At 53.3% G+C, this 120,618-nt stretch overlaps 1 protein-coding gene, 2 long non-coding RNA genes and 1 pseudogene across 6 annotated transcripts; 2 read left to right on the plus strand and 2 right to left on the minus strand.

Annotated features, from left to right (window-relative positions):
* Positions 1-3,244: 3,244 nt before the first annotated feature.
* LOC149125591 (uncharacterized) lies at positions 3,245-13,867 on the minus strand. Its single transcript, XR_016237111.1, has 2 exons — positions 6,492-13,867; positions 3,245-6,407 (listed from the first exon to the last, which is right to left on the minus strand). It is a non-coding gene; the product is annotated as an uncharacterized LOC149125591 (long non-coding RNA).
* Positions 13,868-22,337: 8,470 nt separating this feature from the next.
* On the plus strand, positions 22,338-23,577 carry LOC100337817 (small ribosomal subunit protein eS7 pseudogene; annotated as a pseudogene).
* A 17,146-nt stretch (positions 23,578-40,723) lies between these two features.
* On the minus strand, positions 40,724-112,647 carry KCNC4 (potassium voltage-gated channel subfamily C member 4). 4 transcript variants are annotated; one of them, XM_089337002.1, is made up of 4 exons: positions 110,548-111,370; positions 99,832-100,768; positions 97,851-98,054; positions 40,724-40,952 (listed from the first exon to the last, which is right to left on the minus strand). In XM_089337002.1, exons 1-4 carry the CDS (start codon positions 111,232-111,234, stop codon positions 40,816-40,818), a joined length of 1,965 nt encoding a protein of 654 aa, XP_089193128.1. In that variant the 5' UTR covers positions 111,235-111,370; the 3' UTR covers positions 40,724-40,815. The 4 variants fall into 4 exon arrangements, with proteins under 4 accessions (XP_089193128.1, XP_008262939.2, XP_051713374.2 ...); XM_008264717.5 differs by lacking the exon at positions 40,724-40,952 and adding an exon at positions 90,815-91,938 and having other exon boundaries at positions 110,548-112,647; XM_051857414.3 differs by lacking the exon at positions 40,724-40,952 and adding an exon at positions 90,815-92,000 and having other exon boundaries at positions 110,548-112,633.
* A 175-nt stretch (positions 112,648-112,822) lies between these two features.
* LOC103350100 (uncharacterized) lies at positions 112,823-114,272 on the plus strand. Its single transcript, XR_011390534.2, has 2 exons — positions 112,823-113,583; positions 113,931-114,272. It is a non-coding gene; the product is annotated as an uncharacterized LOC103350100 (long non-coding RNA).
* Positions 114,273-120,618: the final 6,346 nt, after the last annotated feature.

Here is a 120,618-nt window from a genome sequence, read left to right on the forward strand (position 1 = left end):
AATAATGTGGCTCTTGAGCAGCTTCTCCTTCCCATTAGCAGGAATGTGAACAAGTTGTGTTACATGATCCACTCATCAATAGATGATTAAATAAAGCCAGCCTTTATTGAGCATATACTATATGTCAGGCAGTCTGCTGAAACTCTCCTGTTACATTGGTTTACGTCACCATCACAACTACCCCAGGTAGGCTTATAATACCCTTTGTTCAGTTAAAGAAAGTGAGGCTTAAATTCAATACATGTTATAAGTTTTGTTTTTTTTTTTTTTTTGACAGGCAGAGTGGACAGTGAGAGAGACAGAAAGGTCTTCCTTTTCCATTGGTTCACCCCACAATGGCCGCTGCGGCTGGCGGACTGCACTGATCTGAAGCCAGGAGCCAGGTATTTCTCCTGGTCTCCCATGCGGGTACAGGGCCCAAAGACCTGGGCCATCCTCCACTGCACTCATAAGTATTTAAGAAGAATATGTATATTCTGGAGGATCCCCCCCCCCCATAATCCTTACATATTATGGGTGAACTACTTGTTGCCTAGCCAATAGCCATTCTCTCCTTTGTTGTGAACAGGTAGGAATTAGCTTTTCATTTCTTCACAAAAATACCTGAGAGGAGCTTCTTAGGAAGGAAGGGAGAAGACTTATTTTGGCTTATGGATTTGGTGGTCCACAGTCCAAGAGTGGGCAGCCCTATTGGGTCAGGGCATCCAGGGAGACTGGAAGGTAGGCAAGCCAGAAAACAGCAGCAGACACAGGGTGCACACTCATCATTCGCCCTCTGTGTGGTCTCTCCTTGTGATGCCATCACCATTTGATTGCAAAGCAATCTAATCCTTTCTGATCCCTTCTCAAAGCTCCCACCTTCACACGCCATAACTGGAGCAAGTTTTCACCTTGGGGTCTGAACATCTGCATGAATTTGAAGAACCAAATCCTGTTCAAACCACAGGACGTAGTACTTTAACAGAAATTTTTGAAAACAAATGGTAGAGACAATTTATAGATCACTAATACCATAGACTATGTTTGTATTTGCCTGCTTTAACAAAGGCGCTTTAACCTCAGGAGTTTATGGCAACCACAAGAGAGTATTTCATTCGATTGTAGGTAGTTTGAAGGTGAAAAATCATATGTCTTGCAAAGAAGTTGGGGACTCAGGGATATTCAATTATTGCCCAAAGCCTTAAAAGTTAGAGGCAATAAAAGTGTGGCTTGCATTCCCTTGTTGGGTATTAGGCAAAATCCTCTGGCTGTTCTCTGAGTCTGGAGGAGATTCTAATTTACAGAGCTCTTGATAGTGTATTCCATGCAGTCTTCCTATTTTTCACATCTTAAATTCCACCCACTTATACAAACCGGATGGTGATTAAATTGACAGAATATGAGTGTTTCTACCACCAACTGTGTTTCAAATGGAGAAAGGGTGGTAGATGCAAATATTTCTGGGAGTATTTAGCACCTGAAGTCTGTCACACAAATGCCATCAACTTCTGAGATCTCAGAAGCTATCTTTGTACCCTCAATGCTAGCTAGAAGAGACTCATTGTGGGGGAAATCGAACCTCTCACAACAGCAAGAAACTATCCAGGAGGGAAAAGTGGATTTCTGAAAATATTTATATTTATGTACATGAGTATAAGCAGAATTTTCATGACATTTAAAAACCCTGAGTTCATTTAACCAATCAATGAATCAATCTTTATTAAGCATATTCTATGTGCTCAGGATATTGAAATTACAGAGAAAATTATATGACATGACCCTTAGCCAGAATTTATTTAGATGAGAATATAACCTATGTACACTTAAAATTAATAAATAATTACAAAATTTTAAAAGTCAAGTGTAAATTTTTAGGGAGGAAACTTCCAGCACAGACTGTGAAAGTCGAGGAAGCTATCTGTGTTCCTAGAACAGTCCAGGCAATACAGAATGCACCATATAGGATTCCCAGCAATGTTTTGTAAAGAGTGCCCTAAATTCCTCTGCTGTGAACCTTGGGCATGACACTTAACCTCTCTGATAGCCGAAACTCTGAGGAGGAAATGTTTTGGGTGAGTTGTGAGGTTTAAGTTCCAAAGACCCCAGAAGCTTGGAATCAGGATGAAAGAGTAGTTGCTTGAGATCCAAATAATTAATGTAACTGGGGAATAGAATGAATTGACTCCTGAGAGGTTTTCAGAGATATTGAAGGATTTCTTGCATACAATTGCAGAGGGTGATAACTTCTATGATCCCTCCAAGCTTTGAAGTTCCCAGATACAGGGGACAAACTTGGAGTCACAGAGGGTAAAGAATATGGCCACAGGTGGGTGTTAGGCTAGCGAGGCCTTGGGTTTTCTCTGGATCCCAATGACAGGTGCTTCAGAGCGACAGATGCTTCAGAGCAACAGGTGCCATCAGCTCCAGGTGACCTTCTCAGGGCAACCTTGCCTGACCACACTGAAGCCTCCCATGACAGGCTCTCTTTGTGTGCCAGTTGTTTGCCTGGCAGAGTGCTGAGAACTGTGGATAATGTGAGAACTAGCAAGTCATGCAGTCCTATCCCTATGAAGACTTCAGAGTAGACAAACAGGAATCAAATGCACTAAACTGTAAGCCATTATTTTACAAATGAGAAATTGCAACTGTGACACATGCAGTGAAAGAAAGGCACATCCCACAGCTCAACACACAGTTCCATCATACAACTCATGCAAATGATTGTTGTATGTGACAAGGATGTGAGTTTTGGGAAGCCAGGATCAAAATGCTATGGTTTTCAGGGCCAAAATCCAGCATTGCAAACATTAAATCCTAAAGCTCCAAGTCTGGCATTGTGGGCACTCTGTGTTGAGAGCTAGTCTCCCAAGGGCATGGGGCAGCACCACCCTACAGGTTTGCTGGTCAAGTCCATGCTTCAGTACTTAAAAAGCTGAAGTCTCAGGGCTGGTGCTGTGGCATAGCAGGTAAAGCCACCACTTGTGGTGCCAGCATCCCATATGGGCTCCAGTTTGAGTCCCAGCTGCTCCACTTCCGATCCAGCTCTCTGCTATGGTCTGGGAAAGCAGTAGAAGATGGCCCAAGTGCGGGCCCCTGCACCTGGGTGGGAGACCTGGAATAAGCTCCTGGCTCCTGGCTTCGGATCTTCCAGCTCTGGCCATTGCAGCCAATTGGGAAGTGAACCAGCAGATGGAAGACTTCTCTCTATGTCTTTAGTTCTACCTTTCAAATAAGTCGATAAAATCTTTTTTTTTAAAGAAAAAAAATTTAAGCAGTGAAGAAATACTGCTCTTCACTTATGGGTTTCATGATAAACATTTTATGATTCGCTATTTATTCTAAGATTTGACATTAATTTCCTGTTTGTCAAATCCAATGTTTCATTTTGTTTTTCCCTGCATGCTCATTCTCTACAATCTTTTGGTATCGTTTTCAGACAGCGTCCAACAGCCCCTTCTTCTGGAAATCTTCTCTGTTTCTGTGACCTGCACATTCAGTTTAGTTTCATTTCAACCAGTATTTACTGGTCCTTTGTGATGTGGCAGGCAGTGGGCTATCATCATTCGTTTCTTAACTCATTCATCCACATTAATTGAGTCCCTACCAGGTATCAGGCACTGTGCCAGTGACTGGGCTTCACAGATGAACAGGACGGAGGCCCTGATGGAAGAAGCTGTAGTCCAGCAAATAGACAGCTAACTGGATCACGGAGTGGGGAGACTACCGTGGAGCCTGTGGGCCCCAGAGAAAGAAGCAAGCATTTCTTTACAGGGGAGAGGATACATTGCAAAACACAAGCCTTGCACGTGCAAAATCTTTCTTTTTTTTTTTTTAAGATTTATTTATTTTATTTGAAAGGCAGAGTTACAGAGAAAGCAGGAGAGACAAAGACTGAGAGGTCTTCCATCCACTGCTTCACTTCCCAGATGGCCTCAATGGCTGGAGCTGGGCAGATCTGAAGCCAGGAGCTTCTTCCAGATCTTCCATGTGGGTGCAGGCGCCCAGAGATTTGGGCCATCTTCTACTGCTTTCCAAGGCACATTAGCAGGGAGCTAGATCGGAAGTAGAGCAGCAGAACTCGAACCATATGAGATGCCAGTGCCACAGGCAGAGGCTTAACTTATGCCACAGCGCCAGCCCCACAAAATCTTTAATAAATGTTTTTCAAAAGGACAAAACACCTCCTAGGCAGAGAAAGAGTACAAAAAGTAGCTTCAGGAAGACCTTGCTGGCTAAAGGAGACATTTTCAACACAGTGGGGCAGAGTCTCAGATTCTCTGGGGGAGTAGGTGGTGATGGGAATAATGTTCATCTGAAAATTATCTTTTCCTCCAGTTACTATTTAATTTATAAATTTTATGTGCATGCATATTTAAACCCGTATCACATAAAATATTAATTTATAGACTTAATTTTATATATTTATGAATCAAGAAAGAAGTTAAAGTTACTGTTTTCATAATACAAATTATAGAAATTAACATTCAGACTAGGAAAGCTAGGAGATAATATAGAAGCTACAGAGTTTCTACTGCAGAGCCGTTGTCCTCTCGAGGGTGGTGGTGAGATTTTTATGTTTAACAAAAGGGGTAGTGGAATATTGAGTTGTGAAGGACTGTATCAGGTAGATTAAAGTTTGCCAACCCATATCAGGATCAAATCAAAACTACCTGAGGACCTTGTTTTAAAAAACAAATTCCTGAACCCTACCTGTCTTAGTCAGGGTTCTCCTGAGAACCAATAGGAGAATGCCATATTTATGTCTATGACTTACACCATCCATATGGTTTATGTGGTAGGCCACACCAGCTATATGCAGATGGCTTATTATTAGGCATTATCTCACACTATTATAGAGGCTGAGAAGTCCCAAGATTGGCAGACAGCAAGAGTGAGAACCAAGGGAGCTTATGATAGGAGTTCTACTCTGAAAGCTGGCAGGCTTGAGACCCAAGAAGAGTGAAGTTTTCATGAACCAAGTCTGAAGGCATAAAACAAAACAAAACAAAACAAAACCTGTGGTCTGCTCAAGTAGTTAGGCAGCAGAAACGCACCCTGAACAATATTTAATCAAATAGCTGGGGACCCTGTAGCCCAGCCCAGTCAAATGGACACAAAATCAACCATCACACAGTACGAATATTACGTACACTGAAATTTGAAGACCTTTACTGGCCATTTGGAGCCATGGCAAATTTTCAAAAAGGGAGTAATTTGATAAGATTACATAGGAACTACTTAAAAAGGGTCCCTGGGAGCCAAGTGGAAGGTAGATGGTTATGAGGCGGGGTAGGGTGGGATAGACAGAGGTTGGGAGGTTATTCTGCAGAAACCAATGATGAGATCCTGTTAACCACTCTATTGGTGACCCTGTCATCTTCATTATCACTACAGAGCAACTTACCCAGTGCTTAGTGCTTTAAAACAATCATGGGCCGTAAGTCTGGGGACAGTACTGGTTAGTTCCCATTTGAGGTCATGGCATTTTTGCAGTCTGATGTTGGTTGAGGCTTCAGTCATCTCATCTGTACTGAATATCCAAGACAATTCAACTCTGTGGTTGGTAATTGACGCCAGCTGTCATGCCACACAGCCTCTCCACTAGAGTAGTCTGAGTGTAGTCTAACTCCTTACATGGCTTCTGGCTTCATTCCAAGAGGATCAGGCAGAAGTTGCATAGGATTTTCTGACCTGGTCTCAGAAGTCACACAATACCCCTTTCTCCGGTGCTCTCTTGGTGTGATCACAAGTCTGTCCAGATCAAGGGGAGGGGAACTGGACTCTACTGCTTGCTGAGGATGGAGACCAGTGCATAGTGTGGGAGAGCAAAGGAGACCAGAGACACCACTTGGCCATCTTTGGAAAACACAATCTGACACAGCTCCCAAATCAGCCTCTCCCATCCTGATCTCTTACCCACCCTCTAATTTTGTTCACACATCTGCTCATAAGATAGCTCCACTTGGACATTTTGTTGTTAACTCAAGCCTAAGACAGAATTTAGCGCAACCCTTCCATACCAACAATCTTATTATTTTGGTAATGTGATAGCTTAAAAAACATGAACAGAAACCTTTTGTCCCTTGCCTTTTCTGTCTCTGAAAATCATCTACCAGGTCCTACCCTTCCCTCCTCCATCACATTGGCTAGCAGATTCTCTTCCTCCTTGGCCATCGCCCTGGTCCAGCTCCTCTTCACCTCTCAGCCTGTCTCCTTGACTCCACCCTCCCCCTTGCTCTAGCTCATTTCTCCATACCCCAACCAAACTAGTCTTTCCCAGATCCCATGTCCTACCTCCCTACCCCTGGAGTGGGTCCCTAATGGAAGTCTGCCTATCTGGCTTTCCAACAGTGAGATCCCTGGGAAGTGAACTTGGAGTCGGCTTAGCATGCAAGGGGTTCCTTAAGGAGTGACTTTGAGATGGACACCTGCGGAAATGAAGGGAAAGAATTAGAATTAGGAAGAAGAGAAAGTGGAGCGTCAGTGAAGATCCAATAACAGTCTCAGCTGACCTCAAGGGGAGCACTGGCATTAGAAGGCCCCTTTGGAGTTCTCCCAAGTGGCTGAGATGGCTGCACAGTTGAATTTCTTCATTGTTCAGGCATTGGATGGGCCATTGTGGAGAGAAGCATGAGTTCGGGCAAGGCAGCACTCTGTGGTTGAGGAAATCCATGAGCCACTGACAGCTGCAGGCTGTCCACTGCCAGCACTCCCAGCAGCTGGAGCAGCAAGTCCTCCTTCATTCTGTCATCAGCAAATTCCATTTCACAAGGCCCTCTGCATTCTGAGTCAGCCTCTGATTTTTGTCATTCGCATTATTCTGCCTTGCTCCACCCCAGCTCTAGGGGATGTGCCCCCTGAGGGAAGGAATGGAGGCACTCCTTTGCAGAGTGCAGACCAAGGTGTGGGGGTGTGGAGAGACTCTCCCATCTACTGGTACAATCTTCAAAAGACTGCAACAACTGGGACTGGGCCAGGTCAAAGCCAGAAGCCTGAAGATCCATCTAGGTCCCCCATGCGGGTGGCAGGGGCACAAGCACTGCTGCTTTCCCAGGAGCATTTGCTGGGAGCTGGATGGGAAGCGGAGCAGCCCGGATTGAACCAGTGCTCTGATGTGGGAAGCTGCCGGTGCAAGTGGCAGCCTAACCTGTGCCACAGTGTCACTGCTGACCCCATGATGTTAAGCACAGGGAGCAAGACGTACATGTGTACTTATAGTCGGAGCTCAAAAAATGCTTGGCAGGCAGTTACCCAGGGCCTCTGATTAACGCAGAGGTGGCTCGGAGGGTACATTTTCATTCCCGTTACTGTAGCAGAAGGGACGGTTGCTGACCCTCCATCTCACTGTCTTTCTGAGGGAGAAAGAAAGCTACAGCCTTGCCAGCTGCCCTGACCTGGCTGTACCTGGTGCCAGCAAGAGCAGGACCTCTTTGCCCTGGGCTGGGCCTGAGGTCCTACTCCCACCTCTCCTTTCCCCTCACAAAGCAGAACTGATCCTTCTGGTCTCACGAGGCATTGTGTATATTGAGTAATTAGTGGCTATAAAGGGTTGCCAAAACGCCAAACGTCATTATGACGAGCAGTTATTTTTGCTTGGTGAGGAAGCGTTGTCGTCTTCGTGGAGAGAGGGAAAAAGAAATAACTGTGTTCTTGGGGAGCCTATGGCTGTGGGTACTGTTTTCCCCGGAGGGTCAGGAACCAGAGGTAGCTTTCACATACCCAGGGCACACCAAGCAGGACATCTTGTCCTGCTCCTGCTGACCGCTGTGCCAGGAGCCACCACAAGGCAGCTTCGCCGTGAGGTTCGACTCCGAAGGCCACTCATGGGTCCAGAGAGCTGTGGGCAAAATTCTCTTAGGGGCTGTGCTGCTACCCCCACAGTGCCTGCCATTTAGCAACAGCCTTGGCAATCAGAATAACACATTAGAAAGAAAGCACTTCGGGGCTCCCTAAATGGAAATTTCTACATGGTTGTATATTTAGAATTGTTTCTCCCTCTGGGTAAGTTTTATAAATAACCATGGGGAATGCCAAGCAGAATTCTATTTCCACATCGGTTCTCTTTCTCTTTTCATGGAAGAAACATGCCGCAATTTTGTATTGTGTGACCTTTCTCCACGAAGATTTATGGAATTAGACAACATAAATAGGCAGGTATCTAGGAAAGGAGGGAAAGAAGGCAACAAAGGTGGGGACAGCTTACACAACAGTGTACATAGAAAGAAAAATAATTCTGTCCTAGCTTGAGATAAATACAGACTCATCTCAGTGTCCTAACCTTTTATAGCTAAAGTTGTATGTAGGCTATACTCATTAACCTTGAGCACCTGCCATGTCCCCAGTATTATTCTTTTTTTAAGAGTTTTCTTTTAATTTGTTTATTTGAAAGTCAGAGTTATAGGGCGGAGGGATCTTTCATCCACTGGTTCACTCCCCAGGTGGCCCCAGTGGCCAGCGCCAGGCAGGCCAAAGCCAGGAGCAAGAGCTCCATCTGGGTCTCCCACGTGGCTACAGGGGTCTAAACACCTGGGCCATCTTCTGCTGCTTTCCCAAGCCATTAGCAGGGAGCTGGATTAGAAGTGGAGCAGCCAGGACATGAGCCGGCACCCATGGGCTATCCTGGTGTCACAGGTGGTGGCTTTACCCACTACATCACAGTACCATCCCCCCAGTATTATTCTAAGGTGCTTCACATGCATTGCTTCATTTATATCTTGCAGTAACCCCAGGAGGAAATATCATTATTATTATCCTATTTTGTAGAGTGGAAACGGGAGGCGTCTGGGAAGTGTCAGTACGACTCCAGAGCCAGGATCTGACAATATCACTCTGCTGTGAAAGGCTGGGACTCACCGTAAATACGCACGATTTGTCATTTCCATAAAGGAGAGAGACAGCAGGACCCTGCCAGATCCTAGGCTCCCTGAGGATGCCCTCGGCCGGCTCTGTCTAGATGCACAAGTGTTCTCCGTAGAGACCGTATGATCTCAGAAGCTTCTTGGTGAAGCTTTCCTGCATCCTAGCCCCCAAGCCTCTCCAAGAGGTAGCAAGTAAGTCCAGCAGCCTCTTTGTCTGCAGTTCCAAGACCCCCAGTGGGTGGCTGACACCTCTTTCACTACATATACGTTTTGCCTGTAGGTGCATACATTTTATAATGTAGGCACAGTAAGAGATCAAAAACAACTAATAATTTAAAAATAACGAACAGTTCTAACAGTATTCTGTAATAAGTTATGCGAATGTGGCCTCTCAAAATATCTTAACTCCTCATTACACAGCAGTAAGGTTTTTGTACCATAGTTGACTGCAGGTAAAACCGATCGTGAAAAGTATAACCACGGATTAAGAGGGATCACAGTGCTGAAATTCTGCATGAGATTCGAGTTTACGTCCATTATTTACACTCACTCAGGAGTACTCTCAGAAGCAGCTGTTGTTTCATATGAAAAATTGCTGTAACTCTTCCTCATCACTGCCGGAGAATTAGGCAGGCTGCCCGCAGCTTGCCTTGGCCGAGGAGGGGAAGTGCACCACCCGCGACTCAGCCTTCCCTGAACCCTGGGGGACAATCAGGCTCGGTGGGGAGCCCAGTCGAAGCAGGATCTCACTTTATTGTAAAAGGGAGGTGTATATATAGCTGAGGTACAGAGCGGATGGTACAGAGCAGATGAGCGGATGCGGGCAAGGGGTGGGGTGATGTGATGCAAAAGGGTCTTAGCCACTCCTATTATACCACCTTAATGATCCTTAGGCAAAAGCGCCCTGGGGCTGGGGTGTTTGCTACCAGGGATCTGAAACTTAAAGGCAGGTTTTCAAATTCGAGGCAGGCTCAGGAAGTTTCCTTTAGGCCTCTCTGGATTCAGCCTCCCCCACAAAAAATTTTCATTTCCACACAAAGAGGCAAAATTTTTCTGCCTTGCCATCATTCATGTACTCTCAGAACTTTCTGGACTTTTCCTGCATAGCACTCATTGTGGTGTGGGGCTATCTGTTGGAGTGACTGTTTGCCCAGGACCCCTCTGCCTCCCCAGGCTGTAAAACTCTGCTGGGGAAGAATCTGAGTCTGTGGCACCCTGCACAGCATCCAAGGGCAAAGGACAATGCCTGGCATGGAACAAGTACCCAGACACCTGTGGAGAAGCAAAGCGTACCGAGGCTGGCACCATTTAGTCTGAGAAAATGATGCCACCAGGTACAAGAGGAACCTGCTTCCCTGAAAAGTCAAAGATCTGTTAGGGGCCGGCCCCGTGGCACAGTGTGTTAAGCCACCACCTGTGATACTGGCAGCTCATGTAATTGCCCATTTGAGTCCCAGTTGATCCACTTCCAATCCAGCTCCCTGCTAAAGCACCTGGGAAAGCAGCAGAAGATGGCTCAAGTGCTTGGGAGAGACCTGGATGGAGTTCTGGGCTCCTGGTTTCAGTCCTGCTCTGACTGTTCAGGCCATTTAGGGAGTAAGCCAAGCAGACAGAAGATCTCTCTCTGTCTCTCTCCCTCAGTAATTCTGCCTCTCAAATACATAAATAAATTTTTTTTTCTTTTGAAGGAAAGATGTGATTAAGTTATCAGATAAAATACAATTTTTTTTCAACCATTTGTGGAAGCAGAATAATGACCAGTTTTCCACCATGATTAAGAATTCTGGTTCTGGGGTCAAAGGGCCAGGTTTTCATGATCTGTCTTGGATTCTCATGATGGCCAAGGGTTTTCGTCTCTTGGAGTGTCCATTTCCTCCTAGGTAGAGTGATGCTGGTACCCATGTCAAGGCACCAATGTGAAAAAAGAATAACATGACTGAGTGTGCAGAGTTGCAAGAGATGTGTGGGAAGCCTTCACACATGGCTGCCATCATCAGCACGCCTTCAGCTAGGAACATGCAAAGTTCTGCTGAAGATTTGTACTGTCCCTGAGAACAGATATGAAACCACATTGAAGCCAGATGTAGAGGCATCTGGATCCTTCTATTCCTGCCGCCAAGTTTCCTCAATGCACCAGAGAGAACCTTGCCCAGCCTCAGCCCCCAAGGGTCACTTATTTTAATGCCATGTCCTCCTGGGCTTAGGAAGCACAGAATTTCTTCCAAGGCCTCTGGCAGAGGCTGGAGACCGCTGCCTGCTCCACTGCCTGGTTGGATTAGAAATCCCAGAATTACCCTTTTTAACTCAGAGAAACCATGCCTCCCCAGGAAAGACAGGTCCCCTGCAGGCCATCCAGCCTTCTGCCAGTACTCCAAGCCTTTTTCCACTGGGATTCTTTCCCTATATAGCCCCTGCTTTAACCCACCGTCCGGACTTTGCCAGCTTCAATAATAAAAATTCACTGCTGGGTAGGCATTTGGCCTAGTGGTTAGGATGCCCATGTCACATACTGGAGTGCCTAAGTTCAAGTCCTGTCTCTGCTCCCAACTCCAGCTTCCTGTTAATGAAGACTGTGGGAGACAACAGTGACAGTTCAAGTCAGTTGGGTCTCTCCCACCCACTCCTGAGACTGGGACTGAATTCCTGGCTCCTGGCTTCTGCCTGGATCAGGTCTGGCAATTGCAGGCATTTGAAGAATTAACTAGCTGATGGGAGCTCTAGCTCTCTGTCTCTCTGCATGTTCAATTTTTAAAAACTCACTTCTCTAAGCACTTTGTAAAAAGTGTGAACTCCTAACTTACAAGAACCCGACAAGGCTGGAGCTAGAGGCACCTCCATTTTCTGGATGATGAAACCAAACACAAGTAGGAGAGGTTGAATAACTTGCTCCAGGGCACTCAGCTGGGAAGTGGCAGGGTCTGAATGTGAACCAGACTCTGGGATCTTGGCCACTGCATCAGACTCCCTGGGGGGACTCTCCCTTAACCCTCCTCACAGGTAGATGAGAGGCAGGGAGAAAAACAAAGACCTGTGCACAAACCCAAGCCAGCCCAGAGAGCTGCAGTAGAGAGGGCAAGAGTTGCTCAGGGGCTGGACTGCATGGGTCAGTGTGCCAGGCAGTTTTGACTTACTAATCCAGGAATTATAGGACCAGTACATATCTTGTACAGTCACTTTTTAATTTTTTTTTTATTTGATAGATAGAGCTAGACAGTGAGAGAGAGAGAGAGAGACAGAGAGAAAGGTCTTCCTTCCATTGGTTCACTACCCAAATGGCTGACACGGCTGGCGCTGCACTGATCCGAAGCCAGGAGCCAGGTGCTTCCTCCTGGTCTCCCATGAGGGTGTAGGGACCCAAGTACCTGGGCTATCCTCCACTGCCTTCCCGGGCCACAGCAGAAAGCTGGGCTGGAAGAGGAGCAGCGAGGACTAGAACCCGGTGCCCATATGGGATGCCGGCGCCGCAGGTGGAGGATTAACCAAGTGAGCCATGGCGCCGGCCCCTGTACAGTCATTTTGAACTTGAAGTTAAAACATATGAAGCCCTTAGGATGGTGTCTGATAGACAGTAAGCACACGATACTTTTTCTCTGCCTTTTTTCTTGTTCTTTTTACATTCTTTTTTTTTTTTTTTTTTTTTTTTTGACAGGCAGAGTGGACAGTGAGAGAGAGACAGAGATGAAAGGTCTTCCTTTTGCCATTGGTTCACCCTCCAATGGCTGCCACGTTGCAGCCGGCGCACCGCGCTGATCCAATGGCAGGAGCCAGGTACTTATCCTGGTCTCCCATGTGGTGCAGGGCCCAAGGACTTGGGCCATCCTCCACTGCACTCCCTGGCCACAGCAGAGAGCTGGCCTGGAAGAGGGGCAACCGGGACAGAATCCGGCGCCCCGACCGGGACTAGAACCTGGTGTGCCGGTGCCGCAAGGCGGAGGATTAGCCTAGTGAGCCGTGGCGCCGGCCTCTTTTTACATTCTTAAGAGGCAGACACAGTGACGCTTTTGTAGACAGAAGGGTAGACTTGGACTTGGAAGATCACAGCTCTGTGCCAACTATCTCTGCCTTTGGTATGATCACAAATAAGCATTCTTTCTCTCCGAGGCCTCACTTCTCTCATCCCTAAAATTAGTATGAAAATACTTCCACTCATTGGGGTGGTGCCTCTGAAAAAGCTGTGTACATTCTAAATGCAAAGCAGTGTGCAACGATTAATTAACGAGTCATCCCACTTTGTTATGGAGGACTTGTAGCAGGAGGCGGGCAGCTGTCTTGCAGAAAGTCTTCAGACTAAAAATACCTTCACCTTTAGAGATATGAATTTACTTACTTTGTTTAAAAGATAGATGAATAGAGCTCTCCCATTTGCTGGTTCACTTCCCAAATGCCCTCAACAGCCAGGGCGGGGCCAGGCTGAAGCCAGGAGCCAGGAACACAGTACGAGTCTGCCATGTCGGTGTCAGGGACCCAAGTACTTAAACCATCATTGCTGCTTCCTAGGGTGCAAAAAGCTGGAATGGGGAGCAAAGCTGGGTCTTGGGCCCCGGCACTCTGATATGGGGCAAGGGTGCCTCCAGCACCATCTTGACTTCTGCATCACACACACACACACTCTGATACACACACTGACACACACTCACATTCTCACACACACTCTCGCACTCACACTCACACACACTCACACAATAACACACGCGCGCGCACTCACGTGCACACTTACGTGCGTGCACACTCACACACGTGCACACACACACACAGTCACACACTCACACACACTCACACACACACACAGCCCCTTCACCATTGGAGAGCCACTGAGTCTCCCAGGCTTTTTGGTTTTCACGGCCTCGGTCAAGATGAGTCGTTCATGGGTGCAAGGAGCAGCTCTGAGGAGCTGTGACTGCTTTCCCGAGAGGACAGGCCCGACTTCTGAGCGACCACTCGTGAGGCCAGGCTGAGTCTCCGAGAGGAAGTGCAGAGGGGCAGATGCCCTGTGAAGAAGGAAGGAAGAGCATTCCTTTGATCGCGGTCCTCAGACCACGGAAGAGGCTACCCTGATAGACAGTGGGTCCCGTGTCGCCGGGGGCATTCAAGCAGAGATTCGAGACCACTCAGTGGGCTGTGGTGGAAGAACCTATCTGGAATGGTGACGCAGGGAGCTGGCCTGGCCTGGGGAGGCCTAGCTCGAGGGAGGAGTGCGGGGTGGGGTAGGGTGGGGTGGGAGGGGCCTGCAGGAAGGCAGGAGGCTGCAAAGCGGCAGGTGGCCGGCAGCCCAGGCCCAGCCCTGCGGAGTCCATTACTTTCCCGAGGACAGCCCGTGTCTTTGGCCGCCTTAGAGCCCCAGAGCCCAGCCCTGTACACAATCCACTCGTTCATTCAATACGATCGGCAAACATTGACAGGGCTGTTGCCAGTGCGTGCCGCAGCAGCCCCTGCGTGCGGTTCGCTGCCTGCGCTGGCCAGCCTCGCTCCCAGTGACCGGCAGGGGGCAGGAGAGACACGCAGATGTCGAGCGGCGCAGCCTGCCGGCCACCCGTCCCCGCGGGGGAAACTGGGTCACTCGGTCCTGCCAAGCGGCAAACATTCCCAGGGGGTGGGCGCCTCGGGCCTCTCCAACCAGGACCGTGAGGCCCCAGATGCCACCTGGCAGGGCTATCAGAGCCCTCGGGCCTCTGGGCTGGCAGAAGTCACCCCCACCTGCTGAAGGACGAGAGGCTGACACTCGGGGGTGACTCAGGGCTGGCGGGATATCTTCCCAGTCGAGCATCAGAGAAGAGAAGATGGGAGGCCAGGCCTGCCCAGGGAGGGTTGAGTGAGGCAGTTTGCTTTCCAGACAGCCTGTGACCTCGATAAGGAGTCCAAGGCTCCGGAGGCTGGGCTGTCTTGGGGTGGGAGAAGGGCCTGCTAGCTCCGTGTGGGTGGGGAAATGCCAGATCTCACTGCAAAGTGGTGAGGAAGCAGGTTTGGAGCCAGGTCTGCTTCCGTGTCCAGGTTTTGCCACCTCCATGTTGTAGAGCCTTGGGTCAGTCGTGTTCAGGTCTCTGTTCACGGTGGAAGGCTGACGCCACCGTGCTGGAGTGGTGTCCTTTCTCCTCCCACCCACCTCCAGCCTGGTCCAGGCACCAGGTGCCAGGTGCCGGGGATCACAGTTGAGACAGATGCCTTTTGAATACTGTATCGAGGAGGGGCTTCCTGTTCTGCTCTCTGTCTGTGCAGGCTGAGCTCGTCATGCAGGAATGCTGTTCTGCACGGAGCCCCTGGACCACCTGTCCCCAACCCCTCTGCACCCTTTGGGATCCTGCTACAGAGAGGTGCGGGGGTGGGGGTGGCATTCCTGTCACTCCAGCTCATTGAGGGTTGAGAAATCAAGGAGATAGAACAGGCCAGCATGGGAGGGGCCTTGGAGGATGCACTCCGTGATGGTTACAAGGGCCACTTGACCCTGCAGTCAAGGACCGGTTTATGTGGATGGGCCTGGAGGAGATTACATTAAGTGAAATAAGCCAGGCTCAGAAAGACAAATACATGTGTTCTCTCTGCCATGTGGAAGCGAAATAGGTTGATGTCATAGAAGTTGAGAGTGGAGTAGCTGGAAGGGGGAGTGGGGAGCGAGGACACAGAGAGGTTGGTTAGGTAAGAATAAGTGTTACTGCTCTATAATACACAGGGTGACTACTAAAGTTCGCAGTAATTTATTTTCTATTTCAAAATAGCTAGAAGAAAGGATTTTGAATGTTCCTGACACAAAGAAATGATAAATGTTTGAGGTGATGGATATGCTAAGCACTCCGATCTGATCATTACACATTGTACACAAGTATCAAAATATCACTCTGTATCCTATAAATATGTACAATTATCATGACTCAGTCAACGATTTTTGAAAAACACTTATCTACTTACTTGAAAGGCAGAGTTACACAGAGAGAAGGAGAGACAGAGAGAGAGGAGATCTTCCATCCACTGGATCACTCTCCAAATGGCTGCAATGGCCAGGGCTGGGCCAGGCTGAAGCCAGGAGCTTCTTCCAGATCTCCCACACAGGTGCAGAGGCCCAAGCACTTGGGCCAACCAACACTGCTCTCCCAGGCACATTAGCAGGGAGCTGGATCAGAAGTGGAGCAGCTGGGACACAAACCGGTACCCACATGGGATGCCGACATCACTGGCAAAGGCTTAATGTACTGCTTCACATTGTCAGCCCCAATTTAAAAATTTTAAAAACATTTTTAAAGGACATTTTTAAAGGGTTTTGCTCTTCTAGCTATGTGTTTTCTACACTAAGACCTTGACAGAAGAACTGTGTTCTCCCACAAAGGAATGGTGGCTCAGTGCAGTGTTCAACATTTACTCGTTGGTTGCTCATGAACAAGAAATCTTGGATGACCAATTTGAGTGCCCAGTTTTACTGATTAAAAATCAAAATAAAACTGAAGCTCAGAGAAGAGTGGGACTAAGGAAAGGAAAGTTCCCATTCTTTTCAATCACTACCAGAATCTTCATCTGCAACCATTTGGAGAATGGCTGGATCCCTACAGTGAGCTGCCCAAGTCAGTTCTCCTTGGGGGCCTCTTGAGGCCCACATCCTCCCTACCGAACCCTGGCCACTGCTTCTGGTACTGAATCTCAGGTGTGAGACAGGCTGAGTTCTCCCAGCTCCAGCCTGCCCTAGAGTGCTCCAGGGAACAGCAGTGCTTGTGAGGCTGGGGGATGACTCATGACGTCTGTGGTGTTGGGCAGCTCAAAGTGATAGAGCCAGTCCCTGGGTTGGAATCCCAGCACTACTGTGTACTAACTGTGAGACCTCACACAAGACCTTTATTACCTCCAAGTTCCAGTGTCTGTCTATGAAACAGAGACAGTAATAGTATCCTTATAGGTGCTATTCTTTCTTGTCCCTCTTAATCTAAAATTGGAAGTAAGAATGAACAGAACGGCCTTCTTTTCCCCTGGGAAAGCCAAACAGCAGGACTGGAAAGCCAGCCTTTGGAATCTTCCATTCTAGCCACTGGGAGCTTTTGAGAAGTAGAAATAGCTCAGCCTGGGAAATAGGGCCATGGCCTTGCCCAGATCTGCTCCCGGATGGCTGTGTGATCTTATCCTAATTGCTGAGTCTCTTTGGGCCTCAGGGGCCTCCTCTGGACAAGGACGAGTTTGAGCTTTTTGACCGCTAAGGTCCCCGCAGCCCTCACCGACAGTCTCAGCAGTGGGGCTGGGCCCTGGTTCTCTGGGACTCAGCCCAGGCCTCGCAGCCACAGCAGCTGAAGAGGCAGCACTCTGATGGGCTCTGGCCCACTTCCCAGAGGAGGTCACTCTGTGCCAGGGAAGCCCCTGGTCTGCTGGTTTGGAAGTTGTGAAGGGCCAGACAACAGGGACTTAGGCCTATTGGCCTCTGGTTCCAGCCAAAGCTTTTCAGGGAAGGATGAGGGTGAGCATCAGGCCTGGCAGACATGGTGAAAAACAGCCCAGAGCTCACATTCTGTGGCCTGGCTTTGAAATCTATAACCTCGCCACTGGGGACATGATGAAGGCCAGAAAAGGAAGCAGTGGCCAAGGGCACACGGGAGGTTCCCCACTGGCCAAGGCCGGTGTGAGGGATGGAGTGTGTGTGTGTGTGTGTGTGTGCTGGGGGGCATTGGTGGGAGGAAGTCCTGGAAAGGGAAACAAGCAGGGGCAGGAGCAGATGCCCATCGTGGATTCAGCCAGTCAGTAAGCGGGAATTCAGTGACTGCCCTGGGTCTGGCACCGGGTGATAGCTGTGGGGCTGTCATCAGGGAGTCAGATGGGGTTGGCGTGGAGGACTTGAGGACCCATGGAAACGTATGTGGGGTGCACTAGACAGATGCAGGGGAAGGGGTTTGGAAAAGGAAGCACTCAACCCTAAAGGGCTACAAGGGCCCCCAGGAGGTGTCCTGGAGCCGACTGCTCTCCACCGTCAGGCAGGGGATAGGCTGGCTTTCCTCCCTCAGACGGGGAACTCGCTTGAGTGCCTGACTCACTCCTTTAACTATCTCACACTGGGGCATGGCCCACTCTGCAAAGTGGACTCCCACATGCCGACTCATGAGATATAACGACTTCTCTCCGGGGTCAGTGGAGATGGTGTGACGGTGGTCATCTTACTTGGAGATGGAAGGGCCATCAGAAGTGCCTCATCCAGGTCACCCAGATTCCAAGGCTTGGGGCTGAGATTTGACTGCATGTCCGCCAATCTTCAAATCCTGTGTCCATTCCAACAGGATGCCGACTCCTGGTGTCCCCCTGTTGTGTTAGCGAAGATGGACACCACTTTTCAGACATCCCCACCCCCACCCCATGCCAACTGGGCAACTTTGCCTGACATAGAGACCTTTCCAGGGAACACCAAATGCTCCGGCTGCTCGTCCCTGCGGTAAGCAGGAAAACAGATCGGTATTCTCGGATCACCAGGCGAATGCCTGGGCAGCTCCTCAGAGTAGCCCACCGAGCTCTCTCCTTCCACACCACTGCAGTCTGGCACCTAATGTCCTCGGAGGTCTTCCTGGGTCGCGATGCCTCCACTTCCACTTGGCAACTCCACTCCAGAACTTCTTGATGACTCATCAGAAGGAGAAAAAAACAAACAAACAAACGTGGCCTTGCAGAGCCAGACAGAACCCGTGGAGTCCCTGAGAAAGCCTCTCAGTAGCCAGATAACCTTGAACAGATTTCTGAACCTACAGGGCCCAGGTTCCCCTGTTTGTTAAAATAATAACAATCCACACAGCAAACAAAACTTACAGCATCATGCTGAGACTTGCATGAGTCAAGGCATGTGACGCCATCTAACCCAAGACGACACTGAGGGCTGGTTTTCACAGGCTAAGAGTGGGGGACTTGTGGCGAGAGGAAAGATCGTTGAGCGCTTAAACATGCCAGCCACACCCTGTGCTTTTCATAGAACCACACTGTCTCGGTTAAGCCTCCCAACACACCTATAGGACAGGTGGCACACACACCCACTTCACAGATGGAGAAGATGAGATTCAGGCACAGACAAGGTCAAGGTGATCAGGAATCTGACCCAGAGCCCAAGTACTGAATCTCTATGCTGCTCTGCCACAGCTCCTGCCCTCCTGTGGTGACCGGGGGATCCTTCCCTGCTTGGAGTTCTCCCATCTGTAGTTTCTGGTTTAGAGTAAGCAGGAGCCTCCTGCAGGGAGCTTCACAACCCTCATGCTAATCATTACTCCCGCTCCCAAGTGCTTAGAGCATCGTGGCTATGTTTATGACTAACCCTTTCTGTGTTTTACGCACATTGGGATGCCTGTCTCCTGTATCAGGCACTCTTTGAGGACATGGAAAGAATCTTGCTTTATTTCCTCTTGCTTCCTCTCTATATAGCTATTACCCACAGTGCTTTGCATGAGTTCTGTTGAGTTGAGGTGTGCATCACGCAATGTGAGTGGAGAGCACGGGAGACTGGGCTGGAAGCCCTGCTCTCACTGACTAAGTGGCTCTGAGCATGTTACTCAACCTCTCTGGATCTCTGTCAGCCTCCTCCCTCTAAAATGGGCTGACAGCTCATGGGGTTGCTTTGGGGAAATGAAATGAAATGGAAAAATGCAGGCAACGCCGTTTATACTGTGCCTGGTGCACACTGCACACCCAATCAATGATATGTACCACAGCACCCGAGGGTGCCGCCTGGATAAGACAGGCGGCTGCGATGAGGAATGAGAGATAGCGCTGGAGACGTGGAGAAACCACAGACCAAACATGTTCACTTCTTAGGGGATGATGGGACAAAGATAGATAAAAGCAAAGAGATATTTTAAGGAAAGTTCAGTACAATGGAATGGAGCCAACAAAATGAGTGTAAGGCTGCCGGGACAAGGGGGGAAAGGAACTGATTCGAAGCAGAAGCCTGGAGCAGTGTCCCAGAGGCTCTGTCCATGGTACAAGAAGCCTGGGGAAGAGCGGGACTCACCCAACTGCAACTAGCAAAAGGCCAGTGTGGGCAGGGGTGGTTGGGAGGGCCACACTGCAAACCAGGGAGGCTGTGGAAGGAGCAGTAGCTGTCTGAATCCAAAAAGAGGATCTGAAAGCCAAAAAGGATGAATAATGCAGGCACCGGGCTCAAGGCGGGAGGCAGCTGTTCATTTATGGCTTGATGAACACTTGACAAAGCCATGTGAAGAAACTACCTCTGATGCAGTCTGGGCAGAGATGTCTTTAGCTGGAGCCTGTGCCTCACTGAAGACCCCACCCAGGAGTGATCACAGAGCAGAGGAAGCAGGAGGACTCTGCACCTGTTGGTGACTCAGGACAGTGCCACCCTCTTCTCCCAGGAAGTTGGAAGAAACTGAATGGAGAAGGTCTTCCAGTGCTAGTACCCTGGGCCTGTCTGCCAAATCAGGCAGGGTCTTTGTGAGCTTCAGCTCCAACCTCTGCAATCTGGATCACAACTTACTGGCACGGGGTCTTCTGTCTGCAAGAGGTGGCAGTAGAGAAGCTGACACACGGCATCTCAAATTCCGTGGGCAGACGTATTCACAAGAACACAGCTCAACTGCAGAGGGCTGGGAAGTGGAACCTGGACCAGGACGAAGGTCAAATGGACATGCTGGCTGGGAGGCAATCTCTGCCACATGCGAACAGCGCACAAGACATTTGGTGAGGAAGGACTGGGAAGAGGCACTGGAGAGATAAACAGATTCCAAGGGTGTGGTGGGCAGGGCTCGGGACAATAGCCTACTTTGGGGATAGCCTATCTTTGATAGGCATCCACTTCCTTGCCTTAGGAGCAGGGTGTGCTGCAGGGAAGTGGGTGTAGTCAGTGAGACTTGACTCGGAGAGCCTGAGACACTGGGGAGCTCTTGGCCTAGGAGGAGGGGCGCTCTGCAGTGGAGGATGCTGGGAAGACAGGGTGAGGGCCTCACCACTCAGGGCAAGCTCAGGCTCCCATAAGGCAGGTTCAGGGAACTTAGGTTCAGTGCAGGTCATCAAGGTAGGGAAGAAGGCAAGCGCCCAGAATGCACACTCTACACGGCAGTCTCCACTTAGCAATCCTCCTGGGCCCCATCTTTATGGAAGAAGGCAATTTAGAGATGAGTAGGTAAGAAGCGTATCACTGCCTGGAAGAGTCTGGCCACAGTGGTGGAGCCGGGAGTTCTGGGCATTTGAGGAGGGGCTGGCCTCCAGAGGGCACTCACAGAGCCAGAGGAGCCTGTTTTGTCGATGCTGTAAAACAGTTCAGGGGTGGCTTAACTTGAATGCTGATGTTACTTCAAGGTGTGACAGACCTAGCCAACAGCACTTCCTGTGCTGATGGGAGTGCTCCCTACCTGCACTGTTTGGCACACGTGGCTACTGAGCACTTGAACTGTGGCCAGTGTGACTTAGACACTGGATTTCTCATTGCATTCAATTTTTTTTTAAGATTTATTTTATTTATTTGAAAGAGTTACAGAGAGGTAGAACAGAAAGAGAGAGGTCTTCCATCCGCTGGTTCACTCCCCAGATGGCCACAACAGCCAGAGCTGAGCCTATCCGAAGCCAGGAGCCAGGAATTCTTCCGGGTCTCCCATGTGGGTGCAGGGGCCCAAGGACTTGGGCCATCCTCTACTGCTTTCCCAGGCCATAGCAGAGAGCTGGATCAGAAGAGGAGCAGCCAGGACTAGAACCAGCACCCATATGGGATGTCGGTGCCTCAGGCCAGAGCTTTAACCACTGCACCACAGCGCTGGCTCCTGCATTCAATTTTAATGAATGCGAATCTAATTAGCCACATGTGGTTAGTGGCTATGATACTGGACAACACAAGCATGGCTTCTGGTCCAGGGGGAGTAGGATGGCAGGTTGTCTGTCCGTAATTTTTCACTAAAACTCCCCATTCTCTGCCTATTACTACTCAAGGGCCCTCAGCTCCAACCCAGACTTGCCCCACAGATGAGCCCTGGTGGGTGGCTGTCTGGTTCTACCTGGGGGTTTGACACACTTCAATCTTGAGGATTCCCACGTATCCCTGTGGGTCTCTGAGACTGTTCAACACCGTGTGGGGAACAGAGATTGGGCAGCTGGGAAATGCTACTGAATCTTCTTGGGCCTGATTCTGGAGCTGCAAAGGGGGCTTGGATGGAGCACGCACTGTCTGCCCTTGGTTTCAAAGCGCTGGGCTTCAGTCACTGCTCCTCTCTCCATAGGAGGTTCTGAGCCATCGAGGCCCGGCTGATGTGGCAGCATTCTGCAAGTTGCTCAGGCAAAGTGTCACAGCTCGAGGCCGGGGAGTGTAATTGCATCTGCCACTCGCCTGCTCCGTGCCCAGACTGTCTAATGCCACTCGCCTGCTCCGTGCCCAGACTGTCTAAATGGGAACTGCTTTGATGTCTGCTGTCCTCGCACCTCCCTCCTCTGGCTGCATTTTGAATCTAGCTCATCCCCTCTGCTGCCTCCCAGACCAGCTTATCCAGCTCTCCTTCGTAGCCTGTTGTCACTGTCTCCTCTTCTCTTACCTCTTCAAAATCTTGAAAGAGAATGTTAGCCATGGACACCACTGCCCATTTCTGTGTCCCCAAGGGACCCTGCTTCAGAGCTGACCGTGAGCCCCTGGGCTTTGCTTCATGCTCAAGGCTATACCCTGCTCACCCTGGACAGGCAGGACAGCCCTGATGCCTTGCCATTCTTTCTTTCATCTTCTCCACTGCTCTCCTGCTGGGGGAAGCAGGTTTTCCTCCTCTCTACAGGACACAAGGCTGGCAGGTCCCTAAACAGTGTTTGGAGGTAGAGAGAGGGAGGGGTTTCCATAGGAAAGAGAGGGAGCACTGTGTGGCTGCAGGGCCCATGGCCCAGAGTCCACGTGGGGTCTGGCCTGCTTCCTGACCCCCTCCCCGGGGTCAACCTTTCCTCAAGCCCAGGCTTTCCTCCCAGCCATGAAGGCTGCCCCGCTCTCTCCATATGCCTGTAGCCATCCTCAAACTGTACCCAAGTCCCTGCCTCTGGTCTCAGCAAGTCTTCCAGGCCACAGAACAAGGCACCACAAAGTGCTTTCTAAAGAGCAAAGCCAGCTTCCTCAGCAGGCGCTCAACCAGGAGAAGCCACGTTCAGCGCGAGCACCAAGACCGTCGAGCCCAATGGCAAGAAGCCGGATGAGTTCGAGTTGATCTCCCAGGCACTCCTGGAGTTGGAGATGAACTCGGACCTCAAGGCTCCACTGAAAGGGGTGAACATCATGGCTGCCAAGGAAATCGAACTTGGCGGTGGCCGGAAAGCTATCACACACTTTGTTCCCATTCCTCAACTAAAACCTTTCCAGAAAATTTAAGTCCGGCTAGTTTAGTGGGAAGCATGTTGTCTATATGGCTCAGAGGAAAATTCTACCTAAGCCAACTCGAAAAAGCTGTACGAAAAATAAGCAAAAGCGCCCTAGGAGCCGCACCCTGACAACCACGCACGATGAGATCCTTGAGGACTTAGTCTTCCCACGTGAAACGGTGAGCAGGAGAATCCGTGTGAAACTGCACGGCAGCCGGCTCCTACAGGTCCATCTGGACAAAGAACAGCAGAATAACGTGGAGCATAAGGTAGAAACTTTTTCTGGTGCCTTGAAGAAGCTCACAGGCAAGGATGTTAATTTTGAGTTCCCAGAGTTCCAGTTGTAAACAAAAATGACTACATAAAGATGGTTCACAGTAAAAATAAATAACTAAATAGCAAAGCTAATGGCAATCTGCCCCATGTGACATCCTCAGATGGGCCCTCAATGGCTCCCCATGAGAGACTGGACTCTGCAGCCCACACTCTAGCTACGCAGGAGGCCCACCCTTCGCCCTCTGGCCCACGCACGGAAGGCCACGTCCTCTGGGCTTGGCCGAGACTGTTCCCAGTTCCCTGGGAGCTGGCTCCAGTTGACCCATTGCTCTGCTGCTTAAGAAGTGCCCATGCACGGCATCACTCTCCCCTTCTGCTCAGGAACGCCACCTCTGGGAAACCTCCCGTCTTGCTCACGCCAGCCAGAGACGCTATGGCAGGCCCTTCTCGGTTCTGCCAAAGCACCTACCTGAGGTTTTTCCCAGCTGTCCCTGGACCTACCCTGCACCCAGCAGCCTGCCCTGCCTGCTCATATCAGCCAGTTGAGCGGCATGAAGCCCTTCCCCCTTTCCCCTGCCGCCAGTCCCGGGAAGCTATCTTCTGCCTGAGGCCAGATGGGAGAAGGAACGCAGGACCTGCAGATGGGAGAGCTTACCTAGTGCTCATCACTAAGTGTCTGCTACTGAGAGATGCTCTGTCCCACGTGTGGTCTCTGCCCCCGCCCTGTCCTCACAGAAGGATGGAGACCCAGGTGGGCTGGCGCAGCCTCTTTGACAAAGCAGGTGTTCCACACGTAGTTGTTGCATGATTCATTCCCACAGCTCAGCTCCCAGGACGAGGCTGGGCTCAGACTTAAGTTGTCTTGTTGTTTTGTTCTTTGTTCTTTTCTGCACCACACACCAGTGCAAAGGAAAGTCTCAGGCACTAGTGCAAGCCGCTTCTCCTGCCCACTGCATCCTTTCCGAGCTGCGACCAGCTCACTCTCCCTGACCCTGGACTGCGCTCTTGGGACCCACTTCCCACGGCCTCCCCCGCCCGCGGGAGCAGCCAAGCGGTCTTTTTCCCGGATGCTCCTTCTGTGCGGGGCTGTAACGGTGGCTGCTCCTCCGCCGCTCTGCGCTGGCTGCACCAGGGCCCTGCCGAGCCACCTCCTCCACACCTGCTGGCATACCTGGCCGGGTTCTCAGCCTCCCTTGGGATTGCTTTCTTTGGTTCCAAGTGGGACCATCTTTCCCTTTCTCCTGGGGAAGCACATGTGTGGTGCCCGGGAAGTCGCCAGTTTCCCACGCAGCTCTTCCTCTCTGCCCTACCTTCTCTCTAGGTCATCTCCTTATACCGTCCTCAGCCCAGCTCGCAGCGGGCCTCCTGGATTCTCCGTCGGGTGGGCGTGTCTTCCCTCCCCCAATCACACTGTGGATTCCTTGAGAGCAGGCTCCGCAGCTCAGTGCTGCTCTGGAGCCTCCCGGGGGCCCCATGTTTTCCCGTGATGCCCTGCACATGGTAAGATTTTGTGCCTCCGTATTGATTACTCAGCAGCAGAGGCTCATTAAGGGGTTTGTGGGACTTGGGTTCTCTTCCTTAAGGCACTGTTTCCACAAGTATGTTCTCTGAATGGCAGGCTATTAGCATGAGGGCACTTCAAAAAGTGTGTGGAGGGCAGGCATTTGTCACAGCTCGGGACACTTGAATCCCATGTGAGAACACCTGGGTTCAAGACCTGCCTCCGCTTTTTTTTTTTTTAGATTTATTTATTCATTTGAAAGTCAGAGTTACATAGAGAGAGAAGGAGAGGCAGAGAGAGAGAGAGAGACAGAGAGAGAGAGAGAATGAATATCTTCTATCTGCTGGTTTACTCCCCAGTTGGCTGCAACGGCTGGAGCTGCGGTGACCCGGAGCCAGGAGCCAGGAGCTTCTTCTGGGTCTCCCACATGGGTGCAGGGGCCCAAGGACTTGGGCCATCCTCCACTGCTTTCCCAGGCCATAACAGAGAGCGAGATAGGAGTGGAGCAGCTGGGACTTGAACCACATCCCATATGGGCGCTGAAGGCGGCAGCTTTACCCGCTATGCCAGAGCGCTGGCCCCCTGCCTCCACTTATGATTCAGCTTTCTGCTAATGTGCACCCTGCGAGACAGCAGGTATTGACTCAAGAATTTGGGTTCCTGACTTCAGCCTGGCCCAGCCTTGCCTTGTCTATTGCGGGCATTTGGAGAATGGACCAGAGAGATCTTCCTTCTATTGGTTCACTGCTAAAAATGCCCACAACAGTCAGGGCTGAGCCAGGAAACAGCCAGGAATCCAGGACTCCATCTGGGTCTCCCACATAGGTGGGAGGGGCACAGCGCTTAAGCCATCATCTACTGCCTCCTAGGATTCATTAGCAGGAGCTGGGTCAGAAGTGAGGACTCAAATTGACACTCCAATATGGGAGGCTGGCAACCCAAGCTGTGGCTTAACCTGCTGTGCCATAATGCCTGCCTCTTCCATGAGCTTTTTGCAGGCCTGCTATGTATGTTACAAGATAAAGAGACCCAGGATCAACTACCACACATTTCTTAAAGCTCTAATATATTAAAGTACATTGTGATTCTCCAAGAGGAATGATACGAGAGCCCAAGACCCACCTGGGTTAAGGTCAACATACGTGCCTCCCTCCCCAAGTACTCAGCATGGTAGAGAATGTTAATTTGATTAGGGAAAAGACAAGGGAAGAACAGCAAGTAATGCCAACTCCACAAAGATGCCCCTGGATCCCAGGGCTCACCCAGGTAACCAAAAACTTGCACTCAGATCCCACATCCCTGGCCCCAACAGCCAGATTCCAGATAAAGGGCTGCTTCTGCTTCTTCTGCTGCTGCTGCTGCTGCTTCTTCTTCTTCTTCTTCTTTTTCCTCTTCCTCCTCTTCCTCCTCTTCCTCTTCTTCCTCTTCTTCCTCTTCCTCCTCTTCTTTTTCCTCCTCTTCCTCCTCCTCCTCCTCTTCTTCTTCCTCTTCTTTTTTAAGATCTTATTTATTATTTACTTGAAAGGCAGAGTTATAAAGAGGCAGAAGTAGAGAGAGAGAGAGAGAGAGAGAGAGAGGTCTTCCATCCACAGGTTCACTCCCCAATTGGCCACAATGGCCGGAGCTGCACTGATCTGAAGCCAGGAGCCAAGAGCTTCTTCCGGGTCTCCCACATGGGTGCAGGGGCCCAAGGACTTGGGCCGTCTTCTACTGCTTTCCCATTGCTTTGCAATGTTAGGACTTAAGATGTTAACTCTAAAAACATAAAAAACAAAGCCCACCTCATAAGCAAAAACAAACAAATGGAAAAAAACACTAGTTTTAGGTTATGCTACACAAGGGCTTCAAAGAGTCCATGAAAAATACATATTATTGGAAAGCAACTACAAATGATTTCAACTTTTTTGCACAAAATTCATCTTTTTTAAAAACTATTTTTATTTATTTGAAAGACGGAGTTACAGAGAGAGGCAGAGACAGAGCGAGAAGTCTTCCATCCACTGGTTCACTCTCCAGATGGCCACAACGGCCAGAGCTGCACCAATCCGAAGCCAGGAGCTTCTTCCGGGTCTCCCACATGGGTGCAGGATTTGGGCCACCTTCTACTGCTTTCCCAGGCCATAGCAGGGAGTTGGATCAGAGTGGAGCAGCCGGGACTAAACTGGCACCCGTGCGCTTCAGGCCAGGGTGTTAACCCGCTGTGCCACAGCGCCAGCCCCCAAAATTCATCTTTTAACTCCATTTCTGACTTTTTTTTTAAAGATTTATCCATTTTCTTGAAAGGCAGAGTTAGAGAGAGGGGGAGAGATTTTCCACCTGCTGGTTCATTCCCCAAATGGCTACAACAGCTAGCACTGTGCCAGGCCGAAGCCAGGAGCCAGGGGCTTCTTCTGGGTCTTCCACGTGGGTACAGGGGCCCAAGCACTTGGGCCACCTTCCATTGCTTTCCCAGGTATATTAGCAGGGAGCTAGATTGGAAGTGGAGCAGCAGGGACTTGAACCAGTGCCCGTATGGGATGCTGGCATTGCAGACAGTGGCTTAACCCTTTACACTGTGCTGCCCCCTCCATGGACTTTTTTACAGTACCCTCATATATGGTTCTACATAATACAGATGAAACATATTAATGTTAATCTTTAAAACTGAAAGCAGTAACTTGGTAAAATCAGATAGCTTTGCGTTCAAAGAACTGCGTCCATGAGTTACTGGTGTATCAAGTCTCTTCCCTGTTTGTCTCCCATTTTCCTCTTCTGCAACACAGGGGAAATTGCCACCTATTTCCTAAGGCTGTTGCAAGAAGCAAATTGACCTGGAATATGCGAAAGCAGCTACAACAGTGTCTGGCTCTTGGCAGACACTCAATAAATGCAGTTGAATGAGACTCTTTGTAGTTTATAATCTAACAATGACACACATGAACACGCTGCAGATACACTGATTTTTATCAACTGAACGTAATACAGGCAAAACTATCAGTGCCTGTTTCACAGTCAGGTGGTAAGACAAGAGGGCAGGGCAGGTGTAGGCCTGGTAACCAAGGGCCTAAGAGCACAGACTCAGCCACACTGCCCGGGTCAAATCTACTTACCAGCTGTGAGCCCTTGCAATAGTTGCTCTGCCTCTTGAGGCCCATTCCCTGGCCTGAAAACTAGAATGGTTGTGAGGGTTGTAAGAGTTAATGTAGACAAAGCTTAGAACAGTGACTGGCACATAGAAAGCTATAGAAGAGTGCCTGCCCCTCCCAGCTGTCCCTCCTCTGAACCCTTGGAGCACTCGTAAATGCCACAGAGAGGTTTAGATCACTTACCACGCTTTCGTGTTGTGTGTGTATAATTTTATCTCCCCCACTAGAGCTAAGCAATTTGAGGGCACGATGCTGTCTGCTTCAGCCCACACAGGGCTCTCACTGCACTGTGCTCCTTAGCTGTTTGTGGAGTCTGTGAAGGAATTAGTGAGCCGGGGCACACCCCTGGGGTCTGGTTCTGTGGGGCGTGCAGGGCTGTGTGTACCCCCAACCCTGGCAAGCCCAGAGCAGGGGCCCTCACCCCTCTGGGGCCCTTCACCCCTCTGGGCCCTTTGCTTTCTCCGCTCCTCTCCTCTTGTCCTGGCTGCAGATGAAGAGCACCTGTGCTCTGCAGAGGCTGACCAAGGCCAAGGGTCCAGCTGCCACTCCTCACATCCGACCAGTCCACTTACACCAGAGACCTCAGCTCTGCCCCTGGCAAGCCAGCCAATGGAGGGTTCCAAAGAACCTAGGCATGGGCATGTAAGGAAAAGCCTGGCTCTCGCACTCCCACCTTGGCCTTCAAGTGCACAGGTGCTCCCCAGGTGCCCTTGGAGGAGGAGCTGCGAAGCTCTCAGCAGCTCAGGCTAGGGAAAGTCCCCTGGGCACCCGGAGCCAGGGAGGGACGGAGCCAAACTCCTGGAGCCTTGGAAGCAGGATTGCCCTCTCTCTCTCCAGAGCCCTGGCTGACAGGGTCTGGCTCACAGACTATCAGAGGGGAAGGAGCTCCAGGGACTCCAGTGGCCAGCCCTCCAGGGGAAGTGGCCAGCAATGCTGTCAGTACTGTTCTTACATCTGTTCTGGGCTCGTTCCACATTGCTGCCCTGCCGTTCTCTCTGCACGGCTCCTCCACTGATGTCCAGCACGTGGCATTTTTCTGGAGGCCCCTGGCACGGCTGCCCAAGCTTGGGCACTGGGAACAGTCAGACCTGAGTTTAGATGTGGACTCTGGCAATGACTGTGTGATGCTGGCCATAATTCCTAACCTCTCTGGACCTTGGCTTTCAATGTTACTGATGTCATGGTTCTGATTTGACTGATTTCACAATGTTGTTGGAACTGACATGAGCTAACCATGTTAAGTTGCAATGGTGCCTATCACGAGTAAGTGTTGAGTAAATTATTGTTGGCGCAATGCAGTGTGAGGTCTGGCGTACGCTCCTCTATTCTCCCTTTGTTCATGCAGCTGTAAATGAGCATTGGATGGCCCAGGGGCGGCAGAGGAAGGCTGGACATGGCCACCCCAGTTGCCTGGGTGTCCTGGTGGAGCAGGGCCAGGGAAGCGTACAGGCTGTGTGTTCCCGTGCACTCCGCGTCCAGGTGCATGTGCTGGGCCACGGTGTTTGCTGAGCAGGCTAATCCATGCCCCTGCCCTGAACCCATCTCTGGAGCAGTTCTTTGTCTCCTCTTCCCCCACGTAGGATGCCGGCACTGCAGTGCCCTCTTGCGTTTAAAATGCCCTTCTCCAGTAAAGACAGTGGGGTTTGCAGAGAAGGGCTGGATGCTTGGTTGGGAAATAAGCACAAGAAACGTCACAAGACTGATCTTTACTACCACTCCATCACGAGCCTCCGAGTAGAAAACCGGGTTCAGAGAGGTGACGTGACTCCCCCAAGATCACACAGCAAAAAAGCAGTAAACTCAGTTTATATTGACTGCTGGCTCCTGAGGACTCAGGCTTTCTGTTGGGGTACATACCCCACTTGCTGGCTTTACAATTTTCTTTGTTCCAGGCCCCAGATCCATCTCCCAGTCCATTTCCTCTCTGCCCTGTGCTCCAGGAGACTGATGGCCATGGACGGCACGCGGGGCTTTCTGGTCTTCTGCTTTACAGTTGGGGTGGATTACCAGGAAGCTTTGGCAGGAGATTGCAGCCCATGAGAGAAAAGTCGGGAGGATTTTGTCCACCTCTTCCTTCTCCACCTTGCTTTTTAAAAATTTATGAATTTTGGCCGGCGCCGCAGCTCACTAGGCTAATCTTCCACCTGCGGTGCTGGCACCCCAGGTTCTAGTCCCGGTTGGGGTGCCAGATTCTGCCCCGGTTGCCCCTCTTCCAGTCCAGCTTTCTGCTGTGGCCCAGGGAGTGCAGTGGAGGATGGCCCAAGTGCTTGGGCCCTGCACCTGCATGGGAGACCAGGAGGAAGCACCTGGTTCCTGACTTCGGATCGGCGCAGGGAGCCAGCAATAGCGGCCATTTGTGGGGTGAACCAACGGAAGGAAGACCTTTGTCTCTCTCTCTCTCTCTCTCACTGTCTAACTCTGCCTGTCAAAAAAAATTACGAATTTTAAAGGCAGAGAGACATACAGAGGGAAAGAGTGATCTTCCATCCACTGGTTTACTCCTCAGTTGCCCGTAACAGCTAGTGCCGGGCTGGGCTGGGCTGGGCTGCATCCAGGAGCCTGAACCTCATTCTGGGTTTTCCACCAGGTCTTAAGCCAGCACCTGCTGCCTCCCAGGACAGGCGTTAGCAGGAAGCTGGGCTGGAAGCAGAGCCAAATCTCAGACCCAGGAGCTCCCGTCATGATGCAGGCGTCCCAAGCAGCACCTCGATTACCATGCAGACCCCTGCTCGGCCTCTCCTCCCTCCTGCTGCCCGGGTTTGATTCTGACTACAGCTTCTTCTGGGCAGGCCCCTTGCATGACTTCAACTCTTCCTGGGTCCTGAGAATATAATTTGCTCCATGCACTTCTTCAGGCCTAAGGCTGGAATTACTTTACTGCAGTTGCTAGCCCCCAGCCATCTCAACGTTCCTTGTCGATTCCTTTAACCTTGCTGCATCTCCACAAATGGTCCCCTCATCCAGCTCCCTTCACAATCCCAGCCAAGTGTCCCTCTGTTTCTGCTGGGACCTGACCAGTCTCCTTACATTCATCTGAGGTTGCTCCTCTTGAGGTCTCTTGGAGGAAAGACCAATGACTTCTTTTCCTGGTCAGCCCTAGGTCGTTCCAAACTAATTAGTGGATGGCAGAATGATGGCCACGCACTGGAGGCTGGCTCTATGTCTGGTGCTGTCCCTACGCCTGCCTCTCCAGATCCATTGCCCCATTTTTGATATGTGAGATTCCACCAGAAGTTCTCTTGCTCCCTCCATGTCTGACATCCCAAGTCTGTGAGCTGACACCCAGAGAGGGTGAGGGACTTGCTGCTGCTCAGTAGCAAGGCAATGGGGTCAGGACTTGAACTCCTGCATCTTAAATCAGTAAGTGACTCAATACAACTGCACCCTCCCATGCATCTCACACATTCTGTCCCTTTGCCTGCCCAGGTCCCCATCTTCTAGTCCGCCGATGGCTTCCCTCACACAGGTTGAAAACTGCCATTCCCACCTGTGAATGGGGAGAAGCCGGGGAAAAGAAGGATCTCTGGGCTCTTGAGAACGAGAGCGGCTGTCTCTCCCATGGGTATAAACACCAAGAGAGAATATGTATCAGGCCCTCAGGGATCAGGAGCCCACCTGGAAGAAAATGTCGCGGTCGACTAGATAGATCATCCCCTCTGGACACCGTGGTCCTTGGACGAGCCCTGAGCCAACCCTGGCGCTGTACTGTGCAAGCTAAGCTACCTTCTGCTCCCAAGTGATCCCTCCCTCTAGACAGATTACAAGAGTTGGGGGGGGGTGGGGAGCATAGGCTGGAGGTAGAGTGTGTGAGGCCCTGGTCAGGGGTTCTGGCCCCGACACTGTTGGGTGGGCAAACGCAAGGGCCAGTGCAGAGTCGTGCAGGGGACTGGAGAGGTGGATGTGAGGATGCTGATGTCAGCCCCTGGGTGTGACCACTCCCCCAGCAACACAGCTCTCTGTACCGTTTAGATATTAGGAGGTCATGTCTTGGAAAGAGAAGCTGTAGAGCTGAGCTGGGAAGCTCCCTGGAGCAAGTGATAGGAAACAGCCTGGCCCTGGGCCTGAGAGGAGCAGGAGAGCCGTCAGTCAGAGTCCCTGCCCTCCTGGGGAAAGGAAGGAGGCGCTCAGACAGCTGGGATATGCACAGACAGGCTAGGGAAGGGCCTAGGGGAGCCGCCAATAGCAGAGGGCAACCGGGGTGAAAGGGACGGGAGCAGAGCTGCAGGTACAAGTGGGGGAGATGCTGCTCCTCCATTTCCATCTGGGCTTTTGCTGTTTAACTGAGTGATTCCTGGCCCTGGGGCAACTCTGTGGCTTTCTCTGCTTTGCACTAGGGATGTCACTTAATTGCCGGAAGATTCTGCTTTGGGCTTTTCCTTCAGAGTTTTCTCGAATGGCCCAACTGCACTGTGTCATTTTCGTAGGTTTTGTTTTCTCTGTCACCTCATGTCCCAGGGTCTTCCAGAAGAGCACAGCTTTCTGAGAGCCACAGAGCCAGCCTCCCTCTGCAGAGCCAGGCCAGGCAATGGGGAGACCACCCCCAGGGCTGGGATCTGGGATGTGATAGGAATTTCCCAGAGGAGCACCTGCTCCTCTTCAGCCCTTGCGTTTAAAGATTTATTGATCTATTTTAAAGCCAGAGTTATAGACAGGCAGAGGCAGAGAGGTCTTCCATCTGCTGGTTCACTCCCCAAATGGTCACAACGGTCGGAACTGAACTGAGCCAAAGCCAGGAGCCTGGAGCTTCTTCTGGGTCTCCCGCATGGGTGCAGGGGCCCAAAGACTTGGGCCATCTTCTACTGCTTTCCCAGACCATAGCAGAGAGCTGGATCGGAAGTGGAGCAGCTGAGACGAACTGGCGCCCATATGGGATGCCGGTGTAACAGGCAAGGGCTTAACCTGTTGTTCTACAACACCGGTCCCTTTGCCATCTTCATGTGAACAGACCACTCTTGGTCTGGAAGCCTCCATCCTTTCAGCTTTGCCTTCCACCTGTGGTTCTTCAAAAGCTTCAGCCCTAGTTCCTCTGGCTCAGTCTGTCCTGACCTCCCTCCTGCACTGCCCTCACCTCCAGCAGCTTGTCTGTGCTGGCCCTTCTGGAGATGCCATGACGAAGTCCCACAAGCTGTGGGGCTTGAACAGTGGGAAACGCTCCTGCTCACCGTTTTGGAGGGCAGAAGTTCAGAATCAAGGTATTGGCAGTGCCCTGCTCCTCTGAGGACTTGAAGCCCTCGTCTCTTCCAGCTACTGGAGGCCCCGGGCCAGCCTTGGCTCGCGGCAGCGTAGCTGCAGTCTCTGTGTCCTTCCTCCTGTGAATGTCTCACCTCTGTGTCTGTGTGCTCATCTCTATCTCTTGTAACGACACTCATCTCTGGATTTAGGGCCCATCCTCATCTGATTTTAACCTTCATTATACCTGCAAAGACCCTGTTTCCAAGCAGAGTCACAGCCCAAGGTTCTGGGTAGACGTGAACTTGGCAGAGACAATATTCTACCCATGCCAGGTCTCCTTTTCCTTTCTGTCACACGGGTCTTCACATCCCCAAGCCTGACTCCAGCCACAGCTCAGCATCTCCTTTTGACCTTGAGGCTGAGCTTAGCTCTAGGCTCTTCTTCTTTGCTGCTCTCAGCACTCCTCAGCGGAGAGAGCTACAGCTTCTTTTCCCCTGGTCTCAGGAGCCAGCTCCACAGAGATGACGACCTCCCTCAAATTCCCACCCTAAGGCCCTACCAATTGTCCACATTTCCCCCTTTCCTGCTCTCCTTCTACCCCATTTAAGGCTGTGTGTCCTCCTGTTTCTGGAGGCTTGTGCAGGTCCTCACAATATCCTCCTGGTGTTATCCCAGCTGTCCACCAACTCCTGGACTTGTTCCCATTATCCTGACCATACTTTCCTGCTCCTGTGTTCTTCCTATTCTCTCTCTTCTCATACGACCCTGGGGCTTAGAGGGGAGCTCAAAGAGTTCATGGAAAATTGTGCAATATATTTTGAAATCCGTGCATTGCTTTTTTATAATATACATTTTCCATAAAGCTTTTGAAGACCACTAGTATGAATGCATTTCAAATGTTTTTGCACCAAAATGAATGTATATTTGAATTCCATTTTCCATGAAGTTTTTGAAGTACCCTCATATTTATCAAGTATTTTTTCAAGATTTATTTATTTATTTGAAAGATAGATTGTTGCCTTGGCCGGCACCATGGCTCACTTGGCTAATCCTCCAACTGCAGCGTCAGCACCCTGGGTTCTAGTGCCGGTTGGGGCGCCGGATTCTGTCCCGGTTGCTCCTCTTCCAGTCCAGCTCTCTGCTGTGGCCCAGGAAGGCAGTGGAGGATGGACCAAGTCCTTGGGCCCTGCACCTGCATGGGAGACCAGGAGAAGCACCTGGCTCCTGGCTTCGGATCGGCGCAGCGTGCCGGTTGTGGCGGTCATTTGGGGGGTGAACCAACGGAAAAAGGAAGACCTTTCTCTCTGTCTCTCTCTCTCACTGTCAAACTCTGCCTGTAAAAAAAAAATGCTTATTAAAAAGAAAGATAGAATTACACAGAAAGAAAGAGGAACGGGGGTCGGGGGAGAGACATCTCCCATCTACTGGTTCAATCTCCAAATGGCTGCAATGTCTTGGACTGGTCCAGACCAAAGCCAGGAGCCTGGAGCTTCATCCAGGTCTCCCACATGGGTGGCAGGGCCCCAAGCCTTCTGGCCATCTTCCACTAATTTCCCAGGCGCATTAGCAGAGAGCTAATTCAGAAGTGGGGCATCCTGGACATGAACCGGCACCCATGTGTGATGCCAGTTTTGCAGGTGGCAGCTTAACCTGCTATACCACAATGACGGTCCCTCAAGTTTGTATTGAGCGCCTACTGTGTGCCAGGTATCATTCTAGAATTCCCACCTCATCTGCAATAATAAGCTCACTGTAGATAGATATACTGTGGGATTTACATTCCAACGTTTACATTTTTTTAAAAAGATTTATTTTGTTTATTTGAAAGGCAGAGTGGTGGAGAGAGAGGGAGAGATAGAAAGAATCTTCCATCTGATGATTCACTCCCCCAGCAGTGGTGATGATCTGGCTGGGAACTCCATTTGGGGCTCCCACATGAGTGGCAGGGGTCCAAGCACTTGAGCAATCTCAGGCTGCCTTCCAAGGCACATCAGCAGGGAGCTGGATTGGAAGCAGAGCAGCTGGAACTCAAACTGGCACTCACATGGGATGCCGGTGTTGCAGGCAGGGATCTTACCCTGCTGTGCCAGAATGCAGGCCCCTGAAGTTTACGTTGGTAACCTGACCCTGACCTACCTGTGGCCTCCGGCTCCTCCAATCCACATGTCTAGCTCAAACTGCCCCCGAAGCCAGGCCTGCATTTCTGTGCCATAGCACTTTTCCTTTGGTTGATGCGTCTGCCTTCTGTGTGCCTGGAAAACTCTTAGCCACCCTCATGACTCAGCTTCAGTGTTACCACCTCCTGGGAGCCTTCCTTGAAAATGCTGTCCTGGGCCCCCTCGTTTTTGCCACATGAATCTCTCAGCGTGTGAGTCATGCTGCCTGGCAATGATTTGCTTATGCGTCTGTCTCTCTTTCTCCCTTGCAGTCAAGGACAACATTTTATTCATTTTTATATCCTCTATCTCCAGCATGATGTAGATGTTTAACGGATATTTGAGTGTTTAACAAAAGAAGTGGTGGAAGACCCCAACTCAACAGAAAGCTGAATCCACCTGGGGGAGCTGAAACTCCCTCATCTACTCAGTCCCTTGCACCTGACCTAGCGTTGTGTGCTCCTGGACACTGCCAAGGAGCAGCAGATGGGTAAATGGAGATGTTATGGGTTGAATTGTATTGTCCTCAACTCCTATTTTGAATTCCCAACCCCTCAGCACCTGAGAAAGTGACCTTATTTGCAAATAGGGTTGTTGTGGATATTAGTAAGTAAGATGAGTTTTTTTTTAAGATTTATTTATTTATTTGAAAATCAGATTACCAGAGAGAGAAGGAGAGGCAGAGAGAGAGAGAGAGAGAGAGAGAGAGAGAGAGAGAGAGGTCTTCCGTCTGCTGGTTCACTCCCCAGATGGCTGCAATGGCCAGAGCTGAGCTGATCCGAAGCCTGGAGCCAGGAGCTTCTTACAGGTTTCCCATGCGGGTGCAGGGGCCTAGGGACTTGGGATCTTCTGCTTTCCCAGGCCACAGCAGAGAGCTGGATCGGAAATGGAGCAGCCAGGCTCCAAATGGCTGCGATGGCCTGAGCTGGGCTGATCCAAAGCCAGGAATGCTCTGGCTTGTTAACAGTCTCCACTGCTGCCTGGGTTGCTGCTTCCTGGGACATAGGTACCCTCTGGAAAATGAGGTGCTAGATAATCCTTACCAAAGCCTGAGGGCGGGAGGGAGAGTCAGGGCCTTGCAGTGTGTCCCCTGGAAAGGGTTCAGACCTGGGATGCATTCTCTGAGCATGGCTGTGGGGAGCCTGCCATCTCTTTAACGTGCCAGTTCGAGCCTGAAGGAGAGACCTTTCCCTTTGCCTGGTTGAAACCAGGCTGCACCAGTTACATAAGACTTGACGAAAGGTTTAGGAAAAATGAATGCAGACAGTAAATCTGACCACAGTACATGACTTTGCACACTCTGCACACTCAGCGATGGGCTTTAAAGGCAGGATCTTGTATCGTGTCTTGGGTTGGGCCTTTAGAAATGAGGCCCCAGGGGACAGACAGCAGTCAACGTGAGAACGGGGAGACGGGCCTGGACCTCTGTCTGTGCTAGTTTTGGGGGCCTTGGATTTTATAAGGGAGATGGCAGGTTTCCCTGAATCATCACCCCTGCTCTCCTCCAAAGTGGTAGATGCTGTCTTTGCAGCTACCTTCCAGGAGGGATCACTACAGGGGTAATTCCTCTGCTTTCTGGGTTGTGGCCAGAGAGCCTTCTCTGTCCCCATGATAGACTGTTTTGTCACAGGCACTTTGCTGGGGGGAGATCATCCCTTCACCCATCCACTCCCCCCCAAACATTGCAGTCTTCATCCACAAACATGTTTGGATACAAAATAGTAAATGTAATAATCACCCAAAAAACCACACCCACAGGGCAATGAGGCCTAATCTCTGCCAGTCTTGATTCTGCATTTGTAATCTGTACCCCTCTGCAGCTTGGTTAAAAGGGTGCTCTTTGCAGTCCCACAAATCTGGGTTCTGGTTACAACATACACAAGGTGCAGGATCTGAAATAATCTGATTAAGGTCTCTAAGTCTCAGGTGTTAACCTGCAAAATGGGGGCAATAAAAGGAACTGCTTCATTGGACTGTTGTTGTGTGCGTCTCATAGAATGATACTTGCAATGGGTACTCCATCTGACACATTGTGTCATCTCAATTTCACTTATCAATGCCTTGCCATTCATAGTAAAGTAGTTATTTCAACATTTAAGAAACTGACTCTATCAAGGCGAGTGCCATGCTTATCACATAGGATGTGCTTGACAAATTCTTTTTGAATGAATGAATGAATGAAGCATATTTCCATCACCATTTCTGTCTGGGAAAGCATCACTTGAGGTTCCTGACTGATGCCAGTCCCTGTAAGAAGGTCACAGTCCATACCAATACACGATTAGGATAGAACACTTCACTGTCTGCCTTGAGCCTCATACCTCTGTGAAATAATTACTAATATCCACAGTTCGTCCCAAGGACACTAACCCGCATGGAGATTTAACAATTTGCCCAAAGCAACCAGCCAGTAAGCTGAGTCTCAGAAGCTCAAGTGCACCCTGGAACAGCATTAAGATTCCTGCCTGAGATCCCGTGACCTGACTTGAAAGAGCTCTAGGTACCTAGGGAGTTACTGAAAGCTATTCCCAGAACCTTGAGCTTAAGTCATTTTCAGAAAAGTAAAACAACCAAGAATTAATGAATGCTGGATACAATTAGCCGTTTGTAGAAGAGACCCATTCTAAACAATACTTTATAGATGTGTAATGAAGAGCTTGGGGGATACTCAAGTCCAAAATAAGTGACCAAAACTAAATGTATCAAAAAGGAGTTGTGATTCAATCGATAGCTCCTGCTCCGACCGAGGGGCGGGTGTGGCAGCCAGAGGTCTGCGGTCCGCCTGGAGACGAGGAACGGGTCATTCAAAGGCTACAACCAGCCAGACTGCCTCCAGTTCTACCATGAGAGACACCTTGGCTCTGGAGACAGACTGCTGTGGACCAGGCATAGTTCATCACCATTTTCTGTCCCTTGACAAAGTATGCCTTTGTTCTGTTCCCACTAAGCAGCCTCCTGATTATTAGTTTTCCAGGTAAGCGTGATGCCAACAAGGAGATACCTTGCAGGCATTGTGCTACTTTTCCCTTGGGTTCTTCAGTCTCCTAGGAGATTGGTGATTGTAAGTCAAGGACTGTTGAACCTGACCTGCTTTGAATGTGTGTATAAATCCAACGTCTGGAACTGCAAAGCCACGCCAGGATCAGCCCCTGGTCCACACAGCAATGGTGTGAAGGTGCTTCTCTCCCCCTGTCCACCGCCACCTTCACAGATGTCTGTAATGAAATCCCTCCATCCTTCTGCCTCTGGCCACTTGCCTGCAGAGCAGAGCAAGAGCCACAGGTCACTTCAGTGGGAACACAGGGCTTCCTCGGCGGAATCAAGGGCGGGGGACCCCACACAACAGGCTTGTTGGAAGAGAGCAGTGTCACAGGTGTTCAAGAGTAGAAGGCAAACAGAAAGGCTCCGCTCTTTTTTTTTTCCCACCCTTGGTAAGACATGCATGAATCTTGGTCTTCCCCCAGAAAAAAACAGGAAGCAGGGAGGCGGCAGGTGGAGTTGGAGTCTGGGGGACATGGAAGGATTTGCAGGCAGTGGAGGCTGTCTCTTGCCCAGGGAAAAGTCATCACAGGCAGGACAGGAGCCTTCAGATTCACTCAAGGCAAGACATCTTTCTTGTATCTCTTTCTCCCCTCTGGGATCCAGGGAGTGCTTTAGATAATTTACCATTTAATGTGGGCAGATGGCTTAATTAAGCTGAATCGAAAAGCATTTGCAGTGGCTCTGAGTGTGTGGATGGCTAGAGGGTGGGACCCTGGGAGCCACCTGCCAATTGTGTCCTAATCCTCTGCCCAGTCTCCTGGACCAGGAGACCTGTGCCAGGCTTCAGGGAACCCCCTGGCTAATCTACCTGCTTGGGAATTCAGCATCCTGGTTCCTCTGCTAGGGCAGCCTGGGCAGCCCCGGCTCACGCAATGGGAAATGCCTCAATTCTGTGGTCTTGGGGTGTAAGGACAGCAGCAGAAGCCAGATTAGAACCCAGGCCTGCCCTCAGAGTGTTCATAGTTGGGTAGGGATACCCAACTCCTGTTTTTTTTTTGTTTTTTGTTTTTTTTTTTTTTTTTTTTTTTTTTTGACAGGCAGAGTGGACAGTGAGAGAGAAAGGTCTTCCTTTTGCCGTTGGTTCACCCTCCAATGGCCGCCGCGGCCGGCGCGCTGCGGCCGGCGCACTGCGCTGATCCGATGGCAGGAGCCAGGAGCCAGGTGCTTTTCCTGGTCTCCCATGGGGTGCAGGGCCCAAGCACCTGGGCCATCCTCCACTGCACTCCCTGGCCACAGCAGAGAGCTGGCCTGGAAGAGGGGCAACCGGGACAGAATCTGGCGCCCCGACCGGGACTAGAACCCGGTGTGCCGGCGCCGCTAGGTGGAGGATTAGCCTAGTGAGCCGCGGCGCCGGCCCCCCAACTCCTGGACCCTTTACAGGCAGGGCCTGTTTTACAGATGAGCAAACTGAGGCCTAGACAGGGAAGGCAATTGGCTCCCATGAGCAGCAGCACAGACACAAGAGCCCAGCCGCCCAGCTCCTCTGCTGTGAGCCTGTGTGTGTGTGTGTGTGTGTGAGTGTGTACACATCCGAGAGGGGGTGCAGAAAGCACAGCTCCTCTAATTCCTCCTCCCTCCACCTGACCCCCTTGGTGTCTTCCTCAGGGGCTCCTCCTTTCCTGTCTCCCCCAAACACGCAGTGGATCTCCAGCCTCCCCTCATTCCAAGCCTGGAGCTTCAGAACCTTCCAGAACAAGCCTACAGGGCAGCCTCACAACTATTGCTGGGTGAATTCTGCTTGAGCAGCTCATTAGCCTGTCCTGTCTGCAGACGGCAGGTCTGGGGCAGGGGAGAAACAAAACAGCAAAGCAGCATCCTCTCCAGGCCCCCACTCCAAACACCTTCAAATGATTGCTTTGGCCCGGAGCCAGGGAACGGATGAAGTTTCCCGAACCGCAAGACAGCGTTTCTTGGCTCAGCAGCCACGTGACTTTGCTGGCGTAGAAACCCCCACCCCTACCCCAGGGAGCCTGGATCTAACGCCCGCAGCGGGCTCTGAGCGATGCTCAGGGCTTGCGGCTGTTTGCTTCGTGGGGGGTTCCAGGAAGGCTAGGCTGGCTACCACCACCCAGCAGCTCTGGGCAGGGAATGTGACACAGCAGCTCCGGGACACAGCAGGGGGATGGCGGACGCTGGTGTGTCCGTCAGGGAGCTCCAGAGTGACAGAGCCAACGAACCGTGTATCTACGTAGATATCTCCAAGGGGGCTCTGGGTGGCATTTTGGAAGTTGAGAAGCCTGGCAACAGGCCATCCACAAGCTGGAGAGCCAGGGCAGTCAGCAGCCCAGAGAAGCTGAGGTGTGGTTCTCAGTGCGAGGCTTTGGCTGGGGAGAGCCTTGACTCTTATTTATTTTAAAGATTTTCTTTGTTTATTTGAAAAGCAGAGTTACAGAGAGAAGGAGAGGGAGAGAGAAAGAGGAGGTCTTCCATCCACTGGTTCACTCCCCAGATGGCTGCAATGGCGGCTGAAGCTGTGCCAATCCAAAGCCAGAAGCTTCTTCCAGGTCTCCCACGAGGGTGCAGGGGCCCAAGGACTTGGACCATCCTCCACTGCTTTCCCAGGCATAGCAGAGAGCTGGATCAGAAGCAGAGCAGTTGGAATTTGAACCAGTGCCCATATGGGATGCCAGCACTGCAGGTGGCAGCTTTACCCACTACGCCACAGGGTGGGGGCCCACTTGGCCCTTTAAACCAAGAGCTTTTTTGTTGTGAAGGCATGTAAAGTCTGCACGTGGCAGGCTGTTGAGCCGCGTCCATAGATGCTAATGGTACTGCACATTCCCTCACATTGCTACAACCCAAAATACCTTCCGACACTGCCAAATGTTCCCTTAGAAGCACAAACCATGCTTCATCGAAAGCCACTGACTCAAGTCATGAATAAAGAAACCGAGAGCCTAAAGGGTGCTGAGGTCAAGGCAAGCTTGATTTCTTCTTTGGTCACCTTCCCTGGAGGCTTCTTGTCTAATTCCCCCCCACACAAAGACGGGGTCTTAGAACTATGTGGCTGGAGTGGTCATTCACTTAGAACACAGCTATATAAAAATGTTCCAAGTTAGCCCGAATTTCGTCAGCAAGGCTTCTGCTCCAGTCCACGCCCCTCTCCTGGGGGTGCGGGGTCTGCGGCAGAATGTTGATTCCTACTCAGACCTTCCTGGAATCCAGTTGAGAACAGAGTGTGCCTGGATTTAGAGTTGGAAGCAGCAGCTCCGTGGCAGTGCTGCTGACTCGGATGTCAGACTTCATAGATCTTGATGTTGAAGGGGAACGGAGGACCTAAGTTTCATCCGGAGAGAAAGAACTCCAAGGCTGGTGACAGATGAGCTATCTCAGGGGCGGATGAGGTGACGGAATACGAAATGTGGTGGGCTGTCCATTTCACCAGTAAACCTTATTTTCCTTTTTCTTATAGCAAAGAACATCCCACTGTTAATTTGTTAGAGCCCGGAGTTGCCCACGGCATTAACAGCGGCGCAGAGAGTAGCATTACATTTCTATTATCTTCCTAATGCAGGCATCAAAACCTGCTCCCGCTATGCCATCGCACATTTCCAGCTAAAAAGCAAGCAATTTCAAAGGCATTTTGCTGGCCCTGGACATTTTTTATGATGTGTGTTCTGTCTCGACTTCACTTATATTATCACTCGTATCAAGTGAGCCCAAGCCCCTGGGATTACTGAAATAGTGGAAGGAAATAGCCACATTTAGATGTTGGAAGGGGGTGGGGTGGAAGGTAACCCTGGTGCAGGTTCCAAGGCCTTTGCATTCTGTAAAACGTGGGTCTATAGCTAATTAAAAACTGTCTGTCCACATTGGTAAGTGCATCTGACCTCTATGACCATCGACCAATTCTGTTGAGAACTTTTGGGAGAGCCGCCTTGTACCAATTCTCTTCTGCAGACTTTCCCATGCAGCTCCATATTTGTCACTCTTGGATTTGTTTTTGGCATAGTGACATGACGCACTGCTCCTGCATGAGATATTAAGCTCTTGGGGCTCTTAGGACACTTGTTTCTGTGATGTCTTGAATACAGAATGTCCTGCTCGCTCTGCCTGAAGAGGATGCTTTTGCATTTAGACTGTCTCGTGTTGATCAGCCTCCTAAGAGATTGATGATAAATCAGAGTTGACATGAGAAATACAACTTGGATTGCAAGACTCAAGAGCTGGTTGCAGGAGTGGGCACTGAGACACAACAGGTTAAGCCACTGCTTGGGATCCCTGCTTCCAAGCTAATCAGCACGACCAATCCAGCTTCCTGCCAATGCACCTGGGAGGCAATAGATGATGGCTCAAGTGCTTGTGCCATCTTGGAGACCCAGATGGAGTTCCTAGCTCTTGGCTTCTATCTGGTCTAGCGCCAGCTGTTTTGGGCATTTGGGGAGTAAACCAGCAGATGGAAGTGCGCACTCTCTCTCTCGCTCTCTCTCTCTCTCCCCTCTTCCTTGCATTTACTCTACCTTTCAAATCAAAGGATTAAGTCTTTTTTTAAAAAAGCATTGATTGTGTGGTATCGAGACAGAATGTGGGAGGCTGGAGTTATGATTATGCGTTTAATGTTCAATATATTGTGCCGTAGAGGCAGATACCTACATCTGTGCTGTGGAAGAATTCCTGCCAAGGAGGCAAGGTACCCGCGGGGCCTCATCAGGCTACCTTTCCTGACAAAACTAGAGACACTGATGTGCATGCTCAGAGTCTGCCTGGACACCATGAAAATCACCCCATTTCCAGCAACCCATTCTTCACGTATAAAGGCCACAAAGCACACATTCAGTTCTTCCCGACTTTCAGGTCCTCAGGAAGCACCCACTTTTCCTGGGTTGGTGCTGGGAGAGTCTCAGGCCTTCCCGACAGCTGGTGCTGACTCTCTGGTCTGGGTCACTTGCTCGGAAAACTCAGAGCTTCCAGTAGGCTTTGCAATGACTGGCTCTGCTCAGAGGAGTGGTTTTATCCATAAGCTCCAAGACCACTCACCTACACCCACACCCAGGGGGCGTTTGCCTGGAGTTCTGCCCCAGCATGGATTTGAATGGTTGTACTCATGTTCCTCACCCCTCCCTGGCCTCCCCTGTGACCAGAAGGGAGCACATATTTCCAGAATTTGCTGGTCAGGGCCAGGGTCTACTCCCTAGGGTAGACATGAAAGAGCAACCCAGTTCAAACTCTCTGGTCGACTCTCCAGTCACTTTCTGAGTGTCGGGTCTGGTCCAAGTCTCAGTGGAGGGAGAGGGAGATGACAATGCAGGGTGTTGTCATCTCAAAGAAGGAACTAACACAGAGATAAATAATTCTCAGGAAAAGTAGTCCATAACTGTCAGTTGCAGTAACAGCAAAGTGCCAAAAATGTTTGTCTCCCTCATTAAAGAGAAGAAAATATGTCCTATTTATCTGTTCCCTCTGCATTGAGCTTGGGGTCAGGCCCCTATTTGGCCATAATAAATGTCTGTGGAACGAGTGAAGGGGCCGGCTGAGACAGTGGACAGTTCTCTCTGGGGACCACAGCAAGCCAATGAAGGACACTCTCTAGCTCTAACTAGAAGCCCTCTCTCCGCTCCCAGGACACTTCAGTGCCACAGCCGAAGGTATCTGCCTTCCTCTCCTCACTCGGCTTCTTTCTGGTGCTTCCTTCCACCAAGACCCATCGTCATGGGAACCGTGGAGATTTAGATAGACATCACGGCCAACTCAAGGGCCTTCCGTTAGAGACTGAGCAGCGGTCATTTCTATAATACACGAAATCAGATTACATGAAGATAAAGGCACGGATTTGGCAGATGCGAAGAACAGAGAAGCACTCGTGTCAGCCAAAATAAAGGAGGTCGCTATTGTTAGGTCATGGGACTCTTCCTGGAAATAAAGTGCAGCCCAGTGTCTTGGAAACTGGACCTGGGGAATCTGACCTGTTGGAGCGTAAGCTAGACTGACTCTCTCTCTCTCTCTCTCTCCCTCTCTCTCTAAATGACGAGACATTCATTCCAAGACATTTGTTCACTTTCCCACATCCCCAGTTACAGCTTGTTACGAGTGAACTGTCATGAGTGTGAGTGGCTAAGTCTCACGTTGCCTTGAGAAAACAGCACCACTGGGAGGCTGCGGCATCCTTTGGAGACTTCGTCTTTGATCCTCGCACTAAGAGCTCCTGGTTTCAGAGCCACACAGGCCCTCTTTGAAATGACCCAAGGCCCTCTGCCTTTGATTCTCCTTCTCTGTCCCCACCCGTGGGTCTCTTCTGTTTGCACATGAAGGGTGGGAGGGGGACACTTCTCTCACTGCTACTTACTCAGGAGTGCTTTTCCATCTCCTGATAACTTCAGCCTCTTTATAGCTTTTGGCTGGTGGGCAACGTTCCCAACTCTCGGTAACTCTGGAACACTGAATGGATTCTGTAGAACAAGCTGTACTTAAAATCCTTGAGAGGATAACTCTGCTTGGTTCCTCACCTGCCAGTAGACTGTTCAACATTAAGATAGGCTCTGATTCTGGACCAATCAGCTGTAGCTGGGAGGGCACACGGAACAACACGGCAGCTGAGCCTGTCCCTTCGGTGGCGCTCATGGACCGAGACAGATCCCAGAGAGGGAGACAGGCTGGACCAGGTACCCCAGAACAAACTGGTCCATGAGATTTTCAAAGGTGCACAGCTTTACAGAAGACTGTGGCAGGAAGAGGGACTCTGTCACGAGGTATCAATAATTTAGAAGAACATAGGGTAGTTATGGGTGATCGTGTGGTCTAAGCTTCAGGTCACTCTTAGCCTTTTCTATGTGAGCAGAGCCAACGCCTCCTCAGCCCCTAAGCACCGAGGGTCCCCCGCATGTCAGCTGGCAGCAAGAGGGAAGAGTCCCAGAGCATGTGATGGGGCCAGCGTCCTCTGCAGCCCCCGCCCTGCCCACCTTCTGCTGTACCTCACACGACAAGCAGCCCTGCCTGCAGCATTTCCTGTTTCTTGGCCAAATGGAACCTAAAGCTTCCGGGAAACAGGCAGCCCACGTTTTGTTGGAATGGTTTTCGGAAGAAGGAGAGAGCTGTCCATGGGCACCGCTCTCTCAGGCCTAAACCCCCCTAGCCAGAGACCACACAAGGGCAGGTAGTTTGGAAAGGCAGGAACCAGGCCAAACACATCTGGGCTCAGACAAGTCTGCCCTCTCATCTTGAGCCTTCTGTTCTTGAACTAAAATTTTCTAAATGGGATTTTCCTGAAGAACTTCCAGGAGTCTAGATTCAAAATTACTCCCAAGGGCCCAAAGACCTGGGTTCCAGTCTTACCTAACAAGCCAGGTGGCCACAGGCCTGTGCCCTTCCCCCCATCTCCCCTCTCAGGTCTCAGCTCTCTCCCCTGCAGAAAGTGGGGGTTTGCAGTAGATGACCTGTACGGTTCTTTTCTTCTTGACCGTCCCTGACCCGGCCTTTCCCAACCACATGGTCAGCACTCAGCTGTCCTCGCCTCGCGCTCACAGCCATCCTGCCTCCAGAGGTTTAATTTCTCTTTGTTCAGTTTCTCCAAGATCTGGGCAGCCTCTAGCACCTGCCAGTCCACACAAGTGCAGCCAAATGTCCCTGACTAGGAAAGCCACTTGTCGTTTGTGTTCTGTTTGTTTCTGCCCCTCTTCCAGAATTGCAATGCCCAGGATCTCTGCTCTGCGCCCCGGCCTCCTGACAAGATCCTCCAGGAGAGTTCCATCCTGTGCCCCGGTGTCCAGATCTACTGAGGAGCTGCTCTTCCACGCCAATAGATTCCTCCACTGTCCCAGGGTGTGTCGCTCTGCATGGAGGCCAGTCCAAGGTGCCTTGGGGTGGGGAGGCCAGGCCAGGCCAGACACCCCGTGGTCAGACCCTCAGAGCCCTGCCTGCCTGCTGACCTTGATACCGTGGGGTTGGGTCAGGAGATCCAAGTCAGCTCCTGCAGGCACCGCCTCCCTTCCTGTGCCGCCCCACTGCATGGGGCGTGGTTGTGTGGGCCTTCCTCACCTTCCTCACCTGAGCTCCTTTGCAGTGTTCCTTTCTTAGATCTGCCCACTGGTCTTGGCTGTGTTCACCTCCTCTGGTGGGCAACTTGCCTCTCTTGGGAAGCCCAGGAGCCACACCATGGGAACAACTTGCTGGACTCGCAATGAGTGGCTGGAGACAGGCCCATGGGGCTGAGGGGCTGCTCTGAGGTTATCAGTGTATGCTCACCCACTTCCTGAGCTTTGATTGGAACCTTCTAGGCATAAGTAATTGTCCTCCATTGGAGTTCCTTGTCTGATTCCCTGAGGGGAGGGTCCCCTTTGCACCCAGTGTATTCCCGAGGGAATGAGACTAATGCAGCAGGCATCACTCTAAGAGAAAGGGACCAGAGAGGGCAGTCTGAGGGTGGCATGAGGACAGAGGTAGAGCAGGTGCCAACCCATGACATGAGGGGCAGGCACCACAGTGCTGTCCCGGGTGAGAAGGAGGGGGCCTCCGTAGCCGTGTCCTCCAGAAACTGCCAGGCCACCTGGAAAGCTCCATGCATTCATTCACATATGTGAAATCTGCGGAGCTCCCACCCTGATGTATGCTGTGTAGGCAATAAAGAAATGAACAAATCCCACATTCTGCCTTCTAGAACTGCCATTTGAGAGAAAGAAACACAAAAAAGCTCATTAAAATACTGTTGGAGCACATGGAGGGAGAGTGTGGTGGCGACTCTAGCAACATCCAGTATTGGTCAGGATGTGGAGCAACTGGATCTGTCACACGTCCCTGGCAGAAATGCAAAATACTGTGGCAATTTTTGGAAACAGTTTGGCATTTTCTTAAAAGTTAAATATACACTTACCTAGCAACTCAGAAATCCCATTTCTAGGTATTTTCCCAGGAGAAAGGAAAACACAGATCTCCATAAAAACCTCTACATGAATGTTTATATCAGGTCTCTCTTTTTTTTAAATTTAAGATTTATGTATTTTTTTGAAAGTCAGAGTTACAGAGAGAGAGAAGAAGAGACAGAGAGAGAAAGATCTTCCATCCACCGGTTCACTCCCCCAGATGGCTGCCACAACCAGGACTGGGCCAGGCTGAAGCCAGGAGCCAGGAGTTTCCTCTAGGTCTCTGACATGGGTGCAGGGGCCTAAGCATTTGGGCCATCTTCTGCTGCTTTCCCAGGTGCATTAGCAGGGATCTGGATTGGAAGTGGAACAGCTGGGACTTGAACTAGCACCCCTATGGGATGCCAGCACTGCAGGCCATGGCTTAACCTGCTATGCCACAGCGCAGCCCCTCAGCTTTCTTCATAATTGCCCCAAACTGAAAATGACTCAAATGTCTTTCATCTGGAGAATTGGTAAACAAATGTGGTGCATCCATACTTTGGAATACTACCCAGCATTAAAAAGAAGTGGACCACAGAGCCATGCAACGACAGGACGAATCGCCAAAGGATTCCTCCAGTGAAACAAGCCAAGCTCCAGATGTGACGTTCTGGAAAAGGCAAAGTCTGAGAGGAGGAAAAGAAAACCAACCCTTAGTGGCAGTTGCAAGAGGCCAGGGTTGAGAGCACAGGTGGCCAGCACTGCAGCTCACTAGGCTAATCCTCCACCTAGCGGCGCTGGCACACCGGGTTCTAGTCCCGGTCGGGGTGCCAGATTCTTTCCCCGTTGCCCTTCTTCCAGGCCAGCTCTCTGCTGTGGCCCGGGAGTGCAGTGGAGGATGGCCCAAGTCCTTGGGCCCTGCACCTGCATGGGAGACCAGGAGAAGCACCTGGCTCCTGCCATCGGATCAGCATGGTGCTCCGGCTGCAGCGCGCCGGCCGCGGCAGCCATTGGAGGGTGAACCAATGGGTAAAGGAAGACCTTTCTCTCTGTCTCTCTCTCTCACTGTCCACTCTGCCTGTCAAAAAAAAAAAAAAAAAAAAAAGAGAGAGAGAGAGAGAGCACAGGTGTAAGAGGGGACATTTGGGGGTGATGGGACTACTCTGTCTGTGGTTATACAGGCATGCATGTTTGTCACAAGTCTTAGAATTGTATTCCCCAAAAGCTATGTTTTGCCTGTGTGAAGTGCACCTCAATAAATTTAAGTGAAAACAAAATACACATGTGTTCAGATGCTATGTTACAGGAAGGCCTGGGAGGGGCAGGGGAGGGAAGGGATTTGCTTCCCCCAGAAGGTGACCCTGCCATGGGGGTGAAGAATACGGGAAGTGGAGCCAGGAGGATTGAACATGGTCACGAATTAGGAGGAGCTGTGTCTTGTTAAAAGGCACAGGATAAGATGGTGACCAGGTTCAGGCATGTGGCACTGCTGTTAAGCCGCCGCTTGTGATGCCTGCAATTCTATCCAGCAGTGCTTGGTTGAAGCCCTGGCTACTCTGCGGTTCTAGCTTCCTGCTACCCACGTGGGAGATCTGGATGGAGCTCCTGCCTCCTGGCTCAGGCCTGGTTCAGTCCAGCCCCAGCTGTTGCAAGCATTTGTCGGGGGCGGGGGAGTTTGGCAGACAAGGAGATCTCTGTGGTTTTTGTTTGTGTGTTTGTTTGTTTGTTTGTTTGTTTTTGTTTTTCTATCTCTCCATTTCTCTGTCTCTCAAATACAAAGATCAATACTTTTTAAAAAGATGATTTCTTTAAAAAAATATATATATATATGGTTGTTAAGGGCATGGTGTCATCTTAAGGAGGCTGAAGTGAAGTTTCATTGGCCAGAGCAGGAAGCAGGAGCCAGACTGTTAGGCATTTGGGCATGTGTTCGTGTTTATGTGTGTGTGTCTGTGCTTGTCTGTGTGTGTCTGTACCTGCATTTGTGTGTGTGTTTATGTTTGTGTGTTTGTGTGTGTGTTTGTGTGTGTGCGTGTGTGTGGTGAAATGGGCAGATGGTGGTATCTGGAATGTGCAGATCCAGAAGGAAATGGAGGCAGCAGGAGAATAAGGACAGGCTTTATATCCACTGAATGTGTGTGTGTGTGTGTGTGTGTGTGACAGAGAGAGAGGATGTGTGTGTGTGTGCACTCATGTGCTGGGATCTGGATGACGCGCACAGCAGTGAGCCAGAAATGTACTTTCGTGCCTCAGAGCTTACCAGTTTGCTTCAAAGAAAACCCCTAGACAGCAGCTGCAGTCTAAACAGTAAACAAGCAAACTCCAGGTTCTTCTGCTTCAGAATGGAGTGAGGGTGTCCGCCGTGGGCAGCCTGAGGACCTGGGATGGAGCCCAGCAGCAGCCGCAGGGGCCCCAGCCCTTGCCGGTCTCCCCCCACCCCCCACAGCCCCCTGAGAGCTGGTGCTTCTCCCCAGCAAAGCTCACCCTTCGCAGGCGCTGGCGCCAATCTCAGCCGCACGAGTGATGAACAGCAGCGTTTTCCCCCAAGGGCTCTGCCTGCAGACGAGCCTGAGCTGCTTGCTAAATGGAAGCCACGAGACCTCTGAGGCTGCCACACTTCGTTCTGCTGCAGGTCCCTTGGTGGAAGCCATTTGCTTAGCCACAGTGAGAGACTGGGCTGCTCCAGGGAAACTAGCCAGGAGATGGATGGTAAGGGGGCATCCGATGGAGCACACAGCCCCATGGCAGTGGTAAACCAAGGCCTGGGGCACTCAGGATCTCAGGAAACCCACGGCTTCAGGTATCTAGGTCTGTTGGAGTACAAATTCCAAGGACTTAAGGGGAAGAAATGGGGCCATCACCAGGAGTGAAGTTAACAAAAGGGCCAATCAGGGTGAAGAATGGCAACAATAGTGGCGGCACCTGTACAGCTGGGAGCAGAGACTGGGGCTGAACCACTTGGGTTCGAATCCCAGCTCTGCTATTTATGGGTTCTGTGCGTGTAGGCAAGTTGTTTAACCTTTCCTCTTTGTAAAACAAACAATAATAGTTCTTACTTCCCAGGGTTGCTGGGGAGATTAAATGAGTTAGCCGAAGCAAACTGCTTAGAGCAAGCCTGGCTGTTGGTAGGGACTCAATAAGGGTTGCCAACGATGAAGGACTGTGTTCCCAGTTTCTGAAGAGTTCTGAGAATCTTCCAGACGTTCTTGCTGCTCCTCGTGAAGAAGCAGTGTGCTGGGGCTGGCCTTGGCTGTGAGACCTGGCGTTTCTGCACGCCACTCCTCCCCTCCTCACTCAGCCCTGCACCCACGGACTGCTTCAAGGTCAGCTCCTGTGTTGGGACCTGCATGACACAAAGCCTGCACTTGCCTCCTTGATCTGCCACTTTGCTTCCCATTGTTTCCCCCCTGTGCGCACAGCCACTGCGGGGACTGAGGGAACTGTATTTAAGCAGAAGAGAGACTGCGTCTAGTAAGTGCTCAGCCGTGCTTCTTGGGTCCTCAGGCAGAGTCTCGGAAGCCACTCCCCACCCCATCCCCACACCGCCCTAATACCTCCATGCTTTCAGGAGTGGTATCGGGCTGCCTCCCGCCTTTTTTTTTTTTAAGATTTATTTATTTGGAAGTCAGAGTTACACAGAGAGAGGAGAGGCAGAGAGAGAGAGAGAGAGAGAGAGAGAGAGAGGTCTTCCATCCAATGGTTCACTCCTTAGTTGGCCGCAACGGCTGGAGCTGTGCTGATCCAAAGCCAGGAGCCAGGAGCTTCTTCTGGTCTCCCACACAGGTGCAGGGACCCAAGGACTTGGACCATCTTCCACTGCTATCCCAGGCCATAGCAGAGAGCTGGATCAGAAGTGGAGCAGCCAGGACTAGAACCGGCACCCATATGGGATGCCAGCACTTCAGGCCAGGGCATTAACCTGCTGTGCCACAGCGCCGGCCCATCAGGCTGCCCTTTTACGAGGTTTCCCCTGATGCCCCAAACATGAAAACCTCTTTTGTTGTGGTTCCCCATTCTTTCCCTGAAATCTCCCCCGTTTTATGCTTTAATAATGAATCTGATGTATTTTTTCAAGTCCCTTCTTTTTAGGGCATGGCAGCCCACTGCATATACAGAACCCACATTAGGGACCTGAGGTGTGGCACGTCTCATGGCTTGGGCATGTGCAGATGAGGGAGGATATGCCTAGCGGAACCAAAAAGCCAGAGCAACACTGGAACTAGGATATGCATGAGCCCTTTCAGAGACAAAGGTCCCTCAGATGTAGCAATTCAAATTCCCAAGTCCCTGAGATCATGTGATGCTCCCATGTACCTAATATATTGGCATAATTTTTCTCCTGTTCATCTGCTCACTCTGTTTGATAGACTCAATCATGAAACCCTCAAAGAGGAGAGAGAAAGTTTTCTTATCTTGCAGATGTGAAGTTCCCTTGGGACTCCTAGTCCACTTCAGTTATACTAAAGGCAGCCTGGGAAAGAGACTTGTTCCTCATCCATTTGGCCGGGGAGAATAGGCAGCTTTGTACCCAAAAGGAGGCAAAGCCCATAGAGAACAGATACTTGTGAAGGGCCTTCCTCAAATGAAGACCCCGCTCAAAGTTTGGATCCCCTCCTCACTTCAAGTTTGAAGGAGTTTGGTTTTGTTTTAGGGAAGAGAGGCTATTGCCTTAAATTGTTCTCCCAAAGTAGTGTCTGTCTCCCACCTGAAGAGCTATTTCTTATGCTATGTACAAAATTGGACACTTGAGCTTATAGGTCCCCCTCATGAAATACCCTTCTCTGGGGTTGGTCTTGTGCACAGCAAGTTAAGCCACCACTTGTGACACCGGCATCCCTTATGGGCGCTGGTTTGAGTCCTGGCTGCTCCACTTCCCATCCAGTTCCTTGCTAATGTGCCTGAAAAAGCAGTGGAGGATGGCCCAGTGCTTGGTCCCCTATACCCATGTGGGAGACCTGGAAGAAGCTCCAGGCTCCTGACTTCATCCTGGCTCAGCCCCAGTCATTGCATTCATTTGGTGAGTGAGCCAGTGACCAAAGATCTCTCCATCTCTCTCTTTCCCTCTCTCTCCATCTCTCCCTCTTTTTATGATTTTGCCTTTCAAATAAATAAAATAAATATTTTTAAAAGAATATCCCAGGACCGGCACTGTGGCACAACAGGTTAAAGCCCTGGCCTAAAGCTCTGGCTTCCCATATGGTCACTGGTTCTAGTCCCAGCTGCTTCTCTTCTGATCCAGCTCTCTGCTATAGCTTGGGAAAGCAGAAGAAGATGGCTCAGGTCCTTGGGACCCTGCATCCACATGGGAGACCTGGAGAAACTCCTGGCTCCTGGCTTCAGATTGGCTCCCCTCCAGCCATTGTGGCCATCTGGGGAGTGAACCAGCAGATGGAAGACCTCTCTCTCTCTGTCTCTACCTCTCTGTAACTCTTTCAAATAAATAAAATAAATCTTTTTTTTTTAAAGTAAAAGAATAGCCCCTCTGAGCTGGACTCCTTTATGTAAGAGTCACATTGACCCGAGAAACAACTGTGGGTCAGATGATGCCCTGTGGCGGGTAGCACACATGTTTCTGGGCGTCTGTCTGTCTGTGCTGCTCCAACTTGCACCTCCTTACCCTTGCTAATCCTTGCTGGACAAAGGATGCCAAAGTCTATATCAGTCATTCTATCTCCAGCAGCAATCTTAGATGGCCAAGGAAATGTCAGCCTTAGAAAATAAACAGCCCTAATATTAGCCTAGATGGGAGGACATGTTTCCCCAGCAGGTGTGAAAAAATCTTAAATTCTCATGTATTTTTAAAGCATGCCTCATGCACCAAACTCTCCCAGGATGTCACTAAATGTATTTTGGCCCAGAACAGCTGTTATTATCGTAACTCTTACCCAAGGGATGAGCCGCCAGTGTCTAGCCCTCAGTTCCCTGGGCTCAGGGTAGCTGACTGTCCCCTTCAGAACAGGCTAAGCAGCCCCACCCCTCCTGACCCCATATGTCCTCTCCGCCACCAGGCAGACAGAAAATCTAGAGCTAGGGTACATGAACAGCACCCTTCCCCCTATAGAAAAAAGTGCAAGTGACACATGCAAACAAGTCACCGTGCTGGCCCCAGATGTCACTCTTGTCAACACGCATCTCCTGAGCAAGGCCTGCGTACTGTACACCACGCTGTTCCCGGTCTCTGTTCTGGGTACTGGGGCTGCAGGGGGTCTCACAGTGCGGTACTCACAAGTTTGACAGCCCGTCTGGAGAAATAGGGCACCCTGTCATGACAAGTGCCTCTTAAGGTGCCCGATTATGCAAGCGAGCCCTGGAGAAAGGCATTCAGACAGGGGCAAGGTCAAAGAGGACTGAGGAAGTCAGGGCCAAAGAGGCACAGGAAGGAAGCAGGAACTGAATGGGGTCTTGTCACAAACTTAGACTCAGATAAGTAGGGATGAGAATGAGTTCCTGGAGAAGAATCAACAGAGGCAGGTGAGGCAGAACCACGGCTATATTACGTGGCCTGCAAGAAGCCAGAGACATCAGGTTTCAACATGGTGAGAGCCAAGACTAGAAGGGGAAGTCACCGTCACACTCACAGATGCAGCACCTGCAGGGCAAGGGTGGAGAAAGCCAGGCAAGAGAAGAAACCAGCAAAGAAGAACACAAGCGTCTCAGGGGCAGGTGTTTAGCCTGGTAGCTAAGACACCCACATTCCACATCAGAGTGCATGGGTTCAATTCCCAGCTCCTCTCCTGACTCCAGCTTCCTGCTACTGCAGACTCCGTTTGGCAGCAGTGATAGCCCAAGGATCTGGGTTCCTGCCTTCCACGTGGGAGACCTGGATTGAGTTCCTGGCTCCTGACTCCAGCTCTGACATTTGTCTTTCTGTCTCTCAAATAAAAGAAATAGAGGGTCCAGTTGCATCAAAAGGTGTGGTGAGAAGTCAGCAGTCTAAGGCAGTATACATTCAGCACCCACAGTCTTCAAAGCTAATACAAAGGTTTTTATAACTTTGTTTTATAATTACTTATTGCGCAATTATTATATTTTTATAGTATGAACAAAATGGAATCAAAAGCTATGTCAACCCTTCAAATAAAAGATTTGTTAAAAAGGTGGAAAATGCTGTTTCCAATTCTTTCTTTAAGTGTCTAGCTGTGGGTGATTGAAAGGGGTTGCAAGCACTACTTTAGGCAAACCTGTAATGATAGAAACATCCAATCATGTGTTTTCTTCAGCATGGGTTTGATTTCTCAAAGATGATTTTTAAAATTTTTAAGTCACTTATTTGACAGACTGAGAGACAGAGACAGACAGACAGTTTCCACTCTATGGCTCACTCCCCAAATGCCTGCAAAAACTGGGGCTGGGCTGGAACTGGTGCCAGGGGCTGGGAGCTAAATCCATGTCCCCCTATGGGTGCCAGAAACCCAATTCCTTTATCACCTTTGTCTTGAAGGGACAGACTCGAGTACTTATGAAGAAATTGGATAGTCATTCATCATAACAAAGAAGGCAATAAACATGGGAAAGAAGTTTGGTAGCTCTCTTAAGTACATCCCATAAACCTCTGTGTGAATCAAAAGATTGTCCTCATTACTCCATGTCCTATTATGAAGTGCTATAAAGACCATTACATTTTAATGACCATTTTAAAATTAAATTAATTACATGTCTGGCTTCAACATCTTTGCTCCCCAGTGAATGGATATCAAGTGTGTTCCTATCTCTGTAACCACTCCAGACCCCTGTTTTTACTTATTTATTTGAAAGAGAGAGCAACAGGGGGAGAGAAAGAGAGAGAGAGAGAGAGAGAGAGAGAGAATCATCCAATGAATGGTTCACTCCCCAAATAGCCACAGCAGCCAGATCTGGGCCAGGCCAAAACCAGGAGCCAGGAACTCCATCCAGGTCTCCCATGTAGGTGGCAGGGGCCCATGGGCCATCTTCAGAAGCCTTTCCAGGCACATTAGCAGGGAACTGGATTGGAAGAGGAGTTGTGAGACCTCAAACCAGCGGCCTGACCAGGGGTGCGAGCGTCACAGCAGCGGCTTAACCTGTTGTGCCATAAGGCCGGCCCCCAGGTCCCTCGATTCATTCCAGCCAGTGGTTTTCCCATAAAACACTCTCATTAAGCACGTAATTTAATCTTTTCCCAGAAACCTTTCTTTTAGTGTCTCAAAAATAACTGTTTCTTAGATATTTCTAGTATTTCAACAAAATCTAGCAAATCTTACTAACTGAGATGTTAAAAAATCTCTGTATTTTTAGTCAAATATGTAGCGAAGAGAGCATTTCAAATGGTCCTCATGGAGGGGATTGGTGCTGTGGCGCAGTGGGTAGAGCCTCTGCCTGCAGTGCTGGCATCTCATGTGGGTGCCGGTTTGAGACTCAGCTGCTCCACTTCCAATCCAGCTCCCTGCTAATGTTCCTGGGAAAGCAGTGGAAGACGGCCCAAGTGCTAGGGCCCCTGCACCCACATGAGACACCCAGATGAGGCTCCTGGCTTCTGGCTTCTGCCTGGCCCAGCCTGGGCCATTTCAGCCATTTGGGGAGTGAGCCAGTGGATGAAAATGTTCTCTCTCTCTCTCTCTCTGCCTCTCCTCTGTAACTCTGACTTTCAAATAGATAAATGAATCTTTTTAAAAAATTTCATGGCAAATGGAATTTAAAGATTGATGTATTTTGATGCAAAAAAGTGTGAAATCCATATGTTTGAGACATTTTCAAAAAGTTCTTGGAAAATGTGTATCATGAAGAAACTCTGGATGGATTCCCAAAATTTTTGCACCAAAATAAATTTATCTTTTAATTTAATTTTCCATGAACTTTGGAAAATACCCTTATACTTTGTCCTAATGTTTATTTCTTAAGCTTTTCAGCAATGTTTTCTATGTGTCTTTCAATAATGCCTGCTGACAAAAGATTGTATTTTTGAATTGCCATTTTGTTTTTCATGTATTATTACAGCCATTTTTCATGGTAGAAAAAGCAAATGTTTCCCTTAAGGCATGCAACTTTTCGTGTTTTGCAATTATTAAGAAACACCAAGAGATTTTTGTATATGGTTACTGTTATATTTAATGAAATGTGAAATACTGGATTAAGCATGATAACGACTTTAAACATCAATGAAAAAATTGAGAAAGTTTATCTTCATGGCCTAGATGCTTAATTTTTAAATATCTTACTAATTGGGAAACTTTCTGCTATCATTAGCTAATATCTCAAGGCAAAAATTCTTAGGAAAACCTTTATTAACAATAATAAATGTTAGCTATAGCTCAGGAAATTATTTTGAAAATATTGAATTTTTTGTCAACTTCTTTTTAGTTCTAATTAGATTGTCATGGCTTTTGCCTCATACGGTGGCTAATCAAGAGCTTATAAAGCTTATATGGGGGCCATCATTGTGACGTAGCGGGTAAAGCCACTGCCTGTAACACTGGCATCCCATATGGCCACTGGTTCGAGTCCTGGTTTCTCTATTTCTGATCCAGCTCCCCGCTAATAGCTTGGGAAAAGTAGAAGATGGCCCAAGTCCTTGGGCTCCTGCACCTGCATGGGAGACCTGGAAGAAGCTCCTGGCTCTTGGCTTCAGATGGGCCCAGCTCCAGCCATTGCAGCCATTTGGGGAGTAAACCAGCGATTTCTCTCTCTCTCTCTCTCTCTCTCTCTCTCTCTCTGCCTCTGCCTCTCTGCAACTCTGCCTTTCAAATAATAAATTTAAAAATCTTAAAAAAAAAAAAAAGAACCTGGCCGGGCGTTGGCTCAGACACTCATTTATCGGGAAAGGGGTGACTGCAGAGCTCACAGCAGGCCTGGGCGTGCAGCTCAAGCAAGGCCAGGCCTTTCCATGCTGGTTCATCTGCATGTCTCACTGCGGGGAAGCGAAGAGTAAAATCCCAGGATTGTTTCTACTCCTCCCAGGAGAGAATACGGCTCTCAGGAAAATGCCTCTTGGCTGAGAAGTCCTGGAGAATTAAGGATTTGGTTCTCCCAAACCCAGAAGCAGGGTTTCCAGTTTCAATCCACTGAGAGCTTAAGGGTGCTCCCCAGGGATAGGGATTTTGTTCTTGGGCTTTGGGCATCTGTAAGACCTTAAGGCCTTGTAAGGAGGAAGCGATGATGACATCATCTAACAGGTTCAACTGACATCTTTCTTAGTGCCCACTCTGTGTCTACATGAAATATCTCACCAGGGGCCAGTGTTGTGGCGCAGAGGGTTAAGCCGTCTCCTATGATGCTGGCATCTCTTATGGGAGCACCAGTTTGAGCCCCGGCTGCTCTGCTTCTGATCCTGCTCCGTGCTAATGCGTTTGGGAAAGCAGCAGGAGATGGCCCGTGTCACCGTGTCACCCATGTGGGAGACCCAGATGGAATTCTGGGTTCCTGGTTGTGGCCTGGCCCAGCCCCAGCTGTGGCATTCATTTACGAAGTGAAACAGCAGCCGGAAGATCTCTCTCTCTCTCTTTTAATCTTCCTTCCTTCCTTCCTTCCTTCCTTCCTTCCTTCCTTCCTTCCTTCCTTCCTCCCTTTCTCCCTTTCTCCCTTTCTTTCTTTCTCCTTTTCTTTCTTTCTCCCTTTCTTTCTCCTTTTCTTTCTTTCTCCCTTTCTTTCTCCTTTTCTTTCTTTCTCCCTTTCTTTCTTTCTAAAGATTTATTTACTTATTTGAAAGTCAGAGTTATACAGAGAGAGAAGGCAAGGCAGAGAGAGGGGTCTTCCATCTGCTGGTTCACTCCTCAACTGGCCACAATGGTCAAAGCTGCGCTGATCCGAAGCCAGGAGCCAGGAGCCAGGAGCTTCTTCCGGGTCTCCCACATGTGTGCAGGGGCCCAAGGACTTGGGACATCTTCTATTGCTTTCCCAGGCCATAGCAGAGAGCTGGATTGGAAGAGGAGCAGCCAGGACTCAAACCAGCGCCCATATGGGATGTCGGCGCTGCAGGCAGAGGCTTTACCCACTATGCCACAGTGCCAGTCCCCTGCCAGGTTCTAATGTCAGAGTGCGGGAACCCGAGGATGAGACCAGGACAGGCACAGCACGCAGGCTGGTGAGGCTGCAGTCACACAGCAACAACGCCTTTGGCCATCATTAGGATGACATGTGGCTCCCTGTGGAGGAGACCCAACCACCCTGGCTTACCCAAATCAGGCCTATGTTTTTGTCACTTAAACAAGAAGCCGGGATCATCCCCAGGCCTTTCCCCCTCCAACATTGGATGAAGGGCAGGGTGAGGGCAAATGCAGCCCCTCTGGGGCCTTCACCTTCTTTTTCAGGAGCAGGGACCCTTCCTGGAAGCCGCCAGTATATTTACCGTGCTAAGCTATGACCATGTGCAGTGAGCTGGAGCCGACGGAGATTTCAGCTGAGCACACAACAGCCCCAAGGAAAACGAGTGTCCATTTACTTTATCCTTAAGAAAGGATTCTGGGAGGGGCCGGTGCTGTGGCGTAGTAGGTTAAGCCACTGCCTGTGGCACCGGCATCCCATATGGGCCCCGGTTCTAGTCCCAGCTGCTCCTCTTCCAATTCAGCTCCCTGCTTATGACCTGTGTTGGCCTACGATTCGCTCCAGAATTGTTCTAATGTGTGCAGCCAGGGGTCAGGAGGCCTGGGCCCCGGGTTTTGGTTCCCTGTGGGGTTTCTGGGGCCTGTGAGGAGCAGGAGGAGAGACACGTGTCTGTCTTTGACCTGTCTTTTGGGTGTCTGGGAGGATAGCTCGGATTGTCAATAACTGGGGCCGTGGGTTAGAGGCAGTGCAGACTGCACCTCGCTGCACCTCCTCAGCCTCCAACCCTACTTTTCAGCTGCCTGCAGGCAGCCTGTGGCCCGGCAGCCCCTGGGGGTGTCGCCCAGAGACAGGAGAAGCCAGGAGCTAGGCCTGAAGCTACGATTCTTTCCGGCTTCTTGGTGTATTTGCCACTTTTGCCCCATGCCTTTTTTTATTTATTTGAAGAGTAGAGTGATTGATAAAGAGTGGGAAAGAGAGGGAGCAAAATAGAGAGAGACTGAGTGGGGGGCGGATCCGTCTTCCATCTGCAGTTTCACTCTCTGAATGGCTGCATGGCTGAGGCTGGGTCACTCCAAAACCAGGAGCTGGAACTCCATCTGGGTTCCTCTCATGGGTGGCAAGGGCCTGAACACTTGGGCCATCCTCCACTGCTTTCCCACGTGCATTAGCAGGGAGCTGGATTGGAAGTGGAATAGCCCGGACTCAAACCGGGGCTCCTATAGGATGCTGGCATTACAGCCTGGGACTTAACCTGCTGCACCACAACGCCAGCTCCGTGGGAGCTAGAGCAGAAGTGGAGCTCAAACCAATGCTCCTGCAAGGGATGCCGGCATCACAAGAGGTGGTTTAACCCACTGAGCAGTGATGGCTGACATAATCGGGTTCCTGCTGATATGGGATAGTTAGGCAGGTCGCTAGACAGGTCTACTGGGCTGGAAGTACCTGCAAGCCACCGCCCTCCCACCCCATGCAACTCTCTCCTCCTACTTGTCAATCAAAAGGCCTCCTTTCCTTGGATGCTTCTGCTTCATCCAGGACCCAAGGAGGGATACCATGAGAATATAGATCCTGAGCTCCACGTGGAACTTGTGGGGGTGCCATATGATTCCCAGGTGCCTTCACGTCTGGAGGCACCAGCCCCTACCTTATGAGAGAGACAAACAGCTGGGAGGAGCTCTCTCTCTCCCGCCATAGTCCATAGATGCAAGGGCTGCCAGGTGCTCTCTGGTTCCCCTCCCCCACTCCTTCTCCCTTCAGGCAAATCTGGCCCGCTGTCCGCTCGTGATGGGTATTTCTCTGTGTGGAGCAGCCCGGGCTCAAGTGTGTGTGTGCGTGTGTGTGCTCACTTTCTCATCTTTTACATAGATTTTATCACTTTGTGCACCTTGTGTGTGTCAGCACTTACAATGTGTGTCTTTGTGCATGACAAGAGGCTGGAATAAAATGTATTCACCCCTTTCCCACATCACTGTCCCCCACCTTGGGAGACCTGGATTACATTGCTGGCTCCTGGCTTCCACCCTGGCCCAGCCCCAGCTTCTGTAGGCATTTGGAGAGTAAACCAGCAGATGGGAAAGCTCCCTGTCTCTCTCTACCTCTCAAATAAATAAAAATTTTAAGAAGTGGAAGCCATGTCCACTAAAAGTTTGAGTCAGCACATACTCTGGAAAGAGCTATGGACAATGAAAAGAGTGGGCAAAATAGTCTTGGCCTGCCCTATCACCAAATGTGAGGGACCGGGTCACTGGCTCTTGCTGGGTCTCAGTTTATCTTCTATGAAAGGTGAGGGTTGGGTCAAATGCTCTCTCTCTCTCTTTTATTTATTTTATTTGAAAGGCAGAGTTACAGAGCGGCAGAGGCAGAGAGAGAGAGGTCTTCTATCCGCTGGTTCACTCCCCAAATGGCTGCAATGTCCACACCTGTGTCAATCTGAAGCCAGGAGCTTCTTCCAGGTCTTCCAAGTGGGTACAGGGGCCCAAGGACTTGGGCCATCTTCTACTGCTTTCCCAGGCCATAGCAGAGAGCTGGATTGGAAGTGGAGCAACTGGGACTCAAATTGGCACTCATATGGGATGCCGGCACTGCAGGCGGCGGCTTTACCCGCTACGCCACAGCCCCAGCCCCCAAATGCTCTCTTCAAGTCTCTTCTCCACCTATGGAGCTCTGCAGGGAGCAGACTTGACTGCTTTTCTGGTTCTGCCTCTTCCTAGCTGTGCAACTGCAGGTGCATCACTCAGCGCCCAGGAGCCTTGCATTTCCCAGTGCAGTGGCCTGGCCTGTCAGGTACACAGGCGATGGTGGCTGGCTGAATGAATGAGGACAGTGGGGATCACGTCACACACCTGGCCCGGCTCCCTCCTCTGCCACTGGAATGCCATCCGTCATGCTGCGATTCCAAGGACTCCAGGACTGGAGCGAGCTGGCCTCCCCCAGCCTCATGCCGAGCTTGTACTGTGGGTTATTTGCCAGGACCGGCTTCTTCCATGAAATGGCACTGCCACCCTCCTCCCCGGGTGGCTTCCTGATTGCTTCCTGGGTGGCCAAAACCTACCAAGAAAGAACTATAGAAGTCCGGGGCGGGGGAAGGAAAAATCACACCAAACCCTCCCTCCGTGGAGTTCCAGACAGCGTCCTCCAGCCTCAGCTGACCCCTTCAGAGGGTGCCAGGGACTTCAGCCCTCATTTGCCTTCCGGAGAGGAAGCTGTGGCCATTCAAGGATCTCCTCGACTCCCATTGGCCCAGGGCTCTACCTGTGCTGTTGTTTCCTGACAGGAAGTTCGGCTGTCCCGGCACTCAATCTCCATGGCAACCCTTGCTTCTGAGACACTGAATGGAAACTGCTGGTGTGGGGAGGCCAGTAGCAGAATACTGATTCGCTCGGGTGTCTGCAACAACGGCTGCATCTCAATACCTTTCCAGATACCCAAAGAGCTAAAAATACACCCGGCTCTGTCTAGGGCTCCCCAGCCAGGCTTAGCATCTTCAAGTGCCTCTGTGCTGACTCTGACCTGCTAATATTAGTATCTTTCGCGCCTTGGACTGGTGGACACAGAAGGGGGCATTACACGCACCACTGCAGAGCCCAGATTCCAAGGGGTGCCTCCAAGAGGAGGTGCAGAGGTGAGGAAGGCCTCCGGAGAGGAAACTGAGGGGTTCTGAGGCACAGCCAGCAGAGCACGGTCAGCGCGGACTCCCTGCGGAGCTCCAGGGAGCGTGTGGGAACAACCCAGATCATCCGGGCATGGGCTCATTTGAAACGCATGTATTAAGCACGTCCGTTGTTCCAGGCTCGGTGCCAGGCACTGGGACTCCAGGTGTGAATGAGAAAGCAGGAATGAGTGTGTTCCCTGCCCTTGCTGGAGCTTACAGAATGCTTGAAATCAGGCTTCTCCCTGAAAGTCCAGAAACTGGTGAGCTTTTTTAAATGGAAGATTATTTTGCTTCTAACTGTGGCACGGTTTCCAGCACGTAATAGGTGGTGAGCGAATACGGGAGGAATGCTGTCGGATGGGATAGAATGGCGTCGCTGCTGCAGCTGTAGCCCGTTCCATCCGAGCATCAGCAGCCCTCCCCGTGGGCCCCCCAGAGGCTCTGGCAGGCTCTGCGAAGGACGTGCTTAGGCTGTGAGGTTTTGCAGTCAGGATAGACGAGGTGGCTGCTCTGCTGACACCTGCTAAGGGAGCTCAGTAGGAAGTGACAGGTTGAATTAATTCCCAGTCTCCTTGGCAGGATCTAGAGACAGTCCTCCCCCCACCAGTCTCCTCCTTCCCGTAATCGCTGCACATGTCATTCAATTAATTCTGCATTTCCCAGAGCAGGAAGCTGTACAGAGTTTAGAGCAAGAAGCCTGTGCCAGAGCTGCTCTCAGAAAGCAGGTGTCACACACACAGCCCCATCTCAGCTCCAACCCCAGCCTCCTCCGCAGGCAGCTAAGCCACAGATGGGGAAATGGAACATGACCACGACTATCTGGGACCGTTCGTGGGTACACAGCTGCCAGGCAGGTACCCGAGGTACAAACGATGCACCACGTCACAGGAGAATGACAGGATGGGCCTCAGAAGGTTGGATCCTGCAGCTGGCTGGCTGGCTTGGAGCGTGGAAAAGGGGCTGAGCTCCTGGATGCCCCCACAACGTGTTCTCGGTCTGGCTGAGAAGGAGAACGGTTCCACGCAGCCTCATCCTCCCGCCTGGAAGCGCAGCTCCAGAGATGCCTGCAGGGGATGTCCACGGCAGAGTGTGCCTGGAATTCCGGGGACAAAACCACAACAGCCCGCTCCCTTCTGCTCTGCTCTTTCCTCCTTCGTGTGAGCCAGTCACAGGCCTCTGATGGGTGCCTTTTCCTTTCCCGTTGGAGGAAGGGGCCTGGGTTACTGGGATGGGGCTGTCCCTGATCAGCTGCCTTTGCTGCTGACTCCCTGCATGGCCAGGGGGTGGCTCAGGGACCCTGTAGACCCCAACACCCTTCAAGGAGGGCCTCCTCTTGGCCGGGCCCTCAGCCTGGCCAGGTGCTGGACTCTTGGGGCTTCCCTTGAGATGATCTTACTGCCCCCACCCTCAGACATAAACCACTCCCAGAGCCATCCTGATCCTGGACACAGCTCGGTGAAGGAAGACACAGTAGAGAAAATCAGCTGACTGAGACAGGGCAGGCAACTGTTGGTTATATGTCTGTGGCCTACACACAGAGAGGGCTTTAGACTCAGAAGATTCTGGCCTGGTCCTACTCTCCCTCTAACCAGCTGGTCACCTTAGCCTTAGCCCTGCAGAACCTCCCAGGGTTCTCAGGAGGATTCACCATGACAGTGGACACTCCAGGGCTTTGAACAGAAATGTGCAGATGCACAGAATTTACCCAACACCTGCTTGGTGCTTAGCACCTGCCAGTTCCAACAGGAATGGTCCCCGCCCTTCAGCAGCATTGTGTACCTCGGGCTGCGCAACTCCATCTCTCACTCGGCTGGTGTTAGTTTTGTTTTGTTTTTATGAAACGTGGGCATTAAAATAGCTATTTTAATAGATGTATAGATACATATATATCTATATAATACAGTAAGTAAAATGTTAATAGTAGAATATATTTGGTAGGCAGATTTTCACTGTAAAATTCTTTCGATTTTTCTTTTTGAGATTTTCATAATACAATGTTGGGAAAAATCATGGTCATTAATGTTGTCAAAGAAATAAAAACAAATATGAGATTATTGGCAGAAAGCTAGAAACTATTGTTTAAAATATTTATTTTTAATTTGTGTCTCATAAATACATTATGTATGTAGTAATTCTTTCCACCGTGCCCACCCTCCCACCCATTCTCCACCCCCCTGCTCTCTCTCTTTTGTTTTATCCAAGAAAGAGAAAGAAAAAGAAAGAAAAAGAAAAAAAAAGAACAAATGGAGTTAGTTAAAAAAAAAACTAGAAGTGTCCCTCAACTGTCTATACAAGGGCTGAACTATGTTATTGCATCTTGAAGGTGATTTTGCGCTTTTTTTTCCCTTCCTCTTTTCCCTCCCTTCCTCCCCCTTCTTTCCTTTCAGAAACTTAATTGTCTTTAGAGAAGAGCCCAAGGATGTTACGTCTTTTGTGGGCTCTTTGATATAACTGTAAATTATGAGACATAGTAATATCATCCTTTCAATATACTAAAAGGAAGTGATTCTTGCGAACAAGTTTTACTATTAAGTTTCACGGTACAACTGTTTGGGGACAGAGGTCCTGCATGGGAAGTTAGTGCACAGTGATTTTTGTTGTTTATTTAACAAACAACCCTCTTATGTATGATATCAGTAGTAGCCCAAGGCTCTTGACATGATCTGTCTCAGCTATGGAAGCTTTTTGGATCCCCTAGCTTGACAGAGCCATAAGCAAAGTGGAGGTTCTCTTCTCCCTTCAGAGAAAAGTACATCCTTCTTTGGTGGCCCCTTCTTTCCTCTGTGGTCTTGCGCATGGGGGTCCTTTGTGTAGGACATCTTGCTGGAGTGTCTTGGCTTTCCATGTCTGATATGCTCCTCCTGGGCTTTCCAGCCTGACCGGAGTGCCTTAAGGGATGATTCTGAGGTCGTAGTGCTACCTAAAGCAATTGTCCTTCTATGAGTCTGCTGTATGGACTGCTTCCCATGTTGGAACCTTCTCTCCTTTTTAATTCTGTTTATTTTTTTTTCCATATACTTGTTCCTATTTTATGATCACTTGTTCACTTGATCCTATTTATATGGTCATTTTAGTACTGACTCCTATCTACTTGGTTTTTATAATACTTAAACTGCTATTTTTATCAGGCAGCTTAGAGGATTTGGGGGTCCAATGCCATTTTGTTTAGATGTACCCTTAGAAGTGAGTCTGTAGGTGAGTGTGGAGGACTATACTTCTTTGCAGTTATACCCTTAATGCTTTTCAAAATTATAGCTTCATGGTCTTGGCAATTCTTTCCACCATGCCCACTCTCCTACCCACTCTCCTACCCTCCTTCCTCTTCCCTTTCTTATTCTCACTCATATTCTTTACTAAGATCTATTTTCAATTAACTTTAACATACATGATTATCTCTATGTTAAGTATGGTGTTCAATGATTCATATGAAAGAGAAAAAGATAAGGAAAATACTCTAAAGGAAAGGAAAGGATATCCAAAAATATAGTCAAGAGAAGGGCTGTTCAGAATCATTGCTTCTCATAGTGTCAACTTCATTTCTACATGTTGCCTTTTAGGTGCTCTATTAGTTATCAGATGTCAGAGAGACCATATAGAATTTGTTCCTCTGAGACTGGCTTAGTTTGCTAAGTATGATATTTTCCAGCTTCATCCATTTTGTTGCAAATGCCTGGACATCAGGTTTTTTTGCTGCTGTGTAGTATTCCATGGTGTACATATCCCATAATTTCTTTATGTAGTCTTGAGCTGACAGGGTTGATTCCATATATTAGCTATTGTGAATTGAGCTGCAATAAATATGGGGGTGCAGATAACTCTTTCATATGCTGATTTCATTTCCCTTAGGTGAATTCCTAGCAGTGGGATGGCTGGGTCATTTGGTAGGTCTATAATCAGATTTTTGAGGTATCTCCATACTGTCTTCCATAGTGAGTTTACCAGTTTACATTCCCACCAACCTTTTCCCCCACATCCTTGTCAGCATTTGTTGTTTGTTGATGTCTGTGTGAGAGCCATTCTAACTGGGGTGAGGTGAGACCTCATTGTGGTTTTGATCTGCATTTCTCTGATGGCTAGTTATCCTGAACATTTTTTCATGTGTCTGTTGGTCATTTGGATTTCCTCTTTTGAAAAATGTCTGTTGGTCATTTGGATTTCCTCTTTTGAAAAATGTCCTTTGCCTATTTCTTAACCAGATTGCTTGTTTTGTTGTCATTGAGTTTCTTGATCTCTTTATATATTCTGGTTATTAATCCTTTATCAGTTGTATACTTTGCAAATATTTTCTCCCATTCTGTTGGTTGTCTCTTCACCTTGCTGATTGTTTCTTTTGCAGTGCAGAAGCTTCTCAATTTGATGTAATCCCATTTATCAATTTTGTCTATGATTACCTGTGCTTCTTGTCTACACCAATGTCTTGTAGGGTTTCCCCAATGTTCTCTAATAATTTGACGGTGTCAGGTCACAGCTTTAGATCTTTAGTCCATTTTGAGTGGATTTTGGTGAAAGGTGTCAGATAAAGGTCTGGCTTAATACTGCTGCATGTGGCAATTCAGTTTTCCCACCACCATTTGCAGAGACTGTCCTTGCTCCAGGGGTTGGTTTTAGCTCCTTTGTCGACAATTGATTGGTTGTAGATATTTGGATTGATTTCAGGTGTTTCTATTTTGTCCCATTGGTCTATCCACTGTTTTTGTACCAGGCTGTTTTGATTATAACTGCCCTGTAATATGTCTTGAAATCTGGCATTGTGATGCCTCTGGCTTTTTTTTTTTTTTTTTTTTTTTTTACAGGCAGAGTGGGCAGTGAGAGAGAGAGAGAGACAGAGAGAAAGGTCTTCCTTTTGCCGTTGGTTCACCCTCCAATGGCCGCTGCGGCCAGCGCACCGTGCTGATCCGAAGGCAAGAGCCAGGTGCTTCTTCCGGTCTCCCATGGGGTGCAGGGCCCAAGCACTTGGGCCATCCTCCACTGCACTCCCAGGCCATAGCAGAGAGCTGGCCTGGAAGAGGGGCAACTGGGACAGAATCCGGCGCCCTGACCGGGACTAGAACCCGGTGTGCCAGCGCCGCTAGGTGGAGGATTAGCCTATTGAGCTGTGGCGCCAGCTCCAGCTTTGTTTTTGTTGTATAACATTGCTTTAACTATTTGATGTCTCTTGTTTTTCTCTGTGAATTTCAACAGAATTTTTTCTATATCTGAGAAGACTGTCTTTGATATTTTGACAGGTATCACATTGAATCTGTAAATTGCTTTCAGCAATATGGACATTTTGATGATACTGATTCTTCGAATCCATGAACATGGAAGATTTTTCCATTTTTTTGTGTCTTCTTCTGTTTCTTTCTTTAATGCTCTGTAATTCTCATCATAGACATCTTTGACATCTTTGGTCAAATTTATTTATTCCAAGATTTATTCCAGATTTATTCTAAGGTGTTTTTTTTGTTTTGTTTTGTTTTTTGGTGGCTATTGTGAATGGGATTGATCTTGGAAGCTCTTTCTCAGCTGTGGCATTGTCTGTGTATACAAAGGCTGTTGATTTTTGTGTGTTGATTTTATATCCTGCTACATTTCCAAACTTTTCTATGAGTTCCAATAGTCTCTTAGTGGAGTCTCTTGGATCCACTATGTATAGAATCATGTCACCTGCAAATAGGGATAGTTTGACTTCCTCCTTCTTGATTTGTATCTCTGATTTCTTCTTCTTGTCTAATTGCTCTGGCTAAACCTTCTAGTACTATATTTAAAAGCAGTGATGAGAGTGGGCACCCTTGTCTAGTTCCAGTTCTCAGTGGGATTGCTTCCAACTTTCCCCTTTCAATAAGACACTAGCTGTGAGTTTTTCATATATTGCTTTGATGGTGTTGAGAAATGTTCCTTCTGTTCCCAGTTTGCATAAGGTTTAATCATGAAGGGGTGTTGTATTTTGTCAAACGCTTTCTCTGCATCTATTGAGATAATCATATGGTTTTTATTCTTCAGCTTGTTAATGTGATGCATCACATTGGTTGATTTGTGAATGTTGAACCATCCCTGCATACCAGGAATAAATCCTGCTTGGTCTGCAAATTTCCCACAGCGCTATCTCAAGCGTGTATCTTCTCTCCTCCTTAATTATTTTTTTTTTTTTGATAGGCAGAGTGGACAGTGAGAGAGAAAGAGACAGAGAGAAAGGTCTTCCTTTTGCCATTCAGATCACCGCACTGATCCGAAGGCAGGAGCCAGGTGCTTATCCTGGTCTCCCATGCGGGTGCAGGGCCCAAGGACCTGGGCCATCCTCCACTGCACTCCCGGGCCACAGCAGAGAGCTGGCCTGGAAGAGGGGCAACCAGGACAGAATCTGGCGCCCCGACCGGGACTAGAACCCGGTGTGCCAGCGCCGCAAGGTGGAGGATTAGCCTAGTGAGCCGCAGCGGCGGCCTCTCCTCCTTAATTATTAATTTTGCCCAGCATGATTTGGATCATTCTGCCACTATTCCGCCATCTTGGTTCCCCCTCTAGAAACTTTGTAGGTACTAACTAACTTCAGCCTGAGGTGCAGTGGGTATCAGGGGAATAGACCTTCTCTATCTGGTGACAATTCTGTTCCAGAGCCTCAGCTGTCAGGTGGAGTTTGAACAAGAAGTCACCTTATTTGTCTAAAGGAAAGAGTACTTTGCATCCCTTCAGAAAGGCTGAAGAATAGCAATAAGTGGTAGATGGCTTTTACTTCCATCCTGGGGTCCAGAGAAACTTTTTTTAAAAAATATTTACTTATCTGGGGCCTCTGTGGCATAGTAGGTTGGTCCTCCATCCATGATGTCAGTATCCCATATGGGCACCGGTTCTAGTCCTGATTGCTCCTCTTCCCATCCAGCTCTCTGCTATGGCCTGGGAAAGCAGTAGAAGATGACCCAAGTGCTTGGGCCCCTGTACCCACGTGGGAGACCCAGAGGAAGCTCCTGGCTCCTGGCTTTGGATCGGCCCAGCTCCAGCCATTGCAGCCATTTGCAGAGTGAATCAGCAGATGGAAGACCTTTCTCTTTGTCTCTCTCCCTCACTCTCTGTAACTCTACTTCTCAAATAAATAATTAATAAATAAATATTTTAAAAAAATAAATATTTATTTGAAATGCAGAGCTACAGAGAGGCAGAGGCAGAGAGAGAGAGAGGTCTTCTGTCTGCTGGTTCACTCCTCAAATGACTGCAACAGCCAGAGCTGAGCTGATCTGGGCCAGGAGCCAGGAGCTTTTTCCAGGTCTTCCATGCAGGCACAGGGGCCCAAAGACTTGGGCCATCTTCTCCTGCTTTCCCAGGTCATAGCAAAGAGCTGGATCAGAAGTGAAGCAGGGGCTGGCACTGTGGCCAGCACCATGGTACAGCAGGTTAATGCCCTGGCCTGAAGCGCCGGCATCCCATATAGGCACCAGTTCACGACCTGGCTGCTCCTCTTCCAATCTAGCTCTTTGCTATGGCCTGGGAAAGCAGTAGAAGATGACCCAAGTCCTTGGGCCCCTGCACCCAAGTGGGAAACCCGGATAAAGCTCCTGGCTCCTGGCTTCAGATGGGTGCAGCTCCGGCTGTTGCAGCTATTTGGGGAGTGAACCATCGGATGGAAGACCTCTCTCTCTCTCTCTCTCTCTCTCTCTCAATCTCTGGCTCACCTCTCTCTGTGTAACTCTGACTTTCAAATAAATAAATAAATCTTAAAAAAAAAAATAAAGCCATTGGGACTCCAACTGTTGCCCTTATGGGATGCCTGCACTGCGGGTGGTGGCTTTACCCACTACATCACAGTGTCAGCTCCTGGTTGTTGTTCCTTAAGGAACACCAGAGGGGATGAGAACCAGGCAGATGCACCAAGAACAACAGGACACACGAGCAGACCCTAATGAAGTGCCCTTGACCTCAGTCAATGCTGTTGGAGATTAAGGAGGAGAGAAATAGGCCCCAAGTGTCAGGACAGGCTTTGGGGAGGAAACTCATTGAGAGTTTGACCCTGCAGCTATAAGTCACCTGCCCCGCCTGGACATCTTGGTCAACAGGAGACCACACATGCGATGGTGACCCCGGAAGACTATATGAGCTAGTGACATGAGAGCTGTCTTACTTTGAATAAGTGGGCTCTGTGATCTTTGCCCGATGAAATCACCTGACACCGTGTGTCCCCATAGGGAAGCAAGGCATGAATGTGTGTGCTTCAGAGAGTAGGCCTGAGAGGACGGGGCCAGGGACAGCGTGGGTGGAGAGGGGCCCCGTGGGCAAGGTGTGATGTGAAGGAAGACAGCCTGCCTACGGCAGCAGGGCAGCAGGGCTGGAAACAGTGCAGGGCTTTGGGCTCCGATTCTAGGTCTATCCCTTGCTTGCTTAGCAGTGTCTTCAGTGTATCTTAGTCTCAGTGTCTTCACCAATGAAAAGCTGCTAACAAAACTCACCGAGCCGGCGCCGTGGCTCAATAGGCTAATCCTCCACCTTGCGGCGCCGGCACACCGGGTTCTAGTCCCGGTCGGGGCGCCGGATTCTGTCCCGGTTGCCCCTCTTCCAGGCCAGCTCTCTGCTATGGCCAGGGAGTGCAGTGGAGGATGGCCCAGGTGCTTGGGCCCTGCACCCCATGGGAGACCAGGAAAAGCACCTGGCTCCTGGCTCCTGCCAGGATCAGCGCGGTGCGCCGGCTGCAGCGGCGGCCATTGGAGGGTGAACCAGCGGCAAAGGAAGACCTTTCTCTCTCTGTCTCTCTCTCTCACTGTCCACTCTGCCTGTCAAAAAAAAAAAAAAAAAAAAAAAAAAAAAAAAAAACTCACCGGAAATGACGAATGTGAGCTCCAGACAAGATCCAGCCCATGGTCTGTAACCCGCTAGCTGCCTGGCTCTGACAAGTTAACTTTCCTGAGCCCCACATTTCTCAATTTCATTTCAAAAATTTTAAGCTTTTATTTTTTATTTGAAAGGCATAAAAAGAAACACACACACACACAGAGAGAGGTCCTCCATCCCTGGTTCGCTCACCAAATGTCCTCAACAGCCAGAGCTGGGTCAAACTAAAGCCATGAATCAGAACTCAATCTAGCTCTCCCTTGTGAGTGGCAGGGACCCCACTACTTGAGCCATCACCTGCTGCCTCCCAGGGTGCACATTAGCAGGAAGCTAGAATTGGAAGCAGAGTGAGGACTCAAACCCAGGCACTCCAATATGGATGCAGGCATCCCAAGCAGTGTCTTAACCACTGTGCAAAATGTCCCCTTCCTATTTTAAAATCTTTAAACATTTTACCAGATTTTTCACTTTTAGAGTGAGGATAATACCTCCTCCAACAGCGATGATAGGTTGCAATGTGATGAGGTGTGCATCACCTGGAGAGGAGATTATGCTCCAGGAAGGTGGTAATGCAGGGGGAGTGTTCTGAGCAGAGGGGAAGGGTATGAGCTGGACCCTCCATCCTCTCCCCTACAACAAAGGGGTGAATTTCTAGGTGCTGCAGTCAGGGGAGTTCCATGTGGGGCCAGGTGAGAGAGTTCAGCAGGGAGCATAGCCTTGCCCAGCCTCCTCCCAGGCCTGGGCCAGCAAGTGAACAAGACTCAACCACAGCCATGCGGGACCCATGTTCATCCCCTGATTCCCAAATGACCAAGTGAACAGCTGTAATGCAGGTAGGGAAGGATATCTGGAAGGGCCAGGAATGAATGGGAAGCTCATTTCTGTGTGGGAAGGAATAGGGCATCATCTCAGATTTTCCTGTGGGCACACTGAGTCACACAACCTGAACATCGTCCCCCAGCAGTGAGGCCTCTGAGCTCCCCAGGCCACCCCTGCCCATGCCCGGCAAGGTAGATGCACTCCAGCTGCTGGGCTCATGCACTTCTGGGTCTCTGACTAGGAGTGGGGTGGGAGGTGGTGGGCTGCACAGGCCCTAGGTGGCTCAGAGCCTGCGCCCACCCCAGCTCCTTCCTTTGGCCAGTCCTTGGAAGAGCCACTGGGAGCAGCCGGACAGCTCACCACTGTGGGCTTACTCTCCAAGTCCTCCTAACACGGGACCCCTGCTGGGCCCACTCAGTCTGGGGAAGCAGCCAGGTGAGTCAGGACCCTGGGCCAAGGTCAGCAACTCTGGAATCAAGCCTCATCCCTTATACTAATGAACTGAGTGGCCAGCCAGGACCACAGCCTTTCAGTGTCTCATTCTTGATGCCCGCCCTTCTCACCTCACAGGGGTCATGTGGCAGCCACTGTAGCATGGTCAGCCTAACGCTTTACAAATATCCCTGAATGACCAAGTCACTTCAGTGCCTCCTTCTCTCTCGGGCAAATTATCCCAAATCTGTGCCTTCTAAGCAGATTCTACCTGTCTCTCCCCACATGGTTCATGTTCTTGCCCTATGGAACTTGAAACTATAAAGGCACTCCAGGTCAAGGTGGACTAGTGTCCAGCGGTGGAGAATGACTTCATCCATGGCTTTTCACATGGAGGTCACTGTAGGGACCCTCATCAGTGGCCCCATGCCCTGCAGGCACTCTGCTGCTACCCTCTGCGTGTGAGCCGCTGCCACAGCAGATGCCTGGTTGATTCCATCTGTGTGCCTACTGCCCCACTTCCCCTCTCTGCCTGCTCCACTGCCCTCCTCCCTCGTCCCTGGGCTGTCATCAACGGCTGGAGCATTGGCTGAGCTGGCAGAAGGCAAAGGTCAGGGTTCTCACAACCCAGGGGCATGGCCTCAGGAAGGGCTGCCTGCTTCCCTGCCCGGTAGACCTGATGCTGCTGCCATGGGGGAGGGGGCACTGTGACGCAGGGCTCAGAAGCGACACATCCCCTTGGGACTTGGTGTTCCCGAGCACTGGACTCTCCACCCACATTGAAAGCACCCGACCCTTCCTGAGGCAACCAGAGGGGGACATCTCTCCCAGAGAATAATTCCATCGCTTTTCCCAGAAGTTTCCAATGTCATACAGTGGCGCCAAATGTGGTCCATGAATGATTCTAAGCAACTCAACAGCCTGACCTTGCACAAATAGCAGAGGAAGATCATTCTGGCTTTCTGTCTTCACACCTGTCTTCCCTGCTGTTATCGAGGTATTGATCAAACTGACAGTGCACCAGGCATTGGTGGGTGCCACCACACAGAGTGATGTGAACTGTGCCCTCAGGGTGCTTTCAAATGGAGACAGCATAGAGAGCAATCCTGCGAGATGCATCTGGGCCACCAGCTGGAGGTCCAGGGGTCCAGGAGAGCACGGGGAGGAGGTGTTGTGTATGCCTAGCTTCTTGGGTGGAGATGAGGCTTGAGCTGAGTAGACGTTAACCAGGGTAAGAGTTGGTCTGGTGATGTGGGAGGAGGAGGGGAATGGGAGTGGTGTCTGGGGACCATTGGAGGACAGCATTTCATTTGCATGAGGACGGGAGGGGGCACCAAGATTCATTCCAGTTGTCAGCCAGGAACTCCTGCTGAGGTGTTAATTGTGTATTCTCTCTTCCCCCATCTCTTTTCTAGATTTATTTGCTTGGAAGAGCAACACAGAGAGAGGGATATATATATATATATATATATATATATATATATGGAATATATATGTATTTTATATATATGGGATATATATATATATAGAGAGAGAGAGAGAGAGAGAGAGATCTTCTAACCACTGATTCACTCCCCAAGTGGCTGCATCAGCCAGGTGCTGATCTCCCACACAGGTGGCAGGGGCCTAAGTACTTGGCCACCTTCTGCTTTCCCAGGTGCAGTAGCAGGAAGCTGGATCTGAAGCAGAACAGCTGGGACTGGAACCAGCACTCCCCACATGAGACACCAGCGTAGCAAGCAGAAGCTTTACCCACTGTGCCACACCACCAGCCCCTAAGGTGTCGTTAATGAAGGAAAGCATTTGCTGATAACAGCTTCAAGGAAGGTATGGCACGAAATAGACAATCACACAGAGAATGACGTGTGACCAGGAAACTCCCCCTCTGGTGCGTACTCAGCAAAGTGGAAATCGGGGTGCAATGAGTATCCCTACACCCATGTCTGTGGCAGCACTGGTCACATTAGGCAAAAGGTGGAAGCACCCCAAGTCCATCAACAGGTCAATGGACAAACGCCATGTGACATGCAGATAGGCATGATACACACATGCAGTATATAGACATAGAACAACGTAGAATGTTCTAAGACAATAGAGTATTCTTCAGCCTTAAAAATGAAGGAAATTCTGACATACACTGCATGGATGAACCTCAAGAACGTGCTAGGTGACGTAAGCCAGTCACAAAAGGGGCAGACAGGGCTGGCACCACGGCTCACTAGGCTAATCCTCCGCCTTGCGGCGCCGGCACACCGGGTTCTAGACCCGGTCAGGGCGCCAGATTCTGTCCCGGTTGCCCCTCTTCCAGGCCAGCTCTCTGCTGTGGCCAGGGAGTGCAGTGGAGGATGGCCCAAGTACTTGGGCCCTGCACCCCATGGGAGACCAGGATAAGTACCTGGCTCCTGCCATCTGATCAGCGTGGTGCGCTGGCCGCAGTGCGCTGGCCGTGGCGGCCATTGGAGGGTGAACCAACGGCAAAGGAAGACCTTTCTCTCTGTCTCTCTCTCTCACTATCCACTCTGCCTGTTAAAAAAAAGGGGGGGGGGCAGATACTGCATGATCACACCACCCGCGGGAACAGGAGCAGAATGCAGGTTGCCCAGAGGTTGAGGGAGGGGAAGGAGGAGTTGCTATTGAATGGGGACAGACTGTCAGTGTGGCAAGATGGCGTCCTGGTGATAAATGGCGGCTGCTGCCCAACAACATGCATACACTGAGGTCACCACACTGTACGGCTCAAACAGCCGAGTGATGCACACATGCTCTACCACGATTTTGCAAAGATTCATTTTATTTATTTATCTGAAAGACAAAGTGACAGAGAGCGAGCGAGCGAGCGAGCGAGTCTTCCATCAGCTGGTTTGCTCCCCAAATGGCTATAACAGCCAGGCTGAAATCAAGGAACCTGGAACTCCATCAGGGTCTCCAGGTGAGTGACGAGAACTCAAGCGCTCAAGCTGTCATCCACTACTGCCCAGCTGCATTAGCATGGAGCTGAGTTGGTAACAGAGCTGATATGGGATGCAAATACCTCAAGTGGGGACTTAACCCATCGTGCCACCTACCAAGCCCCCATTTTAATTTTTTAAGTTTATTTTTTTTGAAAGCAAGTGACAAAGACAAGCAGACAGAGATCCTGCATCTGCTGGCTGATTTCCCAAATGCTCACAACAGCCAGAGCTGGAGCCAGGAGCCCACAACTCCATGTGGGTCTCTCACGTGGGTAGCAGGGACCCAAGCACTGCACCGTGGCAGGTTAAGCCGCCGCCTGTGATGCTGGCACCTCATATAAGTGCCAGTCCGAGTCCTGGATGCTCTACTTCCAATCCAGCTCCCTGCTAATCTGCCTGGGAAAGTGCAGAGGATGGCCCAAGTGCTTGGGCCCCTGCACCCATGTGGGAGACCCAGGTGGAGTTCCAGGCTCCTGGCTTCCATCTGGCCCAACCCTAGCTATTGTGGCTATTAGGGGAGTGAACCAGCAGATGCAAGATCTCTCTCTCTCTCTCTCTCTCTCTCTTTCTCTCTCTCTCTTTTTGCTGACTTTTAAGAAACTTTTTTAAAAGATGTATTATTTGAAAGTCAGAGTTACACAAAGAGAGGGAGAGACAGAGAGAGATATTTCATCTACCGGCTGGGCCAGGCTGAAGCCAGGAGCCAGGAGCTTCATCCGGGTCTCCCACATGGGTGCATGGGCCCAAACACTCAGGTCATCTTCTGCTGCTTTGCCCAAGCCATTAGAAGAAATCTGGCTTGGAAGTGGAGCAGCCGGGATTTGAACCGGCGCCCACAGGAGATGCCAGTGTCTCAGGGGGTGGCTTTATCCCCTAATACCACATTTCCAGCCCCAGATTTTTTAGAATTTTAATTAACATGTAATAGATGTGTGTATTCATGGGATACAGTGTGATAGTACATGTATACAGGGTGTTTAATGATCAAATCAGTGTAATTAGCCTTTCTACCTCCTTAGCATTGTTTTGCTTTTGGAGCCTTCAAATTCTACTCTTCTAGTTTGTCTCAAATATATAATAGGTTATTGCAAACTACAGCCACCCTACTGCACTGTACAACAATAGAATGCATCCCTTCCATCTAAGTGCATTTCTATACCTGCTACCCAGCCTCCCTCCCTCCCTCCCTTCCTCCCTCCCTCCCTCTTTTCTTTTAAAGAAAGTAGACAAGGACACACTTGCTGTACACTTCTTTTTATTTTTTTAAGATTTATTTATTTGAAAGGCACAGATATAGAAAGGCAGAGGGAGAGAGGGAGAGAGAGAGAGAGAGAGGTCTTCCAACTGCTGGTTCACTCCCCAGATAGCCACAATGGCCACACCTGTGCCGATCTCAAAGACAGAAGCCAGGAGCCAGGAGCATCTTCCGGCCTCCCACGTGGGTGCAGGGGCCCAAGGACTTGCACTATCCTCCACTGCTTTCCCAGGATATAGTAGAGAGCTGGATCAGAAGTGGAGCAGCTGGGACTCAAACCAGCACCCATATGGGATGCCAGCACTGCAGGTGGCTGTATCTGCTAGGCACAGCGCCGGCCTCCTGCTGTACACTTCTAAAAGGTCACCAGCCCTGAGCGTGATCCCTAACTATCAGTTGCTCCTGCCCAGGCTCTCAGCGGCGGGACTGATTAATCAATGTTCTGTCCAGGCCAAGGAGTCTATACATCAGGCTCAAACGGAAGGAAGCTGGCTCTGGAGCTCCAGCTGGGCAGCAGGAAGGGGAGGAGGAGATTAGCATTCGCTGAGTGTCCACGGCAAGCCAGGCAGAGTGCTAACCAGCTGCCAAGCATACAAATGAAAAGCTTCTGCCCTCAAGGAATTTGCAATCAACTTCTACCCTCAGCCGCCCCATGGGAGATGGCCAAGAGGGTAAAGGGGAAGAGACAGAATTGTGCAACTGTCTGCAGGCACTCAGGACCCAGAGTGATTTCCCCAAGGACTCCGAGGCCAGCGCTGCTATTGACCTCTAACAGCATAAATGCCCTCTGTGTCGCGACCTTGCAGGGCAGTGGGGCGATCTGGCAGAATCTTCCCAGTGCCCGAGTTGGCAAGAGCTCAAGCTTTGGGACCGAAAGAAAAAGGAAACCTATCTGGGACCCCTACGTCCAAAGGCACTTGCTTGAATCAACACCCCCTTGGGATCCCAGGCCCCAAGAAGTGAGGGACCACTTAAATAGACTGGCGTCCTGAGAAGAAAGTTTCATCTTTCCCACATCTGCCACCCTCCAGGCAGGTGGCATTTAGGGATCCCATTAGCACCATCACCTGCAGATCCCAATTCAAGCTGGTGCGTGTTATTCATTCAACAAATATCTATTGAGGCTCTACTTAATAATAGCCATGTTAACAATTTAGTCTTGGTTCTCAAGCTGGACAGGAGACAGAGATCTGTCAAAATCGAATTTCCAAAACATTAAAAACATTCTCATAAAGATACAGAATGAACGTGTGTCAAATATTTTCTTGAGCTCATTAATTAACAAGGGAACCAATAAGATGATGAAGTATTTGAGGAGCTGGGACTTAGAAGAAAGGCATGCCAAAATGCGTTGTTAAAGTCCAAGACAAATATGGCTAATGTCCTACAGCACAATAAAACTGGGGAGGCCATCCCCACGGACAGAAGTTATCAGTCTCCACCAGACACTCACCACCAAATTCTACAACAGCTAACTTCATGGCCTGAGCCCTTAATCGATAATAGCGAATGACAAAGACAGACAGTGGCCCAGGCCTCTGGAGCAGCACTTTACAGCAGGCCAAGCCACCCCTGTATAATTTACATGTTCCTAGCAGCTATATGAAAAAGTAAAAGCAAGTGACAGAAACTAGTGTTAAGAGCATTTTTTTATTGAGCCCAACATGTCCAAAATATTATCATTCTGACACCTGGCAATGGCCACACTTCAAGTGCTCAATAGCCATCTGTGGATGGCACGGGCCCAGAGAATTAAATAATGTCCATGTGGGTCTGTTCAGCAAAGCGTCTCTGTGACACTGGAAGACGGTACCACCATCCCCTTGGCCTGATCAACATTGTGGGTCATTCTTGCCAATGTGCCTGCATGGGTCCTCGGGACCTGGGTGGCCAAGGCCATAGGAAATGTGGGTCCATGGCATGGCTCTTGGAGGGTCTGTGTCGGGCAGCTGTGCAAACATCTGGTTCGGCAGGGTGGGAGTGGGTGTGTCGGAAAAGACTCTACAGGGAGAAGCAGACTCCCAGGTGGAAGGAGTGGGCGAAGGGGAGAATGGGACCCCACGCAGGGGAGGTCACAGGTTCAGAGACGCTCACCTGTGTGCCTCGGGTGGGAGAGCAGGGTGTTAGGGAGGAGGGGCAGGGACCACGTGGCCAAGGCTCTGGGGAAGTCCCGTTAAGGAACTCCACCTTTATCTGGGAGAGGAAGGTCTTTATTTTTTAACTTGGGTTTTTAAATTTTTGCTTATTTTCATTTTGTTTGAAAGGCAGAGAGAGAGCACGCACGCGAGAGAGCTGCCATCCACTGGTCACTGCCCAAATGCTGGCAACAGCCAAGACTGGACCAGGTTTGAAGCCAGGAGCCCAGAACTCAATCCAAGTCTCCCACATGGGCGGCAGGAACCCAAGGACTTGACCCATCACTCACTGCCTCTCAGGGTGCACATCAGTGAGAAACTGGAACCGGAAGTGTAGCTGAGACTCAAAATCGGACACTCTGATACGAGGTGTGGGCATCCCAAGTGGTGTCTTTTCTTTTGTGCCAAAGGCCCACCCCCTTACTTGTCTTCCAGCAAGTTCCTTCAAAGAGCTGTTAGCCCAGAAGTTGACGGCACCTTCTCCAACTCCCTTCCTCTCATCACCCCGTTGTGAATGGGAAAGAAGTGTGTGTCACGGTTGGTAGCTAAAAATATTGTCTGGGCATCAGGTGACCGATGTGCTGCCCAAATCCAGGATGAAGAAAGAGCTGGTAGAGGGGCTCCCGAGGTCAGGACAGAGCCAAGGCTCCCTCCGAGATGGGAGGAAGGCTGTGAGCTGATTTTTGTGGACTGGTGATTTAGTGGCTGGACCCCGGCAGCCTGTGCGGCCAGGTTGCTGTGAGGTTAAAGTCCCAGCCTGGCATCCATGCAGCCACCGGCCCGGCAAGGCAAGAAAGGGCAGGGGCTTGCGCTGTTTTTATCCTCATATTCTGGACCAAGATGAGAGTCGGCTTTGATTTCTCTTGCCCTTTCTGTCTGAGAAGCCTGGAACACTTTATAAGCATTGCCTAAGACGCTGGTCTCTAACTCCTGCAAGAAGCAGGTCACACAAGGGCAGGTAAAGCTGGAGGAGGTCCAGACAGCACCAAGAACCCAGAACTCAGCTCTCTGAATCACCCGCCTTGAGCCCCAGCCCATCCATCACTGTCGGAAAGAAGAAACTTGCTTGCGTTACTTCCAGTTCTAGCTGAAGACCAACTACATGCCATAACAAGCCTCTTTAGGCGGCGAGCCTGTGGCTCACGGGAAGGGAAGAGGCAGGTGGAGGAAGGACTTCAGCATGCTGCCTCCCCCGGGGCCAGCACCAATGGGCCAGGGGCAGACCCAGTGGCCTTGAAGCACGCATCCAGGCCTGCGGGCTCCCGGCCCCCTGCAGAGAAATGCGCTCCACTCATGTCCACTGTTTGGTTAAAGCTGAAACGCAGTGTGATACCGAGCTGAGTCCCAGCTGTCAGAGGAGGCTCCCGGTGCTTCTCCACCATGCGCACGCTGAGACCCTCTGACCACACGGGTCCCCCTCTTCCATCCTGGGCCTGACCCCAGCCCCCAGCCCTCTAGGGGAAGCTGCAGGGTGGCCTATGTCCTTTCCCCAACTTAGGTTTCCTCAAGGGTCCTCCAGCAGAATAAACCTACGAGCTTTGGAAGGGGCCTCGGAGCTCACCCAGAAAGGAAGGAAGAAGGAAGCCTGATGAGCTGTGGGTTATTGGGCTCGGTTGTAGGAGAAAAAGAGCCCCCCAGGAATCCGCGCTGGCCTGGGACAGACATCCCCAGTCCTGACCACTGGAGAGGGAATGGTGGATGAGCCATTTCTTCCTCGGATTGTTGCTCCCGTCCTGTTCTGTTCATTCACGCACCTGCTCGGCACAGAGCTCAGCGCAGCCTTAGGGAGGACCTACTAGGGCGGCCCGTCGTGTCCCCAGCCTTGCAAAGTCAAGCAAGTTGTTGCCAACGACTGCAGAGCCAGTGTGGTAATGGGGCTACAGCTCAGGTCCCTGATTCTCATCACACTCAGTCCCACACACTGCAGAGAAATCAGTAATGGGGCAAATACCCAAAGTGGGAGGCCTGGGATTGGGCCAGAAAGCAGCGGTCAGGGGCCAGCCGGTTGCCGCCATGCTCCAAGGCCTAACTAACAGACTCGCAGACTCATCGCTCTTCCTGGCGCCGGAGGGTGAGAGTACCAACTCCTTGGAGAACCCAAGGGTCTGCTGAAAGCTTGGAAGCCTCCAGGGCTTCAGAAGCGCACGGCTGACGTCTGAGAGGCCCCTGGCCCTGCGGAGTCTGAGGCAGGGAGAGAGAGCAGGTGTCTGGGAGAGAGGAGAAAGGCAGCTGCAAAGGGCTCTGGGAAGGCGGGACAAAGGACAACCGAGTGGGGCTGCTGGGGACAAGGCGAGGACAGGGGGCCTCCCAGGGTGTGGCTGGCTGGTGTCGCGGGAGGTCACACGAAGTCACAGTGCAGATCTCGGGAGCTGGGAGAGGCCACCCCCACACTCCACCCTGGGCCAGTCCTGTCCCATCCCAGAACTGGGTTTTGTTCTAATCAGGGAAGTGGTTTTCCTTCCACAGCTCAGATTCCTAAGTCCCCAGCTGCACAGTGGATTACCATCTCCCTCCTGAAGCCAGCAGCTGCCACACTTGGAACACAACCCCAGAGTGGTCTTGATCTCAAAGCAGCACAAACCTTCCAGCTGCCAAGGCCCTGGCGGCAGACTTGCCCTGCCCCTGAGCTGGCCTGCTAAAAATAAGCATTACGTAAAGAAAACAGCCCCCAGAAAGAGAGAGACCCACTACTGGACTGCTGGGTGTGGAGGGGCCCTCGTTCCCCCCCACCCCTAGCGGCCCTGCTCTGCTCATCCATTGCTCACTCAGCAGCCCCCAGACAGAATGCCTGGCCTTGCCCAGCCCCATTGCCAGGCTGCCCTGTTCACTTGGGTCCCACAGCCTCTGCCTACAACCGCCCTCTGCTTCTCTCACTCCCTCTGCTCCCCCTCTGTTCCCTCCCCCCGCTCCTTCTGCCTCTTCTTCTTCCTCTTCCTCTGGGATTCCCCACTTGCCATCTCTCCTCCTCCATCCCTCTCAGCCCCTTGCCTCCAGCGGCTCACGGATGTATGGAAAGGACGTGGGGACAGCTCCTGACCTGTGGCCCTTGGGGGAGAGGGGAGGAAAGGCAGGTGGGGCTGAGGGACCCCCAGGCATGGGGCTAGCCTAGGAGCAGGCAAGTCCATGAGCTTCCCTCCGACTCATCATCTCTTCGGGAGGCAGACAGGGAGATCATCAGACAGGAAGCGGCCATGCAAGGGAGTGTCCCCGTGGGTGTTCCTATCCTCAAGCCAGACACACCTCCAACCCTCATCCCACCGGAAGGGCTCTAGCAAGGGAGGTCTGGAAAGGGGTTCTGGTGCTTTCTGTTGGAGAAGGCAGGCCTGCTGGCCACCATCCTCGTGACTGGCTCTCTGAGTGCAAACGGAGAGAGAGGCACACCCCGAGCCCTGCTCACCTGCTTTGGCCTGGCTCATTCTCCCCTTACTGCCACCTCCACCAACTGCAGAGCCTGCAGGAGGTGCATGATGAGCACCCTTCCACAGAGGGAGAGGTTAAGTCATTTGCCCAAGGTCACGGAGCCACACGCAGCAAAGCCAGCGGCAGGCAGAATGTGCTGTCTGGGCAGCAGGCTGCCTGCAGCCGCGGCGCTGGTGCTGAGGGGCCAGCTGGCACCTCTGGCTGTGTCTGGCTATGGAGCCAATGGTTAGGAGCCCGGGGGCCGGAGCCAGACTGAATGGGCCAAGGTCAAGATCAGCCTGCGAACTGTGCTAACTCTCTGTGCCTCGTTTTCCTCATCTCCAAAATGCAAGTGATAAAAAGACCCCTCACCTCCGGGGGTTGTTCGTCTTGTCCTGAGCACATGATCGGTGCAGGCGTCCAGAGGCCCTGCTGCCCAACGCTGGCGGAACAGTCCGCGAGAAGAGGCTGGGGGACCATAGCCCACCATCTCAGGGTGCTGGAGGCATGCTCTGCTGCCAACACATTTGCCCCCTCCAAAAAAAACTTGGAATTTGGTTGCCATCGAGGCAGTGCTGGGGGTGGGACCTTTCTGGGGTGATTACTTTGTTGAGCAGGTAATGCCTACCTTGGGGAACTGAGTTACTTTTCCTGCCACTGCTTTAGCTACTGGGAGACCGGGCTAGGTCAGCACTGCGAGTGGAGGCAGGCTCACTTCATTAAGGAACAGCCTTAATGAAGACTGACAAGGGAGAGGATCGAGACAGGAGGGGCCCAGGACACGAGTCCCCGACCATTCCGCGTGGACCCCAAGGCCAATCTGTAGCTACTGGCACAGGAAGGAAAGACCCAAGTGTCTGGAGCCTGGGCAGCTGGGGGCCTTGGGGCACCATGCATGGAAGCATCGATGATGGGGGTGGCGAGTGGGGGAGCCTGGCTGGTACACAGGGGTACGAGGGTTGCATGAGAGACCCAGCAACCCATGGACTCATTTTGGACAAATGCTAAGGCCTGGAGAAGGGCTGGAATGTCAGTGGTGAGCAGCAGAAGCTGGTGGTGAGCGGCTAGCTCGGTCACTCTCTATCCCTTCCTTCAGTTGGCAGGGGCGGGAGGTCAACACAGGAACAGAGGATGCCCCCCCCACCCCCCCACCCCCGGTGCTGGGAGAGCCGGGGTGGAGTCTGTGTGACGGTGACGGCAGAGTGGACCTATACGGGTGAGTGACAGCGCCAGGCAGGGGATCAACACTGGAATGGGGACGAGGCGGGGAGGGGGGACAAAAACGAGAGGCAGAATCCTCCAGACAGAAGCAGCTCCAGTTGCTGATTGCTTCTCTTCCCTGTTTGGGCTCTGTCTTCTTATTTATTTATCAGAGCCAGGGCATTATTTCTTCCAGAGCCCTGGCCTCTAATTTGACCCACACAACAAGGTTCCTGCTTTGTTTTCCCTGGATTAAAACCAATTGTCTACCCTGCCCCGGGCTCTCTGGTTGTAGAATTTCCTATAACAGAGGTCTAGCAATCCTGTCTCCTGGGAAATAAAATACACATGGGCCCTACTTCATACTAGAGTGTTAATGGTTGATATAGGGTGCTTTCTTGAGGCAGGCATTTGGAAGAACAATTAAAACACCGTTTGGGAAATCTGCATCCCATTGGAGTGTCTGGTTTTGAGTATCAGTTACAGTTTCTTTTTTTTTTTTTTTTATGACTTACGTTATCTATTTGAAAGGCAGAGTTATAGAGAAAGGGAGAGACAGACAGAAGGACAGATCTTCCATCTGCTGGTCCATTCCCCAAATGACCACAATGGCTAGGGCTGGGCTAGACTGAAGCCAGGAGCCAAGTGCTCCATCCGGGTCTCTCATGTGGGTGCAGGGGCTCAAGCACTTTGGCCATCCTCTGCTGATGTTCCAGGCGCATTAGTAGAGAGCTGGATTGGAAGTGGAGCAGCCGGGACTGGAACCGGTGCCCATATGGGATGTCGGCTTCGCAGGTGGTGGCTTAAACTTTTATGCCACAGCTCCTCAGTTCTAGTTCTGATTCCTGCTTCCTACTGGTGTGCACCCCAGGAGGCAGCAGGCTGTGGCTTAAGTATTTGAATCCCTGCCACCCACACGGGAGACCTGCATTCAATTCCAGGCTCCTGGCTTTGGCCTGGCCCAGCCTGGGCTGTTGTGGGCATTTTGGAAATGAACCACAGGACAGAAGATCTTTCTCTGTCTCTTTGTCTTTCAAACAAAATGGAAAAAACAACTGCAAAGACACTTTGATGTGCATAGAGGGAGTGCAGGGAGCAGAGGAACCCCAGAAGTGTGCATGTGTTTGGGGGGTAATGAGTAAGAAAGAGCCCAGGAAGAGAGATGGGAACACTGGAAAGCAGCTATCTGGTGCTGCCCAGAGAATGGGGGTGCGGCACGACCCAGCACCAAAGCCCAGGGGAAGAACAATGACACCGGGGCCTCCTCACCTCTCCTCTGCCCTCATCCTCTTGCCCGGGGCTTCCTGGGAGCGGGTTGCCACTTCTAGTAAGATCCTGGGAGAAATGAGGTCCCTAATCGATCTGCCAGGAGTACAAACAGTGTTGTCCCCTCAGGGGAGGCGCAGGTCCTGATGCACACGGCTGGCAGCAGCTGGGGTGCTGGGGAGGCGTGGGGCCCGATTCTGACTCTTCCCCAGTGCTGTGCTGTGGCCACCCGGTGCACTGAGAATGGTCAGCCAGGGGCTTAGGAAAGATGGAGGGTCCCAGGGCAGCTTTGCCATGGGGGCAGCCAAGGTGTGGCGGTGGCAGTGACTCGACTCCATTCTCCATGGCAACTGGGAGCCGCCACCCCAGGGAAGGCCACCATAGCAACAGCTACTTGGGGAACAGCTACAGCTCTCCTGGGCCTCCTGGCCTCTTGGGCTCCCCCTCTGGTTTTCCAGCCTGGGTGGCGTGGAGGGAATGGAACACCTCCCCACCTGGGGCCCACGGGGGGCTGAGGGCACGGAGGGAGCTGTCTGTTTTCCTGTTTGGCCTGAACACTGGATCTCAGACACTGAATCTGAGGTTGGCTGCCCGTGGGCATCCATACGAGTACCTGAGGGCAGAGGTGCTGAGGGAGCTGGGCTGAGGAATCCAGCTCTGGTCCCTGCGGGGGTCTCCTCGGGGAGGCACGCCTGTGGCTCGCGGGATGCGAGCTAAGTGGTCAGGATGCCCTAGAGCTACCAGCCTGCTCTAAGCTCTGGGCAGCCTCAGGAGGTTCCCAGCTCAGGAATGCAGGGAAGGGACCTACAGGGGTGCTGGCTCGTGGCGGGCGCTGGACCAGGGCTCTCTCCCTCCCCTCTCTCCTCCTCTTCCATCTCTCATCACCCCCCCTTCCCCTCTCCTCCTCTGCTGCCTTCTTCCTCATTCTTCCCCCCTTACTCACTCCTTCTTTTCCCAATTTCTTCATTCACTAAACATTACACTGAGCACCTACTGCGCAGGAAGGATGCTGGGCCAGGTCCGGAGGGAGGAGCCAGAATAGAATTAGCACCCTTGAGCAGCTGGGTTGACAAGTATCAAAAAGTGTCAGGTAGGAAATGCGAGGTTCCGAAAACAAGAGCGAAGCCAAGCGATGGGAACCCTCCTCAGCTCTCCTCATTATTCTGACAGTTTCTCCGGCAGGAAATGCATAATGTAAAGGGAAGAGCTTTCACATTGTTCCCCAAGGGCTCCCAGGACTGCCCTGGAAGGGAGGTGCAGGAGCCAGCTGGAGCCAGGGCTTGGGAGAGATGACAGAGGCTGGAGTTCAGCAGCTACTCGGACCAGGGCCAGCCCCGGCCCATTCATTCATTCATAAAATATTTACTGAGGCCCTAGCTCTGTGAGGCCCTAGCAACTTACAGGGAGGCTGGCAATAAACAAGTAAATAGTTACAAAGAGCCATAAGCACCATGAAGAAGAGAAGAGGCGCTGGCTGCAGCGATGGGAAATAACAGAGGCCCAAGGTGGCTGAGGCGGGGAGGCCAGGCCAGAGGAGTTGGGGTGCGGCAGAATGCCCCCCTCTACGAGCAGCACCTGCCCAACACTCAGGGTCTGAGACGGAGGGGCAAAGCCAGCTGCCGCCTCCTGGGGCTGAGAGCAGAGCAGGGCAGGGGTGAGGCGGCAGAGGCCGGAGGCGCCTGAGCAGCAGCCGGCCCTTGAGGTCCCTCTCAGGAGCCTGGATTTTATTGGAAAAGCAACGGGAGTCCAGCCACCAAGGGTTTGCAGCCGGGGTAACTCGATCGCTTTCCATTTTCAGAAGCGCTCTCTGGCAGCTGGGGAAGGCTGGGGGTGGAAGGGCCAGTGGGACCCAGGGAGGGGCCTCCTGCAGGAGCCCAAGGCTCACTGGCTGAGTGCAGAGAGCCAGAACACCCAGAAAGATTCCAAAGCCAGAAACCTGGAGCTGGTGGATGGGCTGGGATGAGGGCGGCAGATGGAATTCTTTTGTCTACTGGTGTCCTGGCCTCTCTCTCCCCGGCTAGACTGTGAATTCCCCAAGGGCAGGGATCCTGCGTTCCCAGGACCCAGGGCAGGTGCTGCAGAAAGCATCCTGCATGATAGCTGAGTATCCCGCCTGACAAATGAGTCAGTGAATTAAGGAAGAAGAGGGCGGGCTCAACCACCACCCCCAGTGTCTGGCTCCGACTCAGGGCGGACGGTGGGAGCCAAGGGGAGGACCGCGCAGGCCGAGTCAAGGAGTCCGGAGAGCAGGAGGGAAAGAGGCCCATCTGTTTGGGTCCCTGTGTTACACTCAGCACGGAGAGCAGAGCCTGGAATAGAGAGGGGCTCAGGATGGGTTCATTGAATGAATGAATGAATGAATGAGAAGGGATTTCTGGACTGACACTAGGAATGTGGATGTCATCAGCACCAAGAGATGTTTAAGGCCATGGACGTGGATGAGGTCACCCAGAAAGGGGTGACAGAGAGGAAGGAAGGGACCAGCCCTCGCGCCTCTAGCCATCAGGGACTGCCGATTTAAAAAGCAGGGACCCTTGTTCAGGCAAAAGCAGGAACTCGCTTTTCTGACAGGCTCCTGCTAAGTAGCCTTAGTGTGTGCTCCATAACCACTACCCATCCAGGCATCCCTGGGGAGTCCAGGCAGAGGTGGCGCAACTGAGGTTGCTGGGAGACAGCCAGGTCCCTGGCGTCCCTGGCAGCCCTCGGGGGTGAGGCAGGCTGTCCTGGGCCCGAATCTGGTTGCCATGGCCCCGCAGGACCAAGCCAGCTCCTGGGCTGCTTGTTGCATAGGTACCAGGCCTGGGCATTGGGAACTGAGGAGCGTGCTCACTGCAGCCATGCCAAAGGGGCCCCCTGCGTGGCATCACAGGCCCAGCCCAGGTGTCCCCCAAGGCGCTCCAGACTGGCATTGCCATGGACAGTTCATTGCCCTGCCCTTTGGCCTAATGGGACGGGAAGAGGCAGAGAGGGACTCCTACAGGGAATGCCGCTCCTCCACCAATAAGGAAATAGGAGGAAAATCGTGCTGGGAAAGCGGCTCATCTGAGCCCTCCTCAGAAGGCCTGGGTTCCGGAGATGCCTCCACCACCAAGCAGCCATAGGGCCCATGAGTGAGAAAGTCTTGCAGCAGCAGGTCTTCCAATGCCACCTCCGGCAAAGCCCGCACTGAACGTGACCGCCAAGGGAGGGGCTTTCCCCACCTCACAGAGCGGCCTACTCCAAGCTTCCCCTTTCCCCAAGGCCGGGAAGGAGGGTGGTCACCGCAGGGTGGGGTTGAGGGAGGGTGATGGCGCTTCCCTGTTGATTGGCAGCTGGACACTTCCCTACCCCTGCATGAACTTTGCAACAGCTAGCGACACAGACAAGGTTCTTTCCTGGAATCCAACCTGCCTTCCTACCATTCCTCCAGTGGCCCCTGAGCTGCCGAGCGGAATCTGAACCCTCTTCCCCATGGGTACGCTTCAAACAGCTGCAGGCTAGGGTCCCACTGAGCTGTTCCTCATGTGACTCCGTTTCCAGAATAGTCTCACCCCAGTCACCCCTTCTGGGAGTCAGAGAATAAAATCCAGTGGGGCTGCATGAGGGAAGAGGTCACTCACTGGCTGCGCTGGGAGCCACCTCCTGCTGACTGCTGACCGTGTGGGCGGGGGAGGGGCACACACACAGAAGGGAGAGGGAGTTAAGCCACTTACCTCCCTTTCCTGGGCCCTTACCTATCAAAGGGATACAGCAGCTTTGCTGTAAGAACCACCTGAGATTAAGGGAATAGAAACATTAAAAGCACAAAGCTCCATGCAGTTTTAATAATTTCTTTTTAAAAAGCTTACTTTCAGGCCGGCGCCGCGGCTCACTAGGCTAATCCTCCGCCTAGCGGCGCCGGCACACCGGGTTCTAGTCCCGGTCAGGGCGCCGGATTCTGTCCCGGTTGCCCCTCTTCCAGGCCAGCCCTCTGCTGTGGCCAGGGAGTGCAGTGGAGGATGGCCCAGGTGCTTGGGCCCTGCACCCCATGGGAGACCAGGAAAAGCACCTGGCTCCTGGCTCCTGCCTTCGGATCAGCGCGGTGCGCCGGCCGCAGCGCGCCAGCTGCGGCGGCCATTGGAGGGTGAACCAACGGCAAAGGAAGACCTTTCTCTCTGTCTCTCTCTCTCTCACTGTCCACTCTGCCTGTCAAAAAAAAAAAAAAAAAAAAAAGCTTACTTTCTTCTTTCAGTTATATCCCAATTTTATTTATTTACTTGAAAGGCAGACGAGAGAGAGAGAGAGAGAGAGAGAGAGAGATCTTCTATCTGCTGGTTCATTCCACAAATGCCCCCGAACAGCTGTTGCTGGGTCAGGCTGAAGTCAGGAGCCAGAAACTCCATCCGGACCTCCCATTTGGGTGGCTGGGGACCCAGGTATATGAGCCATCACTTGCTACCCCATAATGTAAGCAATGGCAGGAAGCTGGAATCTGAAGTGGGGCAGGGACTCGAACCCAGGCCCTCCAACATGGGATGTGAACTTTGCATGCAGCAGCTTAAGCTGCTGTACCATAATGTCCCCCCCTTCTGCAGTTCAGACAGTGGCCTGAAGAGACCCAGACAGCTGGGGTGTGGGTCCCAGGGCAGTACTCACTGGCTGTGTGACCTTGGAGAAACAACCTGACATCGCTGTGTTCCAATCCACCCCTCTGTGACATGCAGAGAACGCCGACCTTCAAACGCCTACTCATGAGCAGGGTTGTACCGCCCGGAGCAGTACTCGGGGCACATGGTGCCAGCCCAGCCCCCGGTCCCAGCACAAGGAGATGGGGCCCTCACTGAAATGATGCCGCCTCACAGCACTGATCTTGAAGAGGGCGGAGACATGAGAGCAGGAATGAGCTGCCCCCAGCATTTGGAAGCCACAATCATGTGCCACGTGCTCGGAAAGACTTTGCAGGCACCGGTTCGCTCAACGCTCCTGATAGCTCAGCAAGTCTGACGCTGCTAGGACTCCCATCTCAATGGTGAGGAAACAGAGGTTCGGCCAGGTCGAGTAACTTGCCCAAGGTCATACGAGACAGTGATGGAGCCAGAGCTTCGACCCCAAGGCCAAGTCCCAAGGCCTGTCTCAGTCGCCAGTGCCCGGTTCTTTCAAGTAGCTCCCTGGTGTGGGTGGAGCTCAGCACCAGCCTCAGGGGCCCCCTCTGCCCTTAACAACACCACGTGCCACTCCTGGGGGGCAGGGGGGCATGGGTGATCGCCTGCTTCCCCCACCTCCTGCACACCGCCACCTCCTCCCCCAGGATCCCAGCGGCATGCCATCAGGCCCATCGCGGCCCCCGGCACTGGGCACCCCTGGGCTGCTTGCTGGACTCTTAAACCCGCACCATGCAGCGGTTCCACATTAATCTGAAACCAGCCCTGCTGGCCGTGGCCTTGATGCGTAATATCATTACAGAGCCAGCAGCGCATCCCACCCCATTATCGCCTGGCCCAGCTGCTCCTAAGAGCCTGGCTGCAAATGGCTTTTTCCTGTCTAGGGGTGTGGGGGGCTTGCCCTCTGCGGCTGGAGGAGAGATTTTATCTTTAATTGACAACTGGCTGCCTGCCATTACCTTGCTCCTGGGGGCCCAGGCTCCAAGCCCGGCTACACTTCAGGAACAGGCTTTCCCTGGCTTCTTCCCTGCCCTTGGACCTGAGGCCCTTGCTCTGCTCTTTCGCATCACCCCAGACAACTCAGGGAGTGCTCTTGTCCTTCCTTGGAGCGAGTGGACATGCAGAGGTCCACAGTCCATAGGGAAAAGGCTGAGGGCTCCAGACAGAGGGGTCAGGATGGAACTCCTACTGTGTACCTGCTATTTGTCATAGGTAGACACGTGGCACAGGGCCAGCCTCTTTATACCGTCTCTGAATTAGGTGCAGACAGGGAAACAGCTTTGGAGGGGTGTCTCCAGCTAGTAAGTGCCAGATCATGGCTTTGAACAGAGGCCCCTATGATTCTGAGTTTATGCCTGAAATACGACGGTGAGAGGGTTAGGAAAGGAGAAAAGAAAGACAGACGCACACCAGGACCCAGCTACATGATCTGCAGAGCCCAGACACAAGGCAGAAGCTACAAGGCCATTTGTTTGAGAATTATTAACTTCACAACAGTAACAGCTGGGCGTTCAACCCAGCAAGGGGCCCTTTAATTACTACAGAGGTTGCAGACCAGGGGAGCCAGGCCTGCGTGCGCCCATGCGAGTGTGCAAGGGGAACAGCAGTGAGGGTGACAGCTCACATGTGGCCATCGGTTGCCATCTCCCCATCCTGTGTGTCCCCGCCTCATCCCTAAGTGGCCCCCAAGTCAGGTCGGGTGATGCCACCAGTACCTCGTCAGCCTCCATCTGACAGTCTGACAGCCATCCCATCATTACCAGGACTTTGACCTCCCGGGGGCCTTGGCCCACTTAGAACTTCATGACTGCAGGGAGGAGGGAGGTCCCAGCATCACAGTGGAAGCCCCTCAACAAGGAAGTCTTTTCTTCTGCCTTATTAGGGTTCAGGCGGCAGCCACAGAGACTGGGAACCGGGGGTCCCTGTCAAGCCTCTGTGGCCTTGGGGCATCCGGGCTTCCTCTTTGAGCATCAGTTCCCACTACAACACGCAGGGCTTGGGCCACGAGGCTAACTCCGGGTGTGGCCGGGTTGTGCTACAATTGGCTGCGTTCTTCAAGGGTTGGGTGTGGGAGGTTGGAGAGGTCCCCATAAACACAGAGCCAGAAAGGAGAGGCGGACGCAGGCACGCACACAGCACGGCACACATTGCTCCAGATGTCTTTATTGGGGCTCGAGCACAGCATGACAGCTGAAGGCATGCGGACAGGGCGGTGGGCCCGGCCTAGGCATGCCTCGGACACACGAGACGGACCAACACCGAGGGGGGGCAGGGAGGGAGGGCCGAGGGAAGGGCAGAGGCCGCGGCTGAAGGGGTCGCCTGGCCTCTGCTATTGCACGCGTCCGCTGGCTGCTAGCCAGGAAGTACAGTATTGCAACTGGTCTCCGCTCGCCCGAGGCATCCCCTTCTCACACCCCTGAGCCACGTGGGCAGACGGACCCCTTCCCTGCCCGCCTGCCCAGCAGCATCTTTGTAGACAAACAGACGGAGGAGACAAAAAAAATTAAGACGACAAAATGCCCCCCTCAGTCCGGGACACAGACAGGGGTGGAGAAAGGCATGGAGGAGGCTTCAGGGGGGCCCCTGAAAGTCTCCCCACAACTGGGGCACGGGGTAGAGGTAGAACCCCAATCTGGGGTGGGGTGGGGCTGGTGGAGCAGGGACCCGGCGGGGGGGTAGTCTGGCCCTTGAGGGACTTCCACAGGCCACCTGCTGGCAGAGGAAACCACCCCCCCCAGGAGAGAGCAGCCGGGGACCTCCCAGCTGGACGGGCAGTTCCCACGTGCATTTTTTCTGGGACAGTACACACACACACACACACACACACACACGCACACACACACGGTCAGCAGAAAACAACAAGGAGTTGGCAAGGGAAAGAGGATGGGGATCTCGGGGTGGGGGGAGGGCTGGCAGACAGAGGCTTACAAAGAAGACGGACTACCACTAGCACGTGCACTACACCCAAGAGTAGAGTATGTATGAATATAGATACTATATGTGCATATATATCTCTTCAATGTACAGTAGAGCTTCACACCCAGATGGCTCTGGGCCCCGAGGGTAGCATGGGAGGTTTTCCACCAGTCCTGTGCAAACAAGGATAGCTGAGTCCTTCCCAGCGAAAGAGTCTTGCCTGGGGTCCAGAGTTCCCCTAAGCCTCTGGCTGTCTTTCTGTCTGTCTGCCTGTCTCTCACGTTGGTGCCGCTTTAGGAGAGAGTGAGGACTTCAGCCTGGGCATAGTTGGACGAGAGGGCGTCTTGGCAGGTCTCTGTGTTTAAAGAGCACAGGTGTGAGACACTGGGACGCACGCTTTCGGCTCAACATTGCCTTCTGGGGGAGGGGGGGAAAGGGGGCAAGGAGTTCAGCAAGAGAAAGGGAGAAACAAAGAAGGAGAGGTTAGAAGGAAGCCAGCTGCTGACCCACAGGCTATGGACTAAGGAGCAGGCCAGGAGCAGAGCTAGGAGCAACCCAGGGCTCAGAGCCAGGAAGGGCAGGGAACAGGCAAGCCCTCCACCACCCCTCCACCAACTCAGCTCTGGGCCGAGGTGCCTCAGCTGGTGCTGCAGCTCGTCTCCACACCTGCTCAGGTAGCAGCAGCTCCAGTGCCATGGGCAGAGGGACCACAGCTCTGCAGCGTGGCGTGAGGACACTAGGGAAAGTTCCTGGCGTGGCCCATGGCACACCCTGGCTACTGCCTACCCAATCTGAGCTCTCCATCTGCTTCTGCAGCACCCCCACCCCGGGCTAGCCCCTCGTCCCAAGAGTTGGTGAAGAAGGTGCCCGAGTATGGTGCCATCTCCACCCAGCTCTTTCTCAGTGTGGCAGGAGGAGCCCAGAGGTCGGAGGGCGAGCAGCGTGGGCGAACACTGAAGGGGACGCTCCGGGAGAGAAGGCCAACAGCACCGTCCTACTAGGACCCCCTCGGAGGGCCCCGATCAGCAGCCCAGCCTCAGCCCGGTGTGTCTGGGACCTGGGACTTCTCTTCCCCTGCTGTCCGCGGAGCAGCAGGCAGGACAGGCAGTGAGGCTGCTCAGACCCAGCTGCAGAGCTGCGTGATAGTGCAGTGGGGTTTCAGCTCCCTCCAGGTCAGCGTTGAGACAACCCCTGAGGCTATTAGATTTGGGGCCCAGGGCCCAGCCTCTCGCCAAAGCAGGGGTCAGATGTGGCATCCAGAGCCTTCTGGGCTGCGGCCATGCTGAAAGCCTCCACTGCTTTCCTAGGGACAGGCTGTTCTCGTCTTGGAATGACGCTGTCACTACCTCCTCAACCACCGCCCCCTGGCCCAGGAGTGTTCTGGGCCTTTGAGTGCCACCCTGGAGGAAATCAGAGAACCCCAGGCTCTTCAGGGCCCCTTGTCCTGACGACAAGCAGAGAGCTGTGGCCTTGCCCTGTGCTCCTAACACCGACTAGTCAGGAAGGAACCTCGACAGTACCCAACTCCGAGGCCCCTGGGCTCCCAGGAGGTCCTGGATAGCTGTGGTGGGCTTAAAGCCCATTCTAGGGAGGGAACAGCAGTAGGCTGCTTTCTCTCGAACGTCTGCCCTCAGGGATCTCTGAGCATTGGGGAGGGCTCTCTCTGGACTCTCCCTATCTGACCCATCAGGGGTGCAGCAGGGCGACCTCCCCTCTGACCCTCGTGAGCCCTGGCTCCAGGAGAAAGTCACTTCCCTCTCAGTCCTTCCTCTCAGAAGCTTCAGGGGCTGGGGAGCAACCTCGGGGCTGGCAGGAACCCTGGTACAGGCTGGGCTGGAAGGCAGGTTTCAAAACTCCCACCTGGCTGCTTGCCTGCTCTGAGGGAAGTGGCCAAGGCCCAGCTGCAGGGAAGGCATCTAAAAGCCAAAGCAACGGGGGCAGGACCAAGCCCAAGTCTAAGTCCAAGTGAGGGAAAGCAAGCTGCACTCTCAGACCGTGGGTAGGAGACAGCCTTCTCCCGAGGAGCGAGGCCTAAGGCCTAGTGGGGTGCCTGGGGCCTATGCAGGCTGCCACCTGCCAGCGTAGAGCATGAGGCACATGCCGGGACTCACGCTGCCCTCCTCCAGGTCCCGGGAAGGGCCAGAGAAGTGCAGTTGGTGACAGAGAGCCCACTCAGCCCTCCCATCAGCTGGGTCCTGTCTCCCCTACAGAGCCAGGAAGGGACGGTGAGGGCCCAGCTCCCAAGACCCCCAGGGGCTCCAGCCTGGCACTGCTGGGTGTGTCGCCCAGGGACATCTGTGCCCACCGCAGGGGTGCCATGAGCATGCCCATCCCCGTGGGAGGCAAGAGAGGCAAGGAGGCGGTGGGTGCCGTGGAAACTTGGGCTCCTGACAACTCGAGGGCTGCCACAGAAATAGCCGGCTCGGCTCCCCGAACCAGAGCGGCGAGTCAGAGGAGAAACTGTGGCACCCACGCCCAGCTGCACACCTGGCTCCCCGTGTCCCCGGCAGACCCCAGACCTCGGTGCCAGGGAGCCCTGCTGCACGGGGAAGCTGGGCTCTCACACTCAGCTGTGAGTGAAGATGGTGCGTGCCCCAGCCACCTGCCACCTAAAGGGGCCTGTCCCCTGATGAAGGGCGGTGGCACTGACGCCCCTGGAGTCCTTCTTGGCTCTCAGGGGTCATGTCCTCCTGAGGGCGAGGGCGAGGCAGGCGCCATGGATCACAGCTGGCTTGGGGTATCCTAGCGCCCAGTGTGAACAGACCTTTCCAGATGAGACATTCCCACGTCTGCCCAAGATGGAGAAGCTCCTGGCCCCCAACCCCATGAGACAGTCCAACCTTGCTGTGGGCTGCCTCCCCACGCCTGCCTTTGCCCACCCTGGGAGAAGCACACAGGGACCTTTCTTAGTCACTCCCCCGACAAGGCTGCATAATCTGACTCTAAAAATTGCCAGGCACACGGTCCCGGTGTCAGGTCTAATTCCCATCAGGTGAAAACAGGAAATGTCTTGGCCAAGGCGTTCTCAGTTGCTCCTCAGTCCCCGGTCCAAGGAGGACCTGCTGGGGGAGGGGCTGGCTGGCAGGAGCAGGTGCGCCGGCACTTCCCCTCAGCTGCCCCTGCGCAACGTGCACCCTGCTCGCCCGTGACTCACAAACGTGTTGTGCTCCTGGGCTCGTTAGGTAAATGAATACACTTAATTATAGAAATTAGATGAGTCTCCGGTTCTGGCAGGAAAACAGAGCGCAGAGGCTGGGTGGGAGCGGCAGGTGACTCAGAAGCGAGGCTGGGCGTTTGAGGGAAGCTGGAGAGGAGGAGAACTGTCGCGGAAGCAGAGGAAGCAGTGCGAGAGAAACCGCAGCTCGGGGCACAGATGGGATGCCGGGCACCGCGGCGGGCTGTCACCCGCTGAATCCAGGCAGGGGCCCCCCAGAGACAAGGGTCCTCCTGTGCCTAGGTGGCCAGCCCCGGGCTGTGCCAAGCCTGAGGCTCCGCCTCTAGGAAGCCCCACCTGCACCCCAGGCCCAAGCTGGAAAGCATCAGACCTCTTCCCCCAGGGCACCACTGCTGTGGGCACTGCCCTGCTGGGAGTCCAACTTCCTTTATCCCTGCTCGCTGCCTGCGTGGGATGGACAGACAGACAGACAGACAGGTTGTTTGGTTACTGGTTAAAGGCCATGAAGCAGGTCAGTGCATTTGCTGTGATTAAAAATATTAATGCAGGCATGGCTGCCCAGCAAGGCTGAGCGGTTCTGGGTGCACCATGGACCTTTCCCGGATGGGCCTGGCCATCCAGGCTGGCCTGTGGGACCCTGAGAGGGAGGCAGGGCCCTGGATGTGCTGGTACCTGTAGCTCAGAAGAGCTTGGCCAGGGTGGAGCACAGGGGAGCAGCTCTGGAAGTCACCTGCCCCTTGAATAATCTGGAGAGCTGGGTGCTGTGGACAAGAGGCTCGGACCAAAGTTTGTCCTGACGGGTGGCCTCCTGTGCTCCCTACAGGCCCCAGGAGGGACAAGGGCACGAGGCAGGTGAGTGTGCCTGTTGGTGTGTGTATGACAGAGTCCAGGCGTCACTAAGGGGCACAGTGGCCAGGCGGTGGGCTGGTGAGGGGTGGGAAGGGGTGGGAGAGCAAGAGCTTTCTTGGAGGGTAGGGCGAGCTGTACCGCGATGCCAGTGGAGACAGCCCCAGACTGCTTCCAGCCGCTCCGGCTATGTTGTTTAGACTCCGGGACTTGGTACAGCCTTGGTGGAGAAAAGGCACAAGGGTCAGGGGGTGCAGCTCCTCCACAGAGCAGCTCCATGGAACCCTGCGGGGCAGGTGGTTGTGGGCTGGAGTGGAGGGGCTGGCACTCCAGGGAGAGGCTCCCTAACTCTCCCTAGTCTCTGGGTCATCTGGACTCCCGAGGACAGACCTCAGGGCCCACACTCAGCACATTTGTGTCCTGGGCTGCTTCAGCCTCTCCAGCTCCTCCGTGGCTTGGTTACATAAAGACCCCATGGCCTCCAGGGCCAATTAGCACCTGCCATCTTCCTCCCGGGAAGCTGGCACTCTGCCACACAAGCAGCCACAAGGTTCTGTGCTGGTGGCTGATGGCTGGTGGCTGGTGACTGGAGGAGGCCCCAGGCACACTCCCTCCTGGTCCTGCAGGTAGCCTGGCTGCAGAGAAGTGCAGCCTGGGACGGCATGGGGAAAGTTGTCGAGTGTGCACTGGGAGTTTGGCGCTGTTCATTGCCGTGCTTGCTTAGCAGGGCCTGTTTCCCAGCAACCCACCTGTTCCCTCTCGAAGGTCACTCTAATTGGCTGGGCTGCATGCTTGTTGCCAAGAAGCAGCGTGGAGGCATCTTGAAACTAGAGCAGCTGGGCCCCACGGGCACCCCAGAGAGATAGGGGGTGGGACACAGGCTTCCGGCTCCAAGCACACACACGTGCAACCCTTGCCCAGGTACGGCCTGCTCCCAGTAGCTGGGGTCCCCCTGATTGCACCCTCACACTTGCACCTCTACTTGCACAGAGCCCCTCACAGCACAGGGAAGGAGGCAGGGATACTTGGTTGTTTGCTTGAGGCCTACAAAGAAATGGGGTCTCCAACACCCCACATTCTGGAATGTCTGCTTAGTAGGCTCCAGCCAGACGTGGTGGAGCTGGGCACATTTGGGATGGGAGGCAGGAGAGAGAGGCACATCCAGGGCCTGAGGACTGGAGCAGCAGGGGGTGACAGGTGAGTGTCCAAGGTCTGTGTGCACTCCCTCTGTGCCTAGAGACCCACCCTCCTCTGGGTGCCAGACCACAGCTCCTGCTTCTGCCAAAAATAGGACCCCTGCCTCTCTCAGCCCAATCTGGGGCTGGGGCTGGGGCTGGGGCTGGGGCTGGGGTCTGGGGACAGTGGCCAGAGAACTCTGCACAGAGCTTTGTTGTGGAGACCCATCCTATCAGGCAAGTTGCTTCGGGCACTTAGGTCACAGGGACAAACAAGGACAAAAGGTGATCAGAAACTGGGCAGAAGCAGCAGCTGGTCTCCAGACGCCAGGTTCTCACCACAGGCCCTCGCTCACTCACACCATGACCCCTCCTCGCCCCTTTTCCAGACCAGGGGCCTCCAGCCCCACTGCCCCACCTCTGCCCTGCCCTGTGGCAGGCTTGGGGCCTGGAGGTGGGACCTCAGCTTCCCTGATGGGTCACGCTCTTTTAACTGCCAAATCCTTCCCAACACTGCCCAGGTGGGACCCTCTCTCGCTGCCCGCCTGGCCCCTGGTCCCCTCGGGCTCCGTCTCAGAGGACAGTCATACCCTGGCTGACTACAGACCCAGGTCAGGCCACCCTGGGCCCCAGGACCCAGTACAGGATGGGAAGGAAGGGATGGGCACGCGCTGGGCTCTCTGAGGCCTTTGCACCTGACTCCCGCAGGTGGTGGGTGTCTCCTGGGACTCCTTACCTGGGCAAGCCTGAGAGAAGCAGCAGAAACCAGAAGCAGAGAAGGTGATAAAAACAGAGGGGGCAGTGGGGGCCTGGAGTCTGCTCAACCCTCCAGCTCCACTCCTCCCTAGGGGCACCTGGGGGAGGGCTCCGAACACCCTTTGGGGAATGCGAGGCCTTTCTCAACTGAGGCTGGGAGCTCGGGGTACCCGTTCTAAAAATGGGGGCGTATCCACGGCAGAGGAGAAGGAGGCCACTGGCTGCGGGGAGGTGGGGAGCCGAAGCTCCGTGGGGAGGGCTGGGGGGTCTGTGCTCTGTGGGGGCTCCCCACCTGCCCGGCGCAGGGAGCCATACCTTTCCGGACACTGCCATCGGCACAGGCATAGTCCCCGGCGCTGAGCAGGAAGCAGGCGGCTGCCTTCTTGTTTCTGTCCCTGGTGCCTGAGCGGCGCAGGGTCCGGCGCTCCTCGGGGGTGGGGGCGGAGGCCAGGGGCTGGGTGAGGCCAGCTCCCTCCTCGTCCGACAGCACCGCACTGGCGTCGCCATTCTGCTTAGAGTCTGAGGGACAGACAGATGGGAGGCTGTTCAGCCTGGGCCATCCTCATGGGGCTCTCTGGCTCTCTCAGGTCCCAGACCCGGGGGGCTGCTCGCCCAAATGACACACAGGGGTGGGGTGTCACCAGAGCAGAATGCTGTGCTGGCAGTGAAGGTGGATTCCCCCCGCCAGCCTCAGCCTAGGGTCTCCCCACAGGGGTGCTGTGATGGCCGACACCTCCCCTACAGCTGGGACGCCCCCAATCTGCCTGCTAGGGCTGCCCCCACGAGATCAGCCCAAGGCAGGTGACAGCCCCGGCTTCCTCCCTGGCTCTGGCTCAGGTTCACGCTGGATGAGTCTGCAATTCCCACAGAGAATGGCTGCTGGCTGGGCTGAGGGGGCCCCGCCAGAGTCTGAGCCGTAAATGGCATTCTCACCCCCCAGGTCTCCCGGGGCAAGGGAGGGCACTGGGTGGCAGAGGCTCCAGTTCAGCTGGCAGTGCTGTTCTGTGCTCCTTGCTGCTGTGAAGTTCGAGGTCTAAGGGGAAGCTGGGCCCTTGGACCTGGAGAAAGGGGGACAGCTTGGGCTGAAGATGGCACCCCAGCACGGTGGCTGGGCGAACACTGTGGGGCCCACCACAGGACTGCCGCATTGGTTTACCAGGATTCTCTCTAAGTCTGGATGCCAGGAGAACAGTTGAACCTCTCTGGGAGATTTATACTCAGGGGTCGGGAAGGGGGTACCCTTTGGTGGGAGAGGAAGGGGCCCGGCAGGTGCAGTTCTTACAGGGGTCTGCCCCAGCATGTCCAAGAGGCCACAGCGCCTCCCCAAGAGGACAAGGTCCACTCTCCCCGAGGAGCGGCCCCAGCCCAGTCCCCTGAGGGCCTGGCATCCAACACGTGCCCACACCAGAGACTTCCATCTACCTGCCCCAGGAGCCCAGTCCACACCTAACGAACGCTCAGGGTGCCTTTCCCCTCCCCTAACCACACTGCACACTGCTGGAGACGGAGCTGCTTTCCTCCCGTCGTCTCCTGACTTGAGGGCAGGGGAGCCGTCGTGGACTGGCCCTTCCTATCCTCGAAGGACAGGATTCGGATGCCCAGGCCCTCCCCCACCAGCACGCAGACACCAGCTTCCTCCACCTCCCTCCACTTCCCAGCACCGGCTGGGCCACTCCCTCCTCGGTTCCCTTCCACCCCACCAAACCCTGAGCCCAGGGCTCCATCGAGCTGGAGCTGAACAGAAGGCAGCCTCCCACTGCTGTTACATTAGCACATTTGTTAGGCCAAGAAGACACCAGACTCAGAACCCTGGGAGGGAGTGATTCACACGCTGATGCACCTTGGGGAAACAGCTGCCCTGCTCTCTGGCTAATCATGAAAGTGCCTGAGCCCATAACGTGGCTCCCACTTCTCAGAGAGCTTTCACAGCTGAAACCCACCGGGTCACAGCGACGTCTAGGGGGCAGGCTACTGACAGGTCATTCCCATTTTAAGGGGTGGGGGGGAATCGATGCCCAGAGAGGGTGAGGGACTGGCCTCAGCAAACAGAGCCCAATGGCCCAGATGTGGCTGGGCCAGGACTTCTAATACACAGCCCCAAGTGCCTGGCGTCTCAGCCTGCACTGGGTGGGATCCTGACTCCCCATACCCAGACATTCCCCGGGGGTGGAGGGGCGTGGCTGCAATGTTTAGCCCTCTTAAAGGCACAGCTCAGACTCAGGGAAGCCCAGCACCATCGAGCACGGACCCTATTCCAAGGGAGGAGGATCCCTGGCAAGCACACTAGGGGTCTCACCTGCCCGTTTCCTCTCGACCACACCCTCTTCCCGGGCTGGGGGGCTGACATCGCTGTAGGTGCTGTCCCTGGGCGAGGTCTCCTCCGACTTGCAGTAGATGGGCGACTCGAGCTGGGGCGGCCGCGGCACATGCTTCTTGCGTTTCTTGGGCAGCTTCTGCTTGGCCATGGCCAGGGAGTAGTACATGCCAAAGTTGTTGACGATGACAGGCACCGGCATGGCGATGGTGAGCACGCCGGCCAGCGCACACAGCGCCCCCACCAGCATGCCCGACCACGTCTTGGGGTACATGTCCCCGTAGCCCAGGGTCGTCATGGTGACCACAGCCCACCAGAAGCCGATGGGGATGTTCTTGAAGTCGGTGTGGTCGTTGCCCCGCGGGTCGGAGGGCCTGGCGCCGATGCGCTCGGCGTAGTAGATCATGGTGGCGAAGATGAGCACGCCCAGGGCCAGGAAGATGATGAGCAGCAGGAACTCGTTGGTGCTGGCGCGCAGGGTGTGGCCCAGCACGCGCAGCCCCACAAAGTGGCGCGTGAGCTTGAAGATGCGCAGGATGCGCACGAAGCGCACGACGCGCAGGAAGCCCAGCACGTCGCGGGCGGCCTTGGAGGAGAGGCCGCTCAGCCCCACCTCCAGGTAGAAGGGCAGGATGGCCACGAAGTCGATGATGTTGAGCAGGTTCTTGACGAAGTCCAGGGTGTCGGGGCAGCACACGATGCGCACCAGGAACTCCAGAGTGAACCACAGCACGCACACACCCTCGATGTAGGTCAGGATGGGCTCCGTCTCCACCTCCCGGCGGAAGCGCACGCTGGTGATATTCCCCACCCGGTGGATCTCAGTCACGTTGCGGTCGATGTTGAAGGCCTCGTGGGTCTCCAGGCAGAAGGTGGTGATGGAGACCAGGATGAAGAAGAGGGAGGCGAAGGCCACCACCTGCGGGAATGGGGAGGAGACAGAGTAAGGGGCAGCTGGCAGGGCAGGGACCCCCACAGGGAGCAGGTGCATAGGCTACCAGGCAGGCAATCGGCTAGGTCAGGAAAGATGGGACTGAGATGGAGTATGGGGTGGAATGGAACGCCCTCCCCCCAGGGCCTGTATCCATCTGCTGGTCAACACTTCCCAGCCCTTGTCACACTGCCCAGAAGACAGAGGTGCTCCTGTGAGAGGCCAGTGGTCAGGGAGCCCCGGCTGCCTCGCCCTGCTCCCGACAGCTCTGCCGGCCTCTGCTGCCCATTGGTGCTTTGGGCTTCTCACGCCGTGATGGGCGGAGGGACCATCTGGGAATCTTGCCCCCATGGGATTCTGACTGGGGCAGGCCAGGGCTCAGCCTTTGACTCTGCACTTCTCACAAGCTCTCGGGTGAGGCTGTCAGAGCCCAGCTGGAGTGATGAGGTTTGGGTGAAGTGGTCCGCACACTGAGGTCCTGGACCAGAAGCCACAGGTCCCTGGGAACTGGTTAGAAATGCATATTTGAACCCCTTCACCCCCAGACTGTTTGAACAGGTGATTCTGATGCACATTGAACTCTGGAGGCCTCTGCTTAGAGGGGTGCTCCGAGGCGGGGGCTGCGAGGGAGGCACCTGAGCCTCTTGCTGCTAGCTGGGAACCAGTGCCGCCCCCTCCCACAAACTGCTGGGCTCCCAAGACAAAGCACCGCGGGTGTGAGCACCCGGGAGCGTCAGGCAGCGGCTGATCCTGACAGCTGCTGGGCTCTCAGCTAGACTGATGACAGCCGCGCTCACCGAGGAGCGCTGGGCTCAAGTGTCCCATCATTATGAATGGAGATGAGACGCATGTGTAATAACACCAATTACGGAGCCCTCATCTGTTATTCATGCCATGCCATTCACCACCAGCACGACGCTGTTGCCGGGGTCCCATCCCCACTCCCACCCCCACCCGTGGCTGCCTGTCCTGTCTGTTGGGCAGGACGGAGCTGTCTCCCTGAGCAGAGGGCTGAGCCGCCACAGGCAGATGAGTGACATATGATGCCGGTTCCCCCCATCTGCCCTGTCCAGTGGTCACCTGGCTGTGACCCTAGCCTCTGTCCAACAAGGACCCAGACCTGCCCTGGGAACAGACCAGTGAGGGGAGGGCACACCTTGCTCTCAGTGCTGCCAAAGCCCACTGGAGACCCCGGGAGATCAGGGAAGAGAGCAGGCAGCAGGCCCTCGGGGGCTTCTAGGCAGGGGCAGGTCTGACGAGGGACCTCTGCGTGTGACCGTTCGTCAGGGGTCACCCTGGGTGGGCCTGTGTGCTCATGGCCTCCAGTCATCCCAGAGCCCGGGGTTGGGGCGGGCCTTATCATGCTACTTCACGCAAGAAGAGCTGAGGATCAGAGAGGCACACACCTGCCTCGGGTCACACAGCCTGAATGAGTGAAAACTACTTTTGAACTCAAAAGGTTATACCTTCCCTGGTTGCTGCTGCTTTCATCACTGCCCAGGGCAGGATACCTTCACAGGCCAGGGGAAGGAAGCCAACCCCACTGGAATGGCTGACAACTCTACCCAGAGCTCCTCCTGCCTGCTTCTCTCCACTGCAGGTATAAATTTCAAGTTCCTTTTCTGGCCTCAACTATCCTCCCCTGGGAATTGGGCTGCCACAACAGCACAAGCTGATATGAGTGATCTTAGGCAAATGGCTCCCGCTTGTGGGCTCTCGGCAGCAGTCCAGAGAGGAGCTGGGAAAATCACCTCTTGGGAACACCACCCACTGCCCCAGGCAGCTGAGGGGTTGGGCTGGGGTGGGGGGAGTGAGAGCAGCACACCCTGGTTCTACCAGGACGCACGGTAAGCACACCGCTCGCTCTCCGAGGAGAAGCTGGCCAGGAGAGCTGGCCCACCTGGGAGCCCAAGCACGCGGGTAATTAGTGACTTGGAAAAACAAGAGCAGGAAGCACTGCCAAGGGGCTGAGCACGAGGAGCGGAGCGGGAGGGGCCGGTGCAGCCCAAGCCACCTTCCCGCTGCAGGACCAAGGAGCCTGCCGCCTGCCTCACCGCCCTCCTCGGCCACCGGTGCCAACAACACCCTTCTCCCAGCCCCGACGCACAGCTCACGTGTGCTTTTCCTAAACCCGCACCTGGCCCAGGCATGGACTTCCTCCCTGCTCCACCCTCACAGAGGATGAGGGCAGGTAAAGGGTGGCCGCCTGGGTGTGTTTTTCTGGGGAAACAGAGGCACGGGAGAGGGCAGGGAATGTCCCAGGATCAAACTGGAGCCAGGTCTCCTAACTCAGCTCAGAAATCATTCTGCTTGGGCCCCCAACAGAACAAGCGAGGAAGCCCCACAACTCTCCGACAGAACCTCAGTGGGGCCTCCCCAGGGCTGGGCAGCAGGTGCCAGCCAGGCCCAGGGAGAACGCACCCCCTGCAGAGACAGAGCTGGGGCCCAGCCAGGGGAGACCAAGGATCCTGATTGTACCGCGTGGCTCCCAAGGTTCCAGGTTCCCTTCCAGGGTCCAAGTGACTCCTTTCCTCTCGAAGTTACTCTCTAGACGGAACCCTTCCCTGGTGGCTGACCATGCTTGTGACCGGTGCGTTCCCCTCGCTCTCCCCTCTGGGCGGGGATTCTGACTGCTGCCTTTCTCACAGCTCCCTTGACTGGGATGGGAGCTGCCCAGGACAGACAGGAGCCCAGAGAGGCGGGGACTGCAGCTACAACACCCTGCCGGGGGTTCAGGTAGACAGGGGCCCTGCATGTCTATTTGCTGGATGTATCGAGTGGGCAGTACTGCGGGGGATCAGTGAACACCCATGTGGCACCCAGGAAGTGCTTGATGGGGAGGCCCTGCATGCAGCTGGATCTACAGCCAAAATCTCAGTGTGAGATTAGAAGTGAAGAGACTCGGAAAAGCACGCAGCGCCCCCACCCCCACCCCCACCGCCCCTTTCTGCTGCCATACGGGTAAAGAGGCTGAGACCCAGGGACGAGTGAGTGCCTTGGCCGGCGCTGTCAGTCCTCACCACTGCACGAGGACACAGGCCTGGTCTCTGCTGGAAGTCACAGCTGCCCAAGCAGAACACAGCCAGCGTGAGCGGCTCCTCTCCTCCCGCCAGGAGGGTGCGGGAGGGTCTCAGCACCTGCACAGGAGGCGCCTGGCCTCCGTGCCAGACAGCACCCCTCCTCTCAGAGTCCTGCTCCCCTGGAGCCCCCCAACACACACACACACACACACACACACGGGCCACCTGAGTGTGTCCTATTGGGAACCATCCCCCTCCAAAGGTGCACGTTTCGGCTGGTGGGTGGGCTCCATTACCCTCCCCCAACACACCCTAGGGCTATCCTTGTGCAAACGTGATTTCACACACACTTCTGCTACTCATTGCCCTGGTGAGTGGCTTAAGCCTCTCTGAGCCTTAGGATTTTCATTTATGAAGCAGAAAATTGAGCACCTACTGTGTGCCAGACATGGTGCTGGGAAAAGGAGGATAAGTACAGACAAAAGTCCTGCCCCTTGCACCTTATATTCTAGGGCAGGCAGAATGGCAACAAAAAAGGTAAAATACACAGTATGTCAAAGGGTGTGAGTTTTGGAGAGAAAAAGGAGACACGAGGGTGTAGGGCAGCTACGTCATGCAGAACACCCAGGTGGGACTATAGTGGCAGCTAGCACTGTGGCGTCCTGGGTAAAACTGCAGCCTGCGACACCAGCATCCCATAAGAGCACAGGTGTGAGTCTTGGCTGCTCCACTTCCCATCCAGCTCCCTGTTCATGAACCAGGGAAAGCAGCAGCAGATGGTTCAAGTGCTCGGGCCCCTGTACCCATGTGGGAGACCTGGAAGAAGTTCCTGACTCCTGGCTTTGGCCTGGCCCAACCAGGGCCATTTGGAGAGTGAGGCAGCAAATGGAAGATCTCTCTCCCTCTTTCTCTCTGCCTCTCCTTCTCTCTGTGTAACTCTGACTTTCAAATAAATAAATAAATCCTTTTAAAAAAAAGTGTCATCTCTTAAAAAAAAAAAAAAAAGACCACAGTGACAAGTCCAAGGGGCAAAAGGAACAGATGGTGCAAAGGCCCTGAGGCCATCGTGTGCCTGGTGCTTGAGATAAAAAGGAGTATCAGGCCAAGGGGTTGGCCAAGCAGCTAACTACTGTTTGGGACGCACTCATCCCTTATCAGAGTGCCTTGGCTCCACTTCCAATTCCAGCTTCGTGCTAATGCACGCCCTGGGACACAGCAGGTGATGGCTCAACTAGTTGGGTCGCTACCACCCACGTGGCAGACCCAGATTGAATCTTGGGCTCCTAGCTTCAGTCTGGCCCAGCCCCAGGTGTTGGATGTATCCTAGAGAGTGAAAAGCAGACGGGAAACCTCCCTGTCTCTGTCTTTCTCTCCCTCTCTCTTTCTACTTTTCAAACAAATAAAAAAAAATTCAAATAGTGTCTGCCTTCTTGGGTTGTTCTGAGGATGAAAAGAAAGGATTCTGTGCAACTGAGCTCCGAGCCGAGAGTGTCTCGGGATCTGGCACACTGGCTGGGTCCAGGGCAGCGGGGACAGACACCGATCACAGGGAGTCGAATACAATTGGCGGGGGCAGGGGAGGGGAGCCCAAGGAAAGAGGGCCAGGGAGACAGATGGACGATAAACATAAGGAGACTCATTCCCCAAAACCTATATTAAGGACGAAGTGTAGGAGAAGGGAAAATCGAGAACACAGCCAGCCAAAGACACTTGCAGAGGAAGATCTGTGGGGGTGGGGTGAGGGGCTGAGGCTTGTGGGGAAGGGAGACTCTGGTGCCTGGGCGAGGCTGGAAAGGCAGTGGGGTGACTTGGGGTGGGGTGGGGGCAAGAAAGGAGCAGGTGTGCAGAGGAAGGTGTCTCGGAGCTGGACCTGGGCTCCAGGGTGATGGCCGGCACCGAGGCCCAGATCCCCTCCACGGGATTCCCCAGGGACAGCATCTGGCTCTCCCACCCTGAGCCAGGCCCCTCTGGGTCCAGGGTCCAGGGCCAGCCCCTCCCTGTGCTCCCTCTCTGCCCAGCTGGCACACAGGGCCTCTGAAGGCTGCTGGGCTGCTGCCTGGAGAGGAGAAATCTCACCCCTAGAAGGGATACGCGCAGCCCAGATCACCGCCCCAGTACCCACCACCCACTCAGATGGAACCCCACCATGTCCCGTACTGTCCTAGCTCTGTGCAGCCTGATCTTCTGGCCAGGAATCTCTCCCTTTCCCTAACTCTGCCTGGCTTAATACTACCCACACTGCAATTTTATGTATGTATGTATGTATGTATGTATGTATAACCTGACTCCTAAAAATCATTCCCAGCCGGCTCAGCTCCCGGGTCCTCGCTGCTGCTGCCCTGCACAGGGGCGAGACACTACGCTCTGCTCTCACCTCCCATCGGACTTCACTTTTCATGACTATTGCGGCCCCTCTCGGGGTCCATCTTTGTTAAGGTGCTGTTTCTCATCACCTGAGTTCCTTCCACTGCCAACCACCTGGCTCTGTTCGGGAAGAGGGACCACTTCCAACTCCAACATGGCATCCAGCATGCAGTACGTGCTCGGGACATGCTGACTGCCTGGCCAGGGTGACTGCCAGCCCCCTCTCCCAGCCTTGGTGAGCCTCCACCATGAGGAGGGGTTATCAGACCCGAGCTGGAGGGCACTCCCAGGACTTCTGCTGCTGTCCAGGGTGGATCAAACCCACTTCCCAATGAAGACCCCTACCAGGGCCTGGGGGACCACCCCCGCCCCCTAAGAATGCCCAGCAGTGGACTGGCAGGAGCCCTGGCAGCCTGGTTGCACCCAGAGAACAAGGAGGAGCCAAGCGTGTTCCTGTCAGCACCCCAAGCTGTCCCCGCCCGACTCTGCGGCTGCCTGCTCGCTCCCCTACTCTCCAAAATAGCCCAAGTGTCTTTTACCCCCTTCCCCCATCACACACCCCTCCCCAAACGGTGACAAACACAAACACCTCATCATCCAGAGACAAGATGTTCAGAGGCAAGTGTTGGTCTGTTCAGAACAGGAGAGGAAAACACACAACAAATCCAGGAGGAAGCGGGAAGGTTCCCTGAGGGCAGGGTCTGCCCAGGTCGTGGCCTCAGGAAGGAGGAGGAGGGGCTTCCCTGGGGCGGGGGGGGCACTACACTCTGGAGGGGCCGGGGAGGCTGGGGCACAGCCCTCGTGGGCTCAGGAACCTGCCTCATCTTAGCTCAGAAGGCGTGGATCAGCAAGTCCTGGCCCCAGCTCCAAAGCCAGCGGTGAGCACCACCTGGCTAGGCCCCAGGCAATGCCTGGACCAGAGAAGCAAAGGACCTTGGAGCAGGTAGGACAAGGAGCTGTGCATTTCTTTCCTAGAAGGCCTTGGCTCTGTCTCTGCCGGCCCACGAGGAACCTGGTCTTGTCTCCCTTCTTTCTTCCTATGGGAGGTTCCACAGTGAAGACAGGGAGAGGTTTGGCTCAGGTCATTGCAGAGGGAGGGGCAGTGAGCAAGGGGCTGAGAGACGGGCACAGTGGGAAGCTGGCCAGTGAGGAAGCTCTCCGGAGTCAGAGGTGGACACAAAGCACTTGGGTTTGGACCCTGGTCCCAACCCCAGCTGTGCAAGCCTCTCCGTGCCTCAGTTTCCTTATCTGTCAACTGAGGAGGCAGGCGGTGGAGGAGAGCAGAGGAGGAGCACCTGACATGCAGCAGGTACTTAGTAAAGGTGAAAGCCTGGCTCTCATTGTGCTCCCGGAGCAGCAGGGAGTCTGGAGGTCACCTTGGGAGAGAGACTGTGGGAAAGCCCAGCCAGGAAGTGCTTCTACCCAAGGAGAGGGGACACGATCCACACCAGGGAGCCAGGGAGGCCGGCTGGAGGCAGGGTTGTGCCCCGAGGAGCATTCATCGGGCCTCCTGCTATCTGATCTCAGACAAGGAACATCCTAGAGAGGCAGGTGCTGCCAGCCCCTGCTGTCCCTTACTCTGCCCATGCAGCGGACAGTCAGCAGGTGGGGAGAGGCCACAGACCCAGACCCAGAACCACGGCGGCAGCTGCCCACGGCCGGGCCGCAGCAGAGGGAGCAGGGGTGCATGACCTGGACAGCCCAGGAGGCTGCCTGATGCGGGAGCAGCTCTCGCCCGGCCCGTAGCTAGGCAACAGGCCCTCCAAATGAGCTCAGTGCACCTTGCGTAAGTCTGTTGGGCTCCTGTCACAACAACCCGCTCAAATTCCTGGGCTGCTGCATGCGGAGACGCCTCGGGGTGCGGCGCTGCTCTTTTGCCCTCATTTGCCTTCCGGGTGATGTCCGAAGCAGGCCCACCCACCCCGCAGTGCTTCAGGCCCCTTCCAGGGAGGCAGCAACTGGGAGGGAGGGAAGAGAGGCGCTTACACCCAGGGCATCGGGGCTGGGACGGGGAAGGGCAGTGTTACCGCTCTGGGGACAGTATAGAGGGAGGGCAGGGAGCACTGTGCCCTCAGGCCTGGAGGAGGAACAGAGTTCAGTGTCCCTTCTGATGTCCCCAACTGCTCCTGGGGTTCCTGTCACCATCCACAAGAGGCGCAGAAGCGCAGAACACATCTCAGGGCAGAATCAAGATACCTGAAAACAGGGAAGTGTCCGTCCTGGTCATCCCAGGAGGGAGCAAGAGACTGAGAGGGGCCTCTCGCACTATCCATCTGTTAAATGGGGATACCAGCCTGGGATAATGGGCCTCTCTTTAATTTACAGAGACGATTAGAAAGCAGTATAAAGTATACACAGCAGAGTACCCACACAGGGTGCTCAGCAGGTAGCAGCTATCCATTAAATTTTAAGACTCATGAATTCTCACTTGGGTGTCCCAAGAGCAGCTGGGGCCTTTGCAGTAGGCAAGTCCTGTTTGGGCACACATGCCGGCCAGAGCTCCAGACAGCTGCTCCCATCCATATTACCAGGCTCCTGGGGCGAGAAGGGAGTGGTTGGCTGGCTTTGCTATTGGGTACGTGTCTCTGGCAGGAAACCAAATGTCTCTGGATCCTGGTTTCTCCACTGGGGAAATGGAAGAACAAACCTCAGCAGGAATGCCCAGGCTGATAAAATTCCATGTCAAGAGGGCCTGCCTCTTGGCTTCCTGGACGCCAAGGAGCGGACCAGGCTCCCAGCTCCCTCAAACAGGCCCCCTGGCTGGGCCAACTCTGCAGTGAGTTGAACGGAAAATAAGCTCCTTGAGAGTACAGCCCTTGGGAATCCCCAAGGGAAGTGCCGAGCAAGTGAAAAGTCCCATGAGATGCCAGAATGCTCAGAAACAGGGCCCAGCTCCCCCAACCGCCTCCTCCTATCCCTGCCTCCCTACTGGGCCCCCTTTCCACATCTCTATCAAGCCTAATAAGCCTCCCCGGCCCTGCAACTTTGAGAATCTGGGCTATCCCCGCTGCTGCGCACAGCCAAGAACCCACTCTAGCAGGGTTAGCAAACTAGATGAGAAGCCCATGGAACTCTCCGGAGCCACATGCCAGAAGCGTTGCTGTGCCGGCCCCTTCTGAGCTGGCGTCAGGGCTGCAAAGCCAGAAATCAAGGCAGGTGGCCCTAGCTTCGCTCTCAGTCCTGGAAAAGATCCTGCCTTCTAGTGGCTGCCCACAGCCCTCGCCGGTCGTGCCACGGGCCCCCGAGAGCTCTGCTCCTCCCTTCTCTCCCAGGCAGGAGGTGCCTCTCCCTGCAGCCTCATTCCCCACTCTCCCTCCCCTGGGTGGGGAAGTGGAACTTTTCCTCCCAGGCCCAGGAGGAGGCTGGCACACTGGGCACCGGGGAGGGCTCAGGATGAGGCAGGACTCTGAGATCCGTTGACATGAGAACCTGGGATGCCACAGGGATGACCACTTTCCACAGCAAGCAGCAGTCCCCAGACTCCACAAATCACAATACTCTCTTCTGTTTCCCAGGCAGACCCTGCTCCTACACGTTGCCGGCCGTGAGATTGGACACTAGGCTCTCTGGCCATCTTTAAGGATGGTTTTCAGCTGCCCAAACAAAATGAGGTGTCATCCCCCACAGCCCCCTGCCACCTAGAGGGCTTAAGGGAAAGTGGGTTAACTTGGGGGGGGGCACTAGATCCTGCCTACGTCAATCTATGCCCCCACCCCCCCCCAATACTTCCACTTCAAGCAGTAACCTGAACCAGGGCTTTCTGGAAAGCCAATTTGTGCTGCAGCAGGAAGACAACACCACCAGGAAGCCTGTGGCTGGCCACTGGCTGTGGGAGCAGGAAGGGCAGAGAACACTGGGGGCTATTCCTGTCTAACTCGCCCCTCATCCCAGCTGAGGCCAGGCCATTGCAGGTGAGCCAGCAGAAAGCCCAAGGGGCAGGCATGTTCCCTGGAAGAAACAGGGCCTCTCAGAGCACTGGACAGAGGTCTTAGCTTCTGATCTGCACTCTGCCTACTGCGCTGCTGGTTACTGAAGCCTATGCCCCTTCTCTCAAATGCACAGCGGCCTTGTGCGCCCACAGGTCCCACAAAGCACTCTGGTTTCCCTCCCTCAGCCCAGCAGAAGGAGGGCAACTTCCAGCTCCCCAGGACTGCGGGCCCCTATGGTGGCCTGGGCAGACCAAGGAAAGGGTTGTAAGAGCTGGACTGGGGGGCAGCCCACTCACTGCGAGGGGATGCGGCAAGGCAGGCAGCTGGATCCGGGCCAAGTGCGTGCCCCGTCCGGATGGGGCGTGCAGGGAGCAGAGTCAGGCCCACCCCGGCCCTCTCTGCCCCTACCCACCACGCCACGCGCCCCCTCCCTCCACTCGGTCCCTCCACTCACCCTGGCTGCCCGGGAGGAGTAGGGGTCCTCAAAGAGTGCCCACATGCGAGGCTGCCAGCCACGGCAGCCCCCGGACCCGGTGCCCGGGCCCGCGCCTCCCTCGTGGGCGCCCAGGCGCTGCAGGGCCAGCTCGCGCTCGTCGTCGCCGGCCTCGTCGCCGGGCCCCGCGCCGCCGCCGCCGCCGCCGCCTGCGTCCGGACTCTCGAAGATGTCCAGCGCCTCCTCGGCGTCGCGGTGCTGCCGGTAGGTCATCCAGCAGCAGGGCTCCACGTCGGTCTCGTCGATGCCCCAGAAGGTGAGCTCCTCTTCAAAGAGCGGCCCGCACACGTCGGCGGGACAGTGCAGCTTGCCCGTGCGGTAGTAGTTGAGCACGTAGGCGAAGACGCCCGGGTGCCGGTCGAAAAAGAACTCGCAGCCCCCGCCCCCGCTGCTGCCGCTGCTGCCCGCACCGCCGCCCTCGGACTCGGGCCGGCCCCCGCCGTCGGGATCGGCCAGCCAGGCGAGGCGGGTGCCCGGCAGGGTGCGCAGGGTGCTGCGGTAGGTCTCATGTCGCGTGCCACCCACGTTGATGACGATCTTCTCCGACGCCTCGCCCTTGGCCATCTCCTCCTTCAGACATGTTTTGGACGGAGGCTTGTTCCCCGACTTGCGCCCGCGGTAGGAGGAGACACACACCGAGCTGATCATAAGAAGCGCTGCGGGGGCTCCGGCTTGGGGCGGCCGCTGCCCTCCAAACACCCTTCCCGAGGAGGCAGCGTCAGACCGGGGAGGGGGAGGAGACGAGGAGGAGGAGGAGGAGGAGGAGGCGGCGGCGGCAGGCGGCGGCGGCCCCCTCTGCGGCGTGGCCCTGCCCCTGCCTCCCCCCCTCCCTCCGGGGCGCGGAGCGGGAGGAGTTGGGTTTCTCCGGTGCACAGGTGGTTGGGGTTTGGGCGGGCAGCGCCGGGGAGGGAGGCAGGACAGGAGAGCCGAGGACCCCAGCAAGGGGCCCGGGGAGGTCCGGTCCAGCACAAACACGCTCCCGGGCTAGGACGGGACACGCAGACACAGGGGCCTGGGGACACGCCCCCCCACCCCTCCGGAAGACAGAAAAGCGCACAGTCCCGGCGCACCGCGAGGGTCCGGGGCGCGCGCCTGCTCACACTCACGCGGGCCACCGTCCGGCTCCCAGACCGCGCCGAGCCCCGGGAGCGGCCGATTTCCCCGCGGCGGCGGCAGCGGCAGCGCAGCAGCAACAAGTCCTCCGGGCGGCTGCCGGGGCCGGCCGACGCTCTCACGGCAGCCGGAGCTCCTCGGGCCCGGGCTGCGTGCGGTCAACACGAGGCGGCGGCGGCGGCATGTGGCCTCTTCCCCCCATTCATAAATCCAGCGGAGGGCACGGATGCCGGGCGGGGCTGCGCGGAGCGCGGCGGACCGGCGGGCGGGGGCTGCGCAGGGCGAGGCGGCAGCAGGAAAACAAGCGCGCCCGCAGGAGCGAGCCTCGGGTCCTGCGTCCGCGGCGGGGAGCTGCGCGGGGCTGGGCGCAGCGCTGCGGGGGCCGCGCTGGGGCGGGGGGGCCTCAGACGGGGCGTCCTGCGCGGCGCCGAGCCTGGGAGGCGGGGCCGCTCCCGGGAGCAGGGCTCTGGGCACCGGCGAGGGAGTTCCTCGGGCGGCGGCCGGGCGGCCAAGGACACCTGCGGGCTTCCCGGGCCACGCAAAACGGGAGGCTCAGCGCAGCGCCCCGGCGCCCGGCTCCTGCGATCTGGCTGCGCTGGGAGCCACGCCATCTACGCGTCGGCCCATCTCCGGGCGGGGCGCCGGCCTTGGCTCGCAGCAGGGGGCGGGCGTGAGGTGGTCTTCGGAGGGGGCGCCTCGGCGCCGCCGGGCTGGGGATCAAGGGGCTCTCCGTCTCCCTCCGGCGATGGCAGCGGATGCCACGCTCCAGTGGCGCCTTTTCCTCCCAGCCCCGCCTCGCCTGGGAGCGCCCTCCGCCGGGAGGGGTGGCACGGGTGCAGCGCGGAGCCGACCTGGCTTGCTGCAGGGCCCGGGTGGCCGAGCTCAGCCTTCCTCCGCTGAGCCGAACCCCGCCGAGGCGCGTAACCTGCTCGCCGCCAGTGCCCGGCCGGGAGCGCCGCCCCCTGCGCGCCTCCGAACCCATCCCCTCCCGCCCGGCTCGGCCCCGCTCCCCGCCTCCCCTAGCCCGCAGCTCCTCCCACTGCAGCCCGGGCGACACCGAGGCGTTCTCGACCTCTAACCTCTAACCTGCACCCGCTTCTTTGTGCTGCGCCCTCCCCGCCAGGCTGGTTGCATTGTTGCCGTTTCATTGCGGATGACTGGAGGCCGGGGAGCCGGGAGCGTGGAGAGTTGGTGCCTCGAGGAGACAGATCCTGGTGGGGCCTCCTGACCACTGTGCCTCCATCCAGCACGTTGGAGTTCCGGTTGAACCCTTCGAGGCTCAGAGCCACCAAAATCCCCGCGGTGGAATGGGAGACGGTAGCCTTGGGCAGTGAAGCAGCTCCTGGGCTAGGTGGAAGACACCGCAGCTGTGGCGCTGTCCATGGTGAAAGATGTTACAGGGTGTGGGGCAGGTGGCCCTGGAGAAGACCCTTAGGCTGCAGCTGTTCCTGGTTCATAGTAGTCCTGGGGACAGCGTGCAAAGTGCCCTTTCCTGCCCTGCAGCCCCCTCCCGCAACTAGTATTGCCCTAGGGCCCCCTCCCGGATCCAGCATTGCCCTGGGACCCCCCTCCCAGATCCAGCACTGCTCCACTCATTACGACTTGACTTTGCCTGTTTGTCTCCTCTTTCCCTCGCTGACCCCGAGTTCCTCCAGGCCTCAGGCTGCTTTTTCATTTCATAGCTCCCACAGTGCCTGCCTCCAAGAAACCTGTTTGCTAAGTGATTGAGAAGCTGCCATGCCCAAGACATTAGGCACCGGCCTGACTGCACTGGCCCTGGCCCAAGAGCAATTTCCAGATTCATTTTTTTAAAGTCCAGAATGTCTTCAGCATCTTTAAAAATTGTTAACAGCTCCAGGCTGCTTCCATGTCTATCTGGATGAGGTAAGGAAGATTTGAAGGCGGAAATGCAATGTAACTGACACACCTGCCCTGGACACCAGGGCATGCCCTGATTTCCAAATTAGACAGTACCTCGGTATCCAAGATGGGGGCTATGTGTACTCTCGGGAAAGGTCTAAAGCCTGTTGCAAATGCACAGAACTTTTACAAGCACCAATCTCATCGTTAATGAGGTCAGAAAGCCAAAATAATGATGATCTTTGATGAGCTGTACTAACAAGCAGGAAGGGTAGGGGTATCATTTTGGACTGTGGTCAGAAACACATGTGTTGCTGGGACCCCTTGTGTCCAGTCCTCCCCACTTCCTGGAGCTGATGTCTGCTTTTCAGAGTCACAGGCTTGGAGTTTGCTGCAGTACAAAGAAAGATCCCAAATTCCGCTGGGAAGAAGATACCCAAGGACTGGCTGGAAGCTGGACAGTGGCTGACAGAACCCCGCCAAGGGTACTGAAGCATGCACTGTTATGATAGCCTTAAAGTCTCCTCTGGACAAGTCCCAGCGACCCCCCTGGGGGTCTCTCCCCTGCTCTCCATTCAGACTGGCTGGCCTGTCATCCTGAGAGAGGGGAAAAATGGAGGGGGAATCCCACACCTGACTCATTTGTTCACTCAATGCATATTTATTGAATACCTACTACACAGGCACCGGAAATACATCAGCAACAAGACAGACCCTCCCTCCGCATCCGTCCGCCCGGCTGCTAGTGTGCTGTACTTGTGGACGGCGATGAGCACCTGGGGAACGGGTGGATGGAGAAGCTGTCGGGGAGGAGGAAAGGAGGCCAGGAGGGAAAAGAGGGAAGGGAGGGAGGGAGGGAAGTCGGAGGACCCAGGCTGGGAGGGGCAGTGGGGTAATGGTGCACCAAGAGGAGAGGGGAGAAGCCTCCCTGCTTGCCGAAGCGCTCGGGGCTAACGAGTCACCTGGGCCTTCTGAGGCTGGCTCAGGGCGTCGGTGTGCTGTGGTGGGCATCATGGGCTTGTCTGCATCAGTTCTGTGTCTGTGAGGTCATGCTATCCCCCTAAAACAACCAGCCCAGGAAGGAGGGCCTCCTGCCTGCTGTGGGTGGGAGGGTGCTGCCCCCTGGTGGTGTGCGGAGGGCCTGGCTCTGGGCTGTGATGGGGAGGAGAAAGGGGCTGGTCTGGGTCCTGACTCTGGGTTTGCTGCTGGTTCTGGGGCCAGGGATACCTCCCCCAGCCCAGGGCTCCCAGGCTGAGAGGAGTTCTGCCTCCTCTCTCCTCCTCCATTCCTTCAAGACCTCGGTAACTTCACGAGCTCAGCCAAGGCCACAGGCAGCCACAGTTCCTGAGCTGCTTCTTCGAACCCTTTTCACCTTGTCTCCACCTTCCTCTCCTGGGTGCCCTGGTGCCTTCTGGCTGTAGCGACAAACACCTGTCTGGGAACCAGTTCACACCAAGGTATCAGCTACGATGGGCTTCCCCTCTTCCCCCCAGGGATATGGCCAGGGGAGTGGGAGACAGGGCAATGTTTGATTCCAGAGAGATGCTGGGGTGGGGGACAGGGAGCAACAATGCCAAGCACCTGAGCCTTTCTGGAGACCCTCAGATAGGGACCCCACCCTCTGAGTGCTGAGGCCGATCCTGCCACTGTGACACTGGCGGCCTGAAAGTAAAGCCACTTACCCTTCATTTTCCCCTCTGGGGGATTTATGTGGGCTCAGCTCTTTGAGGGGACAGGGTCTGTCCTCCCCCTTCCTTCTTTGGGACACACCTGCTTTGGAGGGCCTTGAGCTTAGGAACAGGCTCCATGGCTCCCAAGGCAAAGTGCTATCCTTTGGTCCTCTTGTCCCCACTTTTGGCCTTCCAGCCCTTGCCAGGGACCAAACCCCCCCCCCCACCTCCTGCAGGTCCCTGGGCCAAGGAGCCAGCATCCTTTCCCATCATGCCCTGCTCCCTCCCAGCCCCAGTTAATTGAGTTGCTTTATCAGACATCACAGGGGTGGAGGGTGATGGGGCCTTTTCTCTCATGGAGGGGGAAGAGAAGGGACAGCAAAGAGGGCTGGAGGCTCCAGTTTGCTTATCAGCTCATTTTATCCTGCCTCTCACTGCCACCCCCAAGCAGCCTGTGAGACTTGCAGGCTCCAATCCAATGTGGGAGCCTTCCTGGGAGGGCCCTTGGGGAAAGCCAAGCAGCCCAAAGCAGTCGAGGCCTTGGGGAGATCAGGGAGAGCCGTGCTGCCACAGGCTGAAGGCAGGCCTGGGTTGCTGTGACAATCCCAGAGAAATTGTATTGGGAGCCCTGGGCAACACCAGAGATGGTCTTTAAAAAAATTTGATTGACTTATTTGAAAGGCAGAATTACAGAGAGGCAGAGGCAGAGAGAGAAGTCTTGCATCCACTGGTTCATACCCCAGGCGGGCGCAATAGCCAGGGCTGTGCTGATCAGAAGCCATGAGCCAGGAGCCTCCTCCAGGTCTCCCATGTAGGTGCAGGGGCCCAAGGACTTGGGCCATCTTCCACTGCTTTCTCAGGCCACAGCAGAGAGCTGGATCAGACGTGGAGCAGCACAGACTCAACCATAGCCCATATGGGATGCCGGCACTGCAGGCGGTGGCTTTACCTGCTAAGCCACAGCACCAGCCCCCAGAGATGATCTTTGATGGGTCTGCTCTGACACAGAAGATACTAGAAGGGTACAGAACCCAAGCTCTGGCCCTGCTGGAACTCAGGGCTTCATAAAGCAGAGACTTGGAGTCATAGTGCTGGACGGGACCTGAGTGCCAGCTCACAGGCACATTCTCCCCGAGGAGTTTCAGGCCTGCACACGTGCAGCGAACTGTGGGAGACTGAGCTGGGGCTGGGATCGGGCCAAAGACAGATGATGATATGGGAGCCCACACGGCCTCCACATGTAGAACAGAGTGCCTGGGAACCACAGAACCACAGCCAGCTCAGGGGACCCCCAGAGGCCACCTTGCTCAAGACTGCTGGGTCCAGGGAGTGTCCCACAGCCCCCAAACATGGGTCAGCTGGGCACCCGGCTGGCCAGACCCCTCGGCACCAACATGTCTCTGTCTAGACAAGTGCAGACTCCTCCCACCTAGGCTAACTTCCAGAAAAAGTGGCTCACTCCTGTGCAGTTGGCCCTGGTGCCCTCCAGCAGTGTCCTGGGGAAGGGGGAAGTGGCCAAGCTCCAGCTCCTCTCTGCTACTCACAGAGCCCGGGGTCCTGCCTGGCTTGCATCAGCCCTGGGCAGGGCGGAAGGAGCGAGACTCCTGCCAGCCTGGAGGAAGAGGGCCCGAGGGCCACACCCACCGAGTCTTTCTGCCCTGAATCTGGCGCTGGGCCTGTGGTGGAGCTTTCCTAATGGGTTGTTTGTGACTGGGGGACAGACGGTCTTCTCCCCATCTCCTGGGTGTTTCCCCGCCCCACCCCCAGGGATACCGGTGGCCAAAACAGCAGCAGTGCGACCGCCTGCCCTGACCGTGCCTGCGGGGGGCACTCCAGGTCAGACTACAACGCTCCCCTGCCTAACCTGACCCTTCTTTGCACATTCTTGCTGCCTAGCGCCATCCTGGGCCCCCACCCAGATACTGGACTCATGCTGGATGCGTGGAGTTAACGTGGCCCAGGGAGGGGGTGGAGCCCCTTCTGTGAGTCCTCTGTGGAGTGGCAGAAGTGCCCTGGGCTGGGAGTCAGGAAGCCGGGTTTTGGCCCCAGCTCCCCACTGCTTGGTTGTTGGGGTTCTGTGTAGCTCTCTTCCCCGCTCTGGGCCTCAGGTTCTCCGATTGTTTTGCAAGCGATCTTCAGGAGATTCGTGGAAAACATGTATTATGGAAAAACTATTCATCCATTTCAAAAAATTTTTGCACCAAAATTGGCTTGTCTTTTCTTTCCAGTTCCAGGGACTTTTGCAAGTCCTCTCACATAAAAGTGCTGGGACAGACCATTGCTAAGGTCCATATTCTGACTAATCTTGCTATGAAAAAAAAATAGTCTCCAAATGCCTGGTAGTGGCATAAATCTAACAGACATTTTCTTTCTTTCTTTTTAAAGATTTATTTATTTATTTGAAAGTCAGAGTTACACAGAGAGAGGAGAGAGGAAAGAGAGAGAGAGAGAGAGAGGTCTTCCTCCTGTAGTTCACTCCCCAGATGGCCGCAATGGCCAGAGTTGCGCCTATCTGAAGCCAGTAGCCAGGAGCTTCTTCCAGGTCTCCCACGTGGGTGAGGGGCCCAAGGACTTGGGCCATCTTCTACTGCTTTCCCAGGCCATAGCAGAGAGTGGCTTTACCTGCTATGCCAGAGTGTCGGCCCCATGTTTTCTTTCATTCATGATTTTATGGGTCAGGAAGTTAGAAAGAGCACTGTTGGACAGTTCCTTTTTTTTTTTTAAGGCTTATTTTTATTTATTTGCAGGCTGGGTGACGGAGAGGGAGAGGCAGGGACCTTTCCTCCAGTGGTTCACTCTCCAAATGTTCCCTACAGCTGGGGCTGAGCCAAAGCCAAGAGCCTGGAATACCATCCAGGTCTCCTACATGGGAGGCAGGGACCAAAGCACTTGGGCCATCTTCCGTTACTTTCCCAGGAGTATTCCCCGGGAGGAGGATCAGAAGTAGAGCAGCCAGGATTCGAACCAGTGCTTCAGTGTGCGACCCCAGCATCTTCATGCTTGAGGCTGGGTGTGAACAGGAGCTGCAAACAGCTGGAGCTCAGCTATGTAAACCATTATTTTAAATTAATTTTTATTTATTTGAAAAGCAGAGAGAGAGAGAGATCTCCCACTCCTGGTTCACTCTCTAAAAGCCCACAATAACCAGAGCTGAGCCAGGCTGAATCCAAGAGCCTGGAACTCCATCCAGATCTCTCAAATGGGTGGCAAAACTCGTTTTGGGTCTTCCACATGGCAAGGACCCAACTACTTAAGCCATCACCGTCTGCCTTCCAGGGTTTGAATGAACAGAAAGCTGGGGTTGGAAATAGAGTTGGGACTCAAACCAGGTGCTCTGGTACGGGATGAGGGTGTCACAGTGGCAGCTTAACTGCTGCGCCATGCCTGTCCCCAGGCTAGATGTTTGACCTGGTGTGTTCATGTGGCTGCCCGTCAACACTGGCCTTCCAGTCATAGCTCAGCACACGCAAACACACAGCCTCTTATGCCAAGCAGGCTCAGAGTGGCTGGACTTCTCACATGGTAGCTGGTGACTCCCAGAACTTGTGCGCCTAGAACACTGTGTGGCCCTTCCCCATGTGGCCATGGGAGCCACTGCCACCGTGCTCAGTCGGCGAGGGACGACATTACTCATCCAGATTCAGACGAGGGGCACAGACTCCACTTTTTGATGGGAAATGTGTTAAAAGAATCCGTGGCCTTTTCTTCTAACAAGATACCCCAAAAACCAGCCACATCCCTGCCTGTGGGCTGTGGACTCCTTCAGCATTTGTCCAGGTCGTCATGGCTGGAGCTGGGTAGGATTGTCTGTCTGACTGGCTGTGGCAGGTGGGGGGACAAGGTAATCATACTCCGAGCACCCCTCCCCTGCAAAGGTGCCTTCTCACTTCTTCCTTGACTTCCTTGGGTGGTGACTGAAACTGTCCCTTTTAGATAGCTCCTGGAGACATGCTTATCGCACCATACCACGCTTTGGATTAGTTTGGATGTTAAATGCCACTTAAAGGCCCTGGGTTGAAGATCTGATCCCTAAAGTCTTACGTTACTGCTACATAACTGGAATCCAGTTATGGCATTTGGCAGGAGCGGGGGGGAGGGCCTTCAGGAGGTGATTAAGTTACGTTGGGTCACTGGGATGGAGCCACATGATTACGTCCAGGTGGCTTTGTGAGACAGCTCTCTGCCGCCTTGGGACTCAACAGCAAGAAGGCCATCAGCAGGTGCCCAACTAGTGGGGCCACTTGATCTTGGCCTGTGAACCACCAGAACCTGGATAAATCCCTTTCCCTCACAAACACCTTGACTTGGGTATTTTGTTGTAGTAACAAAAAGCTGACGCATCCCCTCATCTCCAGGCAAGAGAAAGGAAGTTACTGTTTAATGAGCACCTGTTGTGATCCCATCTTCAGAGTTCTGTATCGCATTCCAGTAGGCACTACAGAGGAAGTTCATTTTTTCTCCTCTACAACATCTCCTCAGGAAGAGATTTCACTGCCATCCTCCTTCCACAGGTGGGAACACAGAGGTTCAGAGGGTTACATGGTTTCCCAAGGTTGGTGACAGACTCATGATTCCAACCACTTCATGCCACCTGCCCCAGGGCTGATACGGAGCAGAAGCAGCTGTCAGCTCTCTCATCTTCCTCCCTGCCTGCTCCGTCCACCCAGGGCCAGGGCCCAAGTTTGGTTTTCTTTTAAATGTTTATTTATTTTCATCTACTCAAAAGGCAAAATGACAGAGAGGGGGGAGGGAGGTATCTTTCGTCTGCTAGTTCCCTCTCCAAATGCCTACAATAACCAGTGCTGGGCCAGGCCCAAGCCAGAAGCCTGGAACTGCATCCAGGTCTTCCATGTGGGTGCCAGGGCTCAAGCACTTGGGCCATCATTTGCTGCCTCCCATGATGCACCATCAGGAAGCTGGATCAGACGCAGAGGTGACAGGACTTGAACCAGCACTCCGATAGTGCATGCGGGCGCTGCAAACAATGGCTTTACCTGCTGCACCACAGCACGTGCCAGGGCCCAAGTGTAGCCACTCATCACCCTATCAGAACTCACCTGTTGTGTGTGTGGCCCCGTTCTGGGTCTCTAAGATGATGTCCCACTAGGACCTGGCTTTCATCTAGATGCCAGTGATAGATGACCCCCAGGATGGGCCCATCATACAGGCAGCCACAAATCTTGGCCCCCACCCATCAACAAGTGGCAACTGTTTACCCTCCCCTTAATTTGGGCCGAGGCTGCTGTGACCATTAGGTTATGATGGCAATGAGGCTGTGCCATTTCCCAGGCCTAGGCCTTAAGACTCTGGCAGCTTCTACCTCCACCAGTCTCTGGGCCCCCCGAGCCATCAGGTAAGAAGTCTGGCCACTGGCGTTGAGTCCTGTGGA

The sequence above is a fragment of the Oryctolagus cuniculus genome, chromosome 7 (genome assembly GCF_051225735.1).
Source record: "Oryctolagus cuniculus isolate XC-2025 breed Fujian yellow rabbit chromosome 7, ASM5122573v1, whole genome shotgun sequence".
Classification (NCBI taxonomy): domain Eukaryota; kingdom Metazoa; phylum Chordata; class Mammalia; order Lagomorpha; family Leporidae; genus Oryctolagus; species Oryctolagus cuniculus.

Excerpts from the sequence above, each read along its gene's own strand:
- KCNC4 (XM_051857413.3), bottom strand. The coding sequence starts at position 111,234 with ATGATCAGCTCGGTGTGTGTCTCCTCCTACCGCGGGCGCAAGTCGGGG. Across the intron at positions 100,769-110,547 it reads ACTCCTCCCGGGCAGCCAGG|GTGGTGGCCTTCGCCTCCCT; the intron begins GTGAGTGGAGGG and ends CCATTCCCGCAG. Across the intron at positions 95,825-97,850 it reads CGATGGCAGTGTCCGGAAAG|GCTGTACCAAGTCCCGGAGT; the intron begins GTATGGCTCCCT and ends TTCTCCACCAAG.